The 104,410-nt window shown below is 43.0% G+C and overlaps 3 protein-coding genes across 4 annotated transcripts; 1 reads left to right on the top strand and 2 right to left on the bottom strand.

The window, feature by feature from the left end:
* Positions 1 to 31,862: 31,862 nt before the first annotated feature.
* Positions 31,863 to 33,050, bottom strand: LOC144267484 (general transcription factor II-I repeat domain-containing protein 2A-like). The gene has a single exon (XM_077821491.1). It carries the CDS (start codon positions 33,048 to 33,050, stop codon positions 31,863 to 31,865), a length of 1,188 nt encoding a protein of 395 aa, XP_077677617.1.
* A 708-nt stretch (positions 33,051 to 33,758) lies between these two features.
* Positions 33,759 to 55,534, top strand: TMEM40 (transmembrane protein 40). Of its 2 annotated transcripts, XM_077822283.1 has the most exons (14): positions 33,759 to 33,927; positions 34,164 to 34,208; positions 38,549 to 38,605; positions 41,143 to 41,282; positions 41,972 to 42,125; positions 43,901 to 44,008; positions 45,772 to 45,873; positions 46,985 to 47,020; positions 48,766 to 48,798; positions 50,817 to 50,879; positions 51,195 to 51,266; positions 51,356 to 51,430; positions 52,232 to 52,294; positions 52,738 to 55,534. In XM_077822283.1, the coding sequence occupies exons 3-14, from the start codon at positions 38,557 to 38,559 to the stop codon at positions 52,755 to 52,757; spliced, it is 915 nt and encodes a 304-aa protein (XP_077678409.1). In that variant the 5' UTR covers positions 33,759 to 33,927; positions 34,164 to 34,208; positions 38,549 to 38,556; the 3' UTR covers positions 52,758 to 55,534. The 2 variants fall into 2 exon arrangements, with proteins under 2 accessions (XP_077678409.1, XP_077678408.1); XM_077822282.1 differs by having other exon boundaries at positions 33,759 to 34,208.
* Positions 55,535 to 56,361: 827 nt separating this feature from the next.
* On the bottom strand, positions 56,362 to 94,575 carry TKT (transketolase). Its single transcript, XM_077821760.1, has 14 exons — positions 94,392 to 94,575; positions 81,572 to 81,689; positions 79,310 to 79,423; positions 78,332 to 78,429; positions 75,188 to 75,379; positions 74,097 to 74,215; positions 71,237 to 71,430; positions 69,933 to 70,097; positions 68,384 to 68,540; positions 64,701 to 64,831; positions 61,533 to 61,616; positions 61,234 to 61,327; positions 59,206 to 59,328; positions 56,362 to 56,671 (listed from the first exon to the last, which is right to left on the bottom strand). Exons 1-14 carry the CDS (start codon positions 94,496 to 94,498, stop codon positions 56,484 to 56,486), a joined length of 1,884 nt encoding a protein of 627 aa, XP_077677886.1. The 5' UTR covers positions 94,499 to 94,575; the 3' UTR covers positions 56,362 to 56,483.
* Between the last annotated feature and the right edge of the window lie 9,835 nt (positions 94,576 to 104,410).

Here is a 104,410-nt window from a genome sequence, read left to right as displayed (position 1 = left end):
TTTCTTTTGTTGATCATTTTTACAGTGCAAATATGTGTAATAAAAACATTATAAAGTGAGCACTGTACACTTTGTATTCTATGTTGTAATAGAAATCAATATATTTGAAAATGTAGAAAAACTTCCAAAATATTTAATAAACAATAGAATACCAATTGAAATTTAACAGTGCGATTAATAGCGATTAATTTTTTTAATCGCAGTTAATTTTTTTGAGTTAATCGCTTGAGTTAACGCCGATTAATCGACAGCCCTGATTATCTGTAAAGTACAGAGGGTTCTTTTGCTTCCTTTTCACCACGTTATAAAGGGTAGTTTGAACACTTGCAGTCGGATTTTTCTCTCTTTTACACCAGTGTAACTCTACTGATTTCCATAGAGAGAGTCCAATTTACAGTGGTGTAAGTAATAAGAGAATCACTCCCCTGAAGTGTGTGTGTGTGTGAGATTAAACTGGATCTGGATTTGTGAATTGTTCCTAAGTATTCTGTGTTGGGAGCTGCAGGAGTGCAGCATGTCTGAAAAACTGACCTCCAGTTGGGCACCTAGTCACACAAAATTAATAAACCCTTTTGGAAATACTGGCCTCAACTAATATACTACCATAGTTTTTCTCCCACACAAATACCCGCATAGAGAACTCAGCATGGTGTTTTAGGCACAGAGTTAAAATTAACGTCTTTTAAACTACAACCTGTTTATTTGCCGAACATCCAAACCAATTTAAACTTAAGCTAAAGCAATACATTTAAGCAAATTAGTCACTTATACACCAATAAAATGTACATTTAAAACAATTTTTAAAAACTATTCTGCATTTTTAAGCCCTGAGCCTAAAGACAATGTTCCGTGGAAAAAAAACAGTATTTTTCAGAATGTCTAAAATCTCTTGATGTACAAAATTTAGAACTTAAGTTGGAATGATTGTGGAAAAGGCCAAGCTTTCAGGTGGAATGGAAGTTTCTCCTAGCTCTCTGCTAATGCTCAGCAAAAAAGACTGTCAATTTCATTACGCTTATTGTGGCTTGTGAGAGCAGAACAGATTGGCACAGCTGTAGATGCTCTTGCTGTAAGGGTAAGTATAGGGTTGCAACTAATCACAGACTTTCTTTATCCCCCTACCAAATAAAAAATCTGATTTATGAGGTGTCATTTTTAACAGTTTGTTGCTCGTATAACATGCATTTCTAAAGTGCTCCTCATTGAAGTATTCTGGGTGTCTTTACACAGATTTTCAAGAAGACCTCCTATAGCTCTATCTTCCTTGAAGCTGCCAGTTGACTGAGCGTGGTGCCCCAATCATCTCTTAGGCAAACTGCTGCACAAAGAGTTGAGTCAGGTCATCATGAATTAGCACCAATGGCTCCCATTACTGTGGTTTTAAAAACCAATTTGGAGTTTAGCTGCACCACCCTTAACAGACAATCCTTTAGGGTAGCCTGTGAAGTTAAGCACTCATGTCTGCATGGCCTTCTTTGAATACTGCCACTTAAATCCTGATCCTTCTTTCCTTGAGAGACAGTCGATTTACTACCTTTCAGCAGTACCAGCAGCCAAACCCTGAGTTTAAAGGGTTCTAAATTGCAGGGGGAGCAACAGAGTGAGCAACTGCATAGCACTCTTGAGACAATACAGATGTTTTCAAATTATTGCACAAATTCAGATAGTGCAAGTGGTTAGAAGAGGTGATACAGACACAGTTAGGATTGCTCATGTGTTTTGGGAGTGACCCGTATCGCAAATTACTGGCATGAGGTGGGTCAAGGACCAATTTGATATTGGATGTTGGAGCCCTCCCACTTAAGTTACATTCTTGAGGGAGATTACACGGTAATAAAGTAGCATGGTTCCAATGTGCAACTTTGGTCACTAAAAAAAATGAATCCTGCAAAAATGGAAATGTCGATCCACAGCAAATATTGATGCCTGGCCCAGAGATATGGCTGACCTCGGAGCTAACAAACAACTGGCATTCTGCAGGGAAAAAAATGCCTGAAAAATTCAAAGTAATTTGGGCTGACTTTTTAGAGGTCTACAATTAACATAGACCCTGCAGATAGATATGGTGCTCCCCCTCCCTTCATCCTAACCCTCTTAATTTACTTTGGGTATTATGAAGACTCTAGTAGTTTGGTATATTTGTTGTATCTGGAAAAAAATATAATATATATATTAAAAATAGGTTGTTCGCAAAATCAAGCTGAAAACAAAGAGTTTTAAATCTGGCTATAAATTGCCCACCCCTCTTAACATTTCAGTTGCTTATTTTTCACTCTTCTGGGCCCTGAACCTGCAACTCTATACAGGTGCAGGGGTCTGCCTGTAGGGAGCTCGCTTCTGGATGGGAGTCTTGGCTCCCGTCAGGTCATTTCTCTGGTTCCCCAGTTTTGCAAGCTTAAATGGGACCTGACATTTTAATGTTAAATACAAACAGACAAACCTTTAAAATAAAATACCTTTCAGGCCTTCTTTATATGTCTCATACAGAGGTAACACATGCTCTTAATTCCTGATCCCGGCAATTGATTTGTATCCGCCTCAGGGTCCACCTGCATGAATTAGCTTCTAAAACTGGGGCCTAGATTTCAAATTGACTGTGTTCTTATAATTTTCCAGGGTAGAGTAGAAGCCAAGATAGTCCCTCCACCTCCTCTAAGTATGTTCACAGGCTCTTAACATTCAATAGCTTCCCAGCCTATAGAAATGATTTATCCCCCTCACCATATGTTATAGCCAGCGTGGGTAGCACTGCCTATTATTAGGATTCCTCAATATTTCCCATTATAACGGTTGCTTGTAACTTTTTCAAACTTCTAACTGGTCAGGCTGAAATTTTCCATATTGTGTGTCTGCCTCTGCTCAAAATGGTTTGGAAAATTTCAGCCAAAATGGTTCTCCCGTTTCTGAGATCAAAGCTAATGGAAAGTATTGTTTTGCCCATGTTAAATTCTGGCAACCTTTTATTTGAAAAGCTCTGTGGCTCCCATGATTTGGAGCAGGGACTTGAGATTTGGCAGCGGGTGGCTTTGTGTCAGGGATGGACCTTTTCCTGCCCCTGTAGAAATCCACCCAAATCTGGCCAAGTTATAAGCTTTTGAAAAAGTGCAGTTCACACATGCTTAGTAGACACTTGCAACTAAATTCCCCAAATGTTTCATCCGCAGCGGGCGTGCTCCAGCCAGGGACTGAGCAGGACTTTCCCAGCAACTGCAGCTCTGGGCAACTACAGGCTGTGCCAGGTGCAGACACCAAAACTCAGAGCCGGTGCAACCTTTATTTGGTCTCCTTGTGTATGGGCCCACTGACAGAGTTTTTAAGAACATGATCACATACTATTTTGTCCACAGACCTGCTGCTGCATACATTGCATCAGCTGGTCCTGCTCTGGGGATGAATCAGGGTTGCGTAGTACAGGAGGCTGTTGTCTGTGGAACCCCTGCTTTGTTTGGGGCAGAAAGTGGAAAGTGTGTGCTGACTACAGCATTCACGATTCCCAGGTGGTCTCCCTTCTAAGTACTCACCAGGCTGGGACTTTTTAGCTTCTGATATCAGGTGCCTTCAGGCCGGTATGGCTGTAGGTTTGGAAGATGTGTGCTGTGGGACTGGGACAAGTGTGTCTAGACCTGCCCCAAACTAAAGGCCCACTCCCTCAACTAAGGGGCAGGAACCACTAAGTGCAGGCTGCAATTCAGTAAGTGATTGGAAGTGTGGTGAATGAGGCAGGGGATTTCAGGGAAAGAAAGGGTATTCTTATGGGTAGATTGAATGCTGCCCTGGAGAACTAGATTCTATCCCTTCCTCTGTGATACTAGTCCAGAAATGTAAATCAGATTTTCCACAGGTGGCCATAACTCTGTATTCCTGATTTTCTGGGTGTGTGCCTTGAGACCTTGGGGCCTGTTTTGCAGAAATGCTAAGCACTCACAACTGCAACTGAAGTCAATGAGAGATGTGCTTTGAATATATGATGTGCTGTATAATGCTAAGTACTCAGAAAAATCAGGTCCTAAGTGTCTCAAATTGCGCACCTAAAAATAGTGGATACTTTTGACTTTAATCTCTCCTTGCCTCATTAAGCGAGCTCCATCCATCCTGTACACTGAATGAGGAAAGGGTCATGTGGAAAAATTAGTATGATCATGTCATTAAAGACTATCATAATGCATACGCACAAGGGGGGCAAATTAAGGTTGCATGGGCAACCTAACTGTGGCATTTCCTAACTTCTGAGTGCTTGACTGTGCGATCTTAATATTTTTAATGTATATTTGTATCATAATATATAATTTCTGTGGTTTGCATTTTCACTTGCTAAACGTATTATGACAAGCTATTTCCCTCCCTTTGCACCTATAGATGTTTCCCTTCATTCACTAGGGGTTTCAGAAAAAATTCTGTTCCAGACTTTCTTTTGTTTGCAGTCTCTATCTGAGGATGGTTGAGATCCACAAAGTCTCAATGTTGTGGGCACATGAAGGTCAAATACTCTCAGACATTCAGCAAACCAGGGCTGGCACCCAAAGGGAGCCTTCACAAGAGACATTTTGAAAGCTGGTACTTTCTTAGTATAATCATGGATTCCTAGGGAGTTTTTTAAGAGGAACTGGAGTGCCAATACAAATCAAAGCTCTGTCATTTTAAAAATGGTTACTGCACTGTCCTCTGCTGAATAGAATTTCATTTTACATATTTATACTATACAGGGGTCTTGTTTCCAGTAATTGGGATGTAATTGGTAGATTATAATCTGCTGTGCCTCTTGGAAAATAAGCCCTGTTGCAGAATCAGATAGTTTATAATAGAGCTAACAGGGGGTAAGAATAAAAGCTGTAGCTATAACAAGTGTAGCCATTATAGGGTTAATTAAGCAGTAACAACTGAGATGCAATACACTTCTGGGGATTAATGACCATCTGGGAGGACTCAATGGGCCAAGAAAGCCTGCTGGGCATTAGTCTACAGGAGATGCCCTGCACCAAGGTCATTACTGCTGTTATAACCTACAGATGAATCAGCATAAAACCCCAGTGCAAACATGCACCCATCCCCGCAAATTCTGGGGAAGTTCACATCTGGCTCTGAAGTTTGTGGTTCCAGCCACTGTTATAAACTGATCAGAAGAGAAACATAGAGGCCCATTAATTTTAATGGGTGATTCAGTCTCCCTTGGTGTTTACAGAGATTTTGTAGAGAATTTACCTTTTACTTAAGCAATTGGATATATCTGAAAAATATCTCAACAGTCTGTTCCATTTATAATTGTCAGTGTTAATTACTATAATAAATACAAGTTCTCTGTTAAAGGCCATAGCTAGGGCATCTGTAGGTTTCACTTCCAATGAAATACCATCAGGCCATTGTGGTCTACCTAATCCAGTATTCATTCTCCTACAATAGACAATATAATGCACTTTCCTCTGAAGTATAACAACTATGGAAGAACCTGCCCGGAGCAAAAGATTTTTCTTGCCCCCCTCGCTCGGAGGCATATGACCTGAAGCATGAAGGTTTGTATATCTGATATAGTTTTAGCATAGTTAATACAATTGTGGATAAATTCTCATTGTCTAATCATTCTGAATCCTGCAAAGCTCTTAGAGTACCTCTACATTGTGATAAAAGATCTGCTGCATGGCTGTGGCTGGCCCGGGTCAGCTGACTCGGGCTCATGGGGCTCAGGCTGTGGGGCAATAAAACTTCAGTGTAGATATTCAAGCTCAAACAGGAGCCCCACCTTGGAGACCCCAGGAGCGGGGAGGGTCTCAGAGCCCAGGCTCCAGCCCGAGCCCTAATATCTACGCTGCAATTTTTAGCCCCGCATCCCAAGCCCTGCAAGCCTGAGTCAGCTAACACAGGCTCTGAGGCTCGGTACTGTGGGGTTTTTTAATCACAGTGTAGATATACACTTAGAGTCTGATATCTCACAGCAATGAGTGCCACAGGTTGATAATGTGAGATGTAAAATAAATAAGTCCCTACTGTGAGTTTTAAATTTAGCTTTCAATTTCTTTGACTGTTCCCTTGTTCTTGTTTTCTGAGTAAAGGGAAAGAAAAGCACCTGACAAATTTTATGGTATAGTAGTCAATATTTTATACATTTCTATCATGTTCCCCCTTCTTTATCTTTTATCTGAAGTTAAATTAATTGTGACAATCAGAGTCTAGACACTCCAAGGTTTAAATCCCCTAAATGAGCAGTTGAACCAACTGATTGCATACTGTATTATTGTACTGTAAAAGTGTGCTAAGTAAGGTCTTTTATGAAAGCTTGTTATGTTCTGAACTTGATGGTCATTATGAAATATGTATACACACTGTGGTTATGAATCTATGTATTTATGTGTATATAGAAAACTGTGCCCATAACCTGTACTACAATTTCTACTATACCTCACAGTACAGAGGGATACCTCCCAAGCCAGGTGTTTACCCGAAACCAGCTCTAAGTAATGATCCATTGTCCAGCCAGGAAGAGGCAATGGCTCACCATTAGAGTTAATGGAATGATATTGAGACATCCTAGTTCTCAGTTTATGAGGGGACTTCCACATGAGCCACCATGGACTGAGAGGAAAAAAAACCTTTTAAAAGCACATTGGTGTGTGAGGGTTTTTTATCCAGAAACAGAGCCTCTAAGTGGGAGGCTGTCTGTGAAACGCTAGATCCCCCCTAAGCTAGGGGGTAGGATGTGAAACTGTTCGAAGACAGTAGGTAACCTGTATTAGAAAAGGGATTTTACCTAATATGGAAGTGTAAAGCCCAAGGATACCTCTTTGTGTTTCTTTTCTGTGTAACTTGCTCTTCCTTACTATTTTATCTTTGAATCTGTGGCTTTTCTATTAAACAAGCTTTTTATTTATTTTCATCCCAAGCAGATCTCTGTTGTGCAAACTGTGTGGAGTGTGTGTGTGCCAAAATAAGCTGGTGTCTGGAGGGCAGGTTTCATGCTTTCAGGGGTGATGAACCAGAGGAGAAAAGTTTGAATGCCTGACAGTTCAGGGAGGACTGATTTGGGGAGACTGGATTGGAAGGGCTGTTGGTGTCACCCTGGAACGAGTAACTAGGATGGTAGAAGCCTGGGTGAGACATTGTGCTTGTGGTCTAGCTACTGGTGTCAATGGTCTGAACCAAAGTTGCACAGCATAAAGGCACCTAAGATTACAAGGCATGTGGTGATGGACCCCTTACTGGTCTGGGTGATCCCCAAAACGTCACATTAATCTTTTCATGTGGAACTCTTTCTAGACCTAAAGTCATTTCCCTCATCTGTGTTTGGATCTCTTCTATTTTTGCTATATTTTTCTTTTTTGGGGATGGGGAGTGGTGACTGGAACACAGTAGTCCAGGCAAGAGCATCTCGTCCATTTATATAATGGTATTACAATATGTTCAGTATTATTTTCTATTCCATTTTTATACATCCCAAAGTCTCGTTTGCTTTTTTGACTGCTGCTGAACACTGAGCAAAGGTTTTCGTTGAGCTGTAAACAATGAATCCCAGGTCTTTTCCTGAGTGGTTACTGCTAATTTATAACCTATCAACATGTGCAAGTAGTTCATATTATTCCTTCCAATAAGAATTACTGTACATTTCTAAACAATGAAATTCATAAGCCATCATTTCATATAGTTTTGGTAAGCCCCTCTAAAGTGCCTCTCAGTCTTCTCTAATTTTGACTCACCAAAATTTTGCCAATTCACTGTTTGCTCTCTCTTTCAGTTTGTGACTGAGTATATTAAACAGCACCTGCTCTAGTATGGAAACTTGGGGCACCCAACTGTTAACCTTTAGCCAGGCTGAAAATAGAACATTTATTCTCACTCTTGCATTTTTTGTATTTTAGCCAGTCTCTAATCCATGTCAGAACTTTGCCTTTCTCTCCATGACTCCCTAGTTTCTTCAGTAGCCTCTTGTGAAAGACTTTTGACAAAGGCTTTTTAAAAATCCAAATATGCTCTGCCTATACATTCTCCTTTATCCACTGTTTTGCCCCCTAGAAGTTTTTCCAAAAGTCCTCCCTGATGGTTACCCATCATTCAGCAGCCTACTCAGGATTCAAGACATGTGCTAGGCAGTTCTCCCAGGAAACCCTGTCAGCTGTCAACACTCTAATTCGCACTTGTGTCACATGGTGAAATCTAAATGCTTTCTAAATATTCCAGCAACCTTCTGACTTGATTTCCTGTTTCTTTACCTTGGTGAGAGAGACAAGCTCTCGAGCAACACAGAAGCTGGTCCAATAAAAGATTCTACCTTAACCACCTTCTCTCTCTAATGTCCTGGGACAGACACAGCTACAACTACACTACATGCAATGGCTAATGTCAGTCACAGGTATGGAAAGTTCATGATTTTGGCAAGATTAGAAATTTAACCTACTCATTTCCACCAGAGCTATGAACAGCTGAGAAGCCTCAAATACATTTTTAAAGTCAGTTTGTAGACCGCTAGCAATAGAAGTTTGATATTGTAAATGATCAGACCATGAGAATTTTTAATTTACTACCAAGGAAAAGTGACTGGTTCCTTGAAATTGCCCATAATGACAGATCATACATGTTATATCCTTGGGGGAAACAGTTTTAGGAAGAAATCACTGGAGACAGAGAGAGCTGTAAACCCTGAAAGCAGCCATTTATTGCCACACACTGAACTAACCAAAAACCAGCCAAAACTGGCTGGGCTATCCCCTAATAATCTAACTCAGTTGCCATAGCAACACAAGATTCTATTACCACGACAACCAAATACACAACATATTCCTTCCCCCTTAATAAGAACATCCCCTAAATAAAATAAACACTAAACAAGAGACGGAGGGTAGACTGCCTCCGTTCCCGGCTAAACCCCGGGGATTATTGTGCCCCGTAACCGTGAGTTTGCCCTAGCTAAAGATCCAGCCATTGAGGAGGCCTTCTGTCTCGAGGTGGATTATGGCAGACTTCTGGTGTTGTTTCACCCGAAAGTGTCTTGGGCGCGGGCCTGACACTGGACTCAGGGCTATCCCCTCATAATCAAACTCAGTTGCCATAGCAACACAAGATTCTATTACCATGACAACCAAATACACAACAATACAGACAAGAAATCATCTTCTAAGCAGAGCTGTCCTACACCAAAAGCACAGTTCCAAACAGCCCCAAACTTCGAGAAAGTTTGTATCTGTTCATGATCTGATTCATTCCTTGGCTTCCAGGCAAGGCTGGGCTTAAGCCACTGCAACCTATGTAGTCATACAAGGCCTTGTACTACATGCACACCCCAATTCCCTGTCTGTCTTTAGCGCCAACCTGCTATAGCACAGAATGGATCCCTCACTGTTTGCATGATGATGAGTACAGGATGTACAGTGGTTAGGAAGTCGGGATCAGTAACTGTATCCTGTCTACTAACACAGTGTGGGACAATTTCTACTCTTACACTGGTGTAAATCCAGACTCATTCCATTGTGTGAAGTCTAGGCATGATGAACCAGAGCAGAATTTGACCCACTGTCTGATGAGCCTACAACACCGTGGGCTGATTCCCTCCATGTCAGCAACTTAAAGGCAGCTAGATTCCGATGATCAGGGAGCAGCAAATTTCACTACTCCAGACTGCCCTGCCTGTAAGCCAGAGATGGCAGCTGGGAGTTCCCTATGCTTCCCTCAGCAAATTGACACTTCATCCTTTTTCTAAACTCCTTCCTTCTGCTCAGATCCTTTCTGCCTCTAATCCACCTCCTGTTCAGCCTCTGCCCCCACATCCCTTCCTTCATTGTGTGCAGTGCCCTTTCCTGCACACTGGGAATTGACAGTCACTCAAGATGGTAGATGGGAAAAGAAAGCCACCTCTACAGCCAATGTGGCACCCCTGCCATCTCCCAGTGCATTCCCAGGAGGGAAATGCTTGTGTGTCCTCATCCACACTATCACCATTCTATTAGTTTGAGCAGAACTCACTCTGTAGCAGGAAGTTGCCAGGTGAGTTCCCTCCCTCATCCTGGTGCCACTTGATAGTGGGGACCTAGAGCTGTCAGTCACTGCTGGTCCCCCTGTGTAAGAGCAGCAAATATTGAGGCTTTGTCTGCACTGCAAAAATGGCACTAGTAACTCAGCATGGATGCAAGTCCACTATGGGTAGCTATGGTGGAAGGTGTAGTGTAGACAGGGTTCAAATGTGTTTATTGCCCTATTTCCTAACTCCACTCGGAGTAAAAACAATGAAGCCCATGTGAACCCTGCTTCCACAGGTGGAGCTGCACCCATAGTGAATGACAGGTCCCATATTTGCCAACACAGATGCAGCCTAATTCTCAGAGAAAATAAATTTACAAGTAAGGAAAAACTTTGCTCTCTCAGACTGCCCAGGCTAAAATAAGAAATATTTGTGCTTTTCTATAGTCAGCTAGTCCCCTGAATAAAAGTCAGGCTTATTTTCATATTTAAAATAGATAAGTTTTAAATCAGTTCTAAGAATTCCCCTCCCCCAATTGCTCTACTTTCCAAGAAAATCCCAGGGCCATGCTCTTGATAATCCGGGTGTTTGGCATATGTCCATAGGGCCATTTAATTATTGTCTTCTTGGACATACAATGTATGTCCTAAAACCCTTAAGGGCTTACACAAACCCCTTTGTACTTATGCTTTGTCCCCCTGAGAGGACATTAAACACAATAGTGTCTATGTCCATTGTCATCACGTATGGTGAATCTGTGATCATAGCAAATTTCTTGTTAATATTCCAAATATGTCTCCCCCTGCCACCAATTGTACATAGTTAATTGTGTCAAATTTGGTAAATTCTGCATCAGGTTCATGAAAATCTTTGCAATCTTTTAAATCGTGTGTTCACTTCAAACCTAATATAGGGAATACAACACAAAGGCAGGAAAGATATTAAGAGAATATATAAATGTAGACAATAAATAAGATAAAATTGGAGAAAAATGGAAGCAGGGAAGGAATTGTTGGGGGGATTTCCAAAAGCACCTCAGTGACTTAGGAGCACAAGTCTCCCTGACTTCCAGTAGGACTCATGCTCCTAATTCACTTAGGTACCTCTGAAAATCCCATCCTGTCTCTCAGTCTTATTTGGCTCCTTCTTGTTGCCTGCAATATCCATCTTAGCCATGGCATATTTTCATGATATCATAGCACACTTGCCTTCTTAGTTTATTGCGCATACATGCATCTTTAATACACTCTTAATATTTGCACATGTAAAGCTTTCTGTTACTTTATTTTTTTGGTTAAATATCTTTGGGGGTGGGGGTGAGAAATGCAAGAATGAAATAAAAGAGCAATATAGTACATATGGAGTGAAATCCTGGCCCTACTGAAGTCAATGACAAAATTGTCATTGACTTCAGTGGCCGCTATTTCACCCACCGTTTATAAGGGATGAGTCAAATCCTAAAGCTGAAGGTAAAAGTAGTTAAAGCAACTGGTTAAACATAGGAGACAATAGCAAAGTCCGAATTGTGTCTTAAATGGTTGATGTGTAGTCTCACACTGGCCCGATCTAGACTAAGGAAATAGGTCTTGTTTAAAAACATATTAGCTAACCCAGTGGTTCTCAGCCAGGGATCTGGGGCCCCTAGGAGACCTTGAGCAGGTTTCAGGGGGGGCCTCCAAGCAGGGCCAGCATTAGACTCGCTGGACGCCCCGGGGCAGAAAGCCAGGGCCCCCAGCAGAAAGCTGAAGCCCCACTGCATGGGGCTGAAGCCCAGGTCCCTGAGCGCCGGCACCCGAGGCTGATGCTGAAGCCTGAGCAATATAGCTTGGGGGGGAGGAGTGGGGCCTGTAGCATGGGGCCCCAGGCAACTGCCCTGTTTGCTACCCTCTAATGCCAGCCCTGGCTTTTATATGCAGAAAACCAGTTGTTGTGGCACAGGTGGGCCGTGGAGTTTTTATCGCCTGTTGCGGGGGGTGGGCCTCAGAAAGAAAAAGGCTGAGACCCTCTGAGCTAACCCATTCTAGCATGATTTAAATGCTCGTGTAGACAAGGTTTAACACCTCTGAGATCATTTCAGCCGGTCAAAGTCCATCTGAGGGTCAACCACATCCAGCCAACATGTTTTTCAACAGGATCGCATTTGTCTACCCAAGGTACTAAATTGTGCCTAAAACATATTACATTAAGCTCGTTAACACGTTTTCAAACACCATTCATTTCCCCCGTGCAGTCAAACCCATTTGTGACAAATGTGGATGCTGCCTGCGAAAGGGATTTGATCTGCAAAAGCCTTTTCAAGCCCTCCCTTTCTCTTTTGTACATTGGTGATACTCAGTAAATAGTAAACGCCTAGGCACTACTGTAATACAAATATCAGTGAATAATCTTTTCCTCCCTTCTGACTCCTTTGTCCCTTGTTCTGTAACCTTGTGTGCTACATCCATCTGAGGGAACAGACATCTAGTATGTATAACACATTGGACCTGATCCCGCTGTCACTAATCAATGGCATTTTGCCATTGACTGAAATGGGAGAGGAACTGGGCCGATCATTATAGTGCTATACATAGATCAGTCACGTTATTATGTAAGTGCAAGTCAGCTGGTACCATGTAACAAACTATTATTTGGCTTTGTCTATTGGATTATTTAGTCTGAAAATGTAAATAAAATTAATAATAAAAGATCCCTTTAGAACACGACTATGTGGGTGTGGAGGAAGCTTGGATTCCCACTGCTCATGCACTGCCTGTTCTGTGGATAAACAGGGCCTTAGTCTCCATCGCTGTCAGGCCAGCACCTTTCACAACTCTTATATTTATTTCTATTCTAATAGATCAGGGGTGAGCAAACTACAGCCCAGGGGCCACATCCGGCCCTTCAGAGGTTTTAATCCGGCCCTCAAACTCTCACCGGGGAGCAGGGTCTGGGCCTTGCCCCACTCTGGCGCTCCAGCCAGGGAGCAGGGTCAGGGTTTGGCCCTGCTCTGCATGGCTCCTGGAAGCAGCGGCATGTCCCCACTCTGGCTGCTATGCGAGGGAGCAGCCAGGGGGCTCTGCATGCTACGCCCGCCCCAAGCGCAGCCCCCGCATCTCCCATTGCTTTCAGTATCAGAATGTCAGAGAAGTTACTCTGGATTTACACCAATGCAAGGGAGTCAGAATCTGGCCCAAGCCCTGTAGGTATGTCACTTTATCTTAGTGCATAGACTGAAGGTAGGGTTACTTGCATTCAAGGTAGAGAAAATGGAGTCAATGCTCTGAAATATTGTATTCAAGTGCATCATTTAATTATGTAACAGCTTGGAACTACACACTTTTCAGCTCAGCTCTTTTCAAGGCCAGACTTCTGTTGGCTCGTCAGCTGAAATTTGATCAAGTGATCATTGACCTTTTTCAGCCTTTAAAATGCATTGGTGCACAAAAACATAACGTAAAACCACAATAGGCTTAGAAAATAAAATAAGGCAACGGATTGTTTGAACACGCAGAACTTCCACATGGAATTTGTGGCAACTTCCAGTCCCACTGTTGTTCAGATCTTCATTATATTAATTAAAGAAATAAAATGGAAACCTGTGTCGAAGCAAAGATAGCTTTCCAGAACACCTGCTTGACTTATCGTTTTAATAAATAATCTCTGGCTGCTGCATAAGAATCAATAGCTGTGTTCAGTGTTTTGACAGACCAGTGATCCTGAGCTCTGTTCTGAGAGAGTTCCTTCAGGTCTCTGGTAACTAATTGAATCACAAACAGTGGTATGATTTTACGGTACAGCGCCCACTCATATGATGGCTGCCACACTGTGATCTCTAGTTCTAAAAGCATGAGTCTACACAGCTTGAAAGAAAGAGACAGTAGGGTAGGACGGGAGGCAGGGAAGCACTAGGAGATGTAACCATCTTACAATCTCTGTGCTTGTTTACTCTTAAAATGCCACAGTGGCACAGTTGCACCTGCTTTAGTGCAGACACTACCTACACCAACGGGTTCTCCTGTCGGCGTAGGTAATCCCACTCCCCGAGAGGTGGTAGCTAGGTCAGTGGAAGAATTATTCCATTGACCTCGAGCTGTCTACACAGGGACTTAGGGCAGTTTAACAGTGCCACTTAGGGTGGTTGATTTTTCACACCCCTGACCAGCACAGTTAAACTGACCTATTTCCTAGTGTAGATCATGCTTCTGTGAACTGGAGACACATAACACACACTGACATGTGGGTTACATCATAACTACACTCATACCTTTTACTTTGTGGATATTAAAAGCATCTTATTCACTAGTTCTTAAAACACACCTGTTAAAAAAGTAAGTACTACTAGACCTATTTTAAAAATGAGTAAACTGAGGCACGGAGGATGACACAGCAAGTCAGTGGCAGACGAGCTTTAAAACCCTGAGTCCTGACGGCCGGTCTCCTGCTCTAATGCATGGGATCACACTACACCTCTCTCATGTATGGAAAAACATATGGCATAGATTAACCACTGCATGCAAGAAAGGGTTGTTTGTTCCCAATGCAAGGTCTCAACAGGTATTCCAGAGGATTCTCACCAAAGCTGGTTAAACTGAGATACTTCACACAGAGAATTGATCATGACACAGCATTGCCAGGGAAAAAAATAAAACAACTGATAATATCAGCTGCTCTTCTTTGGTTTCCACAGACTAGGTAATTAGGGTGCTTGCTGTGATTTCACCTAGCACAGACTAATCAAAGTGACTGGACCTTCAAGATGGTTTGATGAATGGTCGTGAACACACAACACATTAAATATAATCTGCTGATTCTTCTGCTGCATGTCGATTTCTATCAGCCCAGAGAGCTGCTTGCAGTAAGACATTACCAAGAGGACCAAAAAATAAAAAAAAGATAATTGATGAGACAAAACTGTGAAAAATGAGCTGTGATATATACATGGTGACACCACAGACAACTGGATGAAAATAAGGCTCCCATTACCGTGTTCTTTTACTTCAGTGCACTGGGGAACCCATACGATTAGAACCTGGCTCAGGGAAAACTTGGCAAGTTACAATCTTTAAATCATGTTAACTTGTCTTCTATGATACATATAGAGCAGGAATGCAGCAGAGAGACCTCCTGTAACAGGTTTGCATATCTTGCTAATGAATTCCTGTAAGAGAGGAAATTGCCCAGGAAGGGGATGTTTTATCAAGACTTCTTTGCAGCAAATTTCACCTCTACACAGAAATTACATTCAAGCTCTCAGGATGGTGCAGTGTATCCTATTTCCTGCTCAAGGATACCTCCTCATTTCTATGGCAGACAGATGTGAGATTTGTTGTTCCTTGCAGTCAGTGATACAAATGTATATTCTATCTGTTTCAAAAGGGAAGGAAATTAAGAGAAATAACTTACAACTTTCTGGAACATCTAAACGGAGGTTATTGGAGCATCACATTGATTATGAAGACTTGGCCTTCACAACATCCACTGGCAAAGAGTTCCACAGGTTAACTGTGCATTGTGTTAACTTCCTTTTGTTTGCTTTAAACCTGCTGCCTACTAATTTCATTTGGGTGACCCTGAGTTCTTGTGTTATGAGGCGTAAATAACACTTCCTTATTTACTTTCTCCGCACCAGCCATGATTTTATAGACCTCAATCTTATCCCCCCTTCGTCGTCTCTTTTCCAAGATGAAAAGTTCCAGGATTATTAATCTCTCCACATACGGAAGCCATTCCATAACCCTAATAATTTTTGTTGCCATTTTCTGAACTTTTCCAATTCCAATATTTTTTTTTGAGATGGGTCGACCACATCTGCACATAGTATTCAAGATGCAGGTGAACCATGGATTTATATAGAGGCACTATGGTATTTTCTGTCTTGTTATATATCCCTTTCTTAAGGATTCCCAACATTCTGTTCACTTTTTGACTGCCACCGTACATTGAGTGGACGTTTTCAGAGAACTCTCCACAATGACTCCAAGATCTCTTTCTTGAGTGGTAAGAGCTAATTTAGACCCCATCATTTTATATATATAGTTGGGATTATGTTTTCCAATGTGTATTACTTTGCATCGATCAACACTGAATTTCGTCTGCCATTTTGTTGCCCAGACACCTAGTTTTGAGAGATCCTTTTGTAGCTTTTCGCAGGCTGCTTTGGACTTAACTATCTTGAGTAGTTTTGACTGAAATAATGTGTGTGTCCAGCCTGAGAAGGGTGAGAGACAGAAGTTGTTCAGAAGCCATTTTATAAAGCTTTAAAAATTCTGCACTGGCTGCACATGCCTGACTCCCCCTGGCTTCAGTGACAGCCATGCATAAGCAGCTAATAACAGAACTGGGCCTTCATTTCTCAGGAAAGCAAACACTTTTGTGGATGGGAATACCAGCAACTGAGTCCCACTGTTGCTGTTAATTCTCTGACTTGAAGGATTTTGCCCAACTGCCAAATCATTAACCTGCCAGCCAGTCCCATTTCTGACTGAACTAGCATTTCAGGAAACAGCGCTTGCTGGTCTTGTTTGTCTCTGTTGGGCTTTCCCCGAAAAGCTTTCCCTAATGCTGCAGAACCAGGATGGCTGCACTGGTGCTCAAATCCACGGGAGCTTTACTAGAGACCAGCTGTTGGCCTTTTAACCACCATAGGCAGTTAAACCACCATTGGTAGGTCTCCTCTGAGCAGGGCTAGATGACGTGGGGGTAAATATTCCCACAGTCCGTTACACTTGCTAGCTCTGGTGGAGTTCTCAGAGTACAATGCCTGAGAGAGATTTTTCAGAGAAAGCTCAGTGGAGATGTAGATCTTGCAAGAGGAAAAGGAGATTTTTGCTTCAGGCTGCTCCAGTTCAGTTCTGTGAATGACAGTTCTGTGAATGTGGGGTCGGCAATGGACTAGGGAGCTTTGTAATGCTGTACCGGTGTTCTGAATAGATGGCTTCATTTTCCAGGGCTGTCAATCCAAGATCTCTTACAAGCACTACAATTACTTGTAATGTCATTTAGTGTCCATTTAAGTTATGTCCTACTTTGGGGCTTTTTCACTGCTGCTTTTTGATAAATTTTGGCACTTGCCTGTTCCAAGCAATAGAAAAAATGTGAAAAAGAAATTTAAGTGACCACAAGAAAGAACAATTTGGCTCAAAATGGGGTCACAGAACAGGCTCACGATTCTATTTATTTCTTATAGGTGTATACGTACGTACATATACACACACAGGGGCAGCAGGTTTGTATAAATTTTTGGTGGTGCCCAGAATGAGTCCAAGTCCCATCCCCCGCCCACCTGCCTAAGGCTCTGGGACGAAGTTTGGGTATGGGAGGGATGTGGGCTTTGGGACGGAGTTTGGGTGCAGGCTCTGGGCTGAGGCAGGAGGTTGGGGTTCAGGAGGGGGTGTGGGATGCAGGCTCTGGGAGAGAATTTGGGTGCTGGGTGTGGGCTCTGGGATGGGACAGGGGTTGGGGTACAGGAGGGGGTGCAGGAGGGGGTTTGGGTTGCTGGGTGCGGGCTCTGGGCTGGGAGACAGGGTTGGGGTGCAGAAGAGAGTGTGGGGCATTGGGCTGGGCCGGGGATGAGGAGTTTGGGATGCAGCAGGCAGGCTGCCCCAGGGCTGGGGTGGGGGACCAGAGAGGAGGACTCCCCTCAGCCCTCTTTCCGCTGGCAGCCCCTCCCGGCCCCCCTGGCATGACACTCATTGAAGCCTCCCCAGGCTGCTGCTCAGGAGGTCCAGCCAGGATAAGCCCCCCCTCACCTCCCAGAGTCACCTGCTGGGTTGGGGTGAGGGGGTGGCCTCCTCCCCTCCTCCCTCCTCAGGTGTAACAGCCATTTCAGCCTGCCCCCGGCGCTGCTCCCTTGTAGCCAGCAGCAGCAGTGACCAGAAAGGGAGCGCAGTACGAAGCTGGAGGTGGCAGCTGCCCACTGCCCAGGGCAGGCAGGGATGCTTGTGGGAGGCACGCGGGGGCAGCAGACGGGGCCGGGGGACACTCTGGGAGAGGCGTGCGGGGGCAGTAGGTGGGGCTCGGTGGGAGACCCAGCTCCAAACATTGGTGGATCCGATTTGCTGGAGCCCAGGCATCACGGGCCCATATAACTCACTGCCCCTATACACACACATACACAACAGTGTCTCTCTCTGAGACAATGATGTCAAATGAGTAGACTAGGGAACTAGGCAGCCAGGGCTTTCAAGTTTCCTTTTTTAGATTTCCACTTGAGTCAGTGTAAGCACAGCCATCACCAGGCCTTTCTTCATTTGTAAGCTATGGACAACTAATACTAGCCACCCACCTTACATAAGGTAGGCAATTAATGTGTGGAAGTGCTTTGTGATCTTCTGTGCCCAGATCAACACGCACAACAACCCCCATTGATTTAATTACAAGTCAGGCATGCAAGACAGAACTGAACTCTCTTACTAATATCCTGGCAAATCTCAGAGATTCTGACTGCCATAAATCTAGCCTTTGAAGTGTTTCCCACTTGAAAAGGCAAAAAGAATATCACCAAAACTAATGGCTTGTTAGTGGCAGGCCTAGAGATCAAGGCTCATCTGATATGACTGTAGCAATATCGTAATGCACTAGGTCAGCTGCTCACTGCTTGGTAGCATGTGTCAAGTTTCCTTTTCTACCCCTGTTGTGTTTATTAAAGCTCAACTTCAAAAATCTATGACTAGGAATAAGAAAGGATACAAAAATCACAAGAGTATGCCAGATATTTTATAGCTGACCCAGAAAAGAAATGTCAGTACCAGTTCTATATTTAACCATGACTACAGCAAACAGACCAGAATAACCCACTCCTCCTCCTCTCCCCTGGCACACATTAGTGCAGGGGCTCTCAAACTTCATTGCACTGTGACCCCCTTCTGACAACAAAAATTATTACTTGACCCCGGGGGACAGGGAGGAACGAAACCTGAGCCTGCCCGAGCCCTGTCGCCTTGGGTGGGGGTCCAAAGCCCGAGGGCAGAAGGGGCAAAGCCAGAGCCCAAGGGGCTTCAGCCCCAGGCAGGGGGCCTGTAATCTGAGCCCTATTACCCAGGGCTGAAATTCTCTGGCTTCGGCCCCAGGCAATGAGGTTTGGGCTTTGGCCCCAGGCCCCAGCACGTCCAAGCCAGCCCTGGTGACCCCATTAAAACAGTGTTGCAACCCACTTTGGGGTCCCGACCCACAGTCTGAGAACTGCTGCATTAGTGTAATCTGATCTTCAGTTCAGTCCTGAGAATACAAGATGCAGATCACCCCAGCACTCTGCCACTCAATAGACCACAGTTAACTATGAATCCTTTGCATTTGGGTTTGGTTGGGGATTCCTGAACCTGCCTCGGAAGCATCTGGTCCTGGCCACTGTGATAGACTGGGCAATAGATTAGGTGGTCATCCGGGGTATGATCTGTTATGGCAATTTCTACATTCCTATATAACCAGGAGTAAGTACAGCCATAAAAAGAACAGATGAGGAGAGGGTACTAATCCAAACAACCAAGCCCATAAATCCACATCTCATTCATTAATATTTTTGGACTCGCCCACAATGTATATTTAATAGTTATATAGATGGGCTGAGACCATGAGGTTTTGATTTTGCAAATCCAGAATCAGGTAGGTTCAGTTTGGGTTGCCTCTTAGCCAAACCAACAAAGTGCATATATGTGGAGGAAGGTTTGAACTGAAGATAAAATGTCATTTCTAGAATGGGTGGAGATGGGCCCAAATGAAAATCCCCCAGCCTGTCTCTCTAGGGCCACACTGGCTGGCCTGGCTGAACTGCATTTACCATTGGACTGCAGCAGGGAGTGTGAGTACAAAGATGATGTCATATTCTCCTGCTCCTGGGGCAGGTAGAGATTGGCCCTCTGGCTGTTGCAACTTAAAGCTAGAGCTGGTAGAAAATTCAGAAACATTTTCAGGAAAAATGTTAATCTTCCAGGAAGTTTCTGTTTTGCAGGGCCCTGTTTGCTTTTTTCATTAAATGTTTTAATTGAAAAATTTCATTTCCAGAAAACTGATGACTGAGGCTATCATTTGACAATACGCAGCATAATATAAATAAGAACTCTAAATACCACCACATAGTCTTAGGGATGGGCCAAAACCTGAATTCAATTCAGTCAGTTCATGCACTTTCAAGGACTCTAGTATCCTGCCAATTGCTGTGCTTCTGAAAGGGGATGGTGTGACATCATAGTTCCTGAATCTCCCCCAGAACTATACAATAGCATAGTGTAACAGGCACTGGAAATCTAGATTTCAGAGTATCAGCCGTGTTAGTCTGTATTCGCAAAAAGAAAAGGAGTACTAGTGGCACCTTAGAGACTAACCAATTTATTTGAGCATAAGCTTTCATGAAGTGATGCTGTAGCACATCTGATGAAGTGAGCTGTAGCTCACGAAAGCTTATGCTCAAATAAATTGGTTAGTCTCTAAGGTGCCACTAGTCCTCCTTTTCTTTTTGGAAATCTAGAGACACTCTTCCCTTCTCTCCACATACTGTACTTAAAAGTTTGTCATCTATTTAAAAGTATGAATCTAATACCAGAAGTTATCACATTTAATGATACTGTATCTACTACGTATAAATTTACTATAAAAACAACTTGAATTCATCTGGACTCAATTCGGGGTAATGGGAGCAAAGCAGTTCTAAAATACTTAAGGTTTTCATTGACACCACGTTCTGCTTATCCGGAGTCATGAATGCAGGGAGCATATAAAATACTAAGCCACAAGATGGCAGTAGTTCTTCATAAATGATGATGCTAGCCACTCTCACACAGCAGAAATACAATATAAAGCACCACCTGGGCACATCTTACCAATTTCCTCATCTCACGCATCTACAGGTGGCCCTATACTTTTCTACAGAAACATGAAACAACATTAAAAACCTTCTACTAAGGAGACTTGTATGTATGTATGAGTCCCCTGGTATTTGCCTACCAGTACCAGAGATAATGAAGGAGCTCTGAGAGAGAAACGCATTGCTGTATTGCTCTGCTCCGTAGGTCTCCCTTCAGATACTCTCACTCATGGTGAGTATTACCTGGCTAAATGAGTAATCATTTTGAAATGAATGGAACTACTCGAGGATTAAGGTACTTCTAAGCATGAGTAAGCTGTGATGGCTCAAAGCAGCCAGAAACTGGTACTCCCTAGTGTAAGAAGAGTTCCCAGAAGATCAGTGATCCCTCCAGTGTATGGGGAGCGTTGGGGGCATTGCTGATGGAAAGAGGTGTGGCCAGAGTGCCATTGTGGTCTGGTGATTCCTGGTTGCTGGAATGCCCCTTATGGGGGCTGCTGCAGAAGACATAACTTGCAGCAGTCTCAGCAGCCATCCTTGTCCCCAGCTGCCCTAGTACTGTGGAGCTGCAAAAATGGCAAAAAAAGCTACCTTTGCCTTCCTTCTTCCCTGAGCTGCATTAGGCACAGCTGAGGATAAGGCCTTATAGGTCTGTATGGTGCCTAGCACGACACTGGGTGATGAATAAGTAATAATGATTAATAGGTATCACATAGTTTACTGATCACAGAATTAATACACCCTGATGCTGCAAATTCTTCTGTGTGTTTTCACTGAGACCTGTAAGCCCTTTACTGAGCTCCGTAGGCACGTGAGAGCTATTTAGCATCACTGTGACACATGCCCAAAAGGATGGAAAATGTGAGACATGACAGCCAACACTGTAGCTGGTGATAGCTACAGCAATAACAGTGCTATTGATGATGAAAAACAGAATGGGTAGAAGAGAGTGGATATTTCGGGGTCTGTCCTTAGGACAAATCAAATAATTGCAACTGACTCTGTACATTTTACAATCCCCAAGCAGAGAGTTTCCTATAATGCAACCTCAGAAATAATCTTAAATCTTAGATTTCAACCTCTCACCCAAGCAATAGCCTGTTTATAGCTCTATCAGTTGATTTAAAAAACATCATTACCAAAATGGATATTGTAAACATTGCCATTTTCACTGCGATGTCCGATATACTATAGCTGGAGGGGACGGATGTCAATCATCAGTAAAATGTCAGTAGAGTGCTGAGAGATATAACAGACACACATAAGAGCCAAGCACACTAAGTATGTCTACACTGCAGTTAAAAACAGGCTGGCCTGTGCCAGCTGACTCAGGCTCACGGGGCTCGGGCTGTGGGGCTATTTAACTGCAGTGTAGACATCTGTGCTCAGGCTGGGGCCTGGGCTCTAGGTCCCTGTGAGGTGGCGGGTCCTAGAGCTCAGGCTGCAGCCTGAGCCCCACCACAATTTAACAGCCCTGAAACCAGGTCACAGGAGCCTGAGTCAGCTGGGTGTCTAACTGCAGTGGAGACATACCCAGAGAGGCAGACTGTGTGGGAAGAAATTTCAGCAGGAATGAACAGTGAATTTGGGAACTGGCTACCCATAGAAGCTGAGTGTGGCAGCACAAAACAATTTTTGAAGCCATACTGAAAAATAGAAAGGCAGCCCTTTCTCTAGGCCAAGCTCTTCCCACACATTCTGAGATCCAACAGATTATTTTTTTTAACATCTGTGAACCTTTTCCCAGAATTGGACTCTGCATGTTTGTTTTTGCACACTCTGGAGCAGAGTTAGTCACATGGTTGAAGTTGCATGATCCTATAGCTACACAAAAGACATACGCTCTCTGCCGCTGGTTCTACTCAGGACTCGCAGCAATGCCAAATTGCTTGCTTCAGCATGTCTCCTCTGCCTCTTCAGGTAGTATCAAGGGGGGAGGGATAGCTCAGTGGTTGGAGCATTGGCCTCTTAAACCCAGGGTTGTGGGCTCAATCTTTGAGGGGGCCATTTAGGGATCTAGGGCAAAAATTGGGGATTGGTCCTGCTTTGAGCAGGGGGGTTGACTAGATGACTTCCTGAGGTCCCTTCCCAACCCTAATATTCTAGGAAGGTCATAGCCAAGTTTAGTGTCACCAAGCTAGTTTTTTATATAATTACAATTCCTCCCAAGGGTATTGAATTTATCATGGTCACTATTACTTAGGGTACTTCTACACTGCAAAAAAACCCCACAGCAGTGTGTCTCAGATTCCAGGTCAACTGATTCGAGCTCCTGCTTCCAGGCTAAAAATAGCAGCATAGACATTCCCATTTGTGCTGGAGTCTGGGCTCTGAGGCACCCCTCTCCCCGTCCCCACTGGGTTTCAGAGCCTGGGCTCCAGCCCGAGGACGAACATCTACACTGCTGTTTTTAGCCCCATAGTGAGAAGACTCACTTCTGCAGGGTTTTTCTGACAGTGTAGACATACCTAAGTGACTCAGCTATAGTTACTTCTTGAACCGACAACCTGTGTGTTCCTCAGGACTGAGACAAGAAGATGCTCTCCTCCTGTATGCTCCAGAACTAGCTTTTACATAAAGCAGTTGTTTAAAGTGTCAAAAAATTGCGTCTCAAAACTTAGCTGGATACAGCGTTATTTTGGTGTGACACATCCCTAGAAAGGGTCTTTCTCCAGCCTGAGTGCTCCTCAGCCCCTGCCAGCTTTCTGCCAGTTCCTAGGTTAATCAATCCCCTCCAACCGTATCAATTTTCTGTGCCAGCAGCAGTTTGATTTCACTTTGATTAAGAAGCCTATACTTTCTGAAGAGCTTCTCTCAAAGGTTTCCTAGTGCCTAATAAGTGAAAATCCCTTCTCTTACACCATATTCACATCAACAGATGTAGAGCCAGATTCTCAGCTGGTGATATCGGTGCAGCTATGCTGATTTACAACAGATGTGGATCTGGCCCCAAGTCTCTGAAAATCCCCCATCTACCTTGCCCTGTGTGTAGAACAAGAAGCATTTCAATACAAAGCAACCACAGGTGCCCTGGACCCACTAATTTTTCCTAATAACTTACATTTATGTGACTGATACCAAAATGTACCTCAACGCAGCTCCTCCTTGGCACTAGGGTGGCGAGATGCTCAGTTTTTGACCTGAAAATCAGGTCGAAAAGGGGACCTGAGAGCGTCTGATCAGATCTACTGACTGGACACACAAAGTCCGGTTACTATGGGCAGGGGAGGTGGGGAGGCACGAGATCATCACCTGTGCCAGCCCCTACTCAGCTAGGGCCGCCTCCTACCTGTGTCAGATGGCTGTAGCTCCCAGCTGCAGCTCCGCAGGAAAGTCCCTCCCTACCTGGGCAGGTGAGAGAGGGGAATAGCAGAGAGTGAGGGAGAAGAGGAGTGAACAGGGGATGGGGTCTGAGGGGGATGAGGAGCAAATGGGGGGCGGGTCTGGGGGAGAATTGGGGGGGCGGGGCCTCAGGGGAAGAGGGAGGCTGGGGGAGGTTCTGGTACTCCTGTTGGAGTGTCCGGTTTTTAAATATTATGAAGTTGGAAACCCTACTTGGCACTCACTAGAAGTTTTTCTAGTTGCCTCATGCAGTCTATCACCTCCGTACTTATTAGGCAAATCACTGGACATGCTATACCCAATTATCAGTATTTCTAATGATAAATTTGATACTTCCATCCATACTCTATGTATCAGACCTCCTGGAGTGACTTCAGTGCTTGAGGAATGATCAGCATCTTCTACCTCTCTCAGAAGGCAGGTCCCAGCTAAGGATACAATAAACACACATTTTAATTAATTATAATTAGTTAGTTAATGCTCACTTAGGGCTTTGAAGATGCAAAGTTCTGCATACTGTAAGTGCTAAGTGTTATAACTAGGGTTGGCAGAATTCAATTTTGATTTTTTGATAATTTCGATGGATAATCTTAATGTTTATTTTAAGCTTTTATAGATTTTTATCAATTTACATTTTCACAGTTGCGCAAAATTACGGGTTTTAAATTTTGTTTTCTATTTTTATCCATTTAAATTTGCAAAGTTGTGGGAAATTCTGAGACATGCAGACAATAATTATTTAATGACAGTAGATGTTGAGATTCAAAAGATTAAAGCTTTAGAATTGTTAAAACACAAATTGACAACATCATATGTCAAAATATACAAAGTAAATAACCCTAAATCAATGTCTAATAATTTCTCAAGCAGCATTTCTTTCTTACTACATTGTACATTTCAATGATCATCAGTGGAACCTTTTTTTGATGGATTTGTGTGTGAAATTGATGTTTATCAACGTTTACTGATAAAAATAGAATCTGTCTAAGCCTAATTATAACTAATTAAAATATGTCATGCTAGGTAAAATAAGGGATGGGGAATAGGAACAGAGTGGCTAATGCAGCCATCAGTTTAACCCAGCCTCTCCGTACGTGTAATATACTCATGGAGAAGTGGGTTCACGGTCTAAATATAGATCTGGTACTACATGCTCCCCAAGAGCTCAATCCCGCTTGCATTCAAGTTAATGGGAAAACTCCTATTGACTTCAATGGATGTAGGATATATCTTAAATATTAGTCTTACCTTCTACACAAAATTTCTTGCTCACAATAGTGAGCCTCAGCCTAATCGTATCCTGAATAGGGCTGGCTAGAAAAAAACATTTCTGTTTCATGAAGTTTCAAATTTGTTTTCGTGCCACTTTGGAATGAAAATGAAACTGCTAGAAAAGCCAAAAGAGATTGAGAGAGAGCAATCCACCCCAGAATAGCCAACAGGCTGGTAGTTAGGCCATGTGTCAGGTTTGAGTCCCCATTCTGAATCCTTCCCCGACCTTGGCTTGCAAACTTCCTGAGGAAATTTGCATCAAAACCATTTTGTTTCTGCAAAACATTTAAGTTTTAACAAAACAGCAATTTTTGATGGAAAGAAGTTTTTGATTATCTGATCCTGAACATAAATACTCCAAGCAACTATGCAAATATCTGGCTTGCGACTGCGTTGTTCGGCAGAGGTTGATGTGCATCTTAGTGCACAGTAAAACCTTGCTTCTAACTGGGTCTGAATTTCCATGCATCAAAGGGGCAAAACACCAAAAAGAATGCTTAGCCCTGCAGAGGACACACACAAGCTCACAGATGCCAGGGCTATCCCATTAGCCTCTTGCCCTCAGGTGCTAGCAGCTGGGCATGGGGAAGCAGCCAGGGCCGGCTCTAGGTTCTTTGCCGCCCCAAGAAAAAGATTTGCCGCCCCAAGCTCTGAGAGCACAACTGCCCAAGCCAAAAAAAAAAAAAAAAAGATGGCCGAATGCCGCCCCTGGAATTGTGCCGCCCCAAGTATGTGCTTGCTTTGCCTAGAGCCGGTCCTGGAAGCAGCATCAACTTGCATAAATACAAGCAGCCTGCAATACCCAGAGTGCAGACAGGAAATGGTTACTTTTCTTGCATATATCAGAGACATGTTTCAACATCTGAGTCCAATTTAAATTAGTATTAATGATTTGCATACATTACTTGCAATCAGAGATTTATCCTAGTGATAAACTAGACCTGACAAAAAGAAGCTTTATTTATCTGGCTAAACAAACTAGAAATTCTTGTTTCTGAGAACGTCTGCAAAAGCATTGTCTCCATTAAATTAAAATTGCCGTATGATACATTTTCACCGAGACTTCAGGTGTACTGTCGATATGATTTTGATCAGACTTTGGTGTGTTACTCTGGAGTGCTTATCTGAAAATTAAGTGCTGGTAGATAACTTTGTTTAAGGTTATACTTAATTAAAACTGTAAATGTTTGAAAACTGAACTTTTCTTCACAATTGCAGCCTTTGATTTCCTTTGTTAGATGTAAGTTGTTTTTGTCTTTGGACTGTGTTTTATTGCAGATTCCTTGAAAGTCAGAAGAAATTTCAGTTGGAGAAAGGTTTTCAGTTTTGTTTATGCCACCTGCCAATTTTTTATTTTCAACAAGCTGTAGAATTTTGTACTGACAACACAGAACTGCATTACAGAAATTGTCAGATGGAGAAATAATTGTTGGTCTGATTTCCCCATAGCCCCTAGTATTTCCACATGCCTCCTGGGGAACACTTAACCCTTGCAATTCCTCTTTAAGTGAACACGTAGTCTACATGTTTCATTTTGCACAGGCAAATTGTTTTGCAAAGGGCTTCTGTGTTCTAATCTTTTTTGTACTGATAGTATGGACAAGATAACCCAGTTCTATAATGGTTTTAGGAGACCAAGTTATAGCCTAGGTCTTGTGCACAAAACAGCATATACTATTTCCTCAAGTATAGAAGTAATGGGTGCAGGGGGCATTTGACACATACTGCCAACAGAATAAGAAAACAAGGCTGATGGTTAATCAGTTGAGGTGTCTCTGTCCAGCTGAGACCACAGTTGCCAACTTTCATGCGGTAAATAAGCACCCCGACTTTCACAATAAACCCAAAATCAAGTTAATCCCATTTCAACACAAGCCAATCCCTAAGAACCCCAACACTCTATGTGACTAGATCCCCCCGGCATGCCGTCTGGGACTGTGGTGGGCCTGCTGTGCACCCCGACTCTCTCCCCCGCTTGCCCCTGCTTGCTGGGACCCGATGGAAAAAGAAAAGAAGCAACAAGCCAAAAACTAGCCAACAAACAACTCACAACTCAATTAAGCCAAAAACAAGCCCAATTTCTGCATTTTTTTTGCAGGTTTGGCATGTCTGGCTGAGACACCTCAAAGGGGCCTAATTTTCAGATAGTGCTGAGCCCCTGTCCTGTAAACATCATGGCTAGGACCCTACCAAATTCACAGCCATGAAAAATGTGTGACGGACCATGAAATCTGGTCTCCCCCCGTGAAATCTGGTCTTTTGTTTGCTTTTATACTATTCTACACAGATTTCACGGGGGGAGACCAGCGTTTCTCAAATTCGGGGTCCTGACCCAAAAGGGAGTTGCAGGGGGGTCGCAAGGTTATTTTAGGTGGGTTGTGGTATTTCCACCCTTACTTCTGCGCTGCCTTCAGAGCTGGGTGGCTAGACAGCAGTAGCTGTTGGCTGGGCACCCAGCTTTGAAGGCAGCGACCCGCCAACAGCAGCGCAGAAGTAAGAGTAGCAGTACTGCAACCCCGCCTATAATAACCTTGCAACTCCCCCACCATTCCTTGTTGGGTCAGGACCCCTACGATTACAACACCATGAAATTTCACATTTAAATAGCTGAAATAATGACATTTACGATTTTTAAAACCCTATGACCATGAAATTAACAAGCATGGCCCATTAAGGTGTCTGAGGCATTTAAATGTAGGTCTCCTTTTGCAGATGGCTCACATACACATTCTATAACCAGCTCCTCAGCAGTGGCCCAGAACACAGTGTGAAGACAGCAGATCAAGAAAAACATTTCTCTGTTCACTGTCCAAGCTGCTGAAGCACATGCAGCTCCCCTTCTCTCCTCTGTCCTTGCCCCCCTCTCTGTTCTTCCTAGGGCAGAAGATATAATTGCCATCTCTCCTGGTGCTCTACACTGCCCTGAAGCACGAAGTGTACCTATTGAGGATCTGGGGAATCTGGGGAAGGGTGGGTGGCCACATCTAAAGGCTCCTCCCCCGACCTAAGGAGAGAAGCCACTGGACCCAGGTCTCAACTGAATTCAGGGGACAATAAATGAAAAACAGGAACAGGAGTGAGAGTTACAGGGTCAAAATCAGGTCTGCATGAGAAGTAACAGCAAAGAGTGTATCTGCACTGCACACCCTCTCCTCGGGCAGCTATAGCAGGAGATAAACTAACAACTTCTAATTCTTAATGAATATCTAGGCACTGCCAGACTGTATATATTAGACTGATGTACAGCATCTATGCTGAGCTGTACACCCCATGTACATCATTATGGCCAGGCCCTTGTCTCCCCCACCCTCCAGAACCTTATCCATTTTAAGGAAAAATCAGAAAAATGGGGCCTGACTAGAGTGGGCATATGAGATCCCACTGGTGGGGCCAGGCTGGAGTGTGTGGGGGGACTGGCCAGACTAGGATGACGGGACCACTAACCCTAATCCTGAGATCATTGGCTCACCCCTCTTCTCCTCTCACACAGGCCTCTGTGGGTCACTGCCTCACCCTATCTGCTAAGTGACCAAGTGGTGATTTTAGTGGAAATCAGGCTTTTCTGATTTTCACCAAAATCAGCCACTGATGTCTAGAATCTTCCTAGGAATTTTGGAATTGATCAGATGAGGTTTTCAAGTGATCACATTAGACAGCCTAACAGAAAAATGCCATTTGAGTGGAGTGTAAGGCCTCACTGGGGTAGTGAGGTAGGCCAAAACCAGGATGCGCATGTGGAAAGAGCAGACTCCCAAACCAGGCTCATAATGAGATTCCCACTGAAGCAGAGCTGTTAGACACAGTATTACATTTTAGTCCAGTGACTAAAGGGTTAATTACCTCAGCGCAGGCCCATGAGTGAAGGTGGAGTTCATGGGAGATGCTGTGCTTCCCTTGGCTAGAAGTACCTGGGTACAGACGAAGACCATGCCCTATTAGAATTAATGTTCCAACTTGCACCTGTGCTTAAAAAATTACACTGGGGCCAGCTATGGTGGGAAGTTCAGAGACAGAGGCTCCTAGAAACTGGTGGTGATACTTTCCTTTGGTCCCTAGAAAGCTTTTCTTTATTTAATAAAAGTTAAGCAATGGGGCAAATCTAGTCCCTGCCTCTGACGTTGTAGAACCAGGCAGTGCAGGGGGTGGTTGCCAAGGGGCTGGAGAAGAGTGGCAAACACCTGTGGTGCAGAGTGCAGCTCACTGGGCACTTCCTACAGAGTAGTATGCAGGGGACAGGTGGAGGTGAGTCCTGACAAGCCAGGACATGGATGGAATGGGTGAGGGACGTAAAAGAGCCTGCCAAAGCTATTTCAGCCACGGGGTTAGAGCAGCCTCCATGGAGTAGCTCCACAGTTACTCTACAGCCTGGCAAGGAGGCAGAAGTGTACAAGAAAAGATCAGAACAGATCACCTGCAATCCTACTGCAGATGTAGGAAAAACAAAGCTAAACAGAGGGACCATTAATTCAGTGCTATGCTCTTCAGAGAGACAGTATGGGGTTCAAGGAGACAGTTTGTGTCCCTTGCCTCCTGCTAAAACAGAGAGGAGTAAAAATTCACAATATAGATAAATAATTCCTTACGAATAAACAAAAACTGAGGAAATATCTCAAATTTCAATGGCTATCCAGGCAGCTAGGATGATAAAGAAAGTGAATTAATAACAAACAGAGAAGCATAGAAACTACAGGACAAGGGACATATGGTGTCAGTCTCACCAACAGCAGGCTGGACAGCCAAATACAAGATCAGCTTCCTTAGCAGTCACTAACTTACAGCTGCTAGTAAACCAGTGTCAGCATGAGCATCTTCACTACTAACAAAAAATTGTGGTTTTTTTTACCTCAGGGTAACCAATGTGTCTGAGTTTTCCTGAGGTAAAAACACAGTGAAGAAAAAGAATGTTAGTTTTATTGTGAGGTAAACTCGAGGAGGTCAGCCCTATACCCCCTTATGGAGTTGACCTCTGCAAGTTTACCTTATGGTAAAACTAAAGTGACTTGTCTTCACCTTGGAATACCTCATGTGTGTTAGTTACCCTGGGGTAAAAAATGCATCATCTTTAGCAGTAAAGACCAGGCCTAAGTGTGTGATGCCAAGGTGGGAGAACAGCGGACTTTCCTCCTAAAATGAGCCAGTGCTTAATTTGCAGTGAAAGAGATACCCAGGCTCAAGGAATTAGGTACCGGGGCTTCGCACCCACCCACTTAAATTATATGCCTAGCTGGGAAAACTCACCTAATGTGATAAAATCTAATTCCCAGCTAAGAAACCCAGAAAGTATCTGCCATGAGTGAAAGTACAGTTTGAAATTTGAGGTACAGTGCAGAGAGAGTTGATGTAACCCATTTATAGTTGCTGAAATGGCTGCTAGGCTGTTTGGGTAAAAGTGAATTTATATTAAAATGTTTTCGTTTTTGTCTAAACTGAGTCTGATGCCCTATTTCTTTGCTGCGACTGAGATCCTCTTGGCACAGCAGATATGGGGGCTGTCAGGGAGTGGGTGTGATTCCCATATTCTCTACCTGGCCCCAGGACAGGTTAAGCAGCCTGGGGGCAGCTAGCAATAGCCCCAAGGGACTGTCTGCTACCTGTGAATAACCAGTGTCCTCAGTACAACCTTCCCAACACTTGCACCAGGGCTATATAGGTAGGGTGGCTAAGTCGGCTGTATTCCTGTTGGGGACTCTCCTATGCTGGGGAAATCCACAGCAGGGAAGATCAGGCGAGAGAATCTGGCACTGAATATCTCTTTGACTGATGGACAGGTCTGCTGTTATACAATCTAGCGCAGTGGCCCCCAACCCTTTTGTGGCCAATCGCACATTCATGTTTTCAGAAGAGTGTGGTGGGCACCAACAATTTTTCAAGGCTTATTTTGTATTTGTACATTAAAGAATACAAAAAACATCATATTTAATATTACATAATATATGAATCCATAAGTTAAAAAAGGTAATTTTACATGTAAAAGGTATTAATTATGTTATTCGGCAATTACTCTTTCACCTTACCATGTGAATTTGCTCTTTTTTATCTACCTGTAAGAAAAGTTAAGGAGATTTTACAAAATAAATATCATAAACAGTTTTCATCTTATTTATTTTAAAAAAGTAAAATTATTTTTTGATTGGACAGTTTTTTGGAAAAATGTAGACTAGCTGTAGCAGAAAGTAAGGCTAGTAATATTTCAGTCCTATGTATAAAACACTGTTGAACTGCTGGTCCAAATATATTTATTATTCTTTAACATAGATAGCCAGTTATGGTTAATAAAAAATATTCTTTGTATTGTTACTTGTATCTGGATTTCAATAACCAAACAAACAAATATGAAAAAAGTTAAACACAAGTTAATCATACGTGCTCATCAGAACTTAATGGAAAATAAGTATTAATTCATGTGGTTTTTCTAATAAAGTCAGCCAATTTTTCGTAGTTGAGAGAGTAGGATGATATTCCCGTTTGTAAGCAATCGTCAAGATGGGCATCTGTAAGCCGAGATCTGTATTTTGATTTTATGATGTTCATTGTTCAAAACAGAACTTCGCATAGATAAGTGGAACTGAAATAAGATTTTATTTTGTATGCTTCATTTTTTAAGGCAGAAAACTTTTTTAGGTCAACCAGATTCCAAAAGTTTTCATGTGTTGCGCAGGATTTTAGAACAATATCATTTTGAAGGTCCACAATCTCCAGTTCCATGTCTTCTGTTCTTACTTGAATGAGACTCGCAATTGATGTAGCCATTTCTGTTACCTCTATTTGGCAAGTAAAAGGATTCACAAGAAAGGCAACTACAGGCTCAATGATGGTGAACTGTTGACATCTCTTTTCAAATTGTTCGAGAAGTGTTTGAATGTGGATAACAAATGGTGATGGGTTAAAATCACTGTCACATACCATTTTCTTGACACTTGGGAAATGTACGAGAGACTTTGTCTTCACATGTGACATCCACAAGATCAGTTTTGCTTTGAATGATTTTACAGAACCTATCATTTGAGCCACATGTTTGCCTTTTCCCTGGAGCTTAAGATTTAAAATGTTCAATTTGTCAGTGATGTCGGTAAGAAAAGCCAAGTCCATTAACCAGCTGGAGTCTTCTAGTTGCTGGAAGTTCTGATTTGTGGACTTCAGAAATTCTTTGATCTCTTCAATTAGGCTTAAAAAACATGCAAGAACTTTACCTTTGCTCAGCCATTGTACTTCTGTGTGCAAGATAAGATCAGATTGTTTATCATCAACATCTTCCAACAGGGCCTTAAAAAGTTGGTGTTGCAAAGGTTTCTCTCGAATAGAGTTAATTATTTTAATAACGACATTCATGACGTGTTGAAAAGAAAGAACTTTGACGTACAAAGCTTCTTGGTGGATAATGCAATGATAAGACATAAAGTTCGGAAAGAATTCATTCTTCTTGCAGAGTGCAATGAACCCATTAGTGCTGCCCATCATTGCTGGTGCCCCATCAGTGGTGATCACAGACAGCTTGTGTAGTGGCATACTAATTGATGTTGCATATGATTTGAATAAATTATAGATGTCCTCACCCTTTGTTCGCCCTTTCATAGGCAATACTTTTAATAACTCTTCTTTTACGGTGAAGTCACTAAATACCATCCTCACCAACTGCGCTGTATCCAATATATCTGTCGACTCATTGAACTGCAGTGAAAACCAGTCCCATATTTCCAAGTCATCCTTTAGCTGAGTTTGCATGTGGCTTGAAATTGCATGTATCCTCCTCGTAACTGTGTTCTCTGATAACTGCAAGTCTTGTATTGCCGACAAAATCTCACGCTTGTGAGGAAATCCTTGAAACAGGCAATCAGCACCAGTCAAAAATGGTTTCTTCAACAATTCGCCATCTTGAAAGGGTTTTTTCTTCTTTTAGGCATCTAGGGCCAGACTGTAACTTACAAGCTGTCACACATAGGGTGTTGGGGGTGTGGAGCTGTCTGGCACCAGTGGCAGCTCTGGAGTGGGTTCACCTCCTCATTGTGAGAAATCTTTTAGCTACCTGGACATACAGAGCAAATGCACAGGATGCACCATGCTTTTTAGGATGGTGTAGCTCATTCTGCCCAGCACATCTGGCCAGCTGTATGGGATGATGCAGCCAGGCAATGGCCTTGTCTTTTCATTATCCCCACATGGGTGACTTGGAAATGGAAAGTAGTCTCTGGGTATGTCTGCACTGCAGTCAGAGGGGTGATTACAGCACACATAGGCATATCTGAATTAGCTTTCATCTAGCTAGCTCAACCAACAGCAGCAGCCGGGAAGCTGCAGCAGCATGTGGCTTCCTCCTCCTCCCCTCCCTTTTCCCACAAATAAGCCAATCCCCTTATAACTGAACTTGCAAAACAGAAGTGGAATGAATTTAGATGTAATTTCCTCTCTGCTCTTTATGAGGCAATCAGAAAACTGAAGCTGCTGCTGCTCCACCTCCACCCAGACTCATCAGGCAAGTTGGTCTGCATTTGTGCCTGGTTGATTCAGGGGCCTGAGGCCCTACCACCTCCTTCCCTTGGAATCAGGAGGCTCCCGGACGTCATGGAAGTTAAAGTTCCAGCCTCACTGCTTAGTGTTTGGGGTAAAATTTTCATGTAAGGAGCTCACAGCTTAGAGGAGGAAATGAAACCATTCCTGCTTCTGAGTCAGGCAATCTAAGGGAGCAGCACCACATGTAATTGCCTTTGGGACTGTGACTTCACAGCACCTCTGTGCTCCATCCAATCTGGGGCATGTGATTAATACACTCAGACATCTAGTTGTGATCACTCTGACAGGCCCAGGCTCCTACCACACACATCCCTCTCTGCCTTTCAGACAGGACGGTTCACCTTTGAAGCAGCAGTGCCGGCAGAAGAGCAGGTAAGTGCCAAGCACATAGAGAACATGGCTACATCATAGGGTTTTGGTCATTCTTACATTGTAATGGGCTGTTTCTCTAACTGTGATATAGAAACTATGGGGTTATTTATTTTCCTCTAGGAACTGAATTGACATGGCAGGAATCTTTGTGGTTTAAAGGACAATGTTCAATAGACTGGGCCCCAAAGCCCCTCACCTAAAAAGTTGGTTCTTATTGTCTGCCTCCCTCTGATGTGTTTTTTTAAATTAATGAAGAGACAACGTTTTAAATAAGTGAGACTAGTTCTCCGCCTTAACTTTTCTCAAGTTGTAAATGTGAGCTCTATGGGACTGTGTTAAATCTACCGAAGTTAAAAAAAAAACCCAGTCTTTAGCTTTTTGAAAACAGTACAGCCAAATACTACACAAGGGAATAGATACATAAATGTAGACTGTTAAAGGAGTGCTCTACATCAGTGGTTCTCAACCTTTCCAGACAACTGTACCCCTTTTAGGTGTCTGATTTGGCTTGCATATCCCCAACTTTCAAACTCATTTAAAAACTACTTGATTATAAAATAAGACAAAAATACAGAAGTGTCAGAGCTCACTATTACTGAAAAATGGCTGACTTTCTCATTTTAACCATATAATTATAAAATAAATCAATCGGAATATAGTTATTGTACTTGGATTTCAGTGTATAATATATATAGCAGTATAAACAAGTCCCATCTGTATGAAATTTTAGTTTGTACTGACTTTGCTAGTGCTTTTTATGCAGCCTGTTGTAAAACTAGGAAAATATCTAGATAAACTGATGTACCCCCTGGAAGACCTCTGCATACCCTCAGAGGTACAGGAACTCCTCACTTCAAGTCCTCCTGGTTAACATTGTTTCATTGCTGATCAATTAGGGAACATGCTCGTTGAAAGTTGTGCAATACTCCCTTCTAACGGCATTTGGCAGCCACCTGCTTTGTCCACTGCTTGCAGGAAAAGCAGCCCGTTGCAAGTAGCTGGTGGGTGGTTGGAACCAGGGTGGACTGGGAGCCCCCCTATCAGATCCCCGCTCCCCTAAATTCCCTGTGCAGCAGCTGCTCAGCAAGCTATCAGTTGCTGGCAGTTCAACGGTCCCTCCCCCCACTGCCATGTGCTGCTCCTGCCCTCTGCCTTGGAGCTGCTCCCCAAGACTCCTGCTTGCTGTGTGTGTGGGGGGAGAGGAAGAAGAGGGGCTAATGTCAGGGTGTCCCCCTCCCCCCTGCTCCTGCAGCCCACTTACCCCATCTTCCATAGAGCTGAGAGGACACACGGAGGGAGGGAGCTGTGGTAAGATCTCAGCTTCCTGATCTAATTAACAAGGCAGTGTACTTCTGAACCCACTCTTCATACTTAAAGCGGAAATGCACATCTCTATCTCTCAAACACACACAGGGTGTGTGTCTCTGTCTGCCCTCCCTCCTTTCCTGCTGCCTTGTAGAGTGTGAGAGTTAACCCTTGAGGACTCAGCCAATTGCTAGTTCATCATTTAGCAGTAAGGCATTCCCTGGGAAATATCCCACCCTCTGACTCCTCCACCTCAACCAAGCTTCACAATCATCATCACTTTGTACCAGTATTAAATTGTTTGTTTAAAACTCATACTGTGTGTGTGTGTGTGTGTATATATATATACACACACACACACACACACTAGACTATAGTATATAATATAGTCTTTTATCTGGTGAAAAAAATTTCCCTGGAACCTAACCCCCTCATTTACATTAAGTCTTATGGGGAAATTAGATTCGCTTAACATCGTTTCATTTAAAGTTGCATTTTTCAGGAACATAACTACAACGTTAAGTGAGGAGTTCCTGTACGTGTACTTCTGGTTGAGAATCACTGTTCTATATCTTTGAATGTGTAAATGGACAGTTAATAGAGAAGGTGCCAGTAGATGGCACTTAGGAACAGAAAGCATAGTTCTTGGGTTTTGTAGGCTCAATGAAACTTGTTGTGAGCTGCAAATGGCTTCCTCTTGCAGCTGTTTACATCATTTCTTAATACAGACCAAAAAGGCATCAGAGGCCTGCTTCTGATCTCACACAAGTTTTACTCTAGTATAATTCTAAAAAGACTTCAGTGGCATTAAGCTCTGATTTACACCATGGTAAATTAGATCAGGCTTATGACAAGTCTCATCATTCCCCCTCAACTAATGTCACACTTGAAATGCCAATATATTATCATCATTTTGTCATTACTGTATATAATCTACTAAAACAGTTTTCAGAGATTTATAGTTACAGAGGATGTACTTTCTTAAGGAATAATAATTAATAATAAACACTACCACATGATTATTATTTATGTGTTTAGATTGTTATTTTCAAAGGAACCCAAGGGGACTTTGTTGCCCAAATCCCATTGACATTAAATGGGAGTTCAGTCCCTGACTCCTTTCTGCTTCTTTGAAAATCCCAGCGTTAAAGCACAAGGATTGGTTAGGTCTTATCAGGGGCACATCTGAGGAACCCGCAGCATATTTATTCCTCTTTCCAGTCCTTTGCAGAAGGACATATAGTGCAGTGGCACAGAACAGTGTTCTTTTCAAGCTCCAGTATTCTAATAAATCTAAGGAATGTTGTCATATACCTGGAGTAGGGAGTGGCACCAGAAGTGCATTTTGTCTAATGTACCCAATATATTAGACACAATGAAGGCATTAACTCATTAAAGCATATAAATGAGTAAAGTTTTAAGATAAATCAATTCTGATGGCTCATGATGTTGACACTGTCAACATCTGCCTTTAACATTCCATCTGTTGTCACACTGTGTCAGATTCACTGATGCATGGTGGCTCACTTGGGCCTCTTTGAAGCTGCTGCAGCGAAAAACCAGAAGTAAGAGCTGATTAGACAAAGCAGTACAGAGCATACTGGCTAAACTCCCCTCCCCATACCCCAAGTTTCATTTCAGGCTGAAACATGCCTGTAATATTTTTAGAAAATACAAACATTCACTGAATTAACTGTGTTATTAAACACTCAAAAACCCAGACTCGCAAGAAGGGAAAAACTTATTTGAAGTAATTTTATTCCATTCTCCCTTAGTATTTCATTCAATTTGACAGAATTCAATACTCTGAATTATACATATATCAGCATAAAAATGCCATTATTTAAAGTGAAAAATATTCCACCCAGAATGTTAAAAGCATTATTTCATCAAAATATCAGTTCTGCCTCTCCTCTTACTAGTTTTAGTCCATTCACTCCTGATTTACACTACTGTGAGTTGGAATCAGGCCCACTGTAGTTGAAAATTATTTTAATTCAAGAATTAATGGTTTCATGTGTAAGTATTTAGTTCTTTTCTAATCTGCACACAAAGAACTATATTAAAGTAACATCAAGTTGTAAAGTCAAGTTCTTAGAAGTTAGGAAATACCAGAACTAAGATTGCCTGTGCAACCTTAATGCTGCCCCCCTGTGTAGATACACTCTTAAATGACTTGATCACATACTCTTTTTCCCCACAAGACCCTTGCCTCATTTCCTTCCCTCCCTCCAGCTTCCAGTTGCAGACCCCTTGCCCAGCCAGTTCCAATTTCTTTCCCCTCTCCATTCCCAGTCTCACGAGACTTCTTGTTGCTGTCCATTTCTCTCCCTCCCCTGGGTCCAGCTCTTATCCATTCCAATCAGACTGCTTCCTCCTCCATGCTGCCTGCATTTCTGGTTAAGTGGCATGCTGAAACCCTTATAGTGAATAAGTAGCTAAGCAGGAATTCAAACTGAGGCCTTCACAACTCACAGCAACTTGCACATTACTCTAGGAAAACACATAGAACTCTGAATCTGGGGAAAAATCTGGCAAATTAAAGATATGTTTTATTTCAAGACTTAAATCATTTCAGTTCACCTCCACGGCATTAACCTCCTGAATACATTAAACAGAGTTTCCCATATCCTCCCTGATCTACCTATTTCCAGTTTAAGGAATGACGGCTCTCAAGTGAAGATTGATCATTCTGTTTAACTAGTAAGGAATTATCATTAAGTTACTCACATCTATAGCAAATAATTAAATATTTTTATAATAGCAACAAACAATTATATGATTGAGTCAGGAGTTCCTATATTTTTACTCATGATAACAATAACTAGTTCTTCCGGGCATAATCCTGCTGTGCTCACTCAGGTGAATTCCCAGTGACTCAAAGGGAGTTTTGCCTAAATGATGGCTGCAGGAATGCAATGTATGAGTGAGTTCAGAATTCTAAGTGCTGTAATGAGACGCTCTGTGTCCGCGTGGAAGCGCATTGGGGAAAGCACAAAGAAGCTCATGCTCATTTTAAAATTCTGTTTTTACAGACACAGCAATGGACAACTTTAACTTCTCACTTCCAGTTCTCACTGGAAAACAAGAAGGTAACGTAAAGGGAAACATGGAGGCCAAGGCCTGCAGCACCGTCACACCACAACCTATGTCCCAGCTTGTGCTGTGCTGGCCCCTGAAAGCTCAGAACTTGGCCCTTCTGAAAATGTGCCTTGAGCCATCTTCTCCCTGCTTGTAAAAGACTTATGGAAACCCTCCTAAGGCGCATGCGTCACACAGCAGGGGGGCACCACGTCAGGCTGAGTCACTTGCATTTTTTTAACTCTTTTGTTTGGCATTAACACAGTTGAGGGGATGGGATTCTCCCACACATCCAGGCCTCTGTACACTGCAGCAGGATGAACTCCTCTGTCAGACACATGGCATTGCACAGGCCCAGAGCCACCCGCAAGCCCCACTGTAAGAGTCATGCTGTGACTCTGGGTGCTCTGGTTAGGTCTGGGACACGGAGCTCCTCACAGACAGCCTCCTGAGTTGCCTACATTACCCTGGGGGTGTTTTTGGCCCCAATCAGCCCAGAATCCCCAGAACTCAAAGATGGCTTACGGCCACCTCTGCCCTCCATCCTGCGGTGCTGTGCTGTGTGTCTTGTGCCACCAAGAGGCATAGCCCAGGAACTCACCCATTATGTTTGCCAACCTACAAAGACATTAAGGAAGAGAACAAACAATGAAAGAATAACATTAAATTTCCGTGAGAGAATCCTGGAAGAACGTCCATCTGGGATCCTCTAGCCACCATTCCCCCTTAGAGATAGGCTGGAACATTTTTACATTTGAGGGTTCAGTATCCAGAAATCAGAATCACACCTACTATATACACCGGACCCTTGCTAGAATGCAGGATTTGGGATCCATGTGCCGTACCGCATTAATGCGGGGACCGCGTTAAAATGAATTCCAATTTAAGTAATCCAATTTGGGATCCGTGGCCGCGACTGCGTGATATGTGAATTTGTGCTATAAAGACACACGTTCTAGCGAGGGTCCAGTGTATGTCACAAATGCAGCTCAACAGTCAGGGTCTAGCTTTAATCAGATTTTGCTCCCTTGCGATTCTGAGCTCAACCGCTCCTACTCTAAGGGTATGTCTACACTGAAATTAAAAGCCTGTGGCTGGCACGTGCCAGCTGAATCAGGCTCATGGGGCTCAGGCTGCGGGGCTGTTTAACTGCAGTGTCGACGTCCAAGCTCAAGCTGGAGATCGGGTTCTAGGATCCTGGGAGGTGAGAGGATGCCATAGCTCATGCTGCAGCTAGTGCCAGAATGTGTACATCACAATTAAGCAGCCTTGCAACCTGACCCTTGCGAGCCCAAATCAGCTAGCACAGGCCACCTGAGGGTGTCTAATTGCAGTGTAGACATACTGCAAGTCGGCTGATGCAGCCCACATGCTCAGGGTTTAGCTGATCACCATATTTGGGGTCGGGAAGGAATTTTCCTCCAGGGCAGATTGGCAGAGGCCATAGGGGTTTTTCGCCTTCCTCTGCAGTGGGGGGCATGAGTCACTTGCTGGAGGATTCTCTGCACCTCGAAGTCTTTAAACCACAATTTGAGGACTTCAATAGCTCAGACATAGGTTAGAGGTTTGTTACAGGAGTAGGTGGGTGAGATTCTGTGGCCTGCGTTGTGCAGGAGGTCAGACTAGACGATCATGGTGGTCCCTTCTGACCTTAAAGTCTATGATTCTATGAATACTCCCTGATGAGCAGATTCACACCAGTACCTTTTGGTACCCACTCTGTTTTGGCCACAACCTCTAGCATTAAAAATATTTCCCCTTCTTCCTCCACTGAAACAGTAGCATTGCAAAGGTACCAGGACTGTGTTATCAACTTATGAGATTCTCTTGTTGAGTAAAAACAACGAGGAGTCCTTGTGTTACCTTAGAGACCAACAAATTTATTTGGGCATAAGCTTTCGTGGGCTAAAACCCACTTCATCAGATGCATGGAGTGGAAAATACAGCAGAGAGGTATAAATACACAGCATAGGAAAAGATGGGAGTTGCCTTACCAAGTGGGGGGTCAGTGCTAATGAGCCAATTCAGTTAAGGGGAAATGGGCTATTCTCAACAGTTGACAAGAAGGGAAGAAAAAAATCACTTTTGTAGTGCTAATGAGTTCAGTGTAATCAAGGTGGCCCATTTCAAACAGTTGACAAGAAGGTGTGAGTATCAGTAGGGGGAAAATTTGTTTTTGTAGTGACCCATCCACTCCCAGTCTTTATTCAGGCCTAATTTGATGGTGTCCAGTTTGCAAATTAATTCCAGTTCTGCAGTTTCTCATTGGAGTCTGTTTTGGAAGTTTTTTTTGTTGAAGAATTGCCACTTTTAAGTCTGTTATTGAGTGTCCAGGGAGATGAGTTGAGTAGTGGCAGACCATACATTTCTCTATGCCATTGTTGTTTTTCATACAAATTGGTCAAATGTTACTCCTTTTCCTAGAAGCCAAACATGCTACAGGACCCATGCCCATTCCCAGAGCTATGTAAGAGCATGACAGTAACTCCTCATCACAAGACCATGTTGTAATGCACCTTCTTTAATTGTATAAATATCTTTTTCCCAGACATTTTTCAGAAAGCTTTTGCTGCTGATGCTGATTATTTGGAAATGTCTGAGAAAATGAACCAGTCCTTCTGGAAATTGTTAATAAAATGTTTAGCCACTGTTAACCCAGCCAGCCTGACCGCTGAAGAAACACACAATGTAAGTTACTAAGGAATCCTCATTTTCTTTTGCTCTTTGTAAAATATTAAGTATTTCCTTATTGGCTGCATGGTTTTGCTTGTCCACTGACCTATGGAAACCCTTTGGGAGAATAAAATGTAGAGCCTAATCCTCGTTTATGCTAAAGTTCCTTTATGCTTGCCAGAGCTGCATAAAAGGGCCTTAGTGTTAAAGAGAATCATGGACAAAATTTTCCTGCAGATGTGAAGAAATTAACTTCAAAAAAATGTTAGCTCCCTAGTGTATTCCTCTGTATCTATTCACCTGCTTTCTTTGAAGCAAGGACACTAATGCTGAAGTTATAAAATGGCGTTGCAAGCTATTCAAATGATCACATGTCCATTCAAGAACCTTGTACGCTATTTCTCCAGTCCTGGGACTCAGCCACAGAGTAGGATGAAAAGTTTAATGCTATTGCACCATGCCACAGTGATGGCTTGTGGGGTAGTTCAGTGAAAGTAGCATGGGCTAGGGGTGTGAGTAAAAGACTGGAAGCCAAGATTCTCATCCCAACTTTGGTCTTGGGCAGAACACATTTTCCCTTCTGTAAAGTAGGGGTATTGTTGTGCCTTTCCCAGATGGGTTGTGTGATGCTTATAAAGCACTTTAATAATAAGTGCTTGGTTTTATTAGTAGGCCTGTTGGATGTGTACTTACCTTTCTTTCAGCTCCTTAACAGAGACATAAACTCATCTGATGAGCGTGCAGCCTCCTTGAAGACCATAGGAAAAAAAGGAGTTAATGCAATGGTTGTGCTTTACCTGCTGCTAAAGGTGAAAGATCTATCTGCCTACAGAGAGCTGCCCAGCTCCAAGAAAAATGGTGAGTATTAATTGGCTGCACATCCGTCCAGACCAAATCTGGGATGTAGACAAGGAGTAATAGCTGTTTTGTTAAAAATGGCTGTAGCCAGACTAGGGCGTTAGTTTTATTTCAAAACACTGAAGTGTGCTGGGAAGGGAATAGAAGTGAATTATAGTAAAGTGAACAGAGAAAGTGCTTAGAAAGATGTATTGCCCAAGTGATGATGGCAGCCAGATAGCTAGAAGCCATTTAGAGAGATGGCGACTGTACTTATTCTAGTTTGCAGGGTTTCTCTGGAAAAAGTCGTTGATCATTTAGGGTTGAGATCCTCACTCAGTGGTAAAGTCAAAGGAGCTGTGCCAGTTTACATCAGACCTTCAATTTCCCCCTCTTCTGATGAGACTAATCATAGCAAAATTTTAATTCTCACCTAGACTGCAGCTGACCTATTGATCAAATGAGCAGTGCACAGAGCTGCCATACTGGGCAGACAGCTGTGCTGATCTTGTGGAAATATTTTAGCAAAATTTGCCATTGTGTGTCAGGTGATTCTGTGTGCCTCATCTGATTTCCCTGGGAAATTTGATAACATGGCTAATTTTGAATAGAAAGTGTACAGAATTTGGAGTTTTGATCTTTGAATCTGAAAGCCTGGTTTTGCTTTGCCTGCCTATTTTTGAGCCAAAAGCTTATAAAATATGGCAAGTTTGCGGGAGATGTGAGCCTACATTCAAGTCTGTAGTGAGTTATGAAAGAACACAAGTTGCCAGTGGCTTTGCCTTTTGCTGAACCTATTTCACCACCCTCTGTTAGGAACATGGAACTGTTCATCTCAGGGTGTATTTACACTTGGAAATTTTTCCAAAATAGCTGTTCCAGAATAATTATATCCTGATTATTAAGATCCATTCATAAAGGGTGAAATTCATCCTTGTGCAGAGGGCCTATGTCCCACCCTCCCCCAAAGCCTACTTCAGAACAGGATGGGACTCAGAGGGCAGGGACTGTCCTTTTGGTCTGTGTTTGTACAGTGCCTAGCACAATGGGGTCCTGGTCCATGACTGGGACTTCTTGGCATTACTGTAATACAAATAAATAATAAGATACATAGGCCTTGTTCAGGATCTCTGTGCAGCATTACATTTAAACCCATGAAGAATTACCTAAAATACACCAGTGACTGCCAAGAATCCCCCACTGCTAGGAGTGTCTGGAGATCCCAAGACCACCTGCTTCTTTGGAAAATTTTCTCTGGAAACATTTTTCAAATGTCTGCAACCCAATTCTCAGAGCCCAGAAGAGTTTAGTAAGTACAACGTTTAGAGCTCTGTCTTATGCCTACAAAAGGATGTTGGTGGTGCAGCACAATTCGAGAGAGGCAGTGAGAGATCAAGATTATAATGGGAAAATAGCAGCCCAGAAGTTGGTGAACAATCAAGTCCTCCAGCAAAACCACCCCTCTTGTTCTACTTTTGTCTGCTTCTGGGCAATGTGTATTTTCATGGGAGTTGGCAGCATGGACATGGTAAAGCCCATGCCAAGATGTCTTGGGCTCCCACCACAACAGTATTTTAAACATTTTTTAAAATTGTGGCATTAAACATTTGAACACTTGTTTATGTCATGCTTTCGCTTGTGTTAGTTGCGGTGCTGTATGTGCACTAGCAAGCAAAACAAAGTTAAGATTTGATTTTCCTGGAGGAGCTCCCTTGTTAATAATGCACGACCGTAAAGTAGGAAAACCTTAAATACTAGTTTCAAACAGACTATATTTTATGTCTGCATTTTAACAGATGAAAAATTGAAACTACTTCAGGAATTGGAAAAAAGTGTCACATTTTCACAAGAAGAAAGTGAGGTTGAAAGGTCATCTCGGGAGCCTGCAGAGACACAACCACGAGGTACAGAGAGAGTTTGTCTTGCTTTCGCTTGCAATTTAATTGTAAAAAAATTTAAATTATTGGTAGTCTGACTAAAGGCTCAGATATTTATACAAGAGAATCATGTGCCAGTTACATAGGGATTCAAAAAAAAAAAAAAACCTCTGAAATCAGAAACTATGCAAAATGGAGATGTCAAAAGAGCAACATCTTTAGATTCACCAGGTGCCAAAGAGTAGCTATTGGTCTCTAGTGGAGAGATGGTATTTGGGTACTGATAGTCACTATGGACACAAGAAGCAGAGCGAAGTCTCTGGGACTAGGGATGGGAGGATGAAAGGCAGGCAAGCAGGAGAACAGAGGAGGTAAGAAGCTGGTGCTATGGTTGTGGAAAGTAATAGAGGCAAGCTGCTGAGGGAGGCAGTAATGAAGAAGGACAGAGAGCACTGCAGATGGGAATGGTGGTAGGGGGGAGATGCAAGTAGGAGACACAGCACTGGGGTTAAGAAGAGTGATAGAAAGCAAACAGGCCACAGTAGGACAGAGCCAGTACACACCATACAGATGTCACGTGCCAAAGTCTGGCATCCAGGTAGCCATTTAAATATTTGTATCTTTTTCCATTTTGGAATGACACAAACACCAGCAAAATTCCTGTCCATGCACAGATCAGTGCCAAAGAGAGTATTCCTCTAACCCCTTCTACAGAGAAAACAAACCTGAATCCATTATTCAATTCTTTCTAAAGATTTCTCACTTGAGGAGTGTGATGGGGTCCACTCACCACAGCAGCACCTCTGACTGGCCTTCATGGTGATTAGCTCTGCCAGCCAGTGCACCTTCTCCTGTCATCCTCTCCATCTGGAGACCCACCTCAGTCCAAGTACTGCAGCATCCTCTTCATGACTCAGTAATCTGTCCATATCACCCACTCTGTTTCCCCATTCCGGGGATGGGTACCACTGTTCAACAGTCAAGCCACTTCCACAGCAGTGGATGGGGGTATCCAGCCCTTCCCACTGCTCTGGGTCCCAACCCAGGGACTCTGTAGATAGCAGCCTATTGCTGCATCTCCTTAACTTCCTTCAATGCTGCTTCAGTTCCCTATGACCCCACACCTTCTTCACTCTCTTCTCAGGGCATTCAGCCAGCAAGTCCCAGGAGCTAGCCAGAAGCTGCCTCTTGATCCCCCAGTCCCTGCCAGCAACTACTCTGTCTAAGGAGCTACCCTTGCTGCAGCCTGCTAGGAGCACAGTCCTCACTCCTTGGGCTCCCACAGCCGCTGCCCTGCCCTGCTCTGCCCTGCAGCTCCTTTTGTACTAGCCTGCTAGGCTCTGATTGGCAGCTCCGTGCAGCCTCCCTCTGAGTGGCTGCTTCCTGCCAAGCCTCCCTAGGCTGCCAGGGGGACTCACTTCCTCTGCTCCTTTCTGGGACCGGATGTGGCAGGTCCATGAGGCCACCATTAACCCCTTCCACTCTGATGTGGGGTGAGCACCCCATCACAAGTAGGTTAGAGGTTTTAGCAGCTTAAAAAGATATTGTAAGGAGAGTGCTTTAATGCTGTATCAACGCACGTCCCTTTCATAAAGATACATTTCAGTGCATAGTAACATTGACTTTTCCCGGATTTTTTGCCAAGTGAATGCTCATATGTCTGCACTCTCCGAGGTGTTCCTCATGTGTGCTGAAACCTGTGCTAAGGCAGCTCATAAAGTAGTTTAAAGAACATACAGAAGTAGCTTCTAATAACTGTAGTACTTCACTATCATTTCTTTCATTATTAGCAACCAGCGCTGGCAAGAAAAACGTCTCTGTGGCAACAGTTAAACCAATTTCTCACAAACAAAGTCAGGAAGACCAAGACCATGAAAATCAAGATGGAAGTGGTATGCAAATAAGCCTTTCTTTCCCATAGGGGCCCCCTATTATCATTAACTTTCTAGCACCCAGGACCAAGTAATTTGTATTTTAGAGGTGAAAAAGAAAAACAACTAGGTGGCTCTTTTTACAGCTGTGTGAAAAAACATGGACTCTGTTACTGCAACTTTCTGGCCTCCCTGTAACTGCACTTCTTGTGCCACATGCATAAGCACAAACACCAGCCAGCGCTTAGCTGTAGAAAGGGACGATAATTATGATAAGCATATGTGCTATAGTTATTAGTATTTTATCTCTTAACTTTTTGAGATGTTTGTATAGTAAATCATTAATATTAGAGCTGGGCCTGGAATGCAGTACCAACTTTAAAGCCCTTCCCCTCCAGAAACATGGGAGAGCTCCCATCTGGATCTCAACTTTTTGTTGATTTCAGTTCATACCTAGGGTAATGGTTGGGCAGAGACAGCTATTGAAATTCATCTAAAGAGTTCAAACGCAAATTACAGGTGTCATTTACAGTGTCCACAGTCAGCCCCTCAATCGATTTGAGGAATATAACTAAAGTCAATGCATTGTTTTTTGTTCTCAGGACTTTTCCTTCCCTGTGAAAGAAACCACAAAGCAAGCGCAGTCCAGATACAGAAAATGTGTGTGATAGCCACATACAGATAGTAACATCAATCAGCCCATAGTAGTGGCCCATAACATGTAAAAAGTTAAAGCTTTTGACATTTAACTAACCATTCTAAATGTCTCTTGAGTCTGATTCAATAGCAACATGTTTAGATTGACATCATGAGCTATAGTTTGTCACATAGGGTCTCAAAATAAAATAATACTCCATCATCTAGTGCAGGGACTAGGATACAGTAAAAATTATTTACTTTCAGTTGCTGAGTAATGTTGTGTATAAATTACTTTCCTTTAGAAGCTAAACTGCATAACCCACAACCAATACCCATTTTAAAGACTAGGGGCTCAATTCTGCCTTTAGACACACTTGTGCAAGTGTACTGATTTCAGTGGGATTGCATGCATGTGACTGAAGGCAGAATTGGGCCCTCAAGGCTTGCTAATTGGCTGAATATTAATCTACTGTATATTTGTGCATTATTTTAGGTGCACCAGGAGAGGTTGTCCCCTATAACAAATCAGGTAAATTCTCACCGGTTACCACCCTCGGCAACTTCACATGGATGGAAACAGACTTGTGTAAAAGAATAACTGCATGCTTATAAATGTGCTGTGTCAATGCACCTCTTTTCCTGGAGTGCCATTAGTCTGGCTTTAGCTCTGGATATAGCATGGAGACTATATTCATAGCTTTGTTTGCTCTCTTCCTGGTATTTGACAGGTGTTGATGCTGATTTTTATTACATCTTTCAGCTGCCTTTTGCACAGCTGACGAGGGGACAGCGACTCATTGGTTAGAACAGCTAGGAATGGATAGGAGCCATATACAACGGTTTTGGTCATTCCTTTTAAGGAGGGGCCTAGTGATTATGATGAACAGTTGTTCATTCTTCCTCAGGACGCTCACATGTGCCATGCTGTTATTCGACCCCTTGTTCAATGTGGCTATGAGACTGAGCTGTTTGGAGTTGTTTTCAGTAAGGTGATGATGCTCAGCTCAGGTTTCCTTCTAACCTTACCGAGATCCTGCAGTATTCATGCATTCCAAAACCTTGGCTGAAATAGGATCGTGGATGAAAGCCAAATGAAAATCCAGGTAGAGGCATTGCTAGGCAGAGGGAGCTTGGAGCCGCTCCCTAAATTCCATTCTCCATGTATTGCAAGGTGGCAGCAAGAGATGCATCCTTACTAAACACCCGTGTGCACCCTGCTGCCGCACTGGGGATGCTGCAGCGGCTGAGCTGATTGCCCTCTTGCGTTCTCCACTTCATCCCTCCTGCTCCCTGGGCAGATGTCACATTAGTCAGCAATCAGGTTCTGAGAGCAGAAATGCTGGAGGAGAAGTAACCATTTTGGGAGAATGCCTGCTCAACCACTCCCCTCTACTGCAATAATTGGCAGGGGTTGGGGGGGATAGGCATTACTGCCGCCTTGGAGGTAAGTAGAGAAGGGAGTGGTTCTAGGAGGGACTCCCTAAAGAGTGACCTATTGTTAACAGGATTGGGTAAGATGCCTGGGAGGTCTGGATAGTAAGGAGGAAATGAGCACATCTGAACACACTCCCTGAATTCCCAGGTGAGGGCGGAGTCCTACCGTGCCTTTTCTACGGTACCTTTGGTGGGCCTGGAGATGCCGCCTTTTTTCACGGATGTGGACTTCACCACAGTTACCCACACCTTTGCTACTTCCAGGCTAGACTATTTCAGTGCAGTCTACTGTGCGTGGGGCTAGCGAGACATATCTGACTAGAACTGAACACTGCTGCCAATTTCATGTGTAAGTTAGATTGATACGTACACATAACACCTGTGCTCCATGCTGGGCTGTGCTCACTTCCAAAGGCAATTGTGGGGATTGGGTATGAATTATAAATCCCTAAATCATCTGTGACCCAGCTACCTCAAAGAAAGTAGTAGTCATAGCAATTGTGAGCAGCCAAAATGTTTTTGCTACCTGCTCCTCGTGTTGAATTCCTAGGGTGCTGCAGGGCCCCCGTCTCTCACTTACTCCCTCCTCTAGTCTGGACAGCCCAATCTGGTGCCCTTTTTGATGTCTTTTTCCTGTTTTGAGTCTCTAGATGGATTGTGATTTGTCCTTGGTAGAGTTGACAACAGTGGGGAATAATCTCTTGTGTGATCAGCTGTTGACAAAAGGCACATTGTTTTTAATTGTAAATATGCATGTGTGTTGTAATGAAGGGAATGGCATGAATTGATTTTTGTTTTAAACTACAAGGGACTAAGTCCTAATATTTTGTTGCTTTTCAGAGATTGCAAGACGAGAAAATGCAGCTGCTGCTGGTAAATATAAAAAAGCAAACAGAGAAGTTCTGTTTTCCCTAGAGTATGTGTGCCTTTTCTTTCATGTATATTGTATTTCAGTAATTAACTTTGGGTATTGAAGAACTATTTGATCTCCAAATCCATGGTGAAATTCAGGGTTCATACAAAACCCACATGAACCAAAATTGCTGTATTTTACACAACTGTTCTATTATTAATAATTTGTATAACTATAGGTAAAATGAAATTCACCCCATGCAATCATTTGTATGGTGACTTCAGCTGAACATAGGCAGAAATAGCAGAGGTATAGCTTGTGATGATTTAGCCATGAAGGTGTGTTTCGAGGGGGTTGCTTTAGGCCTTGTCAAATGAACAGTGAATAAGAAAAGTCTTCTCATCAAAACTGTTTGGTTTCAAAATTTGGCTAGAAATATGGTAAAATTTCCATCCCTTTCTGATTTCTTTCAGTCCATCCCTAGCACAAGAACGGTATCTCACAGTAGATTTTGGTAATTCTGCCTTCAGTCCTGGTCAAATTTCTAATTAACATATTCAAAAACTTCTTTTAAGTCTCAAGAGATTTGGGTCAGTTTTTATTTTATCCAAACAGATTCCTCTCCCCCCCACCCCAGATAGAGCTCTTAATTTTGGGGCTATTATAGAAACCCTTTGTCACAGGTCAGGGCAACTGCACCTATATTCCCCCTCCATGATCCAGCATGGACATCCTCCTTTAGGCTTCTAGCTCCCCAGCTGTCACCTCTCATGGGCGAGAGTCATGTCTCTCTTCCCCCTGACCAGGGTATTTCCAGGCTGCACAGTTCCCTGTCTCCATAGTGAATTCTCTAGTTCGTCAGACTACCTCAGCAGGCCAACTGTGCCTGCCTTCCTCAGAGGCTGCAAACAGCATGTTTTTTTTTTCTGAGCAAGCATGTTTATTCTTAAGGTGAAAGAATTGCAGAGGAAAACATTAAAACAATAAAAATCTACACATCTGCTAATAAAGCTTTCTAGAGATCACCCCAACTCAAAGCGTTCAGGCAGGTGAACAATCCTTCAAATCCCGCCCAGGGGTTTGCCTCTGGTTTCAAGTTCATAACTGCTTTGGCTCAGAACAAGCTTCCCCCCCCCCCCCCCCGCCCAACGAATCTGAGAGTCACTCCTTTATTCAGTTGAGCCTCTGATTGTGTCCTCATGTAAAAGGTGATCAGCAGTCAAAAAGGGCCCCTCAGGAAGCTTCAGAAGGAATACCTGCAAAACCAGAGGGGTTACATTTTCACGCACTTCCCTGTAGCGATTTCCTGGGAAGCCCACAACTTTAAAAGTTCACATCGTTCCAAATAGTCCCTTGAAGCACAAAACACTTTCCTCCCTCGAGACGTTACTTATAATCCCACACTAATGCATGAACGTTTGCAGTTTTCGTACCAGGAACTCTTGAAGTTAAGTCAATAGGATTTAACTTCATTCAATAGGGTTTGTCCAGGTTATTGCAGGAAGTTGCCATATCTGTCATACACTTAATCAGCCGATTACAGCAGATTCAATCCCCATAGTCATAATGATGAGTAATTTTCATTTATTCCGTGGTAGTAGCTGCAGCCCTAGAAAACAGATTTAAGACCATAGGGCTCAATCTGAAATGCCTTGTTAGACAAAACTCTGGTTTATCTGGGTCTCAGTAGGGTCCTGAGATACTGCTACTGCTTCAAGCTCGGTAGGCTGGAGAGTTGAGGGCCAGAGAAATGTCTGCTTTTAAGAGAATTATGTTTTGCTAATTCATGTGGTGTAATAGTACAGCTCCTTCTAAATCATCACTATCAGTTAAAAGTTCTGTTTTGGGGTTTTGTTACATCTTCCTACAATCACTAATTTGATCTTTTTTGAAAGGCCATCGTTAGTCTTTTCTGGGATCAATATTACAATGATTTTCAAAGCAAAATTCATTTCAGATGCTGAAAGTAAAACAACCCATCAAAAGTTATCTATTTTAGAATTACTGTTGCACTAACGGTGGTGTCACTTTCCTCTAGCAGGTGAAAACGTTACTTACCTTCAGAGATGTCAAAGACAGTGGATAAGAATACGGAAAAATGGTAAGAATCTTCTTTTATTTAGCTGATCCCAAGCCTAGAGAATCTTGGGCCAAAGAACCTGACCTGAGGGCTTTGGCTTCAGTTCAGCAAGGGACTTAAGCAAGTGTGTAACTTTAAGCATGTGATTAATCATTTTGAAATTAATGGGACTACTCATGCTTCAAGTTATGCACATGCTTCACACTTCAGTTTAGTAGAACTACATAAGGCAGCTGAGGTGGAAATAGAAATGATTTATTATAACTGCTGTAGCTGAACATGTATGATCAAGGGCCATGATTTTAGTGATATAATTTCCTTTCTCTCTTATTTCAGATGTATTCTTTCATTTTGTCATTCTTTGCTTTGGCATTGGAACTGCACTAATTAGCTATTACCACTACAAAGGTAAGACAGGACTTTAGCGTAAGGATGAATTATTGTATTTTGGAAGACAGAACAAAACCAAATACTTGTATTTCTTTTATTCTCTTTAGACTGGATCATTTCTCTTGGTTTTGGTTTAATCACCTTTGCTTCCCTAGAGACCACCGGAATATATTTTGGTCTTGGTAAGTGTATTTTACAGTACCTAAGAAAACAAGCAGCTTTATATCAGTACCTAGAAAATGCAGAGTTTAAGTGATCATGTAAAACACACAGATGTAGAAAAATGCTAAAGACTGAGATTATGTAAAATATCACATCACATAATCCTCCCCCACATTCAGAATTACATGCCGCACCTGGCGACACACCGGCCTCTGACATTTGAAACAAGACGCTGACTCATTTTCCCCTGCTTACCAATCACAAGTTCTCTGAAGATACAGAGACACATTCTCCAGCAGTGGTTAAATAATACTATCCTCACAACATCTGGCAAGGTGTGAGTACTCGGAGTTTGATTCTGTGAGGTGCTGGACAACCCCAACTCGTATTGAGAGGAAAGGCAGTTGAAGATGCTCAGCACACCTTGCAGGAATGGCTCTCTAATCAGAAAACACTCAAATATTGCTACTTGGAATTAAAAAAAAAAAAAAAATCTTCAAGTGATTTCATTGGGGGAAAGTGCAGTTCACAAACTTAAGGTTTCCCGTTACATCACAGAGTAGTAGAAAGCTCCTTTCCTTATTTAATATTAAGGCACTTGACAATTTGTGGAACTGTTTTGTTGGCAAGCAACTTTGTTCATAGTCAGTATTTTGTTAGCAATAGAACTACAGAAGGACCTAGTTTAAACAGTCAAACTGAAACACTTTGATATTTGTCCCCAACAAATATATAATCACCTCTTACCTTTTGCTATTTCACTTCTTCTATGTCGAAATCTCGCTGGTCCTGAACAACTCCTGTATTTTGTTTTTAAATAGTGCATCGAATTCATAGTGTCCTTGACAGATTCATTCCTCTGATTCAGAGATTCAAAATACCAGGTAACACCACATTGTTGCTCAGTCTTATTCTCTATAGATATATTTCCGAGCTATCTCAGAGCACCCCATTTCTACTGGGGCCAGAGAACTAGCTCTGTTTTTAAAAAAAGATTGTACTGTAGGCTACCATTCATTCCTTGAGCCTGTTTTATTTAGAAATTCATTTCTCTCAATTGAGAGTGGCAGAGCATTTTCACATTCTTAATATACTGTGGAGAACTTTCGTTACTTCTTGGCAATGTTTGAATGAGAAATGTGACTGAACTGGGAAAAATCCCTACTTTTTGGTCTTCATACAACTATCAGCTAATGTATGAAATGTATGAAAATTGTATGAAAATCCAGACATGTGGCATGGGGGGAGGGAGTTTAATAATCAACCCAGTGGAGTTCATTTGAACAGAATTCTCCTGACAGTCCTGTTTTTTTGTATCATCATGTAGGTATTAGAAAAGTTGACTGAACAGAAGATCTGAGAATTCAACAATTTTCTGGATTGATTGTACTAAAGTGAATAAAGCTGTTGTATGGTGCAGTTATAAAATCTAATGGCTATTATAAAATATTGAAGCATTAACCATAAAATTTGTTATTCTCTCCACTGTGGAATAAAAACTGCGGTACAGTAGGCCTGTCCTTTCCTTTGACATGTTTTGTGGCTCAGTGCAGCCAGTAAAATAGGCTGTGTTTGTTATAAATTCATTCTAAGCTATGCAGGTAATACATCATGTTATTTTCCCCACCCATATAATTGTGTCGGTCCCACTTGCGAAGTCTGATCCAAAGCCCATTGAAGTCAAGAAATGACTTGCATAGACTTCATTGAGCTCTGGATCAGGCCCTTGATGGTTTAAAAAGTCTTCAGAAACCCTTGTGGGGTTCTTTCCCTCCCCCACGTTCCGGGTCAGGTTTACTTTTCATGTTGCACCCACCTAAACCTCCCCGCTAGCACCAGTGCTGATCGGAGCTATTCCCTTTTGGCTAGAGCCCTGCATTATAAGAGTACTATCTGAGCATGTGGACTAGTCAAGGCTGTTTTTCAAAGCACTTTGTTAGCACCTTTCCTCAAAGAGGCAACCTTGGCACTCAGAAGCTCTGCTTTCTTCACACCTTGTGAAACCATGAGCCAGGCAAACCTCAGCTGCTTGCTTGAACACCAATAGAACAATTACTTTGGATTAGCTAATTTATTGTAGCAGACCTCGATAAACTGTGCTTAGAACATAATGACTTGCAATGAAAGCCAGGTGAGATGTTACACACAGTATATAGCAAAAGGCAAAAATGTATTAGTGACAGCAAATTTAATTTCTCTTCCTGTGACAGCAGTCTGAGGAAAAAAACAAGTGGTTCAAAAAAGAATAAAACTAAATAATGAACTGCAGATTTGGAAAACCTGTCATTTTATAGGGTTGGGTTTTTTTTGCAAATTTGTAGAACTATAAACAGTGGAAAGTGCTGAAGACAGCAAAAAAAAGTGGTTAAAAAACTAAATGTTATACATTACAGTATATGAAGGCATAAAAATGCATAGGGAGGGATAAGAGAAAGAAACTGAAAAAAGACATCTTAAGATATTAACCCAACACAGCCTATTTTAAGGGCAAAGGAACTATATTTTCAGTCTTGCTCAGCAGACTAGAGAAAATAAATTGTAAGCATTTATTTTTAACCACTCTGACCTTTTTTGCTTAATTTAGCTCAATTTGTTTATTCAGGAATAACATTAATTGTGAGGTGGTCTGCATGAAAACAGTGGATCACTGAAATAGATGTTTACATGAAGAATTAATGTATTAAGAGTATTAATAGTAGCATTATTGAAATGCTCATGGTCACAGCTAACTGATTATATGCATTGTTTCTATGCCTTTGTTGAACAATCCTTTGTCATACATAATGTAACTTCACTTTGAAAACAAAAGTCAAGTTCAGACAAAGAACTGCTCAAGCAGACTGTGTTTGCATATTTTGTAATAGAACATTATGAACGTTTTCATCCTGCGCTCATAACAAAGGCTAAGAAACATCTTCCTTTTCTTCTGCTGTAGAATATGTCTTGTTCTAGAAGGAGGTGACTCAGCTTGCATAAGCTGTCTTCGGCAGGGTTGAAGAGAAGGGGAACAGTATATCCTCCCTCTTTGTTGAATATACTGAAATTAATGTTCTGCCAGAGTACTAACCTACTATATTGTGCTTAATCAAACTCAGGGCAGAGAGGTGAGGTAAACTGGAATTCGTAAGAGGAGATACTGCCCATGGACAAGTTATCACAGCTCCTGTATGAGTCCTTGAATACTGCATATGGATAATCTAGCTCATCACTAACATGTTTTCCAAAGAACCAGGAGTGAGATCCTCACCTCTGCTCTAACCCCTTTATGCTGGGTAAAATGGATGGGGTGATGAAAAGGAGCCCTAAAAGTCCTAGTTCTGTCTGGGAGAGAATTTCCTTTGCACAGGCAGACACTAGACACTCAAGAGGACAGGCAGCAGGCTGACTTACAAGGACACTCTTACAAACCCTGTCATAGGGGACATGCCAGGGGTAGGAGGGTGTGTTAGGGGCAGGGCCACAGCATCACTGCAGAGATTCTGGGAAGTGCTGTGGCCCATAGTATATCCCCAGGAGGTGGCCATAACTTAGAGGTGTCTAATTATGCTGCTGGCCTCTCCTGTTCCTTGAAAAGCTCAGAATCAGGAGGTCGGAAAAGTATCTTAAAGCACCTTAGCGCACCATCTCTCCAGGCTACAAAACCTGTGCTGCACCTCGTCAAAGCTGAAGCATAGAATCTCATCCTAAAGTTTTTTAATGGGTGTGACCCAAGGACCTCTTGATGCCAACTGACAGAGAGCACTGGAGCACTGAAGGGTTACAGGGATCCCCTGGGTCTGGTATCTACATCTACATTCTAGCCTGTCAAAGTAAGTCATGTCATGTAAGGTCTCTAGTGAAAACCTGTGTCACATTGGTCATCACAATCACTGTAAGATGTATGTATGGAAAATGTGAGGAGTTATGGGGGGGAGGAGAATCTTAGCCAAACTGGTTGAAAATGTTAAGAAAAGGACTTGGGGTAAGCTAAATTGTAGCAGCTAGGGGCATATCTTGAGAGTTAAGTTTAGGCTCTAGAAAGTATGTTATGATTTTGTTTTATATTGGAAACAAATGGTTATGTACTCATACTTTCTACCACTGGAATCTGTTCTTTGATAATAAACTTATTCTTGTTTTCACTATCTGTGTATCTAAGTGCTGTGTGTTAAGTGATCCCGAGTTGGACCTTGCAAACAGGTGTGTACTATTCCTTCGGGAATAGTGAAATCAGAGTTCTGTGAGCGTCCAGTGGATTGGGGCCGAGCACTCCAGAGGAACGCTGGGCGTGATCGGCGGTCACTGTGTGCCTATCACCGTATCGAGAGTGTGAGACCTGTGAGGGTAAAGCTTGTGGTGCCAGAGACTGGTGGATTAAGGGAGCTGATCCACAACAGGCACAGACAAGACCCCCCCATGCTGAAGTGGTGGTAGCAGGGTGCCTCACAATCCTGGATACCGCTGGGAAGCATCACAATGGTGATATATATAGAAATATAAAGACCCAGGAGAAGAACTTAAAGAAGGTGTTTCAAACTGGAGTATGCTGGGGAGGGAGGGGGAATTATACAGTGTATACACCTGTTTCAGGGGTTTCTTTGAATGGAAGTTCACAATCCAATCGAGCTTCTCCTCTGACTTGATATATTCCTGCATTTGAGAATTCCCTGCTTCTTATAACAGAAATGGACACAGTCACAAATTCAGCATTCAGACCTAATTACAGAATTGAGCAGAGAGAGCTGCTGGCCTGGGAGGGAAATAAACCCTGACAAATACATTATGTAACTAAGAAACATGGCAATTAAAATTGTGAAAAACAGGTGAGAGATAAATGGAGGCATGTTCCATGCCCCAAAAAACTGACATTCCAGAACAGTATGAAGTGACCTAAAAAGACACTAGGATGTTTATATTCAGACACCACCACACTGCATAAAAGCCCCTGTAAGTAAAATGATTTAACACACTATTTTGTTTAAATCTTGTATTTTTATTAGACCTTCTCTGCATATATTTTAAGCACCTTCTCCTCCAAGTCACAGTATAGTTTTGAACACTGGTCTGATGTAACACAACGTGCGATGCTTCGAACTACTCTGCATTCCTTGATTTGGAAACTGCCACTTTAACAGCCTGCACGATGGCATCTTTATCAATGCCAAACATCTTAAGGAGCTCAGCTGGTTTCCCACTTCTTGGCACATGGGATACAGCCAAGCGAGTAACTGTGATACCAGGCTCTCCAACTAGAGCACCAGACACTGCTTCTCCAATGCCACCTAGGAAAAAGACAGTAACATTCATAAAATTCAGAGTGTCTAGACTAACAGGCTATTTCTGCATAAGCAACTTGCTGCAGCTATTAAAATAAAGACAATTTGGAAGATCTAAAGGTTACAAATTTGTTTTGTTTCCATGATAAGGCTGCAGTATCAGCACTGTCACTTCCCACAGGCTAGACTTAGGCAAGCCAGGTTCAATTCCCCACTTCACCACAGACGGAGAGAGACCCAGGCAAGTCACTTCAGGTAAAATTTTCAAAAGATCTTAAGTGATTTATAAGCACTTAGGAGCTTAACTCTTACTGAAAGTCAATGGGACTGAGGCACCTAAGTCAGTTCAATGATTTTGAAAATTTTACCTTTAGTCTCTCTGTGCCTCAGCTCCCCATTTGCAAAATGGGAATAAACTTTCCTATCTCACAAGGATATTGTCAGGTGCTCAGATACTATGGTAATGGGGAGCTATATAAATATATTTAAGATAGAGAGAACTCTCAAGAGGTCAGCAGCATCTTTCAGAATCTGGCACTGAAAGACAGATTTACTGTAACTTTGCGTGACAAGACCATCACCTCAGCAGTGTGAAATTAAACTACTGATTTACACTGGCCCAGCAGCCACCTACATATGGTGCAACCCAAGAGAACGTTGAATTTATAAAAGCACCTGAGTTAGGTTCCTAACCCCCACTGAATTCAAGGGGATTTAGGCACCCTGGTTTAGGCATTTTGTAAATCCTACTAGATGTCTATAAATCTTTAGGTGCCTAAATATCTTCGTAAATCGGAGGCTGAGTCATTGCACGATGCTGGGAGAGAGGTAGAAAGAGGAGTCATCTACCAACAACAGCTGCCGGAAGCTGTCTTGCAGAAGCAGACACAATGGGCTGGATTCTCTTGGGCTACACCATGTGTAGGTGGCTGAACCAGTGTAACTGTATCAATAAGTGAATTTCACCCTGCCAAGGCAATTGTCTAGTCATGCAAAGTTACAGTAAAAACATCTATGTAGAGCGGAGAATAGGTGCAAAAAAGCACGTGCTCAGTCAAACTACCAGCATTGGTGTTCTGGAACAGTGGTGTGTCTAGACCAGTATTTACAATGATGCTATCTCACGCAGGCTGAAACACTGACCACAAACCCCAGTCCAGGACAAACCCACAGTGACAACATCTAATGATGCCGTACTTCATGTTTGTTCCTCTAATGACGTCCCTTTTAATGCTTCCCTCCCACGCAGAACAAGGCTGACACGTAGATCATGGAAACAGCAATCTGTTCCCCTTTGTGTAATGTAAAGTCTTGCCCTCACAGGACACTTTTACACAGGGAAGCCACTGAAGACTTGTGCAGGCAGAAGATATTTTGCCATAGGCCCTACACATGACTTTTTACCCCTCTAGCGCTCTCCAGGTACCCCACAGCAACGACAGGGAATATAACAGGCCTGGCAAGCCGCTGCTGCACAGATTATGGAATGAAGAGAGGACACTGGGAATGTATGCCAAGCAATCCAGCATTGAGCCCAGTGACTCAGGGAATGCCAAGGAAGTGCACAGCAGTTGCATCTATTACATCTTTTAACACACTGGCTGCTGTATATGCTCTCTGCTGGCCAGTATGGAGAGGCAATCGCTATAGTCCCACAAGCACCCTACCACCTCTGGAGTTTATAACATTAGCAGGAACAGAAGGATCAAGATTTCACCGGATCCATGTTTAAGGAAGGACCCTAACGGAAACGGTAACTACAGGGGGCCTCTAATTAACCCAGTACCTTAAGGAAAAAACAGAGACTTTCACCCCTCACGATCAGTTTCCATTGTTAAGGATAACTTTGCAAGGAAGATGGCTGGAAACTTTTTTTGAAAGAAATAAAGCCATGAGATCAGCCATGCTATTTCTGAGTCTCAAAAGTCAAGAAGAGACTGTAGGCTTGACAGGCCAGCTCTGTGGGCTATCACTAAGGTTGCAGGTCTGTCATGGATTCAGTGAATTTCCGTGACCTCCGTAACTTCTGCAGCAGCAGCAGTTTGGGTGTCTGGGAGGGGGCTCAGAGCTAGGGGTTAGGAGGGTGCGGGGGGAAGGCGCTTACCTGGGGTGGGGGTCCCCCTGCAGCTCCTAGGCAGAGGAAGAGGGGGGGGTCTTGGCACCAGGCCCCAGCCCTGTAGCTCCCAGCGCTTGTGGTGGGAACAGCAGAGGCACTCCTGCTCTGGCCCCTGCCTCCACTGCCTAGGAGCTGCAGGGACGTGGAGCCAGGTAGGAAGCCCTGCCAACCTGCCCCACCAGCACAGGTCCCGGGTCACCTCCCCCAGCAGCCCCGGACTCCCCTCCTGCCCCGACTTGTAGCACCCTTGCCCCCCTGAGCACTCCTGCCCATTTTAGTCAGGGTGGGTATTTTTAGTAAAAGTCATGGACAGGTCATGGGCCCGTGAATTTTTGTTTACGGCCCATGACCTGTCCATGACTTTTACTAAAAATACCGGTAACCAAAAGATAGCCTTAGCTATCACCACCTGAAATCAGCTTACCTTCAGGGTAATGGTCTTCCACAGTGATAATTCTGCCTTTGGTTGCTCTTGCATTTTCCAGTATAGTTATCTTATCCAGGGGTTTTATAGTGAATGGATCAATCACTCGGATGTAGATTTTTTCTGTAGAAGTGGAATTGTAAAGTTATTGTACAATATGGTATGTGCCTTTGAAGAATGTGAGTTAAAAACTTCTGTGAGAAATGCAGTGCGAAACCTTGAGAGGCTCTTGCATAATTACTGAAAAAATGGCTCTAATCATTTCCAGAATATGATTTGCAAATTTTTTATTCTGAACTCATGAGTCATGAATGCTCCCTCCCCATTCCCTCAGTCCCTGGAGATGGCTCCAGCTCTCAGCACAGAGACCTTTGCCTCACAGTAAATGCAGTATGGTAGCTGGACCCAGACTGAAGGCTTTTCACACACAGTTTTTATTGCAGGTCATCTGCTACTTGCAAACTGTCTGAATTTCACAAACCACAATCGCTACTTCTCCTCTGGCCAGCAACGCAATCTGAGTTTACTCTGCCATCAGCTCAGAGTCTGAGGCCCATGTTTTCTGCTAAGGCACAGCACAACTCAAGGGCATGTACAAAATGGCTTTAAGCTACCTTAGCTTCCCCCTGTTCTTGGGCTTGCTGCATGTTGAGCCAGCTCTCACATATGTCAGAGGAGCCTGAGGCCTGGTCTAACTTGTACCAGCTACCAACCACTGCAAGGGGCCAATACAACAGCCAGGGATCGCTGAGGCACAAGGAAACCTCTGCCATGTTATGCTGACAGTTAGAGGATGGCTTAGGAGCTGCTATGTCAGCTCTATGCCATCAGAGGATGCCCGCACAATGGGATGATCCCTGTGTGGCTGGTTATACTGACTTTAGGGCTTGTGGTGAAGTAAAAAGCAGTTACAGTGTAAAGGAGAATCTGGCCCTAAGAATCAAACTTACAAAATGCCGCAAGCAGCACAAGGTCATGGTAGAACCTCTATCTACCCAGGCACAGTGTGCAGAGCTACCCACTAAAGCCATTTGAAGCATTAATTGTATCACATTCTGAATGTCTTGTAATCTATTTTTGGGCATAGGTTATTGAATTAAGAGGTGGATTTTGTTGGTCACATTCTCCTATTATTCCACTGAGGGATTTTTGTTTACTCCACGAGATGTCAGTGGACTAGACCATTGTAAAGGATAAGGGCTTCCTGCTTCTATTTAAATGCTGAGGCACTGATCGAAAATCAAGATAGCAATGAAACATACCTACAGCAAGAAGCATTGTGTACCAAAGTTCTATTTCAATTATCTTATTCCTATAATAGCAAATAATTTATGCAAAACATTTTAAATAAACAGTCAGATTTGTTATTCAGTATGCCTGTTAACTGAAACAGAGCTAAGTGTGCCAACACAATTAATCCCTTCTTTATATAGTGTTTAGCACATTCTGAGCACAATAAAAAAAATAAAAGTTAGTACTCAGCCAACTGGTTCAGATATCCTAGAAAAGCTTTGGCTTACTGCAGTGTATTAATCCATCTTCAAACAAACAATATACAAGGCATAATCAAAAACTAATGTGATAAAATAATGCAGGACTTAAAAAGTGTAAATGATAATATTAAAAAAATTTCAGAGACAGGTGGTACTTGTAACCCAAGGCAGATTTTATCATTTTGAGTCCTGGTTGTTGGTGTAGTTCAATGGCATCCAGCCTGCATGCCACTGTATGCCCTACTAGTGTATTCTGACTGGTTAAAGAGAACAGAGAAGCAACAGTTACTCTTGCTAGCAGCCCCACTAAAGTAAACAGGATTACTCACAGGAGTGCATATTTACGGGATGAGATGCATATTGTGTATTTCAATTAACAGGAGATCAGCTGTTCTAGAACAGGTTTTTATATTTAAATGAGTTTCTGATTAGCAGAGTTTACATTTATCTGTACAGAAGACTCAGCTATCCACCAATCAGGTTGGCTGGTACTGATTACTTATCTGTAACTAGACCTAAAGAAACCTCCATTCACCTTTCTTCAGCTGCTCTGCTGCAGCTAGTGCCTCATGCAGAGTCACTCCTGCTCCAACAACAGTGACCTGGTCATCCTTACTCTTGACCACCACCTGAGAGGAAAAAGCAAATGAGAATTATATATTTTTTTAGTTTCCTCTTTATGATAAATATTGTTGATGGCTATTTGACTAAGATTCCTTTAGTTTTCTTTACGTATTGACTAGGTGGAGACAGAATACCCTGGAGAAGAAGGGTTTTTTAAGAAGGAACCTGGTATATTATTTCAGATGGCACAGTTCTCTAGACAGTACTTACCTTGGCCTGTCCAATCTGGAAGTCCTCGTTGCTGCTATAGATAACTTCATTTTCAGGACGACTGGTCCTTATGAAACAAACGCCCTGTTTCCAAAAGGAACACAGCCTGAGTTACAAAAACAGCTGTGGCTAAGGCATTCTAATTTTTACACACATAAAACAAACTTTCCAGAAATTGATTTTTTTCATTCCACTTAGCTCTAGGTTTCATCCCTTCGATATTATCAGTGGTTTTATTGAGCGAACTTTCCCTGCCCCACAATTCTCCCTAAATCCATCACTAGTGCTTTTCAATTACCACTACTCTCAGTCATCGCTGCACAGTTAATCTCTTTGTCATGGTACACAAGCAATTTAATATCTTACTTCTCTTCCAAAGGTCATCCAGTTTTTGCTTCTGGAAATGAAAATCCTACCTGACCTAACTGGGATTTAAAATCGTACCACACTGCTAGAAAAGCTAAAGATCAAAAAAGACTAGGCAAAAGAGGAAAGCCTCAACTAAAAGCAAGGAAGTTTATATTTTTTCTGTTCATTTTCAAACGCTCTTCCAAAGGAAAGAATCAATTCTTTTAACAAACCACTACATGTACTCCTTCCCTCTTTTCCCTTGCTCTTGCTCTCCTGCTCTATGTTTTGCATCTCTCTTACGATTGGCCATATTTGACACACCAACATCTCAACCCTGCTTTGCTTAAGGCAGCATTAGGAGAGGCACAGGAGCAGCAACTCAGGTTATTCAATCTTGGTTTCGGCAAAAACTCTTATTTTAGTCAATAGGAGTTTCACACAAGCAGGGACTGCAGCACCTGACGTTTTGTTGCCAGCAATCTTTGGAGACAATGGATCAAATTCAGTCAAAGACAGCCTGGAGTAAGCAGGAACATAAATGGATTTATCCTCAGATCCCCATTGTGAGATGGGCAATGAAATCCCAGAGAAGTTAAGGGATTGGCCCACGGTGACACAGGAAGTCTGTGGCAGCACCAACAGAATTTAGATCTCTTGAATCATAGCCCAATCTCTTAACCAAAAGTGTTATGATCCCTTGAATGATAGCCCAATCTCTTAACTCATTAACAGGAGACTGGAAGAAAAAGTGCCAGATCCTCAGGTAGGGTAAGTCAGCATACGTCCAATGGCGCTACAGTGACTTACACCAGCGGAGGAACTCCCGCACATGCTTTAATTTTTCTCCACTCCATCCCCAATGCCTCCAAGTTACACTCAGCTGGGCTGAATGTGTACCCCACAGAACACCACACTGGGGTATGTTATGCTTTTTGCCCACCCACTGAATACCAAAACAGAGCTAGTTACGCCATACCATTCCCCACATTTTTGAACCAGTTTAAACCCAGGGTGTGACCATTGTTCAACCATTTACGTGAACGTGCCCTAGAGTAAAACACATCTCCCATTTGTGCACTCAGCACGAGTCAGGGCAGTTTGTGTCTATACCGGAGCCGGAGCTCTAATTTCCAGCTCAGGCAGATATACGCATGCTAGCTCTGATGAAAAATGAAGCGCAGATGCAGAAGTGCGAGCAGCAGGACAGGCTAGCCTCCCTGAGTACAATCCCATCTGAAATCCTAGGCATGTACTCGGCTGACTAACCCATCCTGCTTCTTGCACCACTGTGGCTGTGCTTCTATTTTTAGCGTATTAGCTCAATCAGAGCTAGCAGATACAGCCGTGACACTGGCAGACCAGGTGGCAGCATATGTCAAGGCCCCAGGCCTCACTGAACACTTACAAATGCATAGCTGGAAACCAGTTTTGTTTGCCCGTATATTAGCATTATCAAAATAGATATTAGATGTTAAGTTGACAGGAACGTGTTTAGACTTTTAAAAATGCTTGTAGGGTGCTGCATGTACTGATGTCACTTATAACCGCTATAGCCCATGTTATAAAAAAGGGGTCTCATACATGCGGCCGCGGGGTTATTTTCTGTGGCCTGCCAACTCCCCACAGCCCCCCCCCAGCATTTACCTAGAGCGGCTCCGGCCTGGAGTACACCGGGGGCAGGGCAGGCTCCTTCCCTGCCTGCCCTGCCCCGCTCTGGGAAATGGCCGGGATGGGGGGGGACGGGCACAGGGGTCTGTGTGTTGCCCTGGTTGCTCCGCCAGGTACCTCCCCCGAAGCTCTGGCTGCAGTTCCCCATTTCCGGCCAATGGGAGCTTCGGGGGAGGTACCTGGAGGAACGGCCAGGGCAACACACAGACACCTGTGGCTCCCCCCACCAGGTCCCGGCCGCTTTCCGGAGCGGCACGGGGGCAGGGCAAGGTGCACACCAGGCCAGACCCGCCCCCCCCCCCCACCCCGCCCCCCTGCCCTGAGCCCCCTTCTGCACCCCACACCCCTCCTGCACCCCGAACACCTGCCCTAAGCCCCCTGCCGCATACCTCCTGCACCCCAACCCCTGTCCTGATCCCCCTGCCGCACCCCCCACACTTCCTGCACCCCCTGGGGGCAGGGAGGGGGCAGAGTTGGGGTGGGGATTTCAGGGAAGGGGTTGGAATGGGGGCAGGGAAGGGGTGGGAAGAGGTGGGGCAGCAGGGGGATGGGTGGTCAGTGGTGCGGCCCTCGGGCCAATGTACTAGTCCTCGTATGACCCTCGTGATCATTTGAATTTGAGACTCCTGGTATAAATTATACTGAGCATTTGCATTCTAAACCTCTGTAAGTGTGTAACTCACCAAACCTGTCCTGCCTACAAGATGGCCCACTGAAGGCAAATAGGTATTGTGTAGCATCAAAGGAGAGAGGCCTTGTTGATTGCATTCCTAACTCCCTCCAGGAAGGAGAGACCTATGCGTGAACTCATCCCATCAGTTTGGACTCTGGAGTAGAGGGGAAATCTAATTATAGAACATACCACCAGTCTGGGGTGTCTGCCCTGCCTTATTGATAGTCTGACAGTGCCTTTAGACACTCCACACAGCATGACATCATCTATCCAAGCTGGAAATCACACCTGCAACTCCAGTATAGACATATCATCAGACTTCTCTAACTGAAGGAGATGTGTTGCCACAATGCCAGTGCCTTTGAAACTGAGGCATACAAAAGATGGGCTAGTAACAAACAAAATTTCCATCACTTATTAAAAATACATTTAAAACAAATACATATTTTCCAGTTCAGAAATGCTATGGCATAAACCTTAGTGTTAGCAGCTATTTCTACTGCTTTTTCAGCAGACACAGCATCGCTAGGATAAAAGACAGTTGAATTGGGAACAGCACGGAACATGCACAGATCTTCCAGCCCCATCTGAGAAGGTCCATCCTCACCTAAAAGAAGAAAAAAAACAGGCACAAAATGGAATGACTGTCTGCTCTGGGGACTCATTACAGCAGAGAAGGTCAAAATAATATATATCAGGCACACAGAGGACATGCAAGTCTACCTGCTTCAGAAAAGAATCATCTTCTCTTTAAACTTGGAACCATCTAAATAGTAAATAAGAAGACAGAAGGAAACTAAAAAGAAAGAGAACTAGGGTTATAAAGAAAAAAAACAAAAATAAAATGCAAAAACAAAACAATAGGAAAGAAAGAAGCAACTAAAACAGGAAGTGTACGGAAGTAAGAGGAGGAGCTATAAGACATCATAGCACCTTCAGATTTACAGTTCAGCACGGAAGTTTTGTAAGCAAAAGTTACGCTCAAGTAAATGGTGTCACTCTGGATTTAGACTGCTGGAAATGTGAAAGGAAAATCACTTCTACTTCATCAACAGTTAATAGCCCATTTGATATGATTATTTTCAGATTTTTATGTTTGTTTAAAAGACTAAATGAGGATCCATATATTGTAGTAAATAGTCTCATGAAAGAGCAGTAGAAAGTACAGATATTATTCATTTAACTGTTCAAGTATCTTATGGCATAAATTGCAGGTCTATAAAAAGACTCGACACAGAAAAGCGTTCTGTAAGCCATGAGTCGCCACAGTTAAAAACAAAAAAACAAAAACCCAACAGAATGCCCTTACGTAATAGGGCTCTGGAGATGGCACTATTCCAGACTAACCCTGCAAAGACTCCTGAATCCAGTCATGTCACTGTCTGCAATGGCAAAGGACAAGCAGGAGCAAAGCCTATCTGTTACAAAAGAGATTACAAAAGAGTTGACGAGAAAGGAGAAGAAGAGTGTGTTTTTATAAGAGAAGTCCCCCCTCCCCCAAAAAAACCACAACTGAGGAATTTTCAAACAGTACCAAAAAAAAGAAGTACCAAACCCTGGCTCCTATGTAAGTTCAATGAAAATAATGTTGGAACCAGGGCAAAAGTGAACAAGGAGTCTTAACCCACAGTCATGACATGGGAAAAACCTCCCACTGACATGCATGTACATACAAGCACTTGCACTGAATGGGACTTCAACAGGAGTTTTCCCATCATTAGGTCTGCACAGTGGTTATGCTTCCCATTGAAAGTGGCAAGCAGAAAGGCCACAACAACTAATGGACAAAGCAAAAAACCCTGAAATTCAATACTACTAACAGGCAATTGAATCAAAACCCAAGATAAAGATTCTAGTGTTAGTTCCACTTCCAATTATATTTCAGGCTTTTACAATCCACCTTCAATATTATCCATTATTGTTTAGCACCAACAATGTTCAAGGTGCTTTACAGATAAGTATTAAGAGACAGTTCTGCCAAAAAATTACTATTTAAGTAAAAATCCTGTTAAAGCAGAAATCTGGCATACAAGGGCAACTAAGAATAGAAAATTATTCAAGTTTTTATGTAACAACCCCCCTGGCTCCAACAAAACCCAAGAAAGTTGGGGTTTTGAACTCCCCACAAAATGGCTTGAATGACAAAATGTCACGTGATTTGCCAACATGTTATAATCACTAATATTGTACATTAAAAACTATCATTAAGATGGCAGAGATATTTAAAACATTCATGTACACACTGTAATTTCTGTTCATACACATTTATACTGTCCACTTATTGGCTTCTATAACAGACTGTAATGGCTCATAAACCATTATGATCTAATCAGGTGACTAGCTATTTTGTTGTTGTTGTTGTGTAAAGTACATATTTACAAATCTGACTCTGACCCTTCATTTATTTTATTGGCCCAATTTTCAAAACCATAGAAGCCCAGGATCACACACAATTGTGTGCCCAATCTTCACAGTCAATTTCCACCACTGGCCAGTTCAGGTTCTGAACTCAGTGTGAGCCAGGGGTTTCTATAAAAAGATTTTTTTTTTCCAAACAATGTAAACAACAATTCTTTTTGAGCCTTTCTATCTCAAAAGGACTCTTACCAATTTTTCCCAAATATTCTCCTTTGCAAGACTGTTGGTAGACATACAAAATTTTAGGTGCAAAGAAGTTTTTTTCAAAAAGGTTAGAAGTGGGGACAAAATCCAACTTATAATGGAAACGGTCTTATAACCATAACTATGGAGTCCCCACTGTAGCTCCACAGTAAAACAGTCCAAATGACAAAGGCCATGAAGCAGATCAGAAATCACTGCTCTCACATCAGATGAAGTGAGCTGTAGCTCACGAAAGCTTATGCTCAAATAAATTGGTTAGTCTCAAAGGTGCCACTAGTCCTCCTTTTCTTTTTGCTCTCACAAAGGCAGTTCAGCTAATTATTGGAGTCTCATTCTCCCCAGCCAGTGAAAGCTAAAGATAGACACTTATTTCTCTGATGGGGAAGAGGCTCTTGTTCCTTTGGATTTTGCTGCTGGTTAAACACATTAGTGTTAGATTGTGGGAGCTACAGACTATGAAAGGGAGGACTGGTCTTTACATAACAAGCTTTGTAAAGAAAAAAACTCTTAATGATACACCCATGCCATAACCCTATATGCTACAGGGGGTGTGGAGACACTCAGCTATAGCTACATTATGAGGCTTTTAGCGACACGGCTGTGCCGCTACATCCATGTTGCTAAAAGGCACGCAGTGGAGGTGCTGTTTGTCGGCAGGAGAGCACTCGCGCTGACAAAGCACTGGTCACTCCCGTGCTTTTTGTCAGTTAAACTTTGGTCGTTTGTGGGAAATTTATTTTAACACCCCTGAATGACAAAAGTTTTGCCGATGAAGTGCCAGCGTAGATAATCCCTAAGTGTTTGATATGAAGACATATAGTACACAACCATCCACTGAGCTGGGACAAGGCTCCATCTTCCAGCTTGTCTACAGGATGTTTTTGTACTGCTTTATATTGGCTTGTGGTAAAGTTAAAGTGGTACAAATCCCTAGTGTGGATGTCATTATACTGTATAATTTATATATTAGCATAGCTTATTCATGTACATTTAGGAATACACACACAATATGAAAATCTGCTCCTGCTTTCATTTTGCAATCTGTATGCTTTTCGCTCAGTCCATCCCCCAGAATAAACAGACATGCATTGAGCAGTTGTGGAGATAAGCAAAAACCGGAAGGGGTACTGCAAATTCCTTAACTGTGCACCTACTTCACAGATCCTAGTTTTCTAAGCTATCTGTAAGGTTAAGAAATTTAGCTGTTAATAAGTTTATTAATGACTGCAGTAAGCAAGAAACACTGTGATAAGTCAAAATAATTATATCAAATGGGTAAGTTTAAACAGCAAGTCCTATCTCCCATAACAATAATAAAAATTGACTAATATCTAAGACCAACGTTGTATCTTTCATAGATCTCATGGCGCTGAACAAAAGTGGGTATCATTATTCTCCCATTTCAGGGATAGGGAAAATGAGGCAGAGAGAGCAAGTGACTCTATCAAAGTCACACAGCTAGTCAATAGCAGAGATGTGAATGGTCATCACTGAAGCCACTGAAAATTTCTGGTCAATAACTCCAGGTTGCACTTACCAATAGAAACGCCACAGTGAGAGCCACAGAGATTGATGTTACTTTCAGAAATGGCAGCCATACGGATCTGATCAAAAGCTCTGGTGAAAAAGGTGGCAAAGGCACTCGCAAAAGCAACAGTCCTGTCACGAGTGGCACAGCCAACTGCAATGCTCACCTGGGAGGAGCAAGAAGAGGGAAGTCAATTAACAAGGAAAATTGGTTAGTCTCTAAGGTGCCACAAGTACTCCTTTTCTTTTTGCGAATACAGATTAACACGGCTGCTACTCTGAAACCTGTCATGATGGTCTGTGGGAGTTTTCACTGTGAAACCTCTTTATCTCTTGTGACAAGTACCTCCAGAAATTCCTACTTAAAATCTCTCTCTTTCACTAACTTCAAATCTTGTCCCTATTAATTGGATCTTCACCTAGGGAAAGCAAAGGCAATTTCTCCCATCCAATCCTTCTGCTGTGGAAACCCCAGTAGCATCCATTCTATTTATTTAATTGTAATTGATTGTTTGTATAGCATCAACATCTTTTCTTCACTTATTTCCAGCCAGCCATTTTGAGGATTCTCAGACTTGACTTCTTCTTATCTTTTCTTTTTCTGTAAATGAAGGCTGTGCATTTTCAATCTGGAGATTTTACTACCTCCAATTTGCAGAGAGAGTGATGATGTAAACAGCTATGGATGGGTTTGTCCACCTTTGCTTCGGACTGATGTCTACCACAAAGGTGCTTCACCAATGTAGATGAGAGCAGACCATAAACCTATGTCAGGTTATCTTTAGAATCCCTTGATACATTTACACAGTACCTTTTATTTCATTATCACAGAGATATTACTCTGCTCTTGGGGCTGATTTTCTCTCACTGACATGAATGTAAACTAGGAGTAACTTCACGGAAGTCACTGGAAGTATACTGAAACGAAACATGCGAGAGGAGATCCTGTGGTCCTTAGGCTACAAGTTATTAAAAACCAATGGCCAAATTCTGCTTTCAGTTACACCCAGGCAGTTTCATTTGCTTCAATGAGGTTGCACAAGTGTCAGACAGAATTTGGCTGAAAGAACATTGTATTATTCTATGACATAATAGATTTTTTAACCCTGTCATTATAAAAACCATAAGGACAATATTGCCTAATTTTCTCCCTCTGTCCTCAACTTTTTACACTCACTCTTGTGTTACAAATTGTCAAGCTGTGCCATTCTATATTTCCAGTCAGAAGAGAGAGTTAACAAGTCTCTTGAACTGACTCTCCACAGATCATGTTGTGGGATATGTTGTTGTTACATACACTCCATTTGCCTCTTTGCAAGTTCTGCTAAGAAGCCAAATGTTGTGATTTTTTTTTAAGTCGTCTGTTAAAGATGCATTTCCATTGCGTTATTATTCCTGCCATGTAGTTTTTTCCTAAGCAGAGGGCAAATCAAATTACAATGCCTGGATAAACACCTAAAATCAAATGCTAAAACATTTATCACCAGGACAAAATTATCTAAAGTCTCATCTTCTGCTGCAGGGTACACAGTATTTCATAGAGCAAAGGAAATAATTACCATGTTCTGTTCAGCAATATAGCATTCAATGAAGCGGCTGGGATGTTCTTTCCTAAACAGGTCAGAGAAGGTGGAATTCTTTGTGTCTCCATCTAAAGCAATTACTCGGTCATTGGCATGGCCCAATTTCGCAAGTGCGAGGCCATAAGCTTTGCGAGTAGCCATCTTTGAAGAGGAAAATAAAGCAGTACTGTTACTAGGTTGTGAATGGGATTTTTTGTTTGTTTGAGGTATGTTAAAATATTTTATTAAAGTGTAAACTCTATCAAGATTTTAAATGTAAACTATCAAGACACATACAAAAATTTAATAAACCCAAAACAGAAGTCAGAAGAGAATACGATAGGGAAAATGCAATACAATACAGTGTCAGGTCTATTTAGTCTGACTAGAACACACATATACTTGCTTTTCTTTAAACCCAGATATGATGTCTATAATCTACTATCTGCACAGTCAAAACTGTATGCCTGTTCAGACATTAAAAAAAATATGTAGAACAAAATTCCGTATGGTACAAACATTCAACAAACAACTTTGTTCTTCACTCTGATTTATTTTTGGCTGAGCACGTCAACAAGAAGATGAAAATATTAACAACTCTGTGGAAACTGAACACTTATATTCAGCCACAGAAGTGACTTCAATGATGTTTGAGAACATCAGTGTGTGGAAGAGCTGCTATAGGTGACTCACCCACAGTTCTTTGCCCTTTAAGCTTCAACTTGAATGCAGGATACATGGCAACTAACTAGTGTGGACAACTAACAATTTAAACTCACACCAATATTAAAGGGTTTGAGGCAATCAGTGAATCCCTCCCAACTACCATGTTGGAAATTTGGAGTCAAACCCTTGTCATCATATTCACGCAGCTAGTCTCTTTTAAGTCAATGGTTTCAATTCTTCTCCCATTCGCGCCATCATGTAACTCCACAGGTGTACATGAGAGGAGAATCTCGACATCTGAATAAGGGGAACATGATTTAGCCCTTTCTTCATAAAAACCCTGCCCATTTAAACACACTATCCCCCAGCATCAGGCAGGTCACATGGCAGAGGAGCAGAGTTAAAAAAGGAAATGAATGGGGAACACCTATGGTAGACAGGTGAAGGACACCGCACAAAAAGAGAACTGTTTTTATTTATACAGGGTCTAGTGTAAGACCCAGAATTCATTGCCATTCATTTGGTAAATAATTCACACAACAGAATGGAAAGTACAAGGAAGCACTTTCCTGGACAGCATTTTTTAGCTCCCTCACATCCCTAAAACAGGCACATGTTAGTAGACAGTGTGGTACCTTTTCTCCTAGTTTGTAATCTGGTGCAGATGACATCTTAATGTTTCTAATATTTATGACTGGTGCATCCTCTTCTGGGAGGGCTGGGGAAAGCTTTTTCTTGTTCTGGATTTTGCCATCAATTTCCTGAATGACTTGTTCAGCCATGTTTTTTGGAAGGGGCTTACCATGCCAGTTTTCCTTATCTTCAATACCTGCATTTAAAATATATAATAAAATGGAATACGTAATAAAAGGAATTAAAGCCCTTAGTCTCACAGTCCTTACCAAGGTGAAAGTGCTGAAATCAATGGTTGCTCTAACTGAAGGACTTCACTATTATGCCCATCGTGAACAGTAACTACATCATCCATTCGCATCAAGCAAATAAAAAAACATTAATGCATAACAGAATAGAAAAGATCAAATCCTCGGTATTCTACATCTATGGGCCTGGAGGAGCAGCCATTCCATGCATGGAACTCCCAGTGGTTCCACCTGGAATTGTGCACTGAGCACCTATAAGACACGGCCCCATAATAGTAACAGAACTTAATTACCAAACACATACACGAATTTCATATGAAGGGCATGTCTTCACTGCAATCAGAGATGTGACTGCAGCTCGGGTTGGCATACATGCACTAGCTGCAATCTAGCATGGATAAAAATAGCAGTGAAGACACAGCGCACAGTCTCTAGTACAGGCTAGCAAGGTAAACACGCACCCAGGGTCCCCGGCAGGCTTCAACATCCCACGCTGAAGCCCATGCCGCCATGGTTTCACTGATATTTTTAGCCATGCTAGCTAAATTAAAGCTAGTGCAGGTATGCCAATCTATGCTGCAAACACACCTTTGACTGCAGTGTAAACATAGCTACAGTGTCAGGAAATACCAGTTAAGTATGTCAAACAGCATTCACGCCTCAAAAACTACATGAACGTCCCATCGTTTAGCTACCTATTCAATCTAAGAAAGACCTATAATTTTACAATATGAATTAAATAGTTTCATACAGTTTTAACCTTGTGTGCCTAACAGTACTGGGAGAAGAACATAAGCCTTGGCAAAACTCCAGTACTCTTGCTTGCTTAGGTCACGAAAAGATGAGCATTATGCATTCCAATTTCTACTGATCCTTTAGGTGATCAGAAAGAGGAATTCACATCCTCCCACTTAAAATTTGTATTCAAATTCAGCAATGGCAAAGTCCTTAGTGCATTCTGGAGTATAGTTGGCATTTTTATTATAGGCTCAGTGTCATGTAGCCAGCATGCCTTTCTTGCCATGCGAGAACCAATATAAAGCTTTCTGTCAGCCAATACCACCTGAGAAGTACAACCAGTTTGGACAGATTTTTTTTTGTCGTTTACAAGCATTGGGCAGAAATGAGAGGAAACATTAGTTTCCTATACACCGACAAGTGTTAGATATGTTTAGTTGTCAGTATCAAAGTGGGAAAAGTACTTTTCAAGGCTAATGAAGTGTTTAAAATAGGGTCTTCAGTGCCACCGTAAATTCCAAGTTAATTCAATAAAGACTCAAGTGGCTTTAGCTACTACAACAGCTTCCTAATGTAATGCATCTTAATGAGAATTACAGATTATGTAAAGTAAGCATGGTATATGATCAAGTCTTGGTGCACTGAGCACTGCACATCTAACATGGATTTAGTGTCATATTTGTGCACACTATCGCTCCTTCTGAGCCACAAGAGGTCAGCTGACTCTGCAGCAATGCTACTCCCATCCCCTGCTCAAATGGAGGATTCTCTCTGGATCAGTGTACGGGCAGGGAAGGCCAGGAAGCGAGGTAATTGACCTAAGGGGGATGTGTATTGTCCCCATGGAAATTTTAAAGATGGAGTAATATTGCCTGAGGCTGATTTTCCATGGCATTCTTCCAGATGAGGGAAACCCCTTTAAGGAGAGTCTTAAGGGCAGTCACTAGTGGGCAAAGTTCTGCTATGGTACTGGGGGTGCTCTAAGCACCCAGAGCTCCCACAGAGGCATGAGGCTTCTGCACAGACGGCCTGGTGTTATGTATAGATCTCAAATAACCACCGGGTGAGTAGGCCAGACTCTCTCTTTCCTCTGCAGGGGGTCAAACACTGATGCCTTCCCAAAGGGAGGAATGCAGGAGGAATTCAATGGCAGAAAAACATCATGGAGTCTCCTCCTGCCCCAGGTTTCACCATATAGGAGCATGATCAGATCCACAGTTCGTATCAAAATCCCATCTAGTCCACCAAGCAAAGACCTGATCAGCCTGGGACAGCATCCTCTGTTTTAAGTTGATTAAATAAATATCTAAGATTTAGCTAATAATTTTTTGTAAACTTAAGTTTTACTCAGAAATTTGAAAAGCACTTCAGATAAAGAAAATCAATAGTTTATACATTTCATGAAATTGTTATCGAGGAACTGAGTTTCATATATCAAATGTAGAGATGGAATAAAGAGAGGTTTCATTATCTAGATTAGTCTAAGGTCAGGGTTCAGTGCAAGACCAAATTCTGCCTAGAGTTCAGGTTCATGTTCAACAGCACTGAAATCTCACCAGCTCTTTTTATGAAATTTCAGTCCCAAGTGACAAAGATCCTCAAGAGATCTGGGTAGATTTCAGCCATCTTGCAATTCTGGTCGCATACAACACAGAACTGCAGAAAACTTTAGAGAGGGTTTCAAATTCAAGAAATCCTCTCCAATTCAAAAGGTTGCTGATCTGAGGGTCTGACTTTGGCCTGTTTCTAACCAATCAAATGTTAACTTTACTTACCTTATGTGCTCTTAAATGATCATACCTTTATGAATGCTGTTTGAAACATTCCTCACATATAAATCATACAGACATGTGCCATTAAATTGTCATGTTATTACCTGATATTCCTTTGCCTTTTAAAGTCCTTGCGATAATGGCAGTTGGTTGATTTTTGGTCTGGCCAAAGGCTTTGCAAAGCTCCTCCACACTGTGTCCATCCACTATGAGAGCATGCCAGCTAGGAATGCAAACATACAGATTGTTTCTAAAGGGTTCATACAAATGAATCTCTGCAAGAGTTAGTAATAATTAATAATACTTCATTATGATACAAGGGGCTCTCAAAGCACTTTAAAAATATTAATTAACACTCATGAAATCAGTAACAATCACACATATTTCAGATGAGTGAAATAAGACAGAGATTAGGTAATTGCCCATGGTCAAACAGCATAACAGTGGCAGGGTGGGGAACAGAACCTAGAACTTTCATCTCGTAGGTCCCTATTCTAACCCACTTTACCACACTTTTTGCCACATAACAGCTACCTTTCATCACAAGAGCAAGTGCCCCAAATTAAAAAAAAAAAAAAAAAAAAGAATAAGAACAGACATCTTAAATTGTAAAATAGTGTAATATGGATCAAACTATAATTTGCCTGTGTAACTTCTATAAGGTCCTGTAAATACTTGTGAACACATGTAAAAAGTATTATAGATCTTTAAGCTAGCTGATGACCTTCCAGAAAGCAGTAAAAATATAAAAACATTTATTTTAACAATAATGTTTTCCATGCCCATAAGAGAAAAAGGACATTTTATCCCTTCTTCCTGCCCCCTGTACATCTGAGGCTCCCCCGTTTCTCAAGAGATATAGTACACATCGCCGGATACAGAATTCTTGCATATTTTTTAAAAACAATGTAAGGTCCCTAAAGTACTAGATAAGCTCCTCTAATAAATCTGCATGAATAAAAGAGCTTTATTAAAAAAAAACAAAGATTAAAAAAAAAGTTCAGCTTTGTATTGTTCTTTCAATACAGAAACAAGGATCTGATCCTGACAAGCAGTGAGAATATCCTGCATGGTGCTCTGAGCAGTTATCTGAATTCAACTCGCATTTTAATATGCATATTTGAAAATACCTGGAAAACAGACACAACACATGGTTTCAAGAAAAGAGGAAACTGAACTTCTTCCAACCACATACCCAAAGGCTTCGCAGCGTTTTTGGTAGATCTCAACATGATGCTGCAGAGGTGTAGGGTCACTTTGTCCAAGACGGTTAATGTCAAGTATAGCAACCAGATTGTCCAGCTTGTAGAACCCAGCAAAGGCCATTGCCTCCCAAACAGAGCCTTCAGATAGTTCCCCATCCCCAAGCAGACAATAGACTCGATAGCTAGAAAAGGGTGGGTTTTTTTAAAGTTAGTCAGTATGTCAAGTTACATAAAAAACAGGACACAATATTCAATTAGGATTATACAAAACTAGTATGAACCTCATTAAATAGAATTGACTAAAAATATTATAGTCTTTCTCTGTTTAAGTGTATGGTCTTTTTCCTTAGATTTTTTTCCCCACGCTGGTTAATACAATCTGTGACTGATTTAAACTCCCACATTGGTACAGTGTTGTACACTTGTAGAAATGATTGAGGTTTGTAGTATCTGGTACTGAAACTGTTGGAGTGAGAATATTGGAATATATGGATCATTGGGTCTGTTAAATACTCCTGGGGGAATTCTGTGCCACTGCGCCATGCAGAATTTTACAGAAATTACCGATGTGCGTGCAGAATTCCCAACACCACTAGGAGCCATTATATCTGGCAGAGCCCAGCTCACAAATAGAAGACAAAGCTGGGGAGAGGGGGACGGAACTGGAGGGTTCCCAGCTGTTGCAGTTCCCAGCACCTCCTGAAGAAAGGAGGTGGCATGCAAGAAACTCTGTGCAAGCCCAGGACCCAGCATCAGGCTGTTTCTCCCTCTGGATCCCTGGGCTCTAGGAGGGTAGGGGATGTAAGTGTCTGAGCTGGGGGTGGGGATGTCTGGGCGGCAGGGGACAGCTGGGCTCTGGGGGGGGGAGGAAAAGAGAGGGGCAGAGATAAAAAAACTGGGCTGTCATAGGTGTTTCTTTAACTCTTTACTCCTGTGGGAATTTTTGTGTGTCTGTATTGTTACAGACATATTTGCTGACAGTATTTTGAAATAAATTACCAAAATAATTGAAACTGGTGTGATTATATAGTGTTATTTTGACTATGTAAAATAAATTAAAAATTGTGATAGGGAATAATTAAACTCCAGAGAAAAAACTTTTACAGACGGGTTTCTCTCATATGTATAGAAAACCATGTGTAGTAAATTAATTTTTTTTCCAGAATACCATTTATCATATTTCAACATTTTGATTCTTTGAATCTTTTGGTTTACATGAAAAAAAGTTTGTTCTCACCATAGGTCTTTGTGAAATTTTACAGTTTTCCTATTGATTTCAATGGGAGTAAGATTGTGCCCAAATACTATTCTGTATTATGCCACTAGTTATTTAAAATCAAATTCAAAATCTCTTTAATAGTTCACAAGATCTTCCACTATTTTAGTCCAAATACCACTCCAGTTCTAAATGTGCAACCCTCACAGGTAAGTTTACAAAATACTTGGCAATGTGTGTCCCTGTATAAGAATGCTGTTGAGCACAAATAATAAAAAAAAAACTATTAAAAATGGTAAATATAATGTGAAATGTATTGTATTCTTACATTCCTTGCCTCCAGACCCAAGTCTATTGTGTGATATATTGATAGGGAGGAAATGCTCCATTAATGGCAATTATAATGGTGATAGAATGCAGTTGCAAGCTAAGATACACGTAACCTTAGGAAAGGAGTTGTAAAAATGAATCTTATTATAATTAAAGCTGGAGTGAACATGTCTGTTAAACACTGTCACTGTGACTAGGCAAGATCATTGACAATGCAGGAAACTATTTGAGGATTGCTTCCTCATTTTATTTCCTCATTTCAGCAGTTCCATTTAGTATACGCCTTAGAAAAAACACCTACATTTTCACTTCAGAGAAACCATAAGTCAGACTGGGCTAAACTATATAGTAAGAATATGCATGATCATCCATAGCAAATATAAAAGAATTATATAGTTTTGCAGACTATTTCCACATATACTGAACTCATTCTTAGGCAAAACTCAGTGTGACAGGAGTATTACCTGAGCATGGACTGCTGGATTCAGCCCTTTATGCTTTATCTTTTGTCACCATTTCTTTTTTGGATGGCCACACAGGACTCCATGTAAAACAAATACTGCCTGTTGACTATCACAACAGCAATATATTTACCTTCAAATATATAATTTTAAAACAAAATTGAGTAAAAGGCTATTAAAATTAAGTATTAGAAGAGCTACTAAACTATTCCATATTATCATAGTAACGGTCATCTACTAAAGCACACTTCATAAGATGCTGGCCTCAACTTGATAATTCACTCAGACAAATTACAACTCCACACGGATTGGCTGCTTTCCAGCACTACATGTAGTACCACTATTTGCTGCCAGTAATCACAGGGTAAATTATTCCTACAACTACCACCTGTTCAACTGTATTAAAATCAGAAAATTATCTTTCACAGAAATGATTTCAAGCTAATGAAGTGTAGGATTTATTACTATATTAACTTAGCAAGCTGCATTTGAATGTGCTAAAACTGTCATATAATATACATCAACTGTATTAGATTGCTTTCTTCCTCAAACCATGTGTCTTTTGACATCTACTTTCCTTGTCCTCCACCCCGACAAATGGAAGAAATGGTCATTCCTGTTCCACTGGAGTTGCACGGATTTCAGTTGACATTTTGGACCCCTATTTACAGCCCAGCAGTGCTCCCATTGATTTTAATAGGTGCACAGCCAGGTCCTTGTGCTTCATATTTTCTTCACCACCTGTCTTTACCCTGTAACAACTATATTCAGCGAGGTTCTTCCCCGTGGGCATAACCGCTTTGAAAGAACAGTGGTTCTCCATATGCTGAAGGCTTGTGGCTACTCCACATAGCATGCCACCTTCCCTCTTCAGGAATAGTAATATCACCCTTGTAACTTTGTCTGGTTACACAGGAACAGCATACATCAATTTTTGCCAGTCCTTGGATCTGTGCAATTTTATTAGCTAGGCCTTTCAATTGGCCAAACTGAATTTGGAGTTGGGGAAAGGAGTGGAAAATAATGGAATAAATCATTTCTGATCAGAGTAAGAATACAATCGGTTTTCTCAGCATTTTTTTTTCTCCCCTACACATCTACAAACAATAAACACTGAAAAGGATTACCTGGCTTTATCAAAGTATTTGCCAGTATAGGCCATACCGCAGGCAGCACCAAGTCCCTGACCAAGGGATCCAGTAGCTACATCAGTGAATGGTTGTTTCTGAAAATAAAAAAGCAAGTTACTTTGCAGTTAAGAACTTCAGAGACTAAATTCACAGGACTAAATCCTGTCTTGATGAGAAAGCCCATTCCCACTCCACTAGACTCTCACAGCAGCAGGACAGGATTCCAATCTGGCACTAAGAAGAGATTAAAGAGATGGGCCCAGGCCAAGATCCACTCTAAATCAAGCTTGTAGATTTCGGCACATTTGAATGGAGTCAAAGTCCCTAAGCATGCTGCCCTGTTTCCTTTCTCCACTGGCAGTACAGCTGGCTTAGCAGCCACAGTGCCACTGGCTAACTGCCCTGCAGCTATAAATTGATCCCATCAGAGAGAGGGTGGAAGTGGTAGATCAGGAGTTGACACTGAAAAGAACATTAGCTTCCAACAAATAATCTGAGGTGCCTTGCTTGAAAAAACCTTCTCTTACTCTTCTCCCTGGGGTAGCGTTAGTGACAGCAAAGAGCTAATGGCTCTGGAGGGGAGGCTCCATCAGGAGTGGGGGTGAAAAGCCACTGAGGCAATCGATAAGCTTCCTTCGAAACCAGGAGATGTTACATCAGAGTTTCCCCACAGGGAAAGAAGATGAACCATGCTGTAACTCCATAAAAGTGGTTTGCATGGGGACATCGTTGGTGTTTATAACTTTACCAAAATGTTAAGATTCATATTCTTGGGCATCCACTTCTATTGGGACATCCAGTTCTCTATTTTGCTAACCACAGGTGTTACCATCTTCTTAAAAAAAAAAAAAAAATCTTTGACTTTACTGTGCAGTAGTTAGCAAACAGAACTTGTTGCATAAAATGCACAGACTTCCTGATTCACATGAAGCTCCAATTTTAAATAATTATTAAGCTTATTCCTCAAATACTTACTGGTACAGGGTGTCCTTCCAAAATGGAATCAATTTTCCGCAAGTTTAATAATTCTGCTTCTGGTAGGAAGCCTGCCTCAGCCCAGGCAGCGTACAGAATTGGTGCCGCATGGCCCTAGAAAGAAAAACAAATTCTAAACAAAGAGCAACTTTCCACAGTATCTCGATACCAAAACAAAATAAAAATGTGTAAATAAGATAAATTTAGCTCTGTGGACCCTTTATGTCCACCAAAAGTTTCTTTTTAATGTGAGGGACCAAGTTCTAAAATGCTTGCAAACAAATCACTGCTTCATATTGCCTCTAAGCCCTTTGAGTTCCTTTCAGAGACCTGGGATTTCCACAGATTCTTGCTTTTACTTTCTCCATGGTCCAGGCCTGCACTACAATAATTAGACTTCTAGCCAAGAAAGACTGAATGTGACTTCCTTCATACCTATTTTAAAACTCTTATAGGAGGTCATACTTGAGAAGGGATAGGTTCTCTCTCAGGTAGGTACGTCTAATCTCATGGAAGACTTCAAGTATCAAGACAGACACCTTAACATGGACTCTGTATTCGATGAGGAGCCAGTGCAAAGAATGAAGTACTGGGTGATATACCCATGGCGACCAGTGTTTCTGAATAAATGGGATGTTGAGTTTTGTTCCACCTGGATCTTTTTGAGGGTGTATGGATTTAAGTTTAGATACAGTGATAACAATCAAGATTAGAGGTCTTGAATTCACAGGTCACTGTGGCCAGGTCTGGATCTGATATGAATGGGTATAATCTTCTGGTCAACTGCAGATGAAGTGGTCATTTTTTTGTAACCGTAGCTACTTTGGCACCCAATAGCTCTAGGAATCCAAAAGGAACCCAAAGCTGTGGAGCAGTTTAGCAATTCAAGGGCAGGAGCCTTCAACATTGCGGGGGTGGGGGGTATCTAAGCAGAATCAATTACTTTGAAGTGATTCCCTCTTTCTATCAGCAGCATCTCAAAATTTGTCTGGTTTCTTTAGCTACCTTATCCTCGTCCAGGATTCATATAGGCATCAAGGAAGCTGAGAGACAGCACTGTTTCTGTTTTACGCAAAGGATATACAGAGATTGCTAGAGAAATTGCTATAGACATTTCCTCTGTAGCGGGTGACTACCTTTGTAATGTCCCAGACTTCAGCCTGGTCATATGAAAACTCAAGATTTCCTATTTGCAGCCCATTCTGCAGCCTGCTGGGATGCTCCCTAGTTTCAAACAACATCCGGTACAGAGCTCCACAACTACTTTTGCCACTTTTACTTAACAATACCTGACATTTGAAATGCCACTCATCATAAAGTCTTCCAAAGAGCTTTGTAAACCTAAATATATACTAAGGGATCACTGCATCTGCCACTGAAGACGCTAGCAATATGCCAGCGGTTTAACAGAATTAAACACTACAGAACAGTTCAGAATAGAAAATAGAGGACATCAGATAGACACTAAATAACAAGGATGTAATTACCTGAGCTGAAATTTAGCCAGAATTCCAAGCTATCATCCAACTCCGGCTAAAAGTGCCAAGGAAACTTTGATGACCTCAAGCAGTCAGGACATTTGTTTTATGTCTTAGCTGAATACACCTTCAGGAGCACTGTTCTCTTTAGTACTTTATTAGTGCATAGGGGAAGAATGTCATCCACTGAACTACCAACGCTGCTGCCTACCATGCTCCTTGTAAGGCTCCCGACAAATTACTAAACTGACAAAGCTTAACATCAGAGCTCTGAAAGGATCACAGTAAAGGCAGCATGGCCACAGAGAGAAGAGATGTCACAGAAAGCTTAACTATAACTTATGCGTTAAAACTATACATAATGGCATAATTTCTTGGAACATTAAAAAATAACCTTTGCCTTAAGATGACTTTGCTTCTGGATTTCACGGACAGTAACGGGAAAGAATATATAATTTGTAATTAAACAACTTAACTGCTTAAATAGGTTGTATGTTACACCAACACACCGATGCTTAGAAATCTGGCAATTCCTTTCAGGCACTACGTTTACCCTTTCCCATGTTCAGCAAGATTTTATTTGGCATTTTCCTCTTTTGTTGCATATAATAATCTTAAAAGTCTTTTAAAAAGATTTGTATTGTCATTACTAGAGCTGTGTACTGATAAGGACCCTAAAGTATGACAGTGAATAGTAGTCAAGAAAACAGGTATGTTTATTTAACAAACAACTAATCTATGAATTAGATTGAGAAGGTATAGCACAGCTAGTTCTGGTTCTTACCTTTGAGAGTACAAACCGGTCATTGCTGGGGTTTCGGGGATCTTTCGCTTTGTACCTCATGGTATGAAAAAAGAGCACGGACATGATCTCTGCTGCACTGCAACATGATGTCGGGTGGCTACAAGACAAAGCCAATACAAGATTATTGCTGCTGCCCACTGTCAACTTGCTTTCATATCATTAGTACCAGTACTCTAAGCCTCATCATTAAAATACACAACTAAGTGTTTTTGATAACCCCTACCATTTGGTATTATCCTACTGCTGATTAGCTATACTTTGAGAGCGTCCCATGTCTGTTATCTAAACCAAAGTGGATGTTAAAATGCAGGTCTTAGTGATAAGGCACTGGCTTATCTGTTTGTGCACTCCATTCCTGAAAGCAAGGAATGTCATCACAATCAGCAATTCTAAGGTGTAAGAGAGAATATGCAATACGGTGCTTGAAATTTATCAGTAAGAGTGAAATTCACCCTGAAGCAGAGGGCATGAGCAGAGGTCTCCATGCCACTCAGAACTCACATTAAGTGAGCAGAGTTAAGTGTGGTATAGTGTCTTGTGCAGACCCTTTGCACAGGGGAGAATTTCACCCTCGAAATGCTGCATGTTTTATTTTTGCAAAGAGCTCTGGGACATTTAGAACTGTACTACATAAATCCCAATTACATTTTATCTTATATCATAAGAGCAGCTAACATAAAGGGACTTTGAGAGAATGTGTCTTATAAGACAGTATTAAATAATAGACACATTCCTCCATTTTATTTTCATGTCAATAAAACGTATTTTTAGGTAGTGAAAATTGGAAGGATAATTTAATGATAATCAGTTTATTTGCAGTAATTTTAAAAACATGATCAGTTCTATAACTGAAAAATGATGGATTTGTTTGATTTTTAACAAATGGAAAGATGAGTATTTTCTATATTTACAGTCTGAAATATTGAGCCAGTGAATACATTTCAGTAGTTGATACATTTTGGGGGCAATCTTGCTTCCACTAATGTCAGGAGCACTTTTGCCATAGACTTCAAAGAGAGCACAAAGGAATACTTCAACCATAATTTACTACAGAAGCTCAGAGAAGTGTGCACTCCCATTTCAGAAGTAATCATGCCACAGCATATCAACCAGAAATGGGTAAACATGAAAAATGTTGTTTCCAGCTCTGGATGGCAAACTATTGGGCTGTAGTGTTTCAAATGTCACAGAAAGGTACTCTTACATGTCACTTGTGTTCACTACCATAACTTAAATAATTACCATCTGAAATGACTATCCACCCTTGTATAGTCAGTCTATGGTACCACTGCCCAACAAACGAACACAAAAAATTGTATACCTGGCTGTGATTTATAAACGTCTCTGTAGATACACATGAAAAAACAGTCTTAACATTAAATGCATTCCTAATAGAAGGCATTTTTAGCCACCTGTTAACAGGGCCTCTGGTTTTCACCATTTATTTGCAAACCACCTAGCAGGTATTTTTGGGATCTTTACTAGACCCCAAAGTAGTAATTTTCAGGCATTTATTGATATGAAACAGGACTATTCTTGATCTCAGCACTCACAGTGTGATGATTTAATTTAGGCTGTAGACATCAACACTGGGCTTGGAAGGAAACTCCAGTGTTCAAATTATAGAGTGGTTTTCTTGTCTACAGATATTTACCATTAAGTTTTTAATGATATTCATTTAAAACCTGAAGCCCTATTTGTAAAGCAAGAACAGTTTAGTCAAGAATGTCACACAGCAAAACTTTTATTTTCCATTTCTACATTTCCCATGCATGTTAGGATTCATAAGACAGTTTACAGTAGAACTTACATCAGAATACACTTTTGCTAGCGACACTTCTCTGCCGCCCCTGTAACACTCTCTTATTTCAATTTGAAGTAAGTTAGACACATGCAAACACACTAGCAAAATGCAGAGTAAAGATTAGTGTCCATCCCTTAAGTAAGTACTCACAAACAGGGAACCAAAATAGTTAGGTTTAAACCATGATTCAAACATATATTAGTAAATATTTATACATATGAGTTAATCATTAAACCTTACATGCTCGTTTAAAGTTTTCATTCTTTTAATTGTATTAACTTTATACTTAACCATATTTCTATGAACTCTCGGTCTTGGGAAAAAAGATTTTAAGCAACCTAGAATGGTGAGCATGTGAAAAAAAAATAAAAAATGTATAAAAATATAAGAAGTCAACTCCAAAAATATGCTTGTAGAACTACTGGTTAATTAAATGCTTTTTTAATTATAGAAAATAATCCAAGATGAGATTGATTTCCAGTATCCGATGTACAGTCTCAAACCAGCGTACAGAATTTTGTTTAATCAGATGAAATATGATGGTCTATTATTGTAGTCATTTTTAATTTTATTAGAATACAGAGAGCTCCACCAGTGCTAAATTACATTAAAACCCAAGGCACTGTTTATTAGGTCTGAGTCTTTAGAAAAGAAGTTATTTAAATTACTATTAAGAGAAAAATATGGCAAATAATATCTTTACTTTATTCATCAGAATACACTTCCAGATTCCATTCAGAATGGACATCCAATTTTGAATTTTAAAAAGACGGTGTGGTTTGTAAACTTCATTGCCAGCTGGCTTTTATAGAAGGGCCACCACACTTTTGAACCTGTTTCCATTAAACAAGAGATTACAAGGAATTAGGTTCTGTATCTTGGGCTTTTGGGGTGAAATCCTGGCTCTGTTGATGGGACCAGGTTTTCAGTCTTGATATGTATGTAAATTGCTACACACTTCAGCTAAAAAGGGCTTAATTAAAAAGAACAATAATGCCAAAAAAGAAAGAATGAATGCCAAAACTAGAAAAGGATATTTCTAATGTAGCAAGATCTGTTCATATCCCAAGTTGTGAAACGTAACAGCTTCTAAAGAAATCCCTGCAGCTTCCACTTTTAAGAGTCTTATCAAATCTCACAAGGAAACCATTGTTTCAAGAACTGCAGAAGTTCACCCTTTAGTTTTTTCCTCAAACACCGTATCTCCTAACAGTTAAGATTCTATAAGCTTTGGCCAATCAACTGCTGGCATTAATAAAAGGACCATCTTCTTCTCTGTGCAAAACCAACGAAGATGCAGCACCAAATATGGCAGCTCGGCCTTCACAATTAGCTAAGCCAAATGCACCAGCTGGAAAAAAAAAATTCATGCAGAAGTTCACCTGACCAAAATAAAATAAAATAATAATAAAAAAAGAGAGTCACCTTCATCATTGTGTGCGATTGGCTTAGAGTCCCATATTAACGAGGCTCAATTTTAAGGAAGCTGGCAGGATTCATTTGCAAGCATTGCACTCTTATCACTGTGGGTATGTCTACACTACGGAATAAGGTCGAATTTATAGAAGTCGGTTTTTTAGTAATCGGTTTTATATATTCGAGTGTGTGTGTCCCCACAGAAAATGCTCTAAGTGCATTAAGTGCATTAACTCGGCGGAGTGCTTCCACAGTACCGAGGCTAGAGTCGACTTCCAGAGCGTTGCACTGTGGGTAGCTATCCCACAGTTCCCGCAGTCTCCGCTGCCCATTGGAATTCTGGGTTGAGATCCCAATGCCTGATGGGGCTCAAACATTGTCGCGGGTGGTTCTGGGTACATATCGTCAGGCCCCCATTCCCTCCCTCCCTCTGTGAAAGCAAGGGCAGACAATCGTTTCGCGCTTTTTTTCCTGAGTTACCTGTGCAGACGCCATACCACGGCAAGCATGGAGCCCGCTCAGGTAACCGTCACTGTATGTCTCCTGGGTGCTGGCAGACGCGGTACGGCTTTGCTACATAGTAGCAGCAACCCCTTGCCTTGTGGCAGCAGACGGTACAGTACGACTGGTAGCCGTCATCGTCATGTCCGAGGTGCTCCTGGCCACGTTGGCTGGGAGCGCGTGGACAGACATGGGCGCAGGGACTTAATTTAGAGTGACTTGACCAGGTCATTCTCTTTAGTCCTGCAGTCAGTCCTATTGAACCGTCTTATGGTGAGCAGGCAGGCGATACGGATTGCTAGCAGTCGTACTGTACCATCTTCTGCCGGGCAGGAAAGAGATGAGGATGGCTAGCAGTCGTATTGTACCATCTTCTGCCAGGCAGGCAAGAGATGAGGATGGCTAGCAGTCGTACTGTACCATCTTCTGCCGAGCAGCCATGAGATGTGGATGGCATGCAGTCCTTCTGCACCGTCTGCTGCCAGCCAAAGATGTAAAAGATAGATGGAGTAGATCAAAACAAGAAATAGACCAGATTTGTTCTGTATTCATTTGCTTCCCTCCCTCCCCCGTCTAGGGGACTCATTCTTCTAGATCACACTGCAGTCACTCACAGAGAAGGTGCAGCGAGGTAAATCTAGCCATGTATCAATCAGAGGCCAGGCTAACCTCCTTGTTCCAATAAGAACAGTAACTTACGTGCACCATTTCTTATTGGAACCCTCCGTGAAGTCCTGCCTGAAATACTCCTTGATGTAAAGACACCCCCTTTGTTGATTTTAGCTCCCTGAAGCCAACCCTGTAAGCCGTGTCGTCAGTCGCCCCTCCCTCCGTCAGAGCAACGGCAGACAATCGTTCCGCGCCTTTTTTCTGTGCGGACGCCATACCAAGGCAAGCATGGAGGCCGCTCAGCTCACTTTGGCAATTAGGAGCACATTAAACACCACACGCATTATCCAGCAGTATATGCAGCACCAGAACCTGGCAAAGCGATACCGGGCGAGGAGGCGACGTCAGCGCGGTCACGTGAGTGATCAGGACATGGACACAGATTTCTCTGAAAGCATGGGCCCTGCCAATGCATGCATCATGGTGCTAATGGGGCAGGTTCACGCTGTGGAACGCCGATTCTGGGCTCGGGAAACAAGCACAGACTGGTGGGACCGCATAGTGTTGCAGGTCTGGGACGATTCCCAGTGGCTGCGAAACTTTCGCATGCGTAAGGGCACTTTCATGGAACTTTGTGACTTGCTTTCCCCTGCCCTGAGGCGCATGAATACCAAGATGAGAGCAGCCCTCACAGTTGAGAAGCGAGTGGCAATAGCCCTGTGGAAGCTTGCAACGCCAGACAGCTACCGGTCAGTTGGGAATCAATTTGGAGTGGGCAAATCTACTGTGGGGGCTGCTGTGATGCAAGTAGCCCACGCAATCAAAGATCTGCTGATATCAAGGGTAGTGACCCTGGGAAATGTGCAGGTCATAGTGGATGGCTTTGCTGCAATGGGATTCCCTAACTGTGGTGGGGTCATAGACGGAACCCATATCCCTATGTTGGCACCGGAGCACTAAGCCGCCGAGTACATAAACCACAAGGGGTACTTTTCGATAGTGCTGCAAGCACTGGTGGATCACAAGGGACGTTTCACCAACATCAGCGTGGGATGGCCGGGAAAGGTGCATGACGCTCGCATCTTCAGGAACTCTGGTCTGTTTCAAAAGCTGCAGGAAGGGACTTTATTCCCAGACCAGAAAATAACTGTTGGGGATGTTGAAATGCCTATATGTATCCTTGGGGACCCAGCCTACCCCTTAATGCCATGGCTCATGAAGCCGTACACAGGCAGCCTGGACAGTAGTCAGGAGCTGTTCAACTACAGGCTGAGCGAGTGCAGAATGGTGGTAGAATGTGCATTTGGACGTTTAAAGGCGCGCTGGCGCAGGTTACTGACTCGCTTAGACCTCAGCGAAACCAATATTCCCACTGTTATTACTGCTTGCTGTGTGCTCCACAATATCTGTGAGAGTAAGGGGGAGACGTTTATGGCGGGGTGGGAGGTTGAGGCAAATCGCCTGGCTGCTGGTTACGCGCAGCCAGACACCAGGGCGGTTAGAAGAGCACAGGAGGGCGCGGTATGCATCAGAGAAGCTTTGAAAACCAGTTTCATGACTGGCCAGGCTACGGTGTGAAAGTTCTGTTTGTTTCTCCTTGATGAAACCCCCCGCCCCTTGGTTCACTCTACTTCCCTGTAAGCTAACCACCCGCCCCTCCTCCCTTCAATCACCACTTGCAGAGGCAATAAAGTCATTGTTGCTTCACATTCATGCATTCTTTATTCATTCATCACACAAATAGGGGGATGACTACCAAGGTAGCCCAGGAGGGGTGGTGGAGGAGGGAAGGAAAATGCCACACAGCACTTTAAGCACAGCACTTTAAAAGTTTACAAATTTAAAATTTATTGAATGACAGCCTTCTTTTTTTGGGGCAATCCTCTGTGGTGGAGTGGCTGGTTGGCCGGAGGCCCCCCCACCGCGTTCTTGGGCGTCTGGGTGTGGAGGCTATGGAACTTGGGGAGGAGGGCGGTTGGTTACAGAGGGGCTGCAGTGGCAGTCTGTGCTCCAGCTGCCTTTGCTGCAGCTCAACCATACACTGGAGCATACTGGTTTGGTCCGCCAGCAGCCTCAGCATTGAATCCTGCCTCCTCTCATCACGCTGCCGCCACATTTGAGCTTCAGCCCTCTCTTCAGCCCGCCACTTACTCTCTTCAGCCCGCCACCTCTCCTCCCGGTCATTTTGTGCTTTCCTGCACTCTGACATTATTTGCCTCCACACATTCGTCTGTGCTCTGTCAGTGTGGGAGGACAGCATGAGCTCGGAGAACATTTCATCGCGAGTGTGTTTTTTTTTCTTTCTAAGCTTCACTAGGCTCTGGGAAGGAGAAGATCCTGTGATCATTGAAACACATGCAGCTGGTGGAGAAAAAAAAAGGGACAGCGGTATTTAAAAAGACACATTTTATAAAAAACAGTGGCTACACTCTTTCACGGTAAACCTTGCTGTTAACATTACATACATAGCACATGTGCTTTCGTTACAAGGTCGCATTTTGCCTCCCCCCACCGCGTGGCTACCCCCTCAACCTTCCCCCCTCCCTGTGGCTAACAGCGGGGAACATTTCTGTTTAGCCACAGGCAAACAGCCCAGCAGGAATGGGCTCCTCTGAGTGTCCCCTGAAGAAAAGCACTCTATTTCAACCAGGTGACCACGAATTATATCTCACTCTCCTGAGGATAACACAGAGAGATAAAGAACGGATGTTGTTTGAATGCCAGCAAACATACACTGCAATGCTTTGTTCTACAATGATTCCTGAGTACGTGTTACTGGCCTGGAGTGGTAAAGTGTCCTACCATGAAGGACGCAATAAGGCTGCCCTCCCCAGAAACCTTTTGCAAAGGCTTTAGGCGTACATCTAGGAGAACCGCGAATGCCAGGGCAAAGTAATCCTTTCACATGCTTGCTTTTAAACCATGTATAGTATTTTAAAAGGTACACTCACCAGAAGTCCCTTCTCCGCCTGCTGGGTCCAGGAGACAGCCTTGGGTGGGTTCGGGGGGTACTGGCTCCAGGTCCAGGGTGAGAAACAGTTCCTGGCTGTCGGGAAAACCGGTTTCTCCGCTTGCTTGCTGTGAGCTATCTACAACCTCATCATCATCATCTTCTTTGTCCCCAAAACCTGCTTCCGTATTGCCTCCATCTCCATTGAAGGAGTCAAACACGGCTGGGGTAGTGGTGGCTGAACCCCCTAAAATGGCATGCAGCTCATCATAGAAGCGGCATGTTTGGGGCTCTGACCTGGAGCGGCCGTTCGCCTCTCTGGTAGGCTTGCCTCAGCTCCTTCAGTTTCACGCGGCACTGCTTCGGGTCCCTGTTATGGCCTCTGTCCTTCATGCCCTGGGAGATTTTGACAAAGGTTTTGGCATTTCGAAAACTGGAACGGAGTTCTGATAGCACGGATTCCTCTCCCCAAACAGCGATCAGATCCCGTACCTCCCGTTCGGTCCATGCTGGAGCTCTTTTGCGATTCTGGGACTCCATCATGGTCACCTGTGCTGATGAGCTCTGCATGGTCACCTGCAGCTTGCCACGCTGGCCAAACAGGAAATGAGATTTAAAAGTTCGCGGTTCTTTTCCTGTCTACCTGGCCAGTGTATCTGAGTTGAGAGTGCTGTCCAGAGCGGTCACAATGGAGCACTCTGGGATAGCTCCCGGAGGCCAATACCATTGAATTGTGTCCACAGTACCCCAAATTCGAGCCGGCAACGTCGATTTAAGCGCTAATCCACTTGTCAGGGGTGGAGTAAGGAAATCGATTTTAAGAGCCCTTTAAGTCGAAATAAAGGGCTTCATTGTGTGGACGGGTGCAGGTTTACATCGATTTAACGCTGCTAAATTCGACCTAAAGTCCTAGTGTAGACCAGGGCTGTGAAGCAACAAGACTGCCATCAACACAGTTGTGCAAGACGATTTATTAAAACAAGGAATAGAAACACATAATCCCAGACATCTGTAACTATGGACACTCTTGGGTGATGAACAGGAGCAACAATCTTAATTCTGAATTACCTAAATTTTGTAGTTTTGTTAACTGAAATACTGATTTTATATTTATTAATCTATTTTGATTCCCAAATATAATTGCAGTGGATTAACAGGAGAATTAAAACAAAACCACTCTTTGCCCATAAACTTCATTTTTTCACTGGAACAGCCTTAGCATCTCTAAATTTCACATACAATCATCTTGCAGGATCAGGTTTCCAGATCCTTTAGTCCTCATTCAGACAAAGCTCCCATTGTCTTCAATGAGAGTTTTATACGAGAAAACACTGCAGTAACTAGTTAATATAGCTACCACCTCACAACATTGCTTGCAACACAGGTCATAGTTCACAAAGTCACTTCCTTCAAGGAAGTCCACAAGTTTTCTTTTGTTCTTAACTGCTTTAATTTCAAGCATTTCCTGTATTTTTTCTTAATCCTATTGCTCACAAATCATCTTTTAAAACCAAATATTAACATCCTTAAAAGAGTTAAATGTAAAATGTGACTCAGACATAGTCTTTCTTTGCAATAAGAATGTAATCAAAAGTATTTGTATGCAGTGTTGTTGTAGCCTTGTGGGTCCCAGGATATTAGAGAGACAAGGTGGGTGAGGTAGTATCTTTTATTGGACCAACTTCTGTTGGTGAGAGAAAGCTTGTGTCTCTCACCAACAGAAGTTGGTCCCATAATAGATACTACCTCACCCACCTTGTCTTTCAAATGTAGTTGACAATCATGCCACTAAAGGCCATTCTGTTCTATTTACTTTCTCACCCTGAGAGCCATATCCTTACTTGCCTTCTTCAGGTAATCAAGATTTCAATAGATGTGTGCAGATACTTGGCTGTGTGAGTTTGATTTGACTCCCTAACGCTATCAGAGTGTTCTTGAAACTTTGCTCTCTTTCTTTCTATTAAATGCATTGTTCTGTCACCATCCTGGTAATCAAGTCTCAATGATTATGTATAAATAAAATCTCAAGGAAATCTTTCTACAGTTATTCTTATATTTAAAAATAAGTAAACAATAGTAAACCATTCCATTCCCACTTCTAAGGATAATAATCAGATATTGTTTCAAAACTGTGAGGGGCCCGGATCCTCCTGCACTTAAAGTCAATGGGAGTTTTACCACTGAATTGAAGGGGAGCAGAAGAGACTTGCGGTATTATACACCTACACATAACACAGAAATAATTACATCTGTGGGAAAGCGATGACACTTATTATGCTTACTAACATGAAATACAGAATGAAACCCCATATATTTAGTGGGTCTTCTGCCACTTTTGCTAAGCATACTTTTGTGTAGTTGTCTAACACAATCCCAAATGTTGTAGCTTAAAAACAAATTAATAATTAAAGAGGAACTGGTGAGCATTCTGCACTCAAAACTCACTACCCAGACTGGACCAGACCAAACCAAACATCTGAAATTAAGGATCTATTCCGGCAACAGACTGAGAGTCCTCAACTTCCATTGACTTGGCAGCTAAAAGGAAAAAGCCAAAAAGTATCTTCTCGGTGTGTATCTGGAGTGACAGAAAGCAACCCTACACTTGCAATTTTTAATACAACTCTCTCAGAAACAAAAGGTAAAAAATTGCTTATGTCAGAAACACAGTGAAAGATGTTCGCAAATTGAGAGACAGCTTTAAAATATTTTGTAGTAGAGTAGCCTTTCCCATTAAAGCCTTAGTATGCAGTGATTATTTGTCCAATTCTTCTTTTTGAAAAGATGCTTTTGCAGTCACATTTCAAAAAAGAGTAAACAAAATTTAAATAGCAAAAAGATGGAATACAAAAAGGCAGCGTTCCACAATGAAAAGCTTACGTGATGACCGGCAAAAACTCTGGCTTTAATTTTATATAAATAAATATGGATAGTATTTTTTGCATACATACAGCACAATCAAAGCAAGGCCAAATCTGGAACCGGCAAACTTCAGAGCCTGAACTAAATCCTGTCCAGAGGCCTAAATTAACTGCCCATTTGAGACTGCAGGCATTTTGCAGATAATCCCATTTGGGCTAACTTGAAATTCTGTGGAGAATTAGTTCCAACAGACAGGCACAAAATGAAAAAGAAAAGATTTGGCCCTAGGCATAAATTCTTTGGTTTTTAGTTCTGCATTAACTTAACATTCCTGGTATTTCTTTCCAGTCATAGTATATTTACTAGTACAGTGAACCTATACACACTTTGTTAACAATCAGATTTCCCCCAAAGGGTCATAATTAAACTGTCAAAATGTTAAGTGCACGCTTTCTCAATGTGAATCCTGTCCAATCTTGCATCATCAAAGCTGAATCCATGACTAAAAGAGGCAGCACTCCATAGAGACAAAAAGTGTAAATCACTCCCTCCCTCAAAACAAACAGAAATACCGCCCCGCCCCACCCCTTCCCGGACCCACTACATCCACTCACACCCCATAGCGATACAAGTAGCACATTCAGAAGCAAGGGAACATACTTCCCTGATATTTAAGTTAAGTTATCTACCTGGGTGATCAATAAAATGCCAAGTTTTTGAAGCAACATCCCCAACATGAAAGGTTTTTTATCGCTATCTTCATCACACACATGCACTCCCTATATACCCATCTCCCATCAACATCCATTCCCCCCACAGCTTGCCTCTAAACCTTTGCATATACCCCAATACCGTACAACCTTCCACCCAAAACTGCACATCCACAACCCTGCATGAACCTCTAATCCGCACGTAAACACAGTGCTTAATTTGTAATGAAGGAGGTCCGGGGGTTCAAGCAATTCATTTACATTCATAACTGATGCAGTAAGCCCAGAGGTGCCAGGGCTATGAATCGCCAAGCTGAGATTGCCAGGGTTCAGCCCTGGCACAAAATTAAACACCATGTAAACATATATCCCCACCCACACATATATACTACAGAACTTAATACAAGCAGAAGAACTAACGTGAATTAGGTTTTGCACTGGGTCTTTTGATATGTGCTAAAAATGGTCCCATACAAATTCTCAAATGCTACATTTTGCACCTACAGAAAGGGCTTCACTGAGCTGAACCAACGAGTTCACTTGATACTCACAGTGATTCTAATATAACAAGCTTTGCTCATGGCAAGCTTGGGAAATACAACTGCTTCAAAACTTCAGATCTCCTGATGATGAAAATTCTCTCAGTTCTGCCCACCCCATATTGTGTATTTGCTCCCAGGACAGGAGCATGCTGCTCTCAGAAATAGCATGCAGCACTGCATGGCTTACACATGGCTCAGCAGTCACCTGCTGCAGATTTTGTAATTCAGTCAAGTGGCAAATCAAGGGGCAAATTCTGCTTTCAGCTACTCCAGTGAGACCGTACTGAACTCAAATCCAGAAACTGTAATGGCCAGTGCACAGATATACCAGAGGGCAGAATCTGGCCTGCTTCATTTCACTGGCCAGGTGACCTGCAGATTGGGAAAGTGGGAGAACAGAGGAAGAGAGAAGCGAGGTGCTAGGATGACTGACGCAAGGGGCAGAAGGAGGGGACCAGGGAAAAATTACACACAAGGCCTGAGACTGGGGGCAGTGATAGAGGCTGAGTAGGGGGCAGTCTGCACGAGGAGGCAGAGGTAGGGGGACTGCAGAGGGGCAGTCTGCACGAAGAGGTCGGCAGGGGGTCAGTTTGCACGAGGCCGCAGAGCGGAAGGGTTGGTAAGGGGGCAGGTTGCACGAGGCCGCAGAGCGGAAGGGTTGGTAAGGGGGCAGGTTGCACGAGGCCGCAGAGCGGAAGGGTTGGTAAGGGGGCAGGTTGCACGAGGCCGCAGAGCTGAGGGTTGGTAAGGGGGCAGGTTGCACGAGGCCGCAGAGCTGAGGGTTGGTAAGGGGGCAGGTTGCACGAGGCCGCAGAGCGGAAGGGTTGGTAAGGGGGCAGGTTGCACGAGGCCGCAGAGCGGAAGGGTTGGTAAGGGGGCAGGTTGCACGAGGCCGCAGAGCTGAGGGTTGGTAAGGGGGCAGGTTGCACGAGGCCGCAGAGCGGAAGGGTTGGTAAGGGGGAAGGTTGCACGAGGCCGCAGAGCTGAGGGTTGGTAAGGGGGCAGGTTGCACGAGGCCGCAGAGCGGAAGGGTTGGTAAGGGGGCAGGTTGCACGAGGCTGCAGAGCTGAGGGTTGGTAAGGGGGCAGGTTGCACGAGGCCGCAGAGCGGAAGGGTTGGTAAGGGGGAAGGTTGCACGAGGCCGCAGAGCTGAGGGTTGGTAAGGGGGCAGGTTGCACGAGGCCGCAGAGCGGAAGGGTTGGTAAGGGGGCAGGTTGCACGAGGTCGCAGAGCGGAAGGGTTGGTAAGGGGGCAGCGGGGGGGGGGGGGCGCCAGGCTGCACGAGGGAGCAGAGCTGGGGGTCGGGGCAAGGCAGGGGGTCGGGACGGGGCAGCGTGTAGGGGCGGGAGGAGCAGGGTGCGCGGGGATGTGTGGGGCGGCAGCCAGGCCCCAGTTCCGGACTCACCCGGAGCCGGCAGCGGTGGTGGCCCGGATGGAGCTGATGCGCAGCCGGTTGGCCGCGTCCTTCAGGGCCTGCAGCGCCTGTTGGTCGGGCTTGTGATAAGCCTCCATGGAGCAGCGGCAGGACGCGGCGGGTCGGGCCTGGGCTCGGAGCAGAGTGAGGGACAAGCCGCGCCGCCTGCCGACTCGGAGCGAGGCAGACCCAGCCCGCCGCGGGGCCTCCCACAGGCGGGGCCAGCCCGCCCGGAACCGCCCCCGCCCGCCGAGGGGATGAGCTGGGCGGCGGCGGGGCGGGTGGTTGCCATGGGGATGAGGGGGCTGGGGATGGTGCACAGCGGGGGGTGTAGCCGCCGGGGTTGGGGGGGGGGGGCAGGGTCCTGTTCCGGGGAACTGCCTGGCCAGCAGAGGATCTCATCCCGCTTAGCTTCCCCCTTCGCGGGAGAAGTGGCTGCTTTCTGCCCGTGCAGCGTGACACAGCGGCTTTCCTCGGGGCAGCGGCACCGCCCCTCTGGCTGCCTCTCCGCTCTCTGGGCCAGGCTCTGCGGCAAGCGCGGGCGAGGCACGCTCGCCATGGCGCGTGTAGCGCACCCCGGCAGGCGGCAGGGATGGCGGCGCTGATCCTGCAGCCTCTCCTGCGGGGAGGAGCCCTTGGGGGAGGGGGTAGAATGGCAGGATCCGCCCGGTCCCCAACTAGGACGGGCCCAGTTTCGATCTCCTCTAACCGCCAGGTAAAATAAAACGGATCTATAGTCCACTCAATCAATACAAAAGCATCCTTGGGGATCTTAGATCTAACAAGGGGACTGGGTCCAAGCTCCCCCACTGTTTTTGAAGATAAAAAAAAATGGAGGAATTTATTTATATCTTTTGGATAAAAGATTAGCTGAATTAATTCCTTTCTGCGTAGTAACTTCAAAGCTGTTATTTATTAGACTTAGCTAAGGGAATACACGTTTTTACAGACACCCACCCACCCAGCACTGCTGCCTATCACATGGCATTGCAGTTTGTCATACACCACAGTTGCCAACTTTCATGCCATAAATGAGCACCCCAACTTTCACAATAAGCCAAAATATCAAGCTAATCCCATTTCAAAACAAGCCAATCCCTAAGAACTCCAACACTCTATGTGTAACTAGATCCCCTGGCCTGCAGTGTGGGACTGTGGTGGGCCCGCTATGCACCCCCTTACTCTCCCCCCACGTGCCCTCTGCTTGCTGGGAGCTGATCAAAAAAAAAAAGTAGTAACAAGCTACAACAAGCAACTAACTACATGCCAAATACTAGCCAAAAAGCAACTCAGAAGCCAATTAAGCCAAAAACAAGCCCAATTTCTGCATTTTTTTTCCACTGGTTTGGCACGTGTGTCATACACTTCACTGTCCCACCTGTGGTCCACCACCAGTGCATTTCAACAGACTTCCCAAATTGTTCACCAGCCAGTGGCAGGTTTAAGATTTGAGATAAGAGAGAGATGTTTTAGGTACCTACATGACTACATGCATGTCACAGGAAATCAGCCTATGGATCTCTCTAGAAGGTAGAGATGGGCCTGATTCGTAAAGTTTTCAGACCTGGGTCCAAAATTCTCCCAAGTTTTGTGGGTTGATTTTCTGCTTGCTAATGTTGTGGCTGGTCTGTATCTCAAACATCTGACGTTCCACAACTATTTGGTTAGCAGGAGTTGATGTAGGCCTAAATATAGTAGAAAGACAAGTTATATTAATATTAACATGCATCTTTGGTATTTACAATATATGGGCTCCATTACCATAGCATCTGGATATATCAGTCTTTCATATATTTATCTCCACAACACCCCTGTGACGCTGGGCAGTGATATTCCCATTTGACAGATGAGGGGAATGGAGGCACCGAGAAATTAAGTGACTTGCTCAAGGTCACAAAGGTAATCAGTGGTGGAGGAGGGAATTGAACTCTGGTCATCTGACAGACTAGCACTCTAACCATTGGGCCATATTAAAATCTATTTTCATTTGTTTAACGGATAAATAAATAAAAGACATTGAATAAGTCCTCTGCATAATTTCAACTGATATTGCCTCATTCCTGAATTTGGTTTAGACATGGATGTATAGGAATTTCAGAATATAACCAGAGTGGGAAAAATATTGAGGAGCAATTCTTCAGCTTGTACAAATTGTCAGAACTCCATTGAAGTGCCTGTAAGTTTACTTTAAAACTTAGTTTTAACCCAAACATCTTTTGTTAGTTTATATTAGGATCAAATTCTTTCACTGGTTTTCTTGGGCCAAACTTATACTTGTCTTCTTAGCTTTAGCTTATTCTTTTGACTCTCTGTATTCATTACAAAAGTTAACCATCCTACTACAAAACTAAATGCCCCCGAATAATAGTTTTGCAGCTCTAAAAGGCCCAGCCCAACATCAGCACAAAATAAAGCTATTGTAGGATTTTTCTTACTCCAGACTATTCAAATTACATCCCCTAGATTTTAAAAAAGCTACCATAAGTTCTTGACAAATACTGGACATCATTGCCAGAAGTCCATCTTCACTAAATAGATTTTCTCTAAGAATTGCAAGGATGAAGGGAATGTTTGCAGTGTTCTTGTGGCTGAGTTGGTCCCAGGATATCAGAGACACAACGTGCGTAAGATAATATCTTTTAATGGATCAACTTCTGTTGGTGAAAGAGACAAGCTTTTGAGCTACACAGAGCTCTTCTTGTGGTCATAGGGGAAGTCTCATAAATTTATCAAAACTATGGACTTTGTTGAACAGTGCCATAACTGTATTTAAATCAATGATAAAGCAGACCGTAGAAAAAGAGAGAGAGAACAGAAAAATATATAGAAGAAAAATGCATTCTTCTGGGGATGGGAAGTTTAAGGTCAGAGAAGAGAGTTTAGACTGAAGATGGACAGAATTTAACCAGCTTCTAACTTACAAATAAGTCAATAGTTACCACAGTCACAGTTCTGGGCAACTGCACCTGTATTCCTCCTCTGTGGTTCAGCAGGGGCACCCACTTTTAGGCTCATGGCTACCCCGCCATCAGCTCTCTCTCGGTCACAGATCTGTATCTCTGTCCATCATGACTAGGGTTTTTTCAGGCAGATTTATTCTTAAGGTGAAAGCATTGCACAAAAAAAAGTATTGAAACAATAAAGGAGCCTACGTCCATGCTAATAAGCTTATCACCCCACCTCCAAAAAAAGCTGTGGTAGGAGTCAGTCCATCAGTCCCCACACAGGGGTTTTTCTATGGTTACAAGTTCATTACACCTTTTGCTTAGAACAAGAACACCTATGCATAGGTTAGCCTTTCCTTTACATAGCCTGGGTCTTTGATATGCAGAGACTGTGAATAGGTAATCAGCCAGATAATGGCTCTGTCTTCAGGACATAGCTTCCAAAATGTGGGTTCAAAGGTGGGAATTTGCATTCCCCCTCCCTTTCTCCCAGGAAACTCACTTTACTTTGTTAGACCTGAAAGTGTCTTCTTGTCTGGCACATTGTTTAAAATTCTTTGAAGCATCAGGTTATGCAAGAACTCAGCCTTTTGAGGCATTGCTCTGAAGAAGGGACCTTTGATCTGGCTGATTACCTACTCACAGACGTTTCAAAGACCCAAAGTGGATAAAGGAGCGACTAAGCCCTGGTCTACACTAGGAGTTGAGGTTGAATTTAGCAGCGTTAAATCGATTTAACCCTGCACCCGTCCACACGATGAAGCCCTTTTTTTCGACTTAAAGGGCTCTTAAAATCTATTTCCTTACTCCACCCCGACAAGAGGATTAGCGCTTAAAATCGGCCTTGCCGGGTCGAATTTGGGGTACTGTGGATGCAATTAGACGGTATTGGCCTCTGGGAGCTATCCCAGAGTGCTCCATTGTGACCGCTCTGGACAGCGCTCTCAACTCAGATGCACTGGCCAGGTAGACAAGAAAAGGCCCGCACACTTTTGAATTTAAATTTCCTATTTGCATGATCACCTTCAGCTTGCCACGCTGGCCAGAGCTCATCAGCAGAGGTGACCATGATGGAGTCCCAGAATCGCAAAAGAGCTCCAGCATGGACCGAACGGGAGGTACGGGATCTGATCGCTGTACAGAGAGAGGAATCCGTGCTATCAGAACTCTGTTCCAGTTTTCGAAATGCCAAAACATTTGTCAAAATCTCCCAGGGCATGAAGGACAGAGGCCATAACAGGGACCCTAAGCAGTGCCGCGTGAAACTTAAGGAGCTGAGGCAAGCCTACCAGAAAACCAGTGAGGCAAATGGCCGCTCCAGGTCAGAGCCCCAAACATGCTGCTTCTATGATGAGCTGCATGCCATTTTAGGGGGTTCAGCCACCACTACCCCAGCCGTGTTGTTTGACTCCTTCAATGGAAATGGAGGCAACACAGAAGCAGTTTTTGGGGATGAGGAAGATAATGATGATGAAGTTGTAGATAGCTCACAGCAAGCAAGCGGAGAAACCGGGTTTCCCGACAACCAGGGACTGTTTCTCACCCTGGACCTGGAGCCAGTACCCCCCAAATCCACCCACGACTGCCTCCTGGACCCGCCAGGTGGAGAAGGGACCTCTGGTGAGTGTACCTGTTAAAATACTATACCTGGTTTAAAAGCAAGCATGTTTAATGATTAATTTGCCCTGGCATTTGTGGCTCTCCTGGATGTACTCCCAAAGCCTTTGCAAAAGGTTTCTGGGGAGGGCAGCCTTATTCCATCCACCATGGTAGGACACTTTACCACACCAGGCCAGTAGCACGTACTCGGGAATCATTGTAGAACAAAGCATCGCAATGTATGTTTGCTGGCATTCAAACAACATCCGTTCTTTATCTCTCTGTGTTATCCTCAGGAGAGTGATATCATTCATGGTCACCTGGTTGAAATAGGGTGCTCTTCTTAAGGGGACATTCAGAGGTGCCCGTTCCTGCTGGGCTGTTTGCCTGTGGCTGAACAGGAAGTGTTCCCCACTGTTAGCCACGGGGAGGGGGGAGTGGCTAGCCACGTGGTGGGGGGAGGCAAAATGCGACCTTGGAATGAAAGCACATGTGCGGTGTATGTAATGTTAACAGCAAGGTTTACCGTGAAAGAGTGTACCCATTGTTCTATAAAATGTGTCTTTTTAAATACCACTGTCCCTTTTTTTTTCCCCTCCACCAGCTGCATGTGTTTCAATGATCACAGGATCCTCTCCTTCCCAGAGGCTAGTGAAGATTAGAAGGCAAAAAAAACACACTTGTGATGAAATGTTCTCTGAGCTCATGGTGTCCTCCCACACTGACAGAGCACAGACGAATGCGTGGAGGCAGACACTGTCAGAGTGCAGGAAAGCACAAAATGACCGGGAGGAGAGGTGGTGGGCTGAGGAGAGTAAGTGGCAGGCTGAAGAGAGAGCTGAAGCTGAAAGGTGGCGGCAGCGTGATGAGAGGAGGTAGGATTCAATGCTGAGGCTGCTGGACCATCAAACTAATGCGCTCCAGCGTATGGTTGAGTTGCAGGAAAGGCAGCAGGAGCACAGACCGCCGCTACAGCCCCTGTGTAACCAACCACCTTCCTCCCCAAGTTCCATAGCCTCCTCACCCAGATACCCAAGAACGCGGTAGGGGGCATCTGGCCACCCAGCAACTCCACCCCAGAGGATTGCCCAAGCAACAAAAGGCTGGCATTCAATAAGTTTTAAACTTTTAAAGTGCTGTGTGGCCTTGTCCTTCCCTCCTCCACCACCCCTCCTGGTGCTTCTCTCCTCCACCACCCCTCCCAGGCTACCTTGGCAGTTATCCCCCTATTTGTGTGATGAATTAATAAAGAATGCATGACTGTGAAGCAACAATGACTTTATTGCCTCTGCAAGTGGTGATTGAAGGGAGGAGGGGAGGGTGGTTAGCTTACAGGGAAGCAGAGTGAACTAAGGGGCGGGGGGGTTTCATCAAGGAGAAACAAACAGAACTTTCACACCATAGCCTGGCCAGTCATGAAACTGGTCTTCAAAGCTTCTCTGATGTGCACCGCGCCCTCCTGTGCTCTTCTAACCGCCCTAGTGTCGGGCTGCGCATAACCAGCAGCCAGGCGATTTGCCTCAACCTCCTACCCCGCCATAAACGTCTCCCCCTTACTCTCACAGATATTGTGGAGCACACAGCAAGCAGTAATAACAGTGGGAATATTGGTTTTGCTGAGGTCTAACCGAGTCAGTAAACTGCGCCAGCGCGCTTGTAAACGTCCAAATGCACATTCTACCACCATTCTGCACTTGCTCAGCCTGTAGTTGAACAGCTCCTGACTACTGTCCAGGCTGCCTGTGTACGGCTTCATGAGCCATGCCATTAAGGGGTAGGCTGGGTCCCCAAGGATACATATAGGCATTTCAACATCCCCAACGGTTATTTTCTGGTCTGGGAATAAAGTCCCTTCTTGCAGCTTTTGAAACAGACCAGAGTTCCTGAAGATGCGAGCGTCATGTACCTTTCCCGGCCATCCCACGTTGATGTTGGTGAAACGTCCCTTGTGATCCACCAGTGCTTGCAGCACTATTGAAAAGTACCCCTTGCGGTTTATGTACTCGGCGGCTTGGTGCTCCGGTGCCAACATAGGGATATGGGTTCCGTCTATGGCCCCACCACAGTTAGGGAATCCCATTGCAGCAAAGCCATCCACTATGACCTGCACATTTCCCAGGGTCACTACCCTTGATATTAGCAGATCTTTGATTGTGTTGGCTACTTGCATCACAGCAGCCCCCACAGTAGATTTGCCCACTCCAAATTGATTCCCGACTGACCGGTAGCTGTCTGGCGTTGCAAGCTTCCACAGGGCTATTGCCACTCGCTTCTCAACTGTGAGGGCTGCTCTCATCTTGGTATTCATGCGCTTCAGGGCAGGGGAAAGCAAGTCACAAAGTTCCATGAAAGTGCCCTTACGCATGCGAAAGTTTCGCAGCCACTGGGAATCGTCCCAGACCTGCAACACTATGCGGTCCCACCAGTCTGTGCTTGTTTCCCGGGCCCAGAATCGGCGTTCCACGGCATGAACCTGCCCCATTAGCACTATGATGCCTGCATTGCCAGGGCCCGTGCTTTGAGAGAAGTCCGTGTCCATGTCCTCATCACTCTCGTCACTGCGCTGACATCACCTACTCGCCCGGTTTCTCTTTGCCAAGTTCTGGTGCTGCATATACTGCTGAATAATGCATGTGGTGTTTAATGTGCTCCTGATTCCCAAAGTGATCTGAGCGGGCTCCATGCTTGCCGTAGTATGGCGTCTGCACAGATAACTCCGGAAAAAAGGCGCAAAACGATTGTCTGCCGTTGCTTTCACATCGGGAGGGAGGGAAGGAGGGCCTGATGACATGTACCCAGAACCACCCGCGACAATGTTTTTTGCCCCATCAGGCATTGGGATCTCAACCCAGAATTCCAATGGGCAGCGGAGACTGCGGGAACTGTGAGATAGCTACCCACAGTGCAACACTCCGGAAGTCGACGCTAGCCTCGGTACTGTGGAAGCACTCCGCCGAGTTAATGCACTTAGAGCATTTTGTGTGGGACACACACAATCGACTATTTAAAAACAATTTCTAAAAAACTGACTTCTATAATTTCGACCTAATTTCGTAGTGTAGACATACAGATTCGCAAGAGTGCTTGCTCTGAGGGAAACCTGTTATTAACTTGTGACCACAGAAAATCCCCTGGTTGTGGCTTCGAGGACTGTTTACCAGCCAGAACCTTAATTAGAGTGAGGGAATGATCTCTGGTAAGTTTATTAGCATGCGTGTAGATTCTTTTATTGCTTTCAATATGTTTTCTCTCAAAGATTTTTACCTTAAGAATAAATGTGATTGTTTATAGAGTGATGCAGTACCTTAACTGTGTAGCGGGCAATTATGCCGTTTACTATCCTTGAGGAGAAAAGCAAAGCTGGCCTGCTTAGACATTCTTACTTGCTGGGGGATTCAGTGTGTAGGCAGGGAAATGTGTAGTGTTGAAATACTCCATTCAGGAGGGGGAAGAGATGCAGGTCTCTACTCAGGAGAGGTGAGAACTAAAGGAGCCTGGAGCCTCTAGTAGGTGCCCTTGCTGGAACCACCGAGGTGGACTACAGGTGCAGTTGTCCTGAACTTTGACAACTGCTTTATAGTTTAGATGATAGAGCACAACCCAATCCACTGAAATTGTTGCATTCAGTGTTAAACAACGTCTTTTCTGAAGTGTGCCCATTTGCTACATTTTATCGCTTAATTGTGAGATACATGAAACTTTTACTGACTCACAATTGACCAAAAGTTACATGACAAGTTTCAAATTGTTCCCAAAAGTTCTAATAGTACCATCAAAGGAGATGAAGAGAAGAAATTCTTTAATTGCTTGTACGCCAATGCTAAGAGACAGGTAAATAAACGAGCAATTCCAATTCCTCTTAAGACATAATTAGACCTATTTGATATTACTGAAACCTGGTGGGAAGATCTGCATAATCAGAATATTAAAATAAATTGATAATACCTATTTAGGAAGGACTGAGCAGACAAAAATGTAGCGAGAGTGGCACTCTTAAGTCAAAAATGACATTACCTGTTTCCAAGTCACTGACAACTCAAAAGCAAGTGATTTTGTAATGCTAATGGATCAATGTCCAAACAGAAAAATTCAAGATGGAGTACTAGCTAGTGTCTGCTACACACCAGCAAATCCCATGAGAGAACAGGATGAACAGTTCCTGAAGCATCTGTCTATAAGGTGTATAAAAAACCCCATAACCCTACGTTATCATGGGATACGTCTATCTACATACGCTAGCGGTCTCATGTTGCCAGTACTAAAAGGTCATTGGACTTTCTGAAAATTGTAGATAATTTCCTAACTCAAAAAGTGTTGCATCCAACATGGGCAAATTCTATATTATAACTTATTTTGACAGATGATCACATAACTAAAAATTAGTGGTTACTTAGGTGCAGGTGATCATGATTTACATTTGTTATGTGCTAGTATAATAAAGTCCAACCCAGTAATACATACACACACACACACACACACACACACACACGGAGAGTACAATATATATACACACACTTTTGCTTTAAAATGGCCAATTTCATAAAGTTGAAAACAGCTATGAGCCAAATCATCTGAAAGAAGTAATTTAAACAGAAAATGTGAATTATAATTGGGAATTTCTTAAGAAATTTTTTTTGTCTCTAGTAAGAAGAAAAAGGAGGCTACACTGGTTAAATATATAACAAATGGAGGAAAGGGGAAGTTGATAAACAATGAATATTAATTAGAAACTAGGAATTGTAAAAATTGATAAGGGAAGTAGAAGGACAAAGGGAAAAATCTATGGACTGCATAGTTAAGGACAATAAGGATTTTTTAAAAAAAGTATATTAGGAACAAAAGGCATGTTAGCAGTTCATTACTAGATGGAAATGATAGATTTGTCAACAAAGATCTAGGAAAGGCTGCACAAAGGCACTGGTCTTCCACCAATCATGAGAGACCTACTGGTTTGAGACAATCCGCTCATTTTCATTCTGGATGTGACTGTGTTCAAAAGGAGATAAATCCCACCATGTGCTGCACCTCTGAGCTTGCTTAAGAACGTTGAGTCATCCCCTGCGTGACCTCTGAGCCTGAGCCTGTTTAGCCAGATGAAACATCATAGGCAATTAACTGCAGGTCTTGTGATACGCCCCATGCCATTCAACCAGGGTCCTGCCAAACCACAGGTGAGGTCCCACCCAGGTATATCAGGAAGCAGTCTCTCTAGTCTGCTCAACATCACTACCTGGTTGCGAACACTCCCATTGCCAGTAGTTTTGACAGGCTGCCCTTGATTCTGCTTCTAGCCAGCCTGTGTTGCAGCCTGCATCTGCTCCTGCCTCAGAGGGCAGCCTGGGGATTCTGACAACTATTGTAGCCATGAGCTAGAAACTCAAAATGAAAACTCATGAAGTTTCCTGCTCCCTGCATAAGAAAAATTGTTGTGCTCATATTAGCATCTTTTAGAGACCCCCCAACCTA

Source organism: Eretmochelys imbricata, chromosome 7, assembly GCF_965152235.1.
Source record: "Eretmochelys imbricata isolate rEreImb1 chromosome 7, rEreImb1.hap1, whole genome shotgun sequence".
In the NCBI taxonomy this organism is placed as follows: domain Eukaryota; kingdom Metazoa; phylum Chordata; order Testudines; family Cheloniidae; genus Eretmochelys; species Eretmochelys imbricata.
This window is presented reverse-complemented; position numbering and strand designations above follow the sequence as displayed.

What these genes read in the sequence shown, in the direction of transcription:
- LOC144267484 (XM_077821491.1), bottom strand. Translation starts at nt 33,050, where the DNA reads ATGCAAACTCAGCTAAAGGATGACTTGGAAATATGGGACTGGTTTTCA.
- TMEM40 (XM_077822283.1), top strand. Translation starts at nt 38,557, where the DNA reads ATGGACAACTTTAACTTCTCACTTCCAGTTCTCACTGGAAAACAAGAA. An exon ending in TCTCACTGGAAAACAAGAAG is followed by an intron (nt 38,606 to 41,142) that starts GTAACGTAAAGG and finishes TCTTTTTCCCAG; the next exon opens with ACATTTTTCAGAAAGCTTTT. An exon ending in GCCCAGCTCCAAGAAAAATG is followed by an intron (nt 42,126 to 43,900) that starts GTGAGTATTAAT and finishes GCATTTTAACAG; the next exon opens with ATGAAAAATTGAAACTACTT.
- TKT (XM_077821760.1), bottom strand. Translation starts at nt 94,498, where the DNA reads ATGGAGGCTTATCACAAGCCCGACCAACAGGCGCTGCAGGCCCTGAAG. An exon ending in TGGAAGGACACCCTGTACCA is followed by an intron (nt 78,430 to 79,309) that starts GTAAGTATTTGA and finishes TTTTATTTTCAG; the next exon opens with AAACAACCATTCACTGATGT. An exon ending in TCCAGATTGGACAGGCCAAG is followed by an intron (nt 61,328 to 61,532) that starts GTAAGTACTGTC and finishes TTTTCCTCTCAG; the next exon opens with GTGGTGGTCAAGAGTAAGGA.